This window comes from Hakea prostrata, chromosome 8, assembly GCF_041222555.1.
Source record: "Hakea prostrata isolate BN-2017 chromosome 8, UWA_Hpros_2, whole genome shotgun sequence".
Lineage (NCBI taxonomy): Eukaryota > Viridiplantae > Streptophyta > Magnoliopsida > Proteales > Proteaceae > Hakea > Hakea prostrata.
The window spans coordinates 22,254,567-22,398,745 of NC_142607.1; the positions used below are offsets into that span (position 1 = coordinate 22,254,567).

General features: G+C 38.3%; 3 protein-coding genes across 3 annotated transcripts; 2 read left to right on the forward strand and 1 right to left on the reverse strand.

Moving 5' to 3' along the window:
* Positions 1 to 4,777: 4,777 nt before the first annotated feature.
* Positions 4,778 to 113,375, forward strand: APC4 (Transducin/WD40 repeat-like superfamily protein). The gene is made up of 21 exons (XM_089165174.1): positions 4,778 to 4,912; positions 5,039 to 5,170; positions 5,283 to 5,377; positions 5,465 to 5,576; positions 6,029 to 6,120; positions 9,398 to 9,481; positions 27,194 to 27,433; positions 36,367 to 36,447; positions 53,244 to 53,386; positions 66,644 to 66,804; positions 66,907 to 67,007; positions 67,105 to 67,179; positions 82,720 to 82,899; positions 95,123 to 95,226; positions 95,313 to 95,411; positions 100,316 to 100,420; positions 101,215 to 101,353; positions 101,629 to 101,853; positions 101,933 to 102,085; positions 107,771 to 107,852; positions 112,515 to 113,375. The coding sequence occupies exons 3-21, from the start codon at positions 5,309 to 5,311 to the stop codon at positions 112,628 to 112,630; spliced, it is 2,361 nt and encodes a 786-aa protein (XP_089021300.1). The 5' UTR covers positions 4,778 to 4,912; positions 5,039 to 5,170; positions 5,283 to 5,308; the 3' UTR covers positions 112,631 to 113,375.
* On the reverse strand, positions 38,914 to 40,217 carry LOC149007427 (uncharacterized). The gene is made up of 3 exons (XM_089166130.1): positions 40,100 to 40,217; positions 39,917 to 39,992; positions 38,914 to 39,816 (listed from the first exon to the last, which is right to left on the reverse strand). Exon 3 carries the CDS (start codon positions 39,626 to 39,628, stop codon positions 38,933 to 38,935), a length of 696 nt encoding a protein of 231 aa, XP_089022256.1. The 5' UTR covers positions 39,629 to 39,816; positions 39,917 to 39,992; positions 40,100 to 40,217; the 3' UTR covers positions 38,914 to 38,932.
* A 21,840-nt stretch (positions 113,376 to 135,215) lies between the features above and the next one.
* LOC149007428 (integral membrane protein (Protein of unknown function DUF92, transmembrane)) lies at positions 135,216 to 139,555 on the forward strand. The gene is made up of 5 exons (XM_089166910.1): positions 135,216 to 135,487; positions 135,584 to 135,697; positions 136,576 to 136,798; positions 136,891 to 137,139; positions 138,282 to 139,555. The coding sequence occupies exons 1-5, from the start codon at positions 135,342 to 135,344 to the stop codon at positions 138,411 to 138,413; spliced, it is 864 nt and encodes a 287-aa protein (XP_089023036.1). The 5' UTR covers positions 135,216 to 135,341; the 3' UTR covers positions 138,414 to 139,555.
* Positions 139,556 to 144,179: the final 4,624 nt, after the last annotated feature.

Sequence of the window (144,179 nt, forward strand, 5' to 3'; positions counted from 1 at the left end):
TTCGCACAGATCTGGGAGTTTTTTCGTCAAACAAGTAACCATTCTTCTCCAAGTAATTTTTGACAAAATGCATGCTATAATGATGTTGGATGATTTTGAAATTAATATATGTTGAATACCATGAGCTGATCTACGATTTCACGGAGTCGGAATTTTTTTCGCAAACTATTTTTTTTTTTTTATTTTGTGAGTAAAAAATTATATTTTGATTATCTTGTATGATTACTTTTTAAGTGATACAATGGTTGTATGATGATAGAAAAAACATATGTGAAACTTCGTGAGCCGATCTATGGACTCACGGAGTCGAAATATTTTTTGACCCAAAAAATATTAAAATATTAATAAAAATATCAATAATTATGAAAAATGGAAAAAAATAGGGGAAAATGTTTTGAAAATTATGGAATAATTATGTAAGTATATTTCAATTGTTGGTTGTGTTGCCCATGGGGCTTCATCGCCGGTTTTGATACGGGCAGCCTTTTTTTTTTGCCGATAAAATTGTATAAATTCATTTTGTATTTAAAAATAAGATGAAGAATTGCCAGTGAATACTTAAAATATACTTATACAGTTATGCACTTATGAAGTTATGCTTAGGTATATGATATACCGTATATCAGTACATGATTACATATTTATATCATACATGCAATATTCATAATTTCATATATGATTGTTTATTTGTGTATAAAAAATTATAATTATGTTGTTAATGTTATTTGAATGCAACAGTCATCATGTCTGCTGGTGGGAGTCAGAGGGGAATTAAGTCTTCCTAGGGTGGACGGGGACAGGGATAGCTTGAGAGATCAACAGTAGGAGGGAGATTTGACCCATCATGGCAATAATGTACGGCTATTGATGGAGACAAAAATAAAACAGAGTGTAATTTTTGTCACAAAAGAATATACTAAGGTGGCATCAGTAGGTTCAAGGGTCACATCACTGGGAGTTCAAAGGATGTGACTACATGAACAAAGGCCCATCCAGATGTAATCAAGGCACTCAGGGATTTACAAAAACAGAAGGGGAAGAAGAAAGATGATCGGAGGAAAGTCAACAAAGCACTAGATGATGCAGTGCGGGGACCGTCATCATACGTGGATGATTTAGATGATGATAGGGATGTTGATCCTGTTGATGTGGACAGAGATTCAGGAGGAGAGGGATATGCGGCGGGCCATGGCAGAGAGCAGACGATTGCACCATCAAGAGCAGGATATGGCCAGAGCTAGAGCTACAGGAGCTGGTCCCTCTAGGCTTGCAGGGGCTAGACTTTTGATTCTGGGGGGAGGGGTGGTGTATTTGGCATGTTTGGCAGATCACAGAGTCAGCGGGCCCCTCATACATCAGGTTCAGACCGTTCAGTGCCACGTCAACCATCTGATTATCCACACCTTCTAGACCCGATTATGGAGCAAGATCCTGATACATTCAGGAGAAAAGAGGCCAAGCAGCCCAAGATATCTGGTTCATGGAAAGGTATGGTAAAGAAGGTAAAGAAAGCAATGTCAAAGTGGATTTATTACAATCACATCCAGCAAACACAGCACAGGGTCCATACTATAGGAATATGATTGATACTATTGCAGCGGCAGGCCCTGGATATGATGGTCCCAACCCTACAGAGTTGATGACCACCCTCCTTCAAGAGGAGAAGCAAGAGCTGCAGGAGTATATTGATAGTATGAAACCCTTTTGGGATACTTATGGATGCACCATCATGCTGATGGATGGACTGGCCTGACGAGAAAGTCCATCATAAACTTCATGGTATACTGTGGACGGAGAACTGTCTTCTTGAAATCAGTGGATGCTACTGGTCATATGAAAGACCATAGATATATCATGGGTCTCCTGCAGGATGTGATCGAGGAGGTTGGTATGAAAAATGTGGTGCAAATTGTCACTGACAATGGCTCCAACTTTAAGAAGGCCGGTGAAGTGTTGATGGCTTCACCTGATTATAATCTTTTGTGGACGCCTTGTGCTGCACATTCAATTGACCTAATGCTGAAGGACATTGGAAAAATTAGCATTGTCCACAACACTGTTGAGAGGGTAAGACAAGTAACCAACTTTATCTACAATCATAACGTTGCTTTGGCAATGATGAGGAGATCATGTGGAGGTGAGTTGGTGCGACCTGGTTCGACACGATTTGCGACGAATTTCGTCACCTTGAGCAACATGCAAGATAAGAAGTCGTGCCTTAGATCCATGTTTGCATCGCAGAAGTGGTTTGATTGGGCTGGATCCAAGTAAGATAACTATCTACTATTTCATCTTATAAATTATTATATTTATATTATGAGTTTATGATTATCTTGTATGATATCTATTGTCTATTGACTTAATGAGTTTGTGATAATTTAGCACGGCCAATGGCGTGAGGCACAATACATAATATCATATGATGATTTCTGGAGATGTGTTACTGTGGTGTTGCAGACCATAGATCCTATTGTAAAGGTCTTGTGTATGGTGGACTCTTCCTTGAGGGGACCCACTATGACCCACTTGTATGCATCCCTTGAGCGTATGAAGGATGCTATAAGGGCAGCAAACCCTAGAGGACATCGGGCTTTCTTAGATATTATCGATGCACGATGGACAAATCATCTGATGCATCCTCTGCATAGGGCCGGTAAGTAAATATTCTGGGTTGTTGACTTGTAGTTGTAGACTTGTGGGCTTGTAGCATTGTAGGTATTGGTAGTTGGTACTAATTTTAAGCTTTTTTAATTATGCAGCCTATTTTCTGAACCCTAAATATCAATATAGTAAACATTTAGGGTTGGACACAAACCTGTTGGATGCCCTATTACAGGTGATAACGAAGTTGGAGCCAGATGAGATGCTCCAATCATTTTGCCACAATGAGGTGAGACATTGGGAATTTCAAACGATTAGTGGGTTTTATTTATTGTTTAAATAATTTAGCTAACCAATCAATACTAATGATTGCATTATTGCAGATCAAGTTGTTTAGGGATGCATTTGGGTCTTTTAGTGGAGCTGCTGCTGTACGAAGCGAGAAACCAATGATCCAAGTTAGATACTTATATAGTTTGATCCTTAGATGCATAAATGTTTTGAGTTTCTAACTTAATGTTTTTGTGATAATGCAGCTGAATGGCGGTATCTTTATGGCAACAGTGCATCAAACCTTCGAAGATTGGCGATCAGGATCTTGTCTCAAACTTGCTCTGCCTCTAGATGTGAGAGGAATTGGAGTACATTCAGCATGATCCACTCCAAGAGGAGGAACCGGTTGGGAAGCCAGCGTCTAAATGATATTGTATTTATTCACTATAATATGAGGTTGAAGTTGCAATATGCTAGGGAGCAGGCTGAGAATGATAGACAATACATCAATCTCAATGATATATTTGATGTGGCCGAAGATGAGCAAGATCCCCTCACTCAGTGGATGTTGGACAGGGGTGAGCCAATATTGGACCAACCTGGAGGGAGGCCTGACCCAGAACTAGCTCAAGCTGCAGGGGTTAATGTGGATGAGTTTATGGCCACTCAAGAGGGTCAGGCACATGTAGAGGCAACTGCCACTGCTGATGAGGATTGGATCATGGCACCAGGCACGGAGGAGCTGCAGGATGACGATTCAGATGACACTCCCGCCTAGTCAGACTGGTCGAGATGATGATGATGGTGGTGGTGGAGGCATTGGAGAGCGTCTACATGTTCCACTACCAGAGACACAGCAGCCCCCACTCAGATACACTGGGGAGAGTCATTTCGATCATGCCACCCAAGATTATGATCATGGTGGTGATTATCAACGTGGTCGTCAATATCCTGATACGAGGCCGAGCCACCATCGAGGGGGGGCTGGCCATGACGGCCAGCAACAACACAAAGGTGGTTATGATTATGTTAATCCTTGGGATGCGGCGATTGAGTTAATGGGGTCCATGAGCTTGGATGAGTCCGTAGGCTCCACAGCAGGTTATTGGCCTATGGGTAATTATGGTGTCTCTCTCCCTCCTTCACATGGACAGTATGATATGGGAATTAGTATCCCCTCTAGTTCTTCGTATCATGGGAGCTATGGTGTTCCTCTCCCTCCTTCACAATCAGAGCCATTCGTACCAACAAGAGCATTTGATGGCATGCAGAACGTTCCTTGGCCTTATTCTCACTTCCCTCAAATTGGAGTTCTCATGGCGGCGGAAGATGACCGCTATAGAACTGCAGTTAATGATTATCTAGACAACTTTCAATATCGTATGAGATGGGATGAGTATGTGAATTTGTTGGGGGGGCATCACTGGAGACGGTTCGAGTCACAGGAGTTCGATCCACCTAGGCACAATACTTGGTACTGAGAGTTCAAGATTTTATATGGTTTGATGACTCTATATATTTCAGTATTTGTACAATGAATTGTAGACTTTGTATGATTTGGTTTTTATGAGTTTTTAGATTTTTAGTTTCGGGGCTTTTGTCCGCATACAGTAGGACATGGGTCGATTAAGAACATTATTTTAGGTGATGTTTTAGGTCAAAATAACACTTCCAATGTGTTTATTGGCTTCAAATTAGGCTACACGTCAAATTTCAGGTCAAAATGACCTGAAATAGCCTTCAAACCAAAAATCGAACCCCAACCAACTTTTGGCGACATGTCGCCAGGGTCCGACATGGCGACATGGGCCGACATGTCGAACCTTGGCCACAAGTCATCATCCCTCGTCCACCATAAAAAAGAATCGGATCACATCAACTCAAGCCCGACCCGGAATCCGATTTGTGAACGAGTTGAGCAACCTAAACCTGAGCAGGAAATTCCTTTGATGCAGCTTTCCCGGCCAGCATTTTTGAATTATACGGACTAGGGACTCTAGACGTCAGCCGCAACAATTCAGTTCTGTTTTCCCTCCAGGTATCTCTAATCTCAGGTTTTTAACTATTTTTTCATTATTTTAACAACCGTTTTAATGGCTCCTCTTTTTCTCCCAACTAGAAACAAAAATTGCTTTACCTGATTTGCTTCACCGGAAATTTTTAGTTTTACAAGGATCTTCAGCAGAGAGTACCTCGAGGTTGACAACAGTCAAGAAAGCTCTGCTCTTTTCACATTCTCATCACTTGGTAGCTCTGCAACTAAGAAGTCAGAACCAAATCCCTCCTTCGAGCTCAGGTATGACCCCTCTCGTCCATGCTTGTTCGCCCTTGCTTGTGATGACTTAGGAGGGTGTTTATCTGGTTCTTACTACCCTCTCATTTCATAAACTTCACGCCGTCTGTATAAGAATTTAGAAACTCCAGCGCAACTGCGATGGAAACAGAGGAATCCCAAGCAACCATACCCTTTCAACTTCAGTTTGATAAACCACTTGCCTCTCAGGTTTGGTTATTCACATCTTGATGTTTTTGTGTAGTTTCCACCTCATTTGGTACTTATTCGCTACTTTCAATTTTCTTCATTGTTCAGGTCAAATTCGCAGAGTGGAATCCTGAGAAGGATCTTTTGGCAATGGTTACGGAAGACTCAAAGATTCTCCTTCATCGCTTCAATTGGCAAAGGCTATGGACAATTACTCCAGGTTTTCATTTCCGTCTTTCTTTCCTTTTTTTTCTTTTAGGTTTACGGATGTGAACACTAGTGAAGAGTTCAATGGAATTTTGGGTGGGGGTTCAGCCTGACTTCTAATTTGCTTTGGTTTGCTTCAACTGTATCATTCAGTAAACTGTATGTATCTTGGTCCCAAGTAGCGATATTATGTGCCCTGATCGTTTCAGTGTTTTAGTATGGATTAGTTTCCTGCTTCTTAGTGCTCAGTAAAGAAGTACTTCATTGTTTCCAGTTTTTCTAGCTGTTCAATAATTAAGGATTTTAGCTTTGTTGGAATCTAGTGTGATCAATGACCAAGTATCCTTTTTCACTTGGCATGTGTGTCTAGTCTTTCAAACAAGGACTATGGATGGTTTTAAGTTTAATGTTGTGATTCCCAGTCTCCATACAATGGTCTTGGACTTGTTGATCGTTTCTCTGCAGGAAAATGCATAACGGCTCTATGTTGGCGTCCTGATGGTAAAGCCATAGCTGTTGGGCTTGAAGATGGGACTATTTCACTACATGATGTTGAGGTATGAATGACTTTAGAGTCAGACTGATGAAAAATATTTGTAGTTCTTTGAGCCCTTTGTAACTAGTTATCTCTTTGAGCTTGCCTTGTCACTCTTGGATGTTATTTAGTGACGTTCTTTTGGAAGGTGGGTTCATCAGGGGTATGTGTGAAGTTCCCCTACAGTTTGAAACGTGCAAGTGGGATTGTGCTTCCCTAACTTAATCTTAAATATCCTAAAGATGATAATAGGAATATATATTGGTTGGCTACGGTAGGGCAAATCAGTTGATTTAGCCTTGTATTGCCAAGCCAAACAAGAGGTAATATTCCCAAAATGTATTCTCAAAGATGAACCAAAACATTTATCATTCGTTGAAGTTAGTCATAGTCAATAAAAAAATCTCCTACCAAAAAAAATAATAGTAAAAAACCCCCCCCCCAAAAAAAAAAAAAAAAAATAAAGAGTTATCATTCAAGTATACTAACAAGTGACTGGTTTAGAGAAGTACAAACTATATTGCATACAAGCGTAGAGTCATTAGCATAGATGACTTGTTTGATAGACTGATTACATATACAAGAAGTCAACAAAATACAATAACTAACTAGCAACTACAATGTCCTAGACTTTAGTTCGATGTTGGGTGCCTGACTAGAACCGGTGGATCTATCCCTTGTTTGTAGTAGCACACTGAGTACTAGATGAAAGCTGCCATGACATTTTGCCTATGAAGTTATCCATCAACTAAGACACTGCATTTCAATAGGTGGAATCATCCACATAATGTAGATATCCCATCACGTAAACTTTTCTCGTTTCGACAACTTTCCAACATTTTCCTCCAAGTTTCAACAAGTTCTGACAAAAGAGTTATTGATTTAGGGTGCTAGAGGTTGAAATAATAAAATTCAACAAAAAACTGATTTGAGGGTCGAAATTCAATGGGAGAAACATGGTGGAAGATGTCAAAACCAGTGAAATCTTGTAGGTTTCAACAGGTTTTGGTGGAATTTTCGAACTTTTTGACCAAACCTTGGTACTTTTTTGACTTTACCTAGGTCTTGTCTTGTTGTTTTTCAAAAACCGAAATTTCAGTGGTTTTGATCGAAATTTGTACCATGATTGGTTGTGATGCTAGAATGATCTAATAGATGTAGGACTTTAAAGGAGGGACTGATACTATTAACCTTAAAACCAAGTGATGTTATGGTAATCATTCCTTAATCAATCTATTAGTGAGTTGGTTTCATGTTCCTTTTTTTTTTGCTTCATTTAATTAACATGATATGATCGATGCTTTAGATTATTAGAGGGGTATTGTCCTTTTCAAAAAATAATTTGTTGATAAGGGGTCTTCTTGATATTTTGATTTGTTTTGGGATGAGATTATTAGGGGGTAACTTAGAGGGTGGTGATAATAATTTTCCTATTAAAATTATATGATTATATTATGTGCTAACAAATATTGAAGAATGATGGTAACGTAAGATATTCATAATAAATGGTTGTCATATTATTATAGCATTATAGTATACAAAAAAAGTTTATATCTAAAAAATTTGACCGATTTAACAGTTTATTTCCCAATGGACTTTTTCTTTTGGTGTATTGAATAGATAACAAAACCAGCTTTTCAACAAATCAAAGATTACTTGCATCTTATTTATACTGGGGGATTATGTTCTTGTCAGTGTATGTGAATTCTATCAATATCACTTTGAATTAACATATCTTTGTTGATATCAAAACAAATGAGTATTTTATTGTACTTTGGTTTTTACGATGTTTTACCATATTAAGATTTATGAAATTTTAGATCTGACAAAGGTTATATTAATAGAAAACTGAAACTTTTGCCTACAAGTGGACTTTGTGCTCTTGGATTAGGGGTTGAGTTTTTTTTCCTTTTGGAATTTCATTTTATTTTTTTCAAATTTTCGTTGGATTCAAATGATGACGTGGTGAAATTCGATGAGAAGAAGATTCTACAAAGCGATTATAGTTACCTTGGCTCAATTATAAATAAAAAACGGTGATAGAAGATGATGCTTCTGAAAGAATTAAAATAGGGTGGATGAAGTGGAGAGGTGCAACTTGGATCTTGTGTGATTGATGTATTCCTTAAAAGCTCAAAGGAAAATTTTATGTGACTGTTGTACGACCAACTATGATGTACGGCGCTAAGTGTTGCATTGTTAAGAAGCATCATAAAGGTAAACTTAGTGTAGTAGAAGTGAGATTGCTGAGATTGATGAGTGGCAAAACTTGGAAGGATAAGATAAGGAATGACTATATTAGAGCTGGTTTGGAAGTAGCTCTGATAAAAGAGCCCTTTATAAGTACTTAAGTCGAAAACTCATTGAGTCATTGGCGGCAAATTTCTTTTGAGGTAGTGATGAAGAAAAATCAGAAATCCCTTTGTGGTTCAAACTTTGTTGATCTAAAACTAATGGGGGCTTGGGGTTTAGAGGCTCTTCACTACACAATGCAGCCCTTCTTGCAAAATCAGCTTGGAAATGTTGAAAGGATCCACAGTCAGCTGGGGCCAAGTTATTGAAGAGCTCATATTTCCCTCATTGTTATTTTCTACAAGCAAGGGAAGGCAACAAGCCCTCTTGGGGTTGGAGGAAATTTGATTGAGGTTGCACGACCATGTTCATTGGATGCCTTTAAATGTTCTTGTATAGAGAAGCTATTTAATCCAGATTGAAGAAAGTAGAAGAACTAGGGGCAGACCTAAGATAACCTTAAGAGAAGTGGTGAGAAAGGATATGCATAGCTTATGTCTTGTATCTAGTATGGCTTTAAACAAAGTTGATTGGAAGGCAAGAATCCATGTGGCTGACCCCATTTAGTTGGGACAAAGGCTTTTTGGTTTTTGCTCTTGTTGTTTTTGTTTTGTTGGATTAAGTATACTTGGATTTATTTACTTGAAAGAAAAAGTGTTTCTCTTGCTTAGTAGGATATTTGTTAATTTATGGATAACATCTTAAGTAAACGAAATGCAACATATAAAATTGTTTGGTTAATGATTCATGCATATATGAGGGACAATACAGGATTTGACATCTATATAAATAGTTCAAGGCTGCTTGCAAAAACTGCCCGGTTACCATTATGATGCCTTTATAATTATGCTTGGGGTGCTGTGCTTGTTTAATGGAAATGAATGTATAGTTTAATTCATGCAGTTAAATGTAAATATATAATGCAACCGTGCTGCTTCCTTTTGTTTATTTTCTCCACCCTTGCTGCTTATGTTTGCTGAATTATAAACTTTTGTTTGCAAAAACAGAATGGGAAGTTGTTGAGAAGCGTAAAGTCTCATAATGTGGCTGTAGTGTGTCTTAACTGGGAGGAAGATGGACAGCTAAATTTGGTATGCAATTATTTTGTTCTTTGTTCATGAACAAGGCACACAGTCAGATCCATGGATATGCTGAATAAAATTTTAACTCTGTTAATAAAAATTGATAGCTGTATTTAATTTAGATATTATTACATGTTCCCATGACTTCCCTCTAAAAGTCTTCATTCATTTCTTTTTCAAATGTATTTTGATTGCTTATTTCATGCGTGTGTTTTACAAGTAGTAATTGGTGCTTATACCTGTTTGGGATAATTGTTAGGATGGAATGCCTCTTTGTTCGAAGTTCTCCCCCCTCCCCCATTTGAGTGGGATTCTAGAGGGCTGTCTACTCCGTAACTTCCCCCCCTCTTGTACACAACTTACCTATCACCGCCCCCAAAAAAAATAAAAAAAAAATAAAAATAAAGTGATGCAGATCCATTGCTGAAACAGGCTATGTGCAAGTCTAGGGTTGGGTTCTTTACATGTTGGACTTTTGATCCCATGGGTTTCTTATGTAGTAAGTCACATCTAAGGGCCTAAAGTAGGAGTAATGAGGTTATCTATGAAATTAACTTCTAGACGTAGTGTATTTTACGTTTCAAGATTGAACCATTTTTGCTGGTTTGAACCAGTGGTTCAGATGGCCAATTTAATATTCCCTTTGCTAGACTGCGAGAACCTCTTCAAGAGTTTTGTTTTATGCACAACGAAGGATTTTTGTTCCTAACATGGTTTGAGGTCCCACAAGATCTGGCTGAGATCTCGCCTGAGATCTCCTCTTTTGAGACCTCTGGACGAGATCTCATGCAAATTGAGACGATCTGAGAAAAATACTCGGTATCAACTCGAGATCTTAGTTTGAGATCTCATGTCTCACAAGATCTTGGTTTGACCCTACTTTTAAAAATACATCTCAGTTGAGATCTTGACTCGTCTCGACCTGTCTCAACACTCCTGCTAATGTACAAGGGCACCCACTGCCGAAAACTTGGTTTGGGCCCCAAGGCCCAACCCAGATGGTGCACCTAAGGCTGGCCAAACACCTATAGGGGCAATTTGGTCATCTTCCAGCCCTAGTTAGATGATTTTTTTCCAGAATTTTTGTTTTTATTTTCTGAGTTCAATTATGTTTTGAATCCTTAGATTGAGTTAGTAGTTGAGTTCTTGTGTCATTGAGAGTCTTTCTTTTAAGTAGGACTCTTTATGGCTAATTAGGTCTTTTATTTTAAGTTCTTTTATTTATGTGGCTGTTATTTATTTGTAATGGGTCTCCTAATCTATAAAGGAAAGCCTATTTAAGTTAGTTTCCTAGTTGAGTCAAGTTAGGTTTCTTTATTACATTCCAAGCCTTTTCCGTCGACTTGGAGGCTAGAAATAGCCTAGCGTTTCATTGTGAGTCTTAAGTCTGATTATTTTAATAAGATTTGGGTTTGAGTTAAGAATCATGGCCTTGATGAGGAGGCCATGGCTGAGTAGAAACTGAGAATTCCTCTTCAAGATCAGCAACTTCTTCCAGTCTCCAGCATCCACAAGCCATTACAACAACATCCAAGTACAGCAGACCCCCATCCTCTCCCACACCCTCCTAAACCCATCGCTCTAACCCCGGCCCCCTTCACCTGCTTGCGCAAACCTAGAACCCCTCCCCCCTGCTGTTGCACCTCTGGCAGCATCCGTCCCAACCCTTGACAGCTCCTAAAAGCCCTCCCCTACCCCTCGTCTCCCTCTTTCCCTCTCTCTTCTTCATCGCACCCCTCCCCACCCCTGTTTTTGACTTGTGGCAGATCAGAAAAGGGGGGAAAAAGTTGAAAAGAAAAGAAAAGAAAAGAAAAGAAAAGAAAGAGAAGAAATTGCCCAAGATGTTTTCCTTTCCTCAAAGATCAAGCCCATAGTTTGCTCAAAACCTTCCCAAAAATCAGTCCCCTCTATTTTCTTTCAACCCTTGGGTGATTTTGGATATCTCAAAACCATCCCATAGGGATTTGTTGACACCCTAACATTTCCTTATCAATCCATAGGATCCCAAATTTTGTTTCCTTATCCTTCCCTTCAATTCCCATCTAGATCAGGACAACCCATATCATTCCTGAGCCTCCCCCAACTTTCCTATGAACCCATATCAGTCCTAAGAGCTTCCCATGACTTTCTTGAAAACCCATAGACATCCCATAATATTTTTGACTTATTTGCTGGAAGATTCTGGGCAAACCCTTAATTTAAGGAAACCATCCTAGGAACCCTATCCTGATTTGGGTTTCCATCACGTGCCTCTGTTGGTTTTGGTGTTTTGGCCCAATTTTTTTGCTAGAGAGTTGGTCAAATCTCTACTCTGGCTACATCAGCAAGCTATTTAGCTCACCCACATGCTACAACACAGATCTACTGATTTTATTGCCAATCTTTTAACATAATTTTTTCCAAAACTATGATCTACGTTGGTGGAGGTGGTGCTGGTGTAGCAGAGTTGGAGGAGCTGCTTAGTCAGTGATTTTACTCTTGTACTCTAGCGGTGAAACTTATAAGCATGGCAAGAGATCTTGCGAGAACTCGTCCAGCATGGCGAAACAAGACCAGGGTCGATACTAGGTTTTTACTCCAACTTGACCAAGATCTCGGTTCGACTTGGGGTCTTGACCGAAACCAAGGCTTCTTTACCCCCTCGCTCGATTCAAGACGAGATTCCAGTCTTGTCTCAACTTCCTCTTCCTCCTCCTGCCTCATATCTCAACAACAAATTGCAAGGGTGATGTTGGCCAGATTTTTCGCCTGAATCTCTTCACCTGCAACACTCCTAAGGACTCTTTAACACATCTGCATCAAGAAGACAACATCAATCAAGGGCATCTAAAGGTGTTCTTCTAGCAAGGTGAAAGTTTCCCCTAAATTTGTTTTTTTTTTCCAAGTACTATTTTCTAGAGTATGTCTTTGAGTGTGGATTAAACGTACATTTAACATCTTCTTGTGGTGGAGGGGGGCCTTAATTGATTTCATCTCATTTTCTTCTGTTAAAGTTATGATTTATGAACTTATGATTCTTGTACTACTATATTCTCAAGTGTTAAGAATAATGATTTTGTATTGTACTCATATGGATGGAATTTTAAAAAATTTAAGTAATTTGATTTATCTTATCACTTGGTTTTCATTATATCAATTAATGATTCTATATTTCATGTTTTCTAACATTCATGTTCATATTTCTTTAGCATTCCGGTTTCAAATATAGGGTTGAGTTGGAATTCATACATTGAGTTGTTTTCTCACAAATCTAAGGCTACTAGTGTGTTTATAAGGCCTAAAATACTAAGTTTTAGGCCAGCTTGACCCTTAAAAACCCGTGAGGTGGGCCCTCAAGTTGAGTCCCTGAGATTTACGATATCTTGATTGAGATCTTGCCAACTCAAGGGAGGTCTCAGTTTTTTAAAGGGCAAGATTGCCCTCGAGAGAGAGATCTCCAACCGTGCTTATAAGCATGGTGGGAGATCTCGCGAGATCTCGCCGAGATCTCGCGAGATATCTCGGTTTTTTCATAAACCGAGACGAGATCAAGGGTGAGATCTACGAGATGGGATATCTCGCTCGAGATCTCGCCATATCTCGCCATATCTCGCCATATCTCGCTATATCTCGCCATATCTCGCCATATCTCGCCATATCTCGCCCCAAATCTCGCCATATCTCGCTGGAACTCTCATTTTTTACCAAATTTTTTGTAGATTTCAGCCAAAGTTTCACTTGCAACTACTCTTAGCACATCTACAACATCAAAGAAAGCTCAATCATCCTCTACTTGTCTTATGAACTTATGCGTTAATGACTTATATAAAACTTCTAACGGTTGTATACTTTTATCATTCTATTCTCGATAGTTAAGATTGTAATACTCATATGAATGTTATCTTGATGACATTGAAGTTATTTGATGTATTTGATACACATGATTTTCATTTATATGCCTTAAGGTTTTATATTACATGTTATATAACCTTGCATTCTCTAATCCTATAGCATTAATGGTTTTATATTATATGTTATATAACATTGCATTCTCTAATCATAGAGCATTTCGGTTTCACAATATGGGTAGACTTAGAAATCATACTTAGGGCTGTTTTCTCACAAATCCAAGGCCACTAGTGTGTTCAAAAGGCATCAAATAGGCTAAATACCAAGTTTTAGCCTAACTGGGACCCTGAAACCCACCGAGATGGGATACCGAGTTGACGCCCAAAAAATGGCATATCTCGACCGAGATCTCGCCGAGATGGTCGAGATCTCGGTTTTTTATGGTAGCGAGATCTCGCTCGAGAGCGAGATCTCCCACCATGCTTATAAGTACACCAATGTTGTAATTTGAAATTGTGAACAACTTAACATATTTAATGAACTATACTTTAAACCTTTATGTTTCATTTATATCGATAATGTTTATGTATTTCATGTTTTATAAGTTTACATTTCACTTTTGCGTATTGGTTTTAAAGTTAGAGCTAGTTGGAATCATATATACACTTGTTTTCTCACAAATCTAAGGCTACCACTGTGTTTAGAATCTTAAAATAGGCTGAACACCAAAGTCCAACTCAAACTGATCCTTAACACCCACCGAGATATGCCTTTAGTTGAGTTGAGTTGACTGAGGATTTCCACCTGATCTCGGCTGAGATTTCGTGAGATCTTGGTTTATGAGGGCTGTTAAGTAATGATTATGGAACAAATTTTTTCTTTCCATAAACAGATAGGAAGTTATGGATCTAATTTGGTTACAAGAAGGTGGACCATACAGAAGAGTTGCCTTGGATTAATGTTCACAACTTCAGATCATAATTGAGCCAGCCTTTGTGTGATGGTTATGCTGCTATATTCCAACCTGGCTGTTGCAGGTTTGAATCTTGAAACAGCCTGCCAATGGCTAAGTATCCAACCTGGTTGCTGCATATTGTATCATATTGATCGATGTTAATGAAGCCTCAATTGATGAAGGCGAGTTCTTCCTAGTAATTCATAAGACAAACAACTTGTTTGAGGTGGACAAGTTTAGTTTTGTGGCAAAAGGGTTAGGTTATGGTCATATGTTTAGGAGTAATGTGCTCTTAAATAATGTCTAGAGTATCAAGGATTCTGAGCCATTGGTGAATCTTAGAGATATGGAGTGAATGTTTTTTATAGGTTGGAATTTGGAGGGAATGTAGGTAATGATATAGGGATATGATCCCCCAAGTTTGGTTAAATATAATTGGTTATATTAGAATATGAGGGTTCTTGTATCTTGAGTTTTAGGGAGTCCAAAAATGGAAGAAACTTTTTATACCTTGAAGTTGAATGGTCAAAATGGGATCAAACTGGGATCCAAGGTCACTAAAGTTTTGCAGATGATTGCCCAAGTGTGGTATAGATATGATGGCTAGATTGTTTTAAATCTGACCTTGGACCTTGAATTTTGGGTGTCCAAGGAAGTTTGAAATTTCAAGGGGGGGGGGGTGGAGTGTAGGAAAGGAATGGAGTTTAGGCTGCCAGATACCTGGATGGGGAGCTTTGTAGATCTTTGGGATGAACGAAATGGCTTCTTGAAGGCTCAGCCATATCATCAATCTAGTTTGACTTCACCAAGAGTAATGGAACCCAGGGTCTAGGCCAGTCTTCTAGATTCTCTTCTAATTAATGAGCAGTAAATTAGGGTTTAACTTTGCTTTTCTAGGTCTGATTTCAGTCAAATTCAAAATGGACAGCTGCAAATAATACTCCAAACTCCTTAAAAATAGGGCTAATTCGAGGCCGCGAAGTCTTAGGATTAAGATAGGGTAGTCAAGGGTTAATTGGGAAGGGGGAAGGGTTTTAGGTTTGGCCAGGTTAGGTCTAGGGCTGGAATTAATGAAAAGTATTTTGTTTAACAGGACTGAGTGCAGAATTCTAACAAGTTAGGATTTGTATGTTTTTTTGGATTCTAGGGTTAAGTATGAGATGATCCAAGGGTTCAGTTAGGCTAGGTTTAACTCTGGTTTTTTTTTTGGGGGGGGGGGGGGGGGGGGGGATTTGCAGCTTTATGTTAGGGGGTGGGGACTTTGACATAGACCACAGGGAGCCCATTAACTCTGTTTTCATTGTTTTGTAATTTCAGAATCAATCCCTAATGTTTAGGGTTCAAAACTAGGTTTCCTAGTTGATTTAGGACTCTTGGTTAGGGTGCTGCCCAGACCTTGTGTCTTCCTTTGCTGGTTAGATTTTGCGCTAAAGCAAGAGAAGCCCATGGTAAGACAAAGGTTGCGTGAAGAAGAAGGGCAAGGGCTTATGAAACAAGAATACGCTGTGGGACTTTCTGATCCTGTTGATGCGGTTGCGGTTAATCCAAATTGACCCGTCAATTCAATCAAGAAGCACATAGGCCATGTTAGGGTGATGTAACCACATTCTAGGGTTAGGGTTTTGTGATCGTTTTCCCTAGAATTTAGGTTACCGCAGAATCAGTCCTACTGAGAACCAGTGAAGTAATTCTTTAATCTGGGTGAGATGGATAATATTGTTAAATAGGTGTTTTAGATAAGGATGGGATTAAGAAAATATAATGGGTTGAAGACTTTGGTTAATAGAAATGTGGGATAAGTTTAAGGTTGTGGAGAGGTATGGGATGACCTAACATTGATAATGAAAGGGATGGGGTGAATTAGGTCTATATGAGTATTGTTTGAGATAGTTAGGGATGGGCAATTTAATATGGTCTAAGAAGACTAAATGGGAAGGGCGGGCCTGGCGCAATGGTGGAGTCTCTCCATTGTGCGCTGGAGGTCGCGGGTTCGAATCAACCTCTCTGCAAAGCAGGGGTAAGGCTGCCTAGAAAGTCCCTTCCCCAGACCCCACAGTGTGGGAGCTTCGGCACTGGGTACGCCCTTTAAGAAGACTAAATGGGTTTGGTTGATATACCCAGACTTACCCAGAGAGGGAAAAGAAAGTCTGCAGTTGGGTATCGGAAGGTTTCTGGGAATCTTTGACAAGTTCTTAGGTAGTCTCTCTTGATCTTTCTCTTTCTTTCTTTTCTTTTCTTTTCTTTTCTTTCTTCTCTCTGTTCTCCCTTTTCTTTTCTTTTCTTCTGGTTTCAGATCTGCCCACAAGAAGGAGGGGGGGGGGGGAGAATTGCTGAAAGAAAGGGGAGGGGTGCCACAAGTTCAAGGTGTAGGTTGGGATGAGGTCTAGGGCTGCCGTAGGGTTGGGGGAGGAGTTTAGATTGCAGAGGGTGGGAGGGGCTGTTGGGGGTGTTGCAGGGTTGGGAAGGGGGAAGGGGTATTTGCACAAGGTAGAGGAGGGGTGGGGAAGGAAGACAGTAAGGGGGTGGGGGTGCTGCACTTACTTGGAGAAGCTGCTGGTTGTTGAATTGATGCTGTAGATTGGAAGGAGAAGCTGGAACTTGAAGATGAAAACTCTCAAAGTCAATTGTGGCCATCCCAAGAAGGCCACAATCCTATTCCCTCAATTCTCAGATTCTTTATTCAATTCAACTTTTCAGTTTACAATGAGTGGAGTGGGCTATTCATAGCCTTACAAGTGGGGGTAAAGACTTTTTTACACTCTAACTGAGAATTAAAGACTGGCTCAACTGGGGAATCCTTTGTAGACTAGGATCCCCCATACAACTAATTAACTATCAGCCACAAATAAATGAAGCTTGCAATAAAATACCTAATTATCCACTGAGAATCTTAATTTAAAATAGATTCCTAGTGGCACTCCAACTCCAACTCCAACTAGAACTCACTTAACTGACTAAAATGAGGAATTAAAAACAGATTTGAACTCACAAAGTTAGAACACAAATTCTGAAGTAAAAATAAGGGAAAATTTCTATTTCTCCATTGTACTTATTCTGTATACACTCTTATTCCCTTCTTAAAAGTTCACATCTGATTCCCCCAAAAGAATGAACTCTTATCTCTCCTCCCTAATAGTTCACTTTTTTGGGGGGATCAGAGGTGAAACCTTTGACAGGGGAGCATGAATAAATAGAGAGAGAGATGGGAAAATGACCGAATTGCCCCTAACAGGTTTTGGCCAGCCTTAGTTGTGCCACTTGCAGTGGTCCTTGGGCCCAAATTAGGGTTTCGGCCAGGGGGAATTTTGTGCTTACATCATAGGGTTTGGTCTGATTAGGGGAATGATGTTCCTAGAGTTTGGTTGGATATAATGGTTTAGATTCTTAGATTCTTGTAAATCTGACCTTGAATTTTAGGTCTAAGAAAAAGTCCAAAAATTCTAGAAAATTCCTAAAGATAGAAAAGAGGGTGATATGGGCATTAGGTTATGGTTGGTGGTTTTGGGGGAGGGAGTTGTAATTACATGGTTGGGGTGAAAGGACACTTGATGGTTGCTGAATTGGGAATGTCTCCTGGCTGCCACAAGCTTGAAGAACATATAATCTGGAAATTGCATAAGAACAATAAAAAAGACTCCAAAACCCAGGTTGTGGGCTCTCTCCCACCAACTCCAAGTCTTCCTTCAATGCTTATTTTTTATTCATTCAAATCTAATAGTTACATTAGGGAGTGGCTCTATATATAGCCTTACATTGAAGGAAAATTCAACTAAGACTCGGAAAGAGAAAACCAACTTGAACTCAACTTAGGAAATCCAATTTGGATTAGAATTCCCTGTTACAACTAGACTTTACTTTCTAAACTAGAAAGGGCTCATTCCTAAACAAATACAACTTGCAAAATAAATAACCAACTTCCAGAAGGAATCCTACTTCAAAATTATATTCTGGCTGGGACTCCTACACAGATAAAGACTCTTGAATAACTTGTTAACCAAGGACTTGAACTCAAAATAAAAAGTAGATCTAGATTCCTTGTAGAAAGTGGAGTACAAATAGGGATCTTCTCTAACTGGGAATCCTAACCAGATTGGGACTCTAACCAACTGACCAAACTAAAAACAAAGAGTAGATCCTTGCTCCTAAAATTATGATGGATTCTTCTGGAGCACTTTAGGGCCCAAAGGTGGGGGAATGACCAAAATACCTGTAGGGTAATTCGTCCAGCCCCTGATCTCTTATGATTGTGGGCTGAATTTGGGCCTAAAATATGAAGGGCCATATGGTTGCCGATCCTGGTTACATCAAAGAGTCTTGGTGTTTCTTCAATCTTGGACCTACCAAATTGAACAAAACATTGTTGCAGCAGCAACACTCACAAAACTCAGACCTGGGAATTCTTAATTTGATAATCTGAATTGGTTTCCTTTCTCATCGAGTGGAGGGGCTTATTTATACATAATAAGCTGGAGTTCTATTCTGATTTGAACTAGCTAAAACCTAACTCAGAATAGAAACTATGCGTGCTACACTAGGAAATAGAAATACTAACTTAATAGGTCCTTATGTCATACTCTTACATGGACTAGGACCCTAAGTTGTGGGCCTTTTTAATGACTTAAAGCTAATTAAGTTACTGAAGTGCCCCACAGATCAGCAGAATTACAAATCTGCCAATGGGATTATGGAACTACTAACACTGAAGAAAAATTAAGTATGGAAAGCAATAATGATTTGATACTCATTTTTCAGTTTATGTCAGGCAATACAGGTCAATACAGTGTGCTTTTTATTGATACTGTCAAGTTATTTGACACCCTCCTTTAACCCATCAAAACAGAAACTGTGAGTGAGGTGGAATCAGGAACAAACAAGGGCCTTGGAAACTTGTTTTTATCTTTGACATAAATCTGGGGAAAATCAATTAAAAAGAATAATGATCCTAACCATCACATTTGCGACAATCTTTAAAGGTTTTAAGTGCTTAAAATCATGGAATGAAGCAGATTTGGGCAAAATGAGGTGTAGTTGTATCTTTTAGCTGCTTTTTTTATTTATTTTTTTAAAAAGGTGCTTATGCATCATTGCCATCACTAGATTAGGTAAAACTAGCTCAAATTCTTTCATTAGGCTGATATATTTTTTATACTGCATTTTATGCTTTAATATATGCATCATAAGCACATACATGCATTTCTTGATCATTTCCTGTGTATTTTAGCATATCTTGTGTCTTTCTGAGATGATAAACCCTTTTAAATTAACTGTCTGATATGATTCCAGGTATTCAACCTTAAATCCTTGTGATTGTATCAACTGACTCTCTGACACTCCTAAATTATTTCTGATTTCAAACTGCTAAGAAATGGTAAAATCTGGTATCTGACTCTTCTACTCAAACTTGGCTCCGTACACAAGTGATAGAGTAAGAATTGAAGTTAGGCCCAAATTTCTAATAGTTCTAGGACTTGACTTATCTAACTTCTAACATAAAAAGGACTCTATTACTTATCCCCAAGGTGTATTTCCAATTAAATAAGCCTGTTAGAAACAAGCTTCAATGAATCAAACCAATACTGAAAGAAGGAGAAGACCAAAGAAGAAGAAAAAGAAGATGAGAGAAGAACCACAGAAAAGGCCTGCGATTCTAGCAAGAGAAACTAGAATTGCAGGCTTCCTTTATTTGTAGATCTTAAGTGCTAAGAATACAACTTGAGAGACAAGAAACTTGTCGTGTAAAAAGGAAATAAAAAAGTACAACTTGTTTATAGAAACTTCTAGTCTTCTAACTCCTAAAATTTGTCCAAAATAGAAACTATAGAAATGAAATTTCTGAAAATAGTAACTAACAGAAAAATAGAAAGTATGCTCCCTAAAACTCTCAAACCTTGTGCACCAAGGTTCCTACACCAAAAATAGAAAGTAATGCATCCCATTGAAAAAAACCCTCAAACCTTGCGCACCAAGGCAGCAGCTTTAGTGCTTCTGTGCCCTCTTTAACACTCCCCCTAAAGCTGGAGCATACAAGGCTCCCATGCTCAGCTTGTAACAAACAGACTGAAAACTAGGTTTGAGCAAGGCTTCAGTAAACAAGTTAGCTAGCTGATTAGCAGAAACCACAAAGGAAGTCTTGTAATCTTCTTCTTGACTGCATCACGAACAAAGTGACAGTCCACCTCTATATGCTTCGTCCTCTCATGGAAGACTGGGTTACTAGCAATATAAGTAGCAGGTTGATTATCACAGAACATCTTTTTAGGGGCGGAGATTGGAAATGGGATTTCCTGCAACAATGAGTGAAGCCACATCAATTTGGCAGCAGTCTGGGCCATGGCTCTCTATCTTGCTTCAGCATTACATCGGGCAATAGTGAACTACTTCTTACTCCTCCAAGTCACAAGATTCCCACCAAGAATGTACAATAACATGTAGTAGATTGGTGATCCGCTGAAGATGTCGCCCAATCTACATCAGAAAAGGCAACCAAATCCATACTTGGATTGGGTCCATAGATGAGCGCTTTACCATGCGCCCTCTTAAGATTACTGAAGTACTCTTATTGCTGCATCTCAATTGGCCTTCCTAGGAGATTGCATAAGTTGACTTGACACACCAATAGAATAAGAAATCCCATAACGAGTTACGGAAAGATAAATATGCTTCCTAATAAGAGTCTGAGGATCTATGGGAATGTCAGTAGGTTTAGATGCAAGCATGCCAGTTTCTGTCAAAAGATCCAATACATATTTTCTTTGTGACTGACTGACTCCTTATTTACTGCGAACTACCTCAATTCCCTAAAAATACTGTAAATTACCCAAGTCTTTGGTTTGGAAATACTTTTGTAAGCGTGCCTTGACTCTATTGATAGCCCCTATATCATTGCCTAAAAGAATAATGTCATGAATGTAAACTGCCATAATGATAACACCACCATCCTGTCGTCGAACAAAAATAGAGTGATTAGAATAACATTGGACAAAACCAAAAGATTCCATAATCTTGCTAAATTTCTTAAACCAAGCCTATGGAGATTGTTTGAGCCCATAGATGGCTTTACAAAGCCTACAAACACAAGTACTGTCCCCCCCCTAAGCAGCATACCCTCGAGGTTGCTCCATATAAACCTTTTTATTGAGGTCACCATATAAGAAGGCTTTCTTTATGTCAAGTTGAAAGAGAGGCCAATCATAATTAACAGCTAAAGAAATCAACACATGAACATAATTAAGTCTAGCCACAGGAGAAAAAGTCTCAAAGTAGTCCACACCATACACTTGTATAGCCCTTAGCTGCCAAGCGAGCTTTGAGCAGTTGAGCCGTTCAACTGTACCATCGAATGATACTTAGCCAGTATACACCTGCTGACAATGGACCACATCTTTTCCAGGAAGCAAGTTTACCAAAGACCATGTATGACGAGACTGTAAAGCATCCATTTCCACATTCATGACCACAAAGGGCAAGACAATAGTTGGGAGGTAGATAAGAAACATACACATAATCAGGAACATGATAAACAATGTTAAAACGTAAAGTGCATGTATGAGTACATTTTCTCAAGGCAATTGGTAAGTCATCTGAAGTAGGAGTAGGATCTTCACCAGAAGAATCTGCTAGTGGAGTGGATGAAGAGGGAACTTCTGTAAGACTAACCTCAACCTCCACTAAAGGAGAGTTTGCAATATCAACAAGAGGAACTGTACTATCCACTATACGCTTTGCCGTCTTACATCTCTGCTAATAAACTTGTATAGGGACATTGTCATTTGAAGGAGCTAAAGATGGAATCATGGATGTCAGGGCGGCAAGGCAACCAAGGCGGTTGGGGCTCTGCTTGGGCGATTATGCGACAAAGCAGTGCCTAGGTGGCAATAAGGCGAGCAAAGCGGTTGGGTCAAAATTTTCAATACAACTACTTTTAAACTAATAAATTTCTATTATAAGTTAGACAAACATTCAAGAATCACATTCACCCCTTTAAAAAAAGGCATTTAAGAATCATAATTATGAAAGATTATCCAAAAAAGAACACAAACATAAGTTCATCTCATCAAGAATCATAACATATGACTGTGAACTATGTCAAATTATAAGTATGAAAATGAAAGTAGTAGTTTTACATTTTTGGTTACCTCTATGATAGTGTGATGCCAAATAAGTGCCTTGTCCATCTAATGACTCATTAATTCCTAATTTTGAAATGACGAACTATTAAATTCGTATGTTGCTTTGTAGAATCAAATATATATATACAAAATGTCAAAGAGTGATCATTTTGGTGTTTAAGCAGCAATAAGGCTCACAAGTCGACAAAGTGATTGTGATTAGGCAAAAAAGCGGCTGAAAAACTGCATGTCAACAACTCAGTGGCAAATAAAGCGGTTGAAAAACTGCCTTACCACCTAGGCTCACCTAGGCAGACGCTTTGAAAACCATGGATGGAATGGGAGGAGCATCATTCAAAATGTGGTTTTCATCTGATAGAGATAGACTAGTATAATACATGGTGTCCGTAAAAAAAGTCATATAAGCACTTACAAATTGTTGCTGATGAAGAGGATTATAACACCGAAAACCTTTCTGAGTACGAGAGTACCTAAGAAAAATACACTTAACAGACTAGGGAGGAAGTTTATTCGGATTGTGTGGTATGTGAACAAAACAAACATAACCTAAAATTTTGGTGGAACTAAAAATAGTTTTCCATTCAGGAAAACAATTGAAAACGGAAATTTTTGTCAGTAAGTAAAGTCATAGGCATTCGTTAATTAAATGACTAGAAGTTAAAACCGTATCACGCCAATAACTTTTGGGAACATTCATCTGAATTAAAAGAACATGTGCAGCCTCCAAGAGGTGGCGATTATTGCGTTCAGCCACTCCATTTTGTTGGGGAGTGAATAAACAACCGGTTTGATGAATCATTTCAAAAGAGTCACTAAATTGAATATATCATTTTGTACATATTCTAAAGCATTATCTGATATAAAGACTTTAAAAAGAAGAAAAATTTGAGTTTTTATTTCATAAATAAAATTTTTAAATGCTGGCAAGAACTCAACTTGATTCTTCAGAAGATACAACTATGTTAGACGTGAAAAATCGTCCACAAAAATAACAAAATGCTGAAACCCATTCCTATTACTAACTCTGCAAGGTCCCCAAATATTTAAATGAACTAAAGAAAACAAAGACTCACTATGAGGGACTGAGCATGGAGGATAGGTGGCATGGTGATGCTTCCCCAACAAACACACTTCACAATTTAACCTAGACATTTACTTTAAAGAAGGAAATAAAATCTTTAACCTAGCTAAAGGAAAGCTGGCCTAAATGATGGTGCCACTGGAAAGCATCTACACCATAGTGAGAAAGAGCCGCAGTAGGGGCAGCATAGTCTAGATAGTAGAGTCTGTTCCTTTCACATCCTCCACTAATTGTCTTCCTTGTGTGAAGCTCCTTAGAAACACAAGATTTAGGAGTAAAAGTTACGAAGCAATTCAAAGCTTTAGTTAACTTGCTCTTTTTTTTTTTTTGGTAGAAGCTTTAGTTAACTTGCTAACAGATAATAAATTAAAAGAAAATTAGCGACATGAAGTACAGATGACAAGGTAAGAGAAAGTGTAAGAGAAACACTTCTAGAGCCTAGAATAGGAGTGGAAGTTCTATTAGTTGTGACAACATAGTTATTAGTAATAGATTTAGAAAAATAACTAAAAAGTGATGACTTACCAGTCATGTTGGAAGAAGCCCCTAAATCAGTGATCCAATGAGTGGATGTAGAAGTGAGAAGAGCTATGTTATTTGCATGAGAAAGAGTGGTAGCAAAAGAAGTGTTAGTGGACGTGGAAGTGGCGGTCTCAATATTTTGTAGACGGCGAAGGATTTGGCTTACATAATCTTGAAGAGTCTTAGACACTTTAGTCTCAATGTCAGAAGATCCAAAGCCACTATCATTGTTTGCTACTGTGTTAGTACCACATCTGATATGACATGATTAGCAAGTTTCTTGGCCCACTCTAGCTTTCCATATTTGGCCCAATAAGCTTCCACAAATTGTCTAGTTTTACCACAATGAGTACGAAACTTAGATGCCTTATTAGACTGTTGAACACCATAGCTCCCATGAGGTCGACTAACTCCCCCTGACCACGACCACGTCCCCTTCCTCGAGATGTAGTAAAGGCATAATTTTCTCCTTTAGAACTATTTCTAGAAGAACCCCCTTCAGGCAAGGCAATCTGTTGAAGTCTAGAATATGTTTCATTGAAGTTGGGGACATGCTCACTAGCAAGAAAATGTCCTTTCATAGATTTCAGTTTAGGGTTCAATCCTGCAAGAAACTTAGATACAAAAACTCATTCCATTGTTCCTTAAGCTTCTCTATGTTTGTAGTGAGAGGTTGAAAGACATTCAACTTCTCCATCATGCCTTTAAAAGAGTTGTAATAATCTTGTAGAGACTTGTTAGCGTGGGAATAAGTTTCTTGCAAATCATCCCATATTTCCTCAGTAGTCTTGTGAAACATAACATTGACTGCAATATCAGGTTCTGTGCTATTCCACATCCAAATTTTGATGATAGCATCATCTTGAGTCCAACTAGAGTAGGATTTGTCAAGCTCAGTAGTAGGTTCAACCTCAATGAACTTAAGCTTACCTTATGCAAGTATGTAAACACGAATAGCTTGTGACCAAGGCAAATAATAAGAACAAGTTTTGAGTTTGATGGAGGTAATCTGAACATTCACTGGATCTACTTGAGACCCCTTGGATTCAGCAGTATTTGTAGTTGAATCACCATTAATTGAAGACATGGTAGATACAAAAAGAGATCACACAAAATAGAAGTCCAAAAACTTGGAAGTTTAGGGCAAAAAGGATTTCTGCAGTATGCAGAAACAAGTACTAAGAAATTTTTTTTTGCAGAATGCAGAAATGAAAAAGTGAGTAGAGGATGTAGGTAGCTCAGAATCTGATCCAAGTTCTGGGATCTAAGTACCAATAATGGATAGAAGAGGTTTGTTTACATCAAATCTGATCTAAGTAGCACATTATTTGCAGCAGAAGGTGGCTGCACACCAAAGAACTGTATGCAGAAAAAACTGTCTCAGAAGAAGCTGATTTGATTAAAAAAATCTCGGATACCATGTTAGAAACCACACTTTAATGAATGAAACTAGTATTGAAAGAAGGAGAAGAACAAAGAAGAAGAAAAAGAAGATGATGGAAGAAACACAACAAAGGCCTGCTATTCTAGCAAGAAACTAGAATTGCAGGCTTCCTTTATTTATAGATCTTAAGTGCTAAGAGTACAACTTGAGAGACAAGAACTTGTCTTCTAAAAAGGAAATAAGAGTACCACTTGTGGTTAGAAACTTCTAGTCTTCTAACTCCAAAAATCTATCTGAAATAGAAATTGTAGAAAAGAAAAGTTCTGAAAATAGTAACTAACAGAAAAATAGGAAGTATGCTTTCTAAAACTCTAAACCTTGTGCACTAAGCATGGTGGGAGATCTCGCTCTCGAGCGAGATCTCGCTACCATGAAAAACCGAGATCTCGACCATCTCGGCGAGATCTCGGTCGAGATATGCCATTTTTTGGGCGTCAACTCGGTAGCCCATCTCGGTGGGTTTTAGGGTCCCAGTTAGGCTAAAACTTGGTATTTAGCCTATTTGATGCCTTTTGAACACACTAGTGGCCTTGGATTTGTGAGAAAACAGCCCTAAGTATGATTTCTAAGTCTACCCATATTGTGAAACCGAAATGCTCTATGATTAGAGAATGCAATGTTATATAACATATAATATAAAACCATTAATGCTATAGGATTAGAGAATGCAAGGTTATATAACATGTAATATAAAACCTTAAGGCATATAAATGAAAATCATGTGTATCAAATACATCAAATAACTTCAATGTCATCAAGATAACATTCATATGAGTATTACAATCTTAACTATCGAGAATAGAATGATAAAAGTATACAACCGTTAGAAGTTTTATATAAGTCATTAACGCATAAGTTCATAAGACAAGTAGAGGATGATTGAGCTTTCTTTGATGTTGTAGATGTGCTAAGAGTAGTTGTAAGTGAAACTTTGGCTGAAATCTACAAAAAATTTGGTAAAAAATGAGAGTTCCAGCGAGATATGGCGAGATTTGAGGCGAGATTTGAGGCGAGATATGGCGAGATATGGCGAGATATAGCGAGATATAGCGAGATATGGCGAGATATGGCGAGATCTCGAGCGAGATATCCCATCTCGCAGATCTCGCCCTTGATCTCGTCTCGGTTTATGAAAAAACCGAGATATCTCGCGAGATCTCGCCAAGATCTCGCGAGATCTCCCACCATGGCACTAAGATTCCTACACAAAAAATAGAAAGTAATACAACACGTCAAAAAGGAAACCACCACAAAGCAAGCTTGCGCAGCAAGGCAGCAGCCTTGGTGCTTTTGCGCACTCTTCAACAAAGCCCTTTTATGGTTTGCTTTTGTTACTTATAGCCTATTTCTTCATGGTCCATGGCTTATCAGTTCTTTGCCTTCCTTTTTTTTTTTTGCTTGTCCTTTTTGAATATGTTAAACTGTCTCAATCAACTGCCCTCTTTCTTGTTTTGTGCGATGCTAATTCTCAAATTTTTCTAGAATGAATTTATAGCTGACCTGACTTTGCTGCTCATCGTTGGTGAAGCTTTATCCCAGTTAAAAGTCATTTTACACATACTCCTTCCATGGTCCCACCCTGGAAAAGGGAAAGCAATAAAGAAACAAAAGTATACAACATAATGAGTTATAAGTTTGTTAAGCAATTTTGTTTCCCTGAGAAACAATTTCTGTCCTTTTATATTTCCCAAGCCTTCTGTTGTTTATTGCTTTCCTATCTTTGGGTGATGCTTGATAAGTAATTTTCAAAATTTTCATACAGGATGATGGTAGTAACATCTCAACTTATGAAGACCGTACAGCACGTTTCTTTTCTCCTGCTCCAAGAGTTCCTCGGATGCCTGGAGTGGTATCTGGAGATTCTGGATTGATGGATGATAATGAAGACTCGTTTCGAGAACTGTCAAATTCTTCACATCAACGTTTCAACATCCTATGCAGTGGAGATAAAGATGGAAGTATCAGCATTAGCATATTTGGGATTTTCCAAATAGGAAAGATTGTGAGTTGAAGCTTTGATTTGTGTTGTTGCTTTAAGATATATCTTATCAAAACATGTGGGTCAAGTGGATCTATCATACATCCTACTTATTGATATGTTCAACCCTTGGGATTTGTCTGCTCCCTATAGATTGTTACCTGGATTGCAAGCACTTAGGTGGAACATTTGTCACTACTACCTATATATGGTAGTGCAATCATAAAAGAGGCATATGGAATTCTTCAGTGTATGAAGTTGTGCATCTAGAATGACTATATTAAGGAATGCAGAGTAGGTTGTGGAATGATTGCTTTGAAGAAATTAGAAAATCGAACTGTTTCCATGATTAGAATATTTATTGTTTTCAAATGTGGATTTGGAATTGCATTCCTAAATATTATGAGATTAGGTACATTTGTTATTTTGATTTATGGGTTGTGCTCATTGCAATTGTGCTAGTTGAAAATCTTGTTTATATGCTATTTATTGATTGGTTCAATGACACATTATCTTTAGATGACTGGCTGCTTGGAGGACTTCCAATTTACCATGTTTTCTTTTGTTCTATATTTTTAATTCAGGTCAAGCATCTTTCTTTTGTTGACATTAGGTCTAATCAGGTTCATCTAATTGTAAGAAGACAACTTAATAATTTGTTTGGTTCTGTCCTGTAGCCTTGTTGCAGGGGAGTGATAGAGTTATTGTAATTCCTTCCATCCTCCATTCATCCCCCCGTGTCCCCGCCCCATACATAATTTTTTTTATCATTAAATAAGTTGCTTATTCTTCATCAATAGGAAAGGAAGGGGAGATGGGTGAATTCTTCCCTCTGTTAAGTATAGTCATCATTGTTGGAGACATAAAACTTAGGTCAATATCAAGTATTTTGGATTTCGTTTGAAGCTTGATCAAAATATTGAACTTTTTAGGTACAAATTTCATTGTTCAGATGGCCATATTTTGGCCCTAAACATCAGTATTAGCTTATTGAGCATCTGTAACATAGCTAAAACTTTATAGAAAATTGCAATTAAAATGGCGGTCTGGGCTGTCTGGCTTTGGACCCTTGCTTGCTAGGGTATGTCATAACGGTGTAACCTGCTGTATTCTTTCTTCAATATAGGATATTCAATGTATAATTTAGTATCAAAGCAAACAACATGAAGTCAAAGTAAAATAATCTTTTATCAGAACATCAAAATTCTATAAATTCACCCCTGAAAAGATAAAAACTCTACCGTCCAGTTGAAAAAGTGGTTTTTCAGTAGTAGCTAAAGTTTTTTAACTTGCAGATGCTTGGGTTTTTCTAAATTTAAAAATTCTGTCAAGTCTTGCTTTACTAAAACATCGCTACACGCCAAAAAGAGCCATTAGATAATTTTGTTCTGATCTCTAAAAGTTTATTTCCATTTAAGGCAATTTTATTTAACCTCCGTAAACACCAAATAATGTTTGATTGAAACATAATTTCTTCAATGTAAATCAGACCTATCAATCTTAGATTTGTTGAAGAATTGGTTTGTGATATAACTAATATAAGAAATACAACACCAACGACAACAACAACAAAAGAAACCTTATCCCAACTAAATAAGGTTGGCTGTCTAGCTAATACATGAAATATTATGTAAAATAAAATTTTTTTGACCAGTCAAAACATATTACATAGCAAGAATATTTTTCTTAATTGAGAGCAGGTTATTACCTAGTCTTACACATTAAAATAAAAATGTGAGACTGTTTTGTACCCTCAATAAGTTTAATGGCTCAAACGGGGTAGGCATGGTTTGAGATCTTGATCATGACAGGGTTGGTAAGCCCAAAAAACTGAGATCTCGCGAGATTTGGTATTTTGTGCCACCTCAACTCTTTCCAACTCAGTGGGTTTTAGGGCTCACTTTGGGCTGCAATTTGGTATTTAGTGTATTTTAGAACTTCTAAATAAAGTGGTGGCCTTATATTTGTGAGAAAATAAGTGTAGATGTGAGTTCCAACTCCACTTTAACTTTGAAACCAATATGCTGAAGGAACATGCATACTTGAAAAACATGAAGTACACAACAATTACTTGATATAAATGAATATGTAAAGGTTTAAATTCAAATAATATATCAACCATGTTCAGTTGTTGAAAATTTTACAGGACAGATTGGTGTGCTGAAAAGTTACTCCATGAGAGTTTAAGAGTAAAATCAATGAGTAACCAAGCGCTAAGAAGCTCCTCCAACTCTTGCTCCAGCTGCACCACCTCGCCACTAGCTCCAATTTAAAAAAAAAATGAAGTTTGGGAAGAACTCTCGACTTACTCCAAGATTTGCTTCATAATCACTTGATCTTTATTGTAGATGCTCTAAAGATGTTGATGCAAGTTAGGTGGAGTTCTGACCAAGATTTCAGTGAAAAATCTGGCAAAACGAATGTAAACAGCTAAGGGGAAGAAGACCTGCATGAGACCAGTTGACATAGAGTTGTTTCCACTTGTCTTGACTGAGAGGTTGTAATTGTACGGCATAGGCTTGAACGGAATCTTGGTGGAATGAAGGTCTTGTACCAAGATCTTGGCTGAGATATTGTAACCTCAAATTTTGCATCCAATCTCATCTCTAGGTTGGGAATAATAAACATATTTCATGGGATTTCGGAGAGATCTCGCAAGTTGTCGAACCATAGGGATAGCTACCTATCTGACAATTAAATTGATCAGGTGGTGATAGTACCGTAAAAAATCCGGCATAAGATAACATGTAGTGGTGCGTCCATGTTTAATATTTTATAAGCAAAATACGAGCCTATGTAATGGACATTGTCCAACTGCTCATACAGCGTGTTTGAACTGAGGACCATAGCTGCCATTGGTGATAATTGTTTGATGGACTAAAGTATGAAGATTCGAGTTACAATAAGTAAGTATAAGAGGCTTTAAAAGCTAGAATTGCTGTTATAAGTTGGATTTAGATGTAGATCTCTTTCCCGCTTCAGAATCTGTTTGATTATTTGATTAGGATTAGGTGTGGTTCCTTATGCTTGAAGGTAAGAGCATTCCTAGCAATATGCTGTAATTGCATTTACATAAAAAGGATTTTTTTACATGCACCCTCGGTTTTGAACCTTATTATGTGCTTCTTCCTGCTGCTCCTTCTGTGGGCAGTTGCGGAAAAACATGAATCATGTTTACTCGCTCCAAACTTGATCATGTTAATGGGCTGTTAGTTCCTAGTGAGAAAATACAAATTTGTCCTTATATGTTAATTGTTAAGGGGCATATGTGAAATATCAGTTATGCGCTTGTTCCCCGAAGGATTGAAAGGTAAGGAATAAAGAATCACATGATACTTTCTTAGAAATAAGATGTGAGGTGCATGTTCTACTACGAGTCTTTTGAATAGCAGTTGTCAAATCTAGAGAATGATCAGTATTAGGGATGGACTTGCTAGGTATAGAAATATCTGTAGGACTTGGATTCAACAGGTCTGACTGCTCCGGAGAAATGATGGTAGGCTTGATAACGGGTTGCTTTCCTTTCTTTCTGGCATGAGCTAGAACCTTGAGTGCAGAATGTAAAGGTATTTGAGAATTGAGACTGCTCCCCCAAACAAAAGTTTGTTGTTCTTGTTGGTGTTCACTCATACCTTCTTTGAGAATTACATTATTAGGTCCAATGAAACCACCATTGGAACAACCAATAATGGAACCTCTTCACTGGAACTTATCTCCACTTCAAGAGGTGTCTCAATTGAGTATAAGGGAAAATGCTTCTGAAAAATTGCATCCATCTTAAAAACATTTGACGTGGGGGAGGTTGGTAGCTTATTCGGTAGAAGAGTGGCCAAGAAAGATGCAATGAGAATCCCTTCACATGATAGTTTCTGGCAATGCCAACATATCCGAACATCTTAGGTGGAACTGTTAAGGCAGTAGAACCTTTATGCAGATCAAGAGGGCAGCAGTGCTCCAACATGCCTGAAGGCAAGAGGGCAGCAGTGCTCCAACATGCCTGAAGGCAAGAGGGCAGCAGTGCTCCAACATGCCCAAAGGTATCAGATTGATCAATCTGGCAGCAAGGCGGACAACATTGCCCCGAAACTAGGACAAAACATGCATGGTACATCAAGAATCCTGTGACCTCTAGAATATGCCGACTCTTGCACCCCACAATTTAAACCCAGGCAGGAGGGTTGCCAGTACTTTTTCCTGCTGATGATACCATAACCACCTAGGTAAGGTAGAAACTCACCGAACTTGTTTTCCATCCCATTATCAGACCAAAGGATCTTGATCTTATCATCAAATGTCTGAAACATCTTATGAAATAACTAGCTTAAAACAATGAAAGACATCACTCTTCTGCTGTAGCAAGTAAATCCATGTGGTATGGCTAAAAGCCTAAGACAAATTGTAGGTACCAAACCAATGCAAACTAGAGATGAAACACATTGGGCTGGGACCCAACATCGAAATGGATAGTTGAAAAACGGAGCTACACTTCTATTGCTAGACATTGGACAAATATGCTGAGTTTGCTTTGTCAAAGTGCAAGCATCGTAATCAAATTTTCTCAGATGACATCGCTTAAAGTAAATCTTGAAAACTCCTAGACGAAGTCCCCAAAAGCAGGGTGACTAAACAACAGGCCAACTGAAGCAAAGCAGAAAGTGCAGCAATAGACGATCTAGTAGAAGAGTGCTCACTGTAGTCATTGCTAATGGAGAGTTCTATAGTACATAATACCCACCATAAAGTTTACCATCGCCACTTGTACGACCCATTTCCAGGTCCTGAAAACAACAATGAAATCGAAAGAGAACAGTTTTATAGTTTAAGTCTTGGATAAAACTACTAATAGATAAAAGGTTAGTAGGAACATGTAAAACATAGGAAAGATTTAAGGAAGGAGAACAATTAATGGAGACCTTCCCCAAAACAGGTGACAAGTATCCATCTACAACAGGAAGATAAGGAAAAGAGTAGTAGAACCAGTCATATGATCAGTTACCCTGGAGTCGATTATCCAACAAACAGAGTTGGCTGAGGCATTATTGCAATCGAAAGAGATATCTGAGGTAGGGAGGTCGTCAAAGGAAGGGATCATGGTAGGGGCAACACTAACATTGCTAGAAGGCACTGTAGAAGAAACTTCGAGCTGGGACATCAATAGATAAAGGTGCTATAACTCACTGGAAGAGTGGTGCATTAACAGCTGGTGGACATCAGTAATAAAGTTATGGACAGCAGCCCCAGGACCAGAACCACAGTTCCCATGAGAAGCAGGAGGCAACCATGAAGCTTCTAATAGTTGTCCTTTGTATGTAGGGTGGTTGAGCGGGCACAAAGAAAGGGCCGGAGGGGGCCGGGGCACAGTAATGGGGGGGCCCGGGGACCAGAACCCTCCCCTGGCGCGGGAGTGACAAGCTCCGCCGGGGGGGCAGGGAATTTGTGGAGCCTCGGACAAGCTGAATTTGCGGTTGGGCTCATTCCATGAGGAGCTGGGGAATAACTAACACAGGAAGGAGTACTGGGATTGGTGAGCTGGGTAGAGTGTCCGACAAGAGTGTGAATTATGGTGCTACACTGTCTTCTGAGTGAAGGATAGCATGAGCTGGCCTAGGAAATGGAAAAAAGTTCCAATGTTAGAACATTTTTTGGAATTTGATCATACTCCATATCTGATCCGATCAAGAAATCACAGACATGGAGATTATCCTCCCACTGACGAAAAGCAAGAGAGTCTGTATCACGAGTGGGAGTGAACTTCCCGTAGAAGTTGAGAGTTCGCCAAATTCCAAGCTAGGTATTATAGTATGGGAACAAGAATAACTCCTTTTGTTGCTGTTGTTAGATCATACAACAACTGTTAAAACGTTGGGATGTATGGCCCACTTCAGAATAAGTTTCCTTTGCAATTTTCCAAACCATGGCACTGCTAGCAAGAGAAGGGTGTCCCTTGAATTTGAATTGGTGGGATCAATGGAGTTGAGCCAATATCTCATAACAAAATGCTTACCTGTCTCCCATTTGTTTTGAGCAGGATTTCTAGCTTGGGGTTTCACAGAGGTGCCTTGGAGATGTGAGAAACTCCTGGAACCAACAGCAATAGCACACAAGTGTGGCCACAGAAAATAATTTATTTCATTGAATGTGAGAGAGTTATGTTGATGGTAATAGCTAACAGGAGAGGGCAAGGAGAAGTGTCATATGATCTGGTAGAGCTTGTAGACATGGCTGCAGGTAAACAAATGTCACAAGCAAAGGTGAAGGGGAGAAAAATCACCACATAACCTTCAATGGAGAAGAATTAAATCACGAGGGTGTTGGGAAACTCTTGGTAAGAGAAAAGTGCTCGCCACTAGGGGAGGCAAGGATAAGGGAATTGCAAGGAGGCAAAAAGAGTAGTTAGAGCAGGGAACTCTGGTGGGGGCTTGTGGTGGTGGCTTAGGGAGTGGAAGTCTGGTGGCTGGGGTCTGGCAATGAAACAGAAGAAAAAGGGAAGTGAAAGGCAGTGGGTGTCTGGCAGTGAAACAAGAGATGAGAGTGGCAGACAGGGTTGGTGGCTGGCTTAGCTGAAATTAGAATGAAAAAGAGAGGTGGAGCCATGTAGGTTGGGGGGGGGGGGAGGTTGATGTTTCTGTGACTTCAAAGTTCTGACGCTCACTAGATACTTCCTAAGACATGAAGGACTTTGATGCCATATTGACAATTTCAGAAATTGAGCTTGCCGAACATGACACAACCCCACCTTTATATATATTAAAAAACTAAGGAGTTTAAAGTTGTAGAAATATATACAGAGCAACACCAAATAAATCCCTGTAACAATTCTACCCTTTTACCCATATTACAATATTTGTACTGCATCTTGAGTACAGCAAATTTAGCAGTATCTGACCGAGATTTTGATTTATGTATGGAAATATATGTTGCTTCCAATAGATTTCGAATAAAAAATATACTTATTTTTACACTTTTTAGGTCAGTTAAAGCATCTTTGTAATGCAGCCCTTGATTAGCAGTCCAAGCAAGGCTGCAGCTAGCCCAAACCCTCTAAAACACAACTTTGTGCGAATTCAATGAGGCTGTTAATAATGTTTTAGGGTGCTATGGAGGTCTGTTGGGCTTGTGACTTTAAAGTAAGGCCTAATAAAGGAACAAGGACTGGTTTGAATTTCAGCTGGTTTGCATTTTTGCTTCAGTGGAAGACTTCTAAAAGTAGGGATTGGGTAGAAGAAAATTAGGACTATGTAGTCAATGGAGTTTTCGGCTCATAGTGGGCTGGGATTTGGATTGAGTGGAGGGAAGGTGATGCTGCTATATCTGATGGAAGGAGATGAGAGTCTAGGGGCTGGATGTAGATTTATTTAGTTCTGAACCCAGGAGAAGAAAAGGGGAATGGGCGTACTCTGTTGTAGGTTTAATGGCTGAAAATTTGAAAATAAAAGCTGTAGAGTAGATGAATAGTAGAGAATGGTCTCTGACCCAGTCTGTTGCCTGCCTAAGAAGCTCCCACAAGGAGGTCTTGCTTTGCCAATGAAGGAAACTGTCCGGCAGCTTAAGGTCCCAGAGCTGAGGTTAAAAAAGGAACCCAACTCCTGCCTATCAAGCTCCCCAGAGAGGATAGTGATAGACTGATAGTAGCTTCTAAAGCCTTCAACTCAATCAAATTACTCAAACTGAAACATGCTTTCTTCTTCCATATGATTAATAAATAAATTGAGGCTGTGTACAGCCATTCTTCGACATTGTTAATTAATAAATTGAGGCTGTGTACAGCCGTTCAAGAGTCCTCTAGGGACTTTTAAACAAAAAAAAAAAAAAAAAAAAAAAAAGAAAGAAAGAAAAGAAAAGAAAGTTTTGTTGCATGAAAGCAAAGAGAGCCCTAGATTATCTCTTCTAATTCTCCTATGTGTGGAACTCCTAGTTTAATTACATAAATTAAATTGAAAAAACAATACTAGCCTTGCTTAAATTGGGTCGATTAATGAACCAATTTGACTCAAAGTTAACCCACCATTGAACCTGGTTAAATGTTGTAATGCAACAGTATTAATGTTTTTATTCGTAAGGGTAGAATTGTCTGTTAGGATATTTTATTGTAAGTCCCAGATCGGTTATATCTGTTTGTTTCTTTGCATACTACTAATATAAATAAAGGCCTGCTATGACGTAAGTCTGGATTTCTCAAATTACTCAACATGGTATCAGAGCTGCAGATCTGGTCCTCAGATTTAAGAAGTCCCAGAACATCAACCCTGAGCACTCACCTCCCTTTCTCTCTTTTGCCTCTTGCTCCCTTACAAACCACTTGTGATCACTCCAAGGACATCACCTCTCTCCTGCGACTGCTCTAGGGGTGTCGCCACTGTACAATGTGTCGGCGATTTATTGCCCTGTCGCTGGGGGGCTACATGATTCCCCCCAGCGACACGACACTTGCACATTGTCGACGATATATCACCGACTAGGCTGTCCCTAAGTGAAAAGACTGGCCACCATCTTGGGACAATGAGAGCTATGTTTATGTAGTCTCAACTCCCATTTTAATTAGTAAGATTTGAAGTCCTATCTAAATCCGATTCTATGACAATTATGGAAGGATCTGTGCTTTTGGCATGAAATCTACAAACTGAATTTTCATAAAGAGATCCATTTCCAAAATTGAGTATGGGCCTGTAAGGTTTAGCTTGATCATTCATCCTTTTCTTTTCTTCAGGTTAGTTTCAGTGCAGGATTTAAAATATGTCTTTTTGTGATAACTGTCCTGTTCTGAATTTTATGGATGGGGTCTGAAAATATTCACTTGTAATAATTTAAATGAATTTTAATTTATTAGTCTCACACAGTCTCATTATATTCATTTTATTGATTTATTTTGGTTCAGATTTTTCTTTTGATTATTTCTGTTGTTACATGACATATTATGAAATCCTCTTACGTTTGTTTAATTTTGTGTTGAGTACCAGAATATACACAATTTCTCTGTTCTTACTCCTCACTTGGACAAAGAAGCTACTTGTCGACTTCAAAACGCTTCTGCGTACAAGGTTAGTTCCATATATTCCTCATGCCTTATCTTTGGAAGCCATGCAGTTTTCTGGCAGATTGACTTTCTGAGTGTTCAACACACTGTTCCATAGCAACTTCTACTCTTTTGAGATGCATCTTTTGGTTTGATATAACTTTTTTGCCACGATTCTACTTCTGTTTTTACTTTCTATTAGCAGAAAAAAGAGAAAGAAGGGGGCTGATTTCTTTGTGCTCCAGATCAGGGGCGGAGCCAGGATTGAACATTGGAGGGGGGGGCGAATATACATGGGCCAATACAGGACCCACTGTGGGTCACATCTTAGAATATTTTATTATAATCTGACGTGGGGTCCACATTAAAAATTTAGGTAAATTAATTGGAGGACTAAAATATAGATAACACAATTATAAATAAATTATAAAAAATATATTAAAATAAAGTAGGGGCTAAAATTGTGGGAGAAAACTTTGAAAAATCATGAAAGGAAAAGGTGAAAAGAAATTGTGGGAGAAATTATAGGAAAAAAGATAGATTCGAAGTCTATTAACTAAATATGGGATAAACACTCAATTTATCATAAATTAATTAAAAAAATCAATGATTATGATTAGATATAATTATATTAATGGCAGAAATTTAAACATCCAACTAATAAAAGTTAAAATTTAAATTGCTATTAGTAGGAATGAAACTTTATGAGAAAGTTTAGGGATTCAAAAATAAAATTAAATGATTACGATTAGATATGATAAAGTTGATGGCTGAAATTCTAAATTTATGAAAAGAATACTAGAAAATCGTGAGTGTGAGAGAAAAAGAGGAATAATTTGAGAAAGAGAGAGTGAATACCTGATAATTGTAGAGAAGATTTAGGAAAATTCCAATGTCTGTTAGCTACTCCAATATTTTGTGAGACGTGTGAGAAAAAAAAGAGAGAAAAAAAAGAGAGAAAAAATAGGAATAAAAGAGGAGATTCATGAGAGAACAAATATGAATGAAAATATGAGAGAGAATATAGAGAGAAATTCATGGATCGTGAGTTAGTTTTTAATTAGAATTTAACCTTATATTCCTTAAAACTAGGGGTTTAATGACAACCATTAGATAATGATTAAGAATGACATTTGTGCCCATCATCTTTATCTTAAATTTTTATTTTTAATTTTTGGAGGGGGCCAAATAGTGGTATTTTACATGTAAAGTGAGAGAAATAAGGAAAAAAAATAGGGATGCTTAGAATTTCAAAACATCCGGGGGGGGGGGGCATCGTGGCTCTGCCACTGCTCTAGATTATGTCGAAACGAAACCTCCATAAATTAACGTGGCTTATAATTGGACTTAGTATTTATTAGGTGTTAAGTTGTGGAGAGGTTGATGTGGCTTACTCAAAAGATAAGATAAGGCTTTGTTGGATTGTGTTTATCTTATATGCTTTCAATATGATCATTTTGTAACTATGTATTAAAATTCAACCCAGAGAGGGTAACAAACTCAATTAGGAACCCTATGCCCACAATGGAGTTAGGGTACACCAAATGGGATATGTCATCTACTTCTCACTTGGGCATAGCTTTATTTGAGCTTCCTAGTGTAGCAGCTGAGCCTTCCAATACAAAATGAAAGGCAAAGGCTAGGAAAAGCCCCTGGGGTTGCTACCTAGCATCATATCTTTTATTTTTATGCTTTTGTAGCCAAGGTAAAAAATTCGATCGAAATGAACATTTCGACCGTGTAAAAGGTCAAAATTTCGAGTTTTCGGTCGAAATTTCGACCGAAACTGGATACTTTTTTCCTGATTCTTGAAAACTCAATTTCGAGCCTCAAATGCACTCAAATTGATTTGGATTTTTGCATACTAGCTATTTCAAGCATAATAAACACTATAATAACTACTAGTTTACTAAAAAACTACTGAAAATGTAACATCCAACATTCCAAGTATATAGTACATGAATCAGAGAAGAAGCTGTATTGTTATTACTCCCATGATGTTTGCCCCCACCCCATATAGTTTTGGACATAGTCAAGAACTGCACCTCTGTATGTGGCCTCATCCACATGCATAAGATTCCCTAACGGTGGGAAGTTGTGAATCTCCAAAGGAACTGGTGGTGGTGGGCTTTGTGGCTGTGGAATAGTGTGGAAGATCTGCTAAACAAATGAAAGACCACCCTGCCCCTGGCTCTCAGGACTAGGAGAAGGATAAGGATACTGATAAGGTCACAGTGGCTGACTCCGATAATCGACAGTGGGAGGGACACCATAAGCTCCATAGGCCGCTCCATAACCATAAGGCTCCAGTCGTGGCTGACTAGCCTGACCCTGAGTCTGATAGCCAGGAGGGACACCATATGGTCCATAACCATAAGGACCATAACCATAAGTCGACTCGGTAGAACCAATACTCTCCACAGCAGTATCATATGAGGACTTTGCAGGCCTATGCCATCCGGATCCTCTGGAGGTGGAGTAGTCTCTAGCATCATCAATGCTCATCGATCTCATAGATCCCACCAAGCTCTCGGCATCGGATGGACGGTAGGACCCATATGATGGCGTGTCCTCTGTGCTCCAGCCATGCTGTCTCCCCTTCCCCTTCCTCGAATATGTAGAGGAAACATTTTTGCCTCGAGATGCAGCTCCAGTATGGTCTGAATCCTGGGTCGCGTGGGTGAACTGACTCTCTCCTGTGAATCTCGGTGGTTGTCCTCCCCCCCTTGACTCTCACGTCCAGCAGGTGGTGGTGGTGGTGGTGGTCTCTCCCTAGGATCAGCTGAATCCTGATCACGAGGTCCCACACCCTCCTTATCCCCTCCATCATCACCGTCATTGCCATCGTCATCATCACCACCATCGTCGTCATCGCCGGAGGCCTGAGTCACCTCATCCTCAGTGTCGGACCAGAAAATCAAATCCTCACTCTGGGTGGATGCACTAGGGTGTGGCACGAAGGGACGGGCGGGCTTTGCATGTGGCCTCCCCTCTTGGGCCATGAAGTCCCCCACATCAGCCCCCATCTCCTCTGCAATCTGACTATTGGGAAGACCTCCATCCTCATCCAGCAATCCGTCTCCACTATCCCTGATCCAGTCAACTACTGGGTTATCATCATCATCCATCTCAAATATGTCGGCCAACTCGATATTGGTGCTCTCTCTATCCATCCCCTGTCTAATATGATCCTCTCTCAGTCTCATATTATAGTGTAGGTAGACAAGGTCCTCTAGACGCTTCACACCCAATCGGTTGTGCCTCTTCGAGTGAATGAGGCTGAAGGTGCTCTAATTTCGCTCACAACTAGTGGCAGAACATGTTTGGGAGAGCACTTTGCTTGCAATCCTACTCAAGTTGTGTGAATCACGTCCAAATTGCAACCACCACTCAGCTGCAACAAATAGACTCCAAGTCATTTTAATACTTAAATAACTAAATTAAAGATAGAATATAATAATTAAATGTATAATGAAATAAATGAATGAACTTACCCGCAGGGGCGGTTTCCTGTCCCGATACGGCCACAGCACGACCGAAGCTCCCAGTGGCATCCCTAAAAGCCTTTATCTAATATATAAAGAGAAAAAACAATAACTAGTTAGTAGTTACTAGGTTAATGACTTAGTATAAAACTATGAATTGTGAATATCAAATGATTCTAATCACTATCTCACCTCCATAAGGATGACTGCTTGTTTAGCTGTATCCGGTTCGAACTTCTCCACTACAGTTTGGACAACATCCATCAAATCTTGCCTCATCCCAAGATTGTCCTTGTAATGGTACTTGGGATTTAAATAGTATGCTGTGTAAGAAAAAATATGTCATAAAAGGGAATAGTTAATGCTTAATAGTGTGATAACATAATGAAAATTAAATTAAATACTAGACTTAACAACTCACCAGCCTTATGCAGTGGATGCTGCAATATAGACTCCCATCTACTGTTGATGATTTGAAGGACTTTCTTGTTGCCGCGTGGGTGGACCTGAGCAACTTGCTGCTTCATCCTATTTACTGCAGCAAATATGTGTGCTAGAGTAGGTTTTCTTTTCTTGATCTACCATCCTCAACACATTCACCACAGGCTCAAGCATCTTCACCACTATCCTCACATTGTGCCAGAAACTCTCATCAAGGATAGTCAATTGAGCTCTCCTTCCTCCCATCGATGAAGAACCCTCCCAGTTAAACCACTCCTCTGATGCAAACATACTCCTAAGGCCAGTCTTCCTACTCTCAAAGCTCTGTAGTGCTATCCAATTAGTAGCAAATCTGGTTATGCCTGGCCTCACTAACTCACCCTGACACTTGTCCATCATCATCCTTAATGCATAGGTGTGGTTATATATGAAGGTGCTAACATGTCGAGCTTGGTCCACCGTATTCTTCACAAGCTTGACCTTTCCAATCTCCTTCAACATTAAGTCAATGCAGTGAGCAGCACAAGGAGTCCAACAGAGCCTATATCTATCCATCCATCAAGGCATCAAGCCATCAATACAAAGTTATAAAGTGTACATGTATATGTGTAATGTAAATATATATATTTATAAATGAAAATTAATACTATATGTTTAGACTTTAGATACCTGGAGTTCTCCTGCATCTTCAACCCAGTTTTCTTATAGTTGGAGCCATTATCAGTCACAATTTGAACTATATTTTCCACTCCAACCTCCTTCACCACTTGCTTGATAATTTGTAAATGTATTTTGCATCCTTCTTCTCACCGGATGCATCTATCGACTTGAGGAACACTTGTCCTCCCATCACAATTCTACATGAAATTGATGATGGACTGTCTAGTGGGACCAGTCCAACCATCAGCCATCAGAGTCACTCCATAATGATTCCACATGGGCTTTAATCCCTTAATGTACTCATTTATGTCCTCTTTATGCTTAGGCAAATACACATTATATATCTCATATGGAGTGGGGCCATGTACACCACTCCCGACCACGCCTATCTGCTCAATCATATCTCTGTAGTAGGGCCCCTGAGCTGTATGTGTTGGAACACTATGGTAATGCGCCCATTTGGAGAAAGCCATCCCCACTTTCTCCTCACACTCCCCCATAAGTGCTTCAACTTTCTCTGTTTATGCTCAGGCCTCGCGAATAGGGCCGGATCATTGCGAAGAATCTCAAGATCCGGATCTGTAGGATGTGCTGAGGAAGCTCGACCCCTTGTAGGGGCCCGTGGGATAGGATCCTCCTGCCTCACACTCTGAGACCTCCTCATAGGGACTTGGGAGCCACCTATGCCTCCCATACCTACTGGCTCTCTAGAGGACCCACAACCCAGACCCCTTTGTTGCCTCCTGATGTCATCAATCCTCTGTTGCTCCCTACTCATCATCATCGCCCTCCTCAGCTGATTGGCCTCTGGATCAGGGTCACTGTCTCCTGGCTCATCCCTACCATAACCCTCAGGATCTGGAAGGTCATCTAAGCAGGCATCCTCAAACTCATCCCTCTGTGTTCTCATCTCTTTCCTCTTGCTTTCCATCACTAATATATGAGGCCATTGCCCTCTTGACCTCTACAGGCACCTTTGGGCACCCTGTTACATCCCTGTTGCCACCAGCTAGATGCACCTTCAATCTAGTGGCCCCACCTCCTCCTATTTGTTTCTTGCAGTAATTACACTCACTCTTCCTCTTATCAGCTGTCAGTGGCCTTCTATGATCCCAAGCTATGTCTGACATCTTTAAAATAGAGTGCCTGATACAAGAAACACACAATAAGTATCTTGAAAAGCTCCACAATATGCTCCAAAAATGACATACATGCTTCTAATAATAACCTCCTATTTTTAAATATTAAAAAAAAGGGATAATTACTTTTGCCCCCCTGTACTTTGATTTTATTACTAATAAAACCCTGTTCTTTACAAAATTACTGTTGCCCCCCTTCCTTATAATGGTGTTAAGTAGCCGTTAAGTTTGAATATGTAATGTCCACTTTGTCATTCTTTAAGATTAAGAAATCAAAAGACGATACTACCCCATTTATAAAAACCAGATTAAATGTCAATTTTACCCTAACTTCATTTATTTTGAATTAAAAAAATATTGGTTTTCCACCTTCACTAAACTTATTTATTTTGAATTAAAGAAATTGGCAAAATTCAAATTCGATTTGGTTTCCCACCTTCTCCTCTAGCATACGTAGGGAAGGAAACCACAATTTTTTTTTTTTTGGGGGGGGGGGACTGGTGCTTTTTTAATATTGGAAACGAAACGCAACACCTCCCCATGGGAGTTTAGACTTTTAACCGCTTTACTAACCCACCATTGACGAAACCACAAAATCTTGCCAGAGAAGGAATTAACGAAGTAGGTGATATTCAGTTTCCAAATTTGAGTTGAATTCTATCTTCCCTCCTCTTCGGTTTCTATTTTAATTTTATTCAATTATTATTTCTTTATTTTGGTGATTTTTTTTAGAGTAAAACAGATTATGATTATTTTTTTCTCTACAATTAATTAAGGGTATTACTGTAACTTGACAAAAGGGTAAATAAGTAAAAAGATAAGTAAAAGGGTATTTTGGGATTTTTAAAAAATATGGAGATACCACATCATCAGTAAACTAACGGAACTTAACAGTAGGGGGCATTAGTAATTATAAACAAAGTTAAAGGTTGGATTAGTAATTTTGCAAAATACAGGGGATACATTAGTAATAAAATCAAAGTATAGGGGGGCAATAGTAATTATCCCAAAAAAAAAAATGTATAACTATATAGTATTTTTTAATATATAAATAATTTTAAAATATATAAAATACACACTAACTATCTGAAAAATATCCACAACATGCTCAAAAAATTGCATACATGCTTCCACTAATACTCTCCTATTTTTAAATTTAGAACAAAAATTAATTATTTTTTTAATATTTTAATATATATTTTTAATTATTTAAATATATATTAAATACAGTAAAATTACATAATTAACAGAAAAAAAATTAATTCAACACCATCACAGCAATATGGTGTCTCAACTCTCACATACATTCATTTGAAGCTTATACATGTACTATACATAAACATTTTTAACAATATACATAATTTAGTAATTAATTTTTAATAATAGGAAAATAAAAAAATAGTAGGAAGAATCAAAAAATAATTTTGACACTACAAATTCATAGATCATCACTCTAAAGTAAACATATATAAATTTGGAAGCAATCTAACATGATTTAAGGCACAAATGAAACAAAAATAAAAAAATGAGGAAGTTGGTTACTCACCTTGCAAGATTTGAGAAAATGTACATATGGAGGAGCAAATCAAGTGTTTGAAGGAAATGGAATACTAGAAATTAGGTGTAGAATGGGATGAAAGCAAGAGAAATCAGCAAAAATTGCAAAATCAGGTCGAAATAGCTCTGGCGATATGGCTCGAAATCTCGAAACAGCATCGAAATGGCGAAACAGGGTCGATTTTGGGTATTTTATAACCTGTGGAAGTGTCGTTTCGGCCCGATATGGTATCGGGCCGAAATATCGACTCGTATCGACCGAAATTTCGGTCGATACGAAACGAAATGGATAGTTTTCGTGCCTACTACTATATTTCGTTTCGAGTTGGATTTTTGCAGGCATTTCAATTGAAATTTCGACCATTTCGATCAAATTTTCTTCCATGTTTGTAGCTTTGTTTGATTGGGCAGAGACAGTTTTGTAATCTGCCCAGTCTGAGGGGTATTCTAGTAATTCTCTTAGTTAACTCCTAAGTTCTAATCATCAAAGGCCCCCGATTTATGGTCCAGTCCATGTAAAGGTCTGATATATAAAGACCTAGTTAGTATGCTTCTATTTCCTAGTCTATGTCAGGTAAATTATCAAGGTGGCAAGGTGTCCAAGGTGGTTGGCGTACTGTCTTAAGCGCCGTGGGGAACAAAGCGTTTTTGTGTACATTCTTTGCATACAACTATTTTATGTGGCACAAATAGCATACCAAAACTTAATAGCTGTTCTATATAAAACTAAACAAATATTAAAGAATCATATAATTATGCAAGATTATCATTAAACATAAATTCATCTATCATAATACAAATATACAATAGCAATAAGCAACTTAGTGTGATAACATTATGACATATATTTATGATCTATATAAAATTATAGATAACTATTATTCTGAATAGTTCTCCATCTGAATGGTTTCCAAATCCAAAATAAATAACTATTGTATTCCTATTGTAGAACAAAATTCGTTGTTTAAAAAAATCCAAAAAAGAAAAAGAACTTGTAGTACAAAATGAAAAAAAAAGTGATCAGTTTAGTTCCTAGGTGGCATATAGTGCACAAGGAGACAAGGCAAAGTCAACTAGGCGATGGAGAGCTCTTTTTTTGCATGTCAACAAAGCGCTGCATTGCCTAGGGGTCAAAAAACTACCTGGGCACCAAGGCTGCCACCAAGGCGCACCTTGGGGGTGCTTTGGCAATAGTGGTTCTATTAATATTATAAGTCTAGCTCATTATGTATAAATAAGCCCCTCCACTATACAGGAAGGTACCAATTCAGATTATCAAGAAAGTGTATTCTTTTTTCAAGTTACCTCTATGAGTATTGCTGATGCAATGTGTGTGTGTTTCAATATGGAGAGTCCAAGAATGAAGAACATTACTGTCCAAGGTGAATTCAAGCCTGGATTTATGCTGTGGTTTGAAGGGCAGCCTTCTGTGACTCCACCTCTAATCGATCCAAGCATCTACAAAGCCATCTGCAACTCCATCCCTCCTTCTCATGCCCCTTTATTTTCTGTTTGCAACCCCAAAACCCCCTTGTTCGATCCCTTCTTTCATTCCCACATCAATAATCATCATAGCTTGACAATCCATCATCACATTCCATCCGAACCAGCCATACCATCACCGTAACCTTCACCTTCAAAGCCCATTGCAGCCCCAAACACTTTCCTAAACTCAAGATCTGCCTTTGGGACCCCCTTTGCCCTCCAAAATAAATATTCATCATAACTTAGATTCTATCACCAATTAAATGAAACTTGGTGAACAGCTCTTAGGCAATCAGCTCTAGACTTGGTTTAAGTTCCATCATCATCTGGTCCCCCTAAACCATATCAGGAAACAAGTTCTCCTACCTTACCCCTGTCCCTGCACACAAGCCAGCATATCCGTACCTGTTCCCGTACCTGATGCCGGCGGCATTGTACCATCCATATGAGAGCTATGGTGGTGATCACTTGGTACTATATCCCAAAGTTCACATTATGATGGTGACCCATATCTTAGGATTGGTTACCTTCATTATGTTGATGCCACATACATGGAGGTTGTGTCTGATTATGCTCGATTTTCTTAGCTTCCATGTCATGGCATGAGTATGTGGTACAACATGAGCATTAGGTTGGATGGTTAACACAGTGGTGAGATTTAGTCAAGCTAACACAATAGCTTCCATTAGACTAAGTCTCATTCTTCCTATGATGGTGCATGGTGGACTTTAAATCTGATCTTGTATGATGTCAAGGAACAAATTTTGGTCGAAACAGGAATTTCGACCTTGCAAAAGGCCGAAATTCCTATGTTTCGGTTGAAATTTTGACCGAATCTAGACACTTTTTCTTTTTCTTTTGAAAATTGTAACTTCAATTTTGGGCCTCATATGGACTCAAAATGATTTAGATTCTTGTGTACTACCTATTTTAAGCATAATAAACACTATAGAACTACTAGTTTACCAAAAAAACCACTGAAAATGTAACATCCAAGTATATACTACATAAGAGAAGAGGCGAGAATGTTACCAATTACCAATTACAAGTCTACTCTATTTTATGTCTACCTCTTCTATTTGCACCCCATGCAAATGACAATACAAGTCCCATGATGTTTGCCCCATGTAGTTGTCGACGTAGTCAGCAATTACAGCTCTGTATGTGGCTTCATCCACATGCTTAAGATTTCCTGATGGTGGGAAGTTGTGAATCTTCGAATAAGGAACTGGCTCAATTGCATATGGAAAGGTTGGTGGTGGCTGTGTTATAGAGTGGAAAATCTACTGAACAAATGAAGAAGTGCCCTGACTGTCAGCATAAGGTCCATACTGACAATAAGGTTCTAGTGGTTGACTTCGATAGGTGACAGTGGGGGGACACCATAAGCTCTATAAGCTCCATAACCATAAGGCTCCAGTAGTGGCTGACCTTGAGTCAGATATCTAGGAGGGACACCATATGGTCCATAACCATAAGCTCCATAAGTCGACCTAGTAGAACCAATACTCTCCACAACAGTATCATATGAGGACTTTGCAAGCTTATACCATCCAGATCCTCTGGAGGTGGAGGAGTCTCTAGAATCATCAATGCTCATCGATCTCATAGATCCCACCAAGGTCTCGGCATCACCAGGACGGTAGGAGCCATATGATGGCATGTCCTCTATTCTATAGCCATGCTGTCTCCCCTTCCCCTTCCTGGAATATGTAGAGGAAACATTTTGGCCTCGAGATGCAGCTTCAGTATTGTCTGAATTCGGTGTTGTGTGGGTGAACTGACTCTTACCTGTGAATTTTGGTGGTTGTCCTCCTCCGACTCTCATGTATTGCTAGTGTTGGTGGTCTATCCCTAGGATCAGCTGAATCCTGATCACGAGGTCCAACACCCTCCTCATCCCCTCCATCATCATCATCGCCATCGTCATCATCATGGTAAAAAATTCGAGGGAAACTCAAGTTTCGACCGGGTGAAAATGGGAAACTTAGGTGGAAACTTGGGAAATTTCGAGGAAACCGAGGACTTTTCCGTACAAGTTTTGACATCATGTTTGGACAGGTTTTAGAGAGTATGTTGGGGTGGGATCCTGTATTTAAGCTAATTAGAGTATAAAGAATGCATTTATTGTATTTTGCTAAAAAAATCAATGTAAATATGTCATTCAATGTACATAACATCAATGTAGAGTTGTCCAAAAAGTACATTATAAACTTAACTACTTAAGCACATAACATTCAATATATAATTTCTAACTTCAAAATAGTTGACAATAAAAGGAAAATACAACTTAGTGTTAAGAGGAGTGCCAAGAGTGGATTCATCTTGTGAGCTGAGTAGTATTATGCCTGTAACATCCTCTCTTCCAACCAACGAACATAGACATCCCATGACATTTTACGCCTATGGTTGTCAAGTTAATCAACAACTGTAACTTTATGAGTCTGATCATCAATATGCTTAAGATAACCAACCTGAGGGAATACGCACTTTGGATAGGGAAGTTCTGATGGAGGGGGTATTGGTCGTGGGTATTTGGGGAAACATGAAATAAACAAAAAATTGAAAATTTGGGAAAGCTACAAAATTTACAGGAAAAAGTCCCAAGTTTCCACAAAATTTCCCAGGTTTTCACGAAATTTCCCAAGTTTCCACGAAATTTCCCAAGTTTCCCACGAAATTTGGGAATTTTTTTCCTCATGAACCAGCTGGTCCAACTGGGTTGAACCAAGTTTCGAGGTTTAGACAAGTTTCGACGAAATTCCGATAGTTTCGATCAAAACTGAGGACTTTTTTTCGGTCCTCATGAGTTTCGTTTCGCATTTTCCAAAATGGGAAATTTCAGTGGAAATTTCGCAAGTTTCGATGGAATTTTGTTCTATGGTCATCATCATCACTATTGTTGTCATCTCCAGAGGCTTGAGTCACATCATCCTCAGTGTTGGACTAGGCAATCAAATCCTCACTCTTTGTGGATGCATTAGGGTGTGGCACGAAGGGACGGGCGGGCACCACATATGCACTCCCCTCCTGGGCTATGAAGTCCTCCTCATCAGCCCCCATCTCCTCTGAAATCTGTCTATAGGACGACCTCCCTCCTTATCCAACAATGGCTCTCCACTGTCTCTGATCCAATCAACTACTGGGTTATCATTATCATCCATCTCAAATATGTCGGCCAACTCGATATTGTTACTCTCTTTGTCCATCACCTGTCTAATATATGATCCTCCTTGGTCTATATTATAGTTTATGTAGACAAGGTCCTCTAGATGCTTCACACCCAATCGGTTGCACCTCTTTGAGTGAATAAGGCTAAAAGTGTTCTCATTTCTCTCACAACCAGTGGCAAAACCTGTCTGGGAGAGCACTTTGCTTGCAATCGCACTCAAGTGGGGTGAGTCACGTCCAAATTGCAACCACCACTCAGCTGCAACAAACATAGATTCCAAGTCATTTCAATACTTAAATAACTAAATAAAAGACATAATATAGTAATTTAATATATAATAAAATAAATGAATGAACTTACCCCTAGGGGTGGATTCCCCGTCCGATACGGCCACTGAACGACCGAAGCTCTCAGTGTCATCCCTAAATGCCTTTATCTAATATATAAAGAGAGAAAACAATGACTAATTACTAGGTTAATGACTAAGTATAAAACTATGAATTGTGAATATCAAATGATTCAAATCAATATCTCACCTCCATAAGGATGATTGCTTGTTTAGATGGATCCGGTTCCAACTTCTCCACTATAGTTTGGATGGCATCCATCAAGTCTTGCCTCATCCCAAGATTGTCCTTGTAATGGTGCTTGGGATTTAAGTAGTATACTTTGTAAGAAAAAGTATGTCATAAAAGGGAATAGTTAATGTTTAATAGTGTGATAACATAATAAAAATTAAATTGAATACTAGACATAACAACTCACCAGCCTTATGTATTGGATGCTGTAACATAGACTGCCATCTAACTTGGATGATTTCGAGGACTTTCTTGTTGCCGTGTGGGTGGACCTGAGCAACTTGTTGCTTCATTCTCTCTAGTGTAGCAAATATGTGTGGTAGAGTAGGTTTTCTCTGCTGATCTACCATCCTCAACACATGCACCATAGGCTCAAGCATCTTTACTACTATCATCACATTATGCCAAAAAGTCTCATCGAGTATGGTCAACTGTGCTCTCCTTCCTCCCATGGATGAAGAACCCTCCTAGCTAAACCACTGCTTGGATGCAAACATGCTCCTAAGGCCAGTCTTCTTACTCTCAAAGCTCTGCAGTGCTATCCAATTAGTAGCAAATCTTGTTATGCCTAGCTTCATTAAGTCACCCTGACACTTGTCCCTAATCATCTTTAATGCATATGTGTGGTTATAGATGAAGGTGCTAACTTGTCGGGCTTGCTCCATGGTCTTCTTCACAAGCTTGACCTTTTGAATGTCCTTCAGCATTAAGTCAATGCAGTGAGTAGCACATGGAGTCCAAAAGAGCTTATATCTGTCCATCCATCAAGGCATCAACACAAAGTCATAAAGTGAAAATGTAATGTAAATATATGTATTTAAAAATGAAAAATTAATACTATATGTTTTGATACCTGGAGTTCTACATCTTCAACCCAACTTTCTTGTAGTTGGAGCCATTATCAGTCACAATTTAGATCACATTTTCCACTCCAACCTCCACCACTTGCTTTAATAATTTATAAATATATTTTGCATCATTATTATCACTTGATGCATTTACTGACTTGATGAACACTGTCCTCTCATGACAATTAAACATGAAATTGATGATGGACTGTTTAGTGGGACTAGTCCAACCATCAGCCATCACGGTCACTCCATAATAAGCCCACATGGGCTTTAATCATTAATATACTCATTTAAGTCCTCATTATGCTTAAGCAAATAGACATTATATATCTCATATGGAGTGGGTTCCTGTATACCAATCCCAACCTTGCTTGTGTACTCAATCATATCCCTATAGTAGGGCCCTTGGGCTGTATGTGCTGGAATACTATGGTAATAAGCCCATTTGGAGAAAGTCATCTCCACTTTTTCCTTCACACTCCCCCATAAGTGCTTCAACTTTCTTTGTTTATGCTCAGGCCTCACAAATAGGGTCGGATCATTGCGAAGAATCTCCAGATCCGGATCTGTAGGATGTGTTGACAAAACTCGACCCCTTCTAGGCGTCCATGGGATAGGAACCTCTTGCCTCACGCTTTGACTCCTCCTCATAGGGACTTGGGAGCTGCTTGTGCCTCCCATACCTACTGGCTCTCTAGAGGACCCACAACCTAGAGACCTCTGTTGCCTCCTTATGTCATCAACCCTCTGTTGCTCCCTACTCATCATCATCGCCCTCTTGATCTGTTCTGCCTTTGGTTCAGGGTCACATCCATACTCTCTTGGCTCTAAACCATAATCCTCGGGATTTGGAAGTTCATAACTCCTCCCTCTGTGTTCTCTTCTCTTTCCTCTTTTGCTTTCCCCACTAATATATGAGGCCATTGCCTTCTTGACCTCTACGGGCACCTTTTGGCACCCTACTACATCTTTGATTCCACCAGCTAGATGCACCTTCAGTCTAGTGGCCCACCTCCTCCTATTTGTTTTTTGCAGTAATTACACTCACTCTTCTTCCTATCAGTTGTCAGTGGCCTCTCATGTTGCCAAGCTATGTTTGACATTCTTGAAAGAGAGTGCCTGATACAAGAAATACACATTTAAGCATCTTGAAAAGCTCCACAATATGCTTAAAAAATTACATGCATGCTTCTAACAATAACCTCCTATTTTTAAATATAAAAATATATTATTATTATAATAATAATAATATATAAATCATTTAAAATATATAAAATACACACTAACTATCTTAAAAAGCTCCACAACATGCTTCAAAAATTACATACATGCTTCCACTAATACTCTCCTATTTTTAAATTTAAAACTAAAATTAATTATTTTTTTATTTAAATATTTTTTAATTAAATATATATTAAATACAGTAAAATTACATAATTAACAGAAAAAAATTTATTCAACACCATCATAGCAATATGGTGTCTCAACTCTCACATACATTAATTTGAAGCTCATACATCTACTATACATATATATTTTTAGCAATATACATAATTTACTAAATAATTTTTAATAACAGAAAAAAAAAAAAAAGTAGGAAGAATAAAAAATTAATTTTGACACTACAAATTCATAGATCAACACTCTAAAGTAAACATACTTAAATTTGGTAGCAATCCAAGAAGATTTAAGGCACAGACAAAACAAAAATAAAAATGATGAAGTTGGTTACTCACCTTGCAAGATTTGAGAAAATGCACAAATGGAGGTGCAAATCTAGTGTTTGAATGAAATGGAGTTGTAGAAATTAGGTGAAAAGAGGGATGAAAGCAAGAGAAATAAAAAAGAAAATCAAAATAGGGTTGAAGCTGTAAGGGCGATATCGCTTGACATGGCTGAAAATGACGATAGGTTGAAAAAACAGCTCGAAAAGGGACACTTTATAACATAGCTTTGTATCATTTCGCCATGATACCATATTGGTCGAAATATCGTATCGTATTGACCGAAATTTCGGTCGATACGATAAGATATGGGACACTTTTCGTATTTGTCCTTGTATTTCGTTTCAATTTGGAAAAGTGCAGACATTTCGACTAAAATTTCGTTAATTTTGGTCAAATTTTGTTCCATGTATAATGTATCTTAGTCAATGTAATTTTTTACCAAGTATTAAGTCCTACTTGTGTATTGAACTGGTTCTTGTACTTGCTCTTGTATTTGTTGTTGCATTTTAATGAAAATTTCAGTGTTCTCTTACATAATATCCATATTTTCATTTGTAAAAATGCATTTTCTAGGCTTCCAGTTTCACCAGCATACAGCCGGCATGTGCAAATCATGAACACCACTTTGTGTTAGGTTTTAGTAAAAATAACAATTCTATTGTGTTTATTGGCCTCAAATTAGGTTGTATACCGAAAATCAGGCCTAGAGAACACTTAATCCACCCCCCTCCCCCCCCCCAAAAAAAAAAATGCTGTAGATACATGGTACAACTTTGTGCCATATTTTGCGGAGATCTCAGTATCTTGGGTGTCTCGACACTGAGCTGAAAAGAGTTTTCGAACTATGGTTTCAGGCCTGTTCAAAACAAGGTCAGAATCTTTGTGTAGTCATTTAGTTTTGGATGAAATCCAGAAAGTGTCACACCTCCAGTTGCTGGTTTTGAGGCCCAAATACCTAATTAGTTATCAAAACTTTTAGGATGCCCTAGTTTAGGCCCTTTAAATGTAGTGGAGTCCACAGACAAATTGGTTGTTCTATGGATCCCAGGTTGTGATGTATGCACTATGCTATATGGTGCTGTTTAGTGCAAGGAAGTGAGGAACACATTTAACTCAATTTAATCCACTAAACTATGTTTCAAGGATGAATAGACATAGGTGGAAACCATTTCATAATTATCAAATGCTACTCATGTTTTATGCGGAGGTATGAGAGATTTTTGGTGAAACATCAAAAAATTGATGTTTTCTAGGAGGGATTTCCCTCTTTGGAGCAATACTAGCAAAATGATACTGAAACTTGAAATGTGGAATAATCTTCGTTGAACTCCAAAATTTCAATTAGAACTCATGCAATTTTTACCTGATGTTTGATTAAAATTTGAAACGATGTTAAATCCAACATATGGTTGAATTTTGCTCAAACTTTGAAATTTGGTCAAAGACATTGCAGATTTTCATGATCACATGCTGTTTCATTTTGAAGGCTTTTGAACCTGAAATATTTTGGCTGGTTTTGTGAAATTTCGTCAAAACATTGAATATTTCCATCTTATCTGCTGAAAGGATAATTATGTAATGCTCTTTTGTCTTCCCTTCATCCACACCACTTTGGTGTGGGTGCTGGAGGGGGAGGGGGTGATGTTGTTTAACTTTTACTTGCTTTTGATAGGTGGCTGGCTTCTAGAGAATTTGACATTTTTAATGGGTTGGGCTTTTTCATCAGGTGGCTTTATCTAGAGATCTTTGTAGTTTGATTGTTTTGAGCACTGGGGACCTAGTACAGAACAAGGTAGAACTGAAGGAATCTCAGTTGTCTACGCATGGTTTGCATGGTTTGCTTCTTAATACTTCTATATTTCGGAAAAGGTGAGTCTAATATCTTACAAAAGTTTTGATTGAAATTGAAATTGTCACTTTATTAGTTCTGGTTAGTGGGTCACAGAATATTGTAAGTTTTCATTTATTTTAATTTTGTTGCATTGATGTCTTCTTTTCTTCACGTGAAAAAACATAAAAACCCTAGAAGTGCATTTTGAAGCTTTATTTTTTTTTATATTTTTATATTAGGCAATAGGAGAACTGTATGAGGAAATTTAGAAAGATAATAAGACAAGAAAAAGAAAGAAAAGCATGTCTAATTGAAGTGTCGGACACAAAAGCCTAAGCTATTAGGTGGAGAGGATTAATTGGTGTATGAAGTTATCTGATGTCCTAGGTTTAGCAGATATCAAATTATTCTAATACCTCCCCATTTTCTGTTCTTTTGTTGGTTGTACATGTATATGACTCATCCAAGGTCCCAAAACTAGTCAATGTGGGAGTATCCAAAACAGCCTACCCCAAAAGTAAAAACCCCCGGCATTTAGAAGTGCCATAAAACCAAGTAGCTCTCGCTTCAAAGCCACGAATCCCAACAATGTTTAAGTGATTAATGCAGAGAACTGAAAGCAATGAGTCTGAGATTTAAAGTTACCGCATTCTATGGGTTTTACTTGTTTTCTTTCCATGCAGCAACAGGAGAGCATGACTATCATTAGGAAAAGGAATGTTTCACCAAAAAATAAAATAGGAGAAGGAATGGAATACTAAATCCACTGCATGGATATTAGAAACAAACAAAATCTGAGCAAATAGTATGATGTAGCACTGGATTGAATAGGATCAACAAGGGGCCAGTTCTTCCAAGATCCCTGGCAAAAGACTCAGAACTGTTGAAAGAGTTGAAGGAATCCTGACTTATGTCAGTGTGTCATAGCAGGACTTTATTTATAGTGATAAATATGTTCGAGCAAGTACAATGATACCTGATGTGGGACTAAAAACATAAACAATAAAAACTCTCTAATAGACCAAACTATCCCTTGGACTTAACTTATGACTTACAAACACTACTCCCTCATGCTGGTGCCTAGATTATCTATCATGCCCAACTTGCTAACAATATTATTAAATAACTTGAGACTCAAACTTTTTGTTAATACATCAGCACGCTGGTTGTCAGAGTTACCAAAAGAAATCTGAACCGGCTCAGACTCAACCTTTTCTTTAATGAAATGCCTATCAATTTCCACATGTTTGGTCCTGTCGTGCTGAACTGGATTATGGACGATGCTAATGGCTGATTTGCTGTCAGAATACAACCTTATAAGATCTTCCAGATTGGCTCCAAGTTCTTGAAGGAGACCCTTCTACCATAACACTTCACAAATACCTTGAGCTAAAGCTTTAAACTCTGCTTCAGCAGTTGACTGGGCCATTACAGCTTGTTTTTCGCTCCTTTAGGATACCAAGTTACCCCTCATATAAGCACAATAGCCGAAGGTAAATCTCCTGCATAGAAGAAATTTCGACAATTTTGACCGAAGTGCTTGGATTTTTGAAAACCAAAACGAAATTCCAATTATTAAGGAAAAGTTATAGGTTTCGACCAAAATTTTGGTGGTTTTGACTGAAAATTTGACCATTTCAACGTTTCAACTTGTTTTTCCTCAGTTTTTATTTGTTTTTATCCCATTTTCACCATGACTCCTTTGCCTTCAATCACCTCTTTTGCTCATCTTTTGCCTCCAAACACCTCCTAAACCACAACAGTTACAAAGGAAACTCCGGTAGTAATAGATGTGAAGCATGAGCCATACCCAACAGTTCCAAACTTCTCCTTTTTTAATTTTGTTTTGTTCATGCCTTAAATCATCTTGTATTGCCTTGAAATTAATATATGTTTAGCTTAGGACTATGAGTTATGATTGTGTTTTGTTAAACTTATTTTTTTATTATTTGCTACCATTTTTTCATTTTAGTTATTATTTCTAAATTTTCAAAATACATATGTATGTATGATGTATGGGCTTCAACTTAATATATGTGAGACACTATCACTTGATCTAGTTGGTTAATTTATTTTATAGACTTGTTGTATGTGTAACCATTCTATCAAACAATTCATGAATGTTGATGATTCTATGCCTGTATGCAATATAATTTATAATTGTTAGAACCATTCATTTGTTAGTATACTTGAATGATAAATTTTCAGTGGTTTTTTTTTTTTGGCAAAATACTAGTTCTGTTGTATTTATTATGCTTTAAATAGGTAGGAGACAATAAATTAGATAAAATGGACATCATATAAGGCCCGAAACCTAGGGTCAAAATAAAAAAAATAAAAATCATATGTTTCGACCGAAATTTCAATTGAAACCTAAAATTTTGGCCTTTTCTTGGGTCGAAATCTAAGTCGAAGATTTCGACCGAAATTTTTTCCTTGATCTCCTGTCATTCAGACATCCAGCTCAATCTGCATTTGTGTATGCTTCAACTTTGTGATGTCCCTAAGAAGAAATTAATATACCTTTCGCTGGAGATGCTTTCAAATACCTCAAGATACGGTATACTGCATCAAGATGTAAAGAATAAGGATCATGCATGTACTGACGAACAAGGTTGACTGCAAAAGTTATATTTGGCTTAGTGTGTGTCAAATAAATAAACTTCCCAACTAATTTTTGGTAGTTGGTTTTGTCAATTGGTTCTCCTTCCTTAGCTTACAAGTGTTGATTAGGCTCCATTAGGGCCTCTGCAGGTTTACACCCTAGCATTCTAGTCTCTTCTAATAGGTTTAAAGTGTACTTTCTTTGAGAAAGAGAGAGACACTATTAGCAAAGTAGGCCAACTCTACCCTGAGAAGTACTTGAGTCTGCCCAAATCTTTTATCTCAAACTCTGTCCCCAAGAAGGTCTTCAAGGCTGTATTTTCCTCCTCACTGCTTCTTATGATGACAATCATCCACAATATACAAGGATTACTGTAGTATGAGATCCATCCCGCTTAATATATAGAGTATGGTCTGCGTTACTTTTCCTGTAGCCATATGAGATCATTGCCCTATGAAATCTTCCAAACCATGCCCTAAGGGACTGCAATAGACTATATAGAGCTCTTCTTAATCTAAACACCTTCCCACGAGTCTCTGTACTAGAATAAACAAGAGGCACATCCATATATATACTTCTTCCTGCAACTCTTCATATAGGAAAGCATTCTTCACATCTAATTATTAAAGACTGTACCTTCGGTTTACAACACATGAGAGAACAACCTGAACAATATTCATCTTAGCAACAAGGGCAAAAGTCTCCTGGTCGTCAATGCCATAGGTTTGAGTAACGCTCTTGGCTACCAATCTTGCCTTATATCTCTCAATGGTTCCATCTACTTTGTGTTTTATTACAAACACTCATTTTCAACCAACGATCTTCTTTCATGCAAGAAAAGATACCAAATCCCATGTCTTATTTTTTCCCAGGGCTTGACCATAGCTTTCTTTCAATCTGAGTGAGACACTGACTCCTACCATGAGTTAGGGATAGAGGTGGAAGACGAAGAGAAAATAAGCTTTAAAATTCTAGGGATAGGGAATGATATGACACATGGTTAAAATTAGGGTGTTTGGTGCAAGTACGTGGCTATTTTCTTAATGCACTATGCAAATCAGGATCAGAGATAGATTCACACGAGCCAGGAGGACTTGTTGTTTCAGGACTAGGATTTGGTGTTTCCAATTGTTGTGGCTCAGAGGGTTTTCCGCTTCCTTTGGTAGGTCTACAAAGGAGGTTTAAACTCCCCCTGCATATCATCCACTAGTTCTTCCTATCCTGTCACTCCATCTTCAAATGATAAATCTGCTAGAGGAGACTCAACATAGGAACCTCAGGAGTAATCTCAAGGATCACCAGAGCTTCTTCACTAAGACTCCTCCCTTGAATAAGAATAGGGGAAAAAGGATACTTGTTCCTTAAAAACGACATTTATAGACACAAAAAATTTATGCGATCTAGGATGGTGACATTTATAACATTTTTGTGTAGGGGGATAGCCCAAGAATATACATCGGAACCCTCTAGGATCAAGCTTACCATGACTATGATGGTTGTGAATAAATGCAACACATCTAAAAACCTTAGGTGGCACCAAGGAAAAAATTTCGATTGATATGGTAATTTCGACCTTGAAAAAGGTCGAAATTTCAATGTTTCGGTCAAAATTTCGACCGAAACTGGATACTTTTTATCCAACTCTTGAAAAGTCAATTTCGAGCCTCAAATGCACTCAAATTGATTTGAATTTTTGCATACTACCTATTTCAAGCATAATAAACACTATAGAACTACTAGTTTACTAAAAAACTATTGAAAATGTAACATCCAAGTATCCAACATTCCAAGTATATAGTACATGAATCAGAGAATAAGCGGGAACGTTATTACTTACAAGTTAGTGAGTTACAAGTCTATTCTATTCAAGACACCATCACAGCAATATGGTGTCTCAACTCTCACATACATTCATTTGAAGCTTATACATGTACTATACAGATACATTTTTAGCAATATACATAAGTTAGTAAATAATTTTTAATAACAGAAAAATAAAAAAATAGTAAGAAGAATTAAAAAATAATTTTGACACTACAAATTCATATGTCAACACTCTAAAGTAAACATACATAAATTTGGAAGCAATCTAACATGATTTAAGGCACAAATGAAACAAAAATAAAAAATGAGGAAGTTGGTTACTTACCTTGCAAGATTTGAGAAAATGCACAAATGGAGAAGCAAATCAAGTGTTTGAGGGAAATGGAATACTAGAAATTAGGTGTAGAAGGGGATGAAAGCAAGAGAAATCAGCAAAAATTTCCAAAGGAGGTCGAAATGTAGAGGGCGATATCGCTCGGTAGGTTGAAATAGTGTCAATAGGTCGAAAAGTGGCTCAGTTTGGACACTTTATAAGCTGCGCAGGTAACATTTCGGCCTGATATTTCGACTCGTATCGATCGATACGAAACGATATGGATACTTTCTATTCCTACTACTACATTTCGTTTCGAATTCAAAAAATGCAGACATATTGATCGATATTTCGACCATATCGATCAATTTTTGTTCCATGGGTGGCACAATGAAATTGGTTGTTCCTAGGTGAACCTCAAGAGGACAACGGGTCTAAGACACGGGAAGGTATCTAGTTAATGAGATAGGTGCCGGTTTGAATTGCATCACCCTAGAATCGAGGAGGCATATGCCTAGTGAACATAAGAGATTGTGCCACTTCTAAGAGATACCTATTCTTGCACTTGGCAACCCCATTTTGTGGAGGTGTATCAACACCATTGGTTTAATGGATAATTCCATGGTCAAAGTAGTAAGAGGGAAAGCTACCACTTGAATATTCAGTCCCATTATTTATCCTAAGGATTTTAAGTATAGCCCCAAATTGGTCTTAACCATATTGTGGAAATTCTAAAAAGAGGAAAACATGTCTCTTTTTTTATGTTAGAGATAAAGCTAAGTAGTTCTGGTGCAACAATCAAAGAATGTGACAAACCAACAATGGCTAGAGATAGACTAAAACAAAATCCGAGAAGGGCCCCACACATCAGAATGAATAACATAAAATGGAACTTTGCTTCCGTTATCTAAAATGGGATAAATATGTCTAGTTTGCTTGGCCAAAATACGAACATCACAAGGAAGATCATTCAAGTTACACCTTTTAACTGATGTAGGAAATAGTTTAGAGAAAACTGACAAAGGAATGTGGCCAAGACGATTATGCTACTGTAACAAAGACACTAACTCAGGAGAAAATGGCGCAGAAATTGTAGAGAGAGCTGATGGAGAATCAAAACCTTCCAATAGGTAGAGCCCCCCTTTCGTTTACCACTGCTAAGCATACGCCCTGTCTTTAGGCTTTGAAAAACACAATAAGATGGAAAGAAGGTTATTTTGCAGTTTATATCACAGGTTAGGCTATTAATGGATAATAAATTAGCTGAAAGTTTAGGAACATGCAAAACAGAGGAAAGGGTGAGGTTGGGTAAACAGATAATGGAGATTGGAGCCCCTTCCAAAAGTAGGGGACAATGACCCTTCAGCTGTCCAAAAAGTATGAGCAAATGGAATTGAAGAATAAGTGTGAAATAAAGAAGATGAGCTTGTCATGTGGTCAGTTGCCCCAGAGTCAATTATTAAGAAGGGATAAACAGAATTGACATTCTGAAAACTGAAAATTCCTGTAGTAGGCTGGGAATCAGAGGTAGAGGCAATGGCAGATGTAACACTCGCATTGGGGTCGACCTGGAAGAGGACCCATTAAGTCTGGTCATCAGTTGACGAAAAAGATTTTGGATCTCGTCTGAGAAAATAGACGCAAGAGTACTCTAGATGTTTGGAATAGCCTGGTTTGCAGATGCAAGATTGCTGCCCGCATTTCCACTCTTACCTCATCTATGGGAATTGCCTGGACGTCCATATAACTTCCAACATTTATCCTTTGTATGGCATTTCTTCCCACAATATTCACACTTCACAAAAGGCTAAGAGTCACCAAAACTAGGCTTAGGATTACTAGAACTAGCAGCTAATGTAGATTTATCGGGAGTTTCTGTATGCATCATACCTATCCGTTGATTGTCCTATGTATCCACCATGGCATAGGCTTGTTCTAGGAGGGAAAACGCTCACGGGAAAGGATGTTGCACGAATCTGATCATACTTTACATTTAATCTTGCCTAAAAGTCATAAACCCGAAGCTTGGCCTCCCACTTTTGATAAGAAATGGCATCTTCAGCATTCTTAGGTGTAAATTTCCCATAAAAATCCAAGGTTTGGTAATATCCTTGAAGTGTGTTATAATACAGAGAGAGAGAGAGAGAGAGAGAGTGTAAGGTCTTTCTGTTCTAAATAATGAATTTTTCATTTGATTTCAAATCATTATGCATCATTACCTAATACCTACTCTGGAGCATGTATCTTAAGCAACCTCTAAAAATAGTAACAACATCTGGGAGAAGGAGATAGCTCTCTATTGTGCTTGGTTTGATGGAATTAAGAAGAAAGACCATGACCAAACATTCATTTGTACACCACTTGGTAGATTGCGGACTAGAAAGGAAGGTTTGGTAGAAGTGCCACCAAGATGGCCATTAAGACGATGATCACCGGCTGCAAAAGAAACAGAATGAGACCACCATAGGTAATTGGTCCCATTCAATTTGACAATAGTCATTTGAAACGGAGAAAACTCATGATCCCAAGGAATAGATGAAGTAGGAAATCATTAAATATAATAGACGAGTTTGGTGTAGTTTGATCAACCATTGCAAGAACTTGGATTAGTCAAGAATGAAGAAATTTTTTTTTTGGTAGGAAGAAAAAAGTCACCACTATAAATAGGCCTGCCCCCTTTTTTAGGGTGAAATCAACATGGGACCATGGGACGAAAGTTTGACAACTTTCGCCGGTTCGCTAAGGAGCGAACCTAGCGAACCGGCGAAAGTTCGCTGAAAATTCGTTGAAATGGAGACGAATTTCGCTGACATAAAACTATAAAAAAGAAATTAAATGGTTTTTTGAGATATGGGCTGCTTATATGGCTCCAAAGGCAGAAAAAAGCATTAAATATTTGGGTGAGTAGGAGTTGTTTATGTGTCATTATCTCGGCCATGCACTTGGTTATTTTATTGTTTGTCATTTTCTAAGCATTAAATGTTTGCTCAGAAATGTGTTTATCTAGTCAAGATTGACTTGCCTGAGTGAAACCTCATATCTAAGAAAAGAGAAACTAGGGTTTCTTGCCTTTGGGGGATGATTCATGCATGGGTGACACCACATCAGGTCATTTACAGATCAGGGAAACATGGAAAATGGCAAAATGGAAAACCCGCACCTCCAAAAAGAAACTTTCTATTACCTTCTCCATCATGCAGTTATGCTCCAGTCCCACTCCTCAAAGGGTGTTTTGGGGTTCTGCATTGAAGCTTCGAGACTCCATGGATGAAAATTTGAGAAGGGAAGTGGCATAAGATGCATCAACGGCATTTATGACGTTGACGAAGGTGAATACAGAGAACTTTGAAGTCTGTGTTCCTCTTTCTCTTCTTCTCTTCTCGTCTTCTGTTCTTCCTCTTTCCCTTTTCTCCTCTGCCTATCTTTGGAGCATAGAGTTTTCTTTTTCTTTCTTGTTTTGTGCTTTGGAGTTAAGAAATGGCATCATGGATTGAAAATCCCACAGTTGCTGGAGAGAAGAAACAATTTCAGCAATATATCCAGAATATCTCTAGATTTCGGCGATATCTCGCTGGAAAGTTGCCGAAATGGCGAGATATCGTCGAGAAGACGGCGATATCCCGCCGTATTGGGTTCGGGTGGGGGTTTCATTTCGGGTAGCGATATCACCGAATTTCGGCGATATATCGCCGAAATTTGGCGATATTTCCTACCTTGCATGGGACGTATTGGGGCTGGTTGTGTTTATTCTAGTTCAGGGTTGGTCATTCATGGGACAAAGGCGATGGTTCAGGAAGAATCAAACCCTACGACGATAGTCTAGATGCAAAGAAAGAATGGGGTAGAATGTTCATGTTCTGGCCTATTTAGAAGAAGACAGAAGAAAAGGAAACAAAAGGAGCCGTTGGTTTTTGTCGTAGAGGTTTTGCGATTCAGTTTTGCATGTTACGATGGTGGTGGAAGGTGATGGTTCTGGGTTAAGATTGGAAAATATTTTCTTGTGAGGTGTAAAGGTCTGGCGATGGTTTTGATTCAATTGTAGAGGTCAAGCAATGGAAGGAGATAGGTTCTGGTGAAGATGGAGTTGTGATGGCTGGGTTTGGTGGTTTGTTGGTGATGCGATGGCTGCAGGGGTGGTGGCGATATGAAGAAGGCTCTGCGATAAGAAGCAGACTCTGTCGGTGGTTTTCTTCTTTGTTTTTTTGGGCGATTGGGAGAAAGGAAAGAAAAAGGCTGGTGCTCACTAATGGATTAGAGATGGCTCTGATACCATGTTGAAAGAGTTGAAGGAATCCTGACTTGTGACAGTGTGACATAGTAGGGCTTTATTTATAATAATAGTTATGTGCGAGCAAGTAAAATGATACCCGATGTGGGACTATGTTAAGAACCCTTCTATTCACTCTATAAATCAATATGAAAATATAAGAAATTGCCAAGGATAAAGCTGGTTTTAATGGTGCCAGACAACCCCAACTCACAGTGCCCCTCAACCTACGGCTGCCCAAACACTCACATCATATCATCCTCCCCTACTCCTAACATCTTACCCCTATTTATAACCCCTAATCAACCCTAATCCCCTCTTTCTCTCTCTCTCTCTCTCTCTCTCTCTCTCTCTCTCTCTCTTTGATGTAGCTTAATACGGTGATCTCGGGGCCCTATCACTATCAGCCCCTCGAAAATCACCTTGACCTCAAGGTGATGGAAATTTTGAAGTTTAGTCTTCACGTGTTTGCCACAAAACCAGGCCATCTCGGCAACATTCTCCAAAACCCAACGGCAGACCCATCTCCAAAGATGCAACTGCTAGCCAATGCCACGCTTACAATATGGATCTCCGTCCTTGTGACTTGATAGGTTGGTGTTTGGCTCGTGTAATTGCTGGAATCAAAACTATCCCCAAAAACATCATCAAATTGAATCTGATGCTGAATGTCAAATGCTAAGGATCATGCAAACATTGAAGGGTAACCCTTCTCAAAGTCATCATTCTTCGCAAGCATTACCAAGTTGGCCCCATGATCGCCTTTCGTTGCAATGGTCTGAAGAACAAAATATGAAGAGGACGATGGGAGAATTGGAACGATCACTCTAGCATCAACAACACTTCCAAAGTTTTCTAGATTAGACCCAATCCAAAGTTTTTGATCCAAAAGCTCCTTCTGTGAATCTCAGAGCAGTTGCTTGAGAATAGTCAAGGACTATACTGTTGAGCATTGCGGTCCTTGCATCTTGTCCCTTTGTGAACGAAATCAACCCTATTAGGAACATCGAGTCCTTGCGCTTCTACCTCACGTGCAACCTCCTCAATACTACCGCCCCAAACTTGTGATCAGTCCTCTATGTGAAAGCCCCAACACAAATCTGTGAAAAGATTGGGGAAACAGTGTCAAGACTTGGAGCGATACACTCGGTCTTGAAACTTTTTTCATCGGCAACGAAGCCAACACCATCATCGCAAACGCTGCAACCCCATTCTCACCGCCTCCTTTCCGTCTCGATTTTGAGAGGTTGAAGACGATGGCTTCCCCCTTTTGTGGCTCAGTTAGATCGCTGGTTTGGTAAGTACTTGGTTTAAACTGGTTCGGGGTTGGGGTTTTGGATTGTTTGAGATTATTTCGGCCCAAAATAGTAATGAGAGGAAATGGGTTTTACTGTAACGAAATGGGCCAGGCTCATAGTAAATGTTTTAAATGGGTGGGGTCCAAATACTTAATTCCATAGGTTAAGAGAAATGGGTTGGGCCTTGATTTAATAGAATATATTGGGCTTTGAGTCAAGAAATGGAGTGGGCCCAAGATAATTCTTTTGAGTGGGTAAGGCATAAGCACTTACAATTGTGGGTTAAGAAATATGGGTTGGATATTGGGTTAATGAAATAAGATGGGCTGGGCACAAGGGGGTTTCTTGGGGAAACTGACGGCCCAATCTTTGAACTTGGTTCTCTTGGGTCCTAAGTTTGATACTATGCATACCTTAGTTGGGCCCAAATTATAAGATCCTTGGCCCTTAATGTGTGAACCAAACCCATAAACTGGTTTGTGGTAGCCAAACTAGCCCCAAAAACCCTCAAACTTCAACGTCATCTTCTCCATTTTCAGCAAACAGAAATCCTCGCCATCACTTGGAGTCTTCTGCTGAATGTCGACCTCCGTCAATCTCTCTTCTCTTTGCAGTCTTTCAATTTATCGGCCTGTTTTGTTGCTGCAGCTCCAATTTGGTAAGCATTGTTTCCCGAATCACTCACTCTCTTTTTGTCTCTTCTCCAAGTATGACATAGGACTGCTGTAGCAATCGATCGATCTCTTCCGGCAATTTCACTCGGTGTTCTTTCCATCGGTTTTGCATGGTCTCCCTTTTCCATCACTCCATTAGTGCCCATATTTTCTTCTTGGTTGCTGTCCAAAATCACGTTAACCTCTGTTGCCTGGCCATTGCCGAAATCAGTTTGCAAGGCTTCTTTGGAACTCATCCAATCAAACACCGGCCAAGACCTTGCCTATACCCAATCCAATGTGTCTCCTTCCAAATGCTGGAGAGCTATTCCAAGCAAATATTCAACCATTCTTGTGCGCTCGTCCTTCACCGGAAAACAACGACAATGTCATCTCACCTCCCTGGGATTGTTAATGCTCTAATACGAATTTGTTAAGAACCCTTCTATTCACTCCAAAAATCAATACGAAAATACAAGAAATTGACAAGGATAAAGCTGGTTTTAATGGTGCTAGACAACCCCAACACCTCACGGTGCCCCTCAGCCTACGGCTACCCAAACACTCACATCATATCATCCTTTCTTACTCCTAACATCTTACCCCTATTTATAACCCCTAATCAACTCTAATCCCCTCTAATCCCCTCTCTACTCCTAACGACAAGGCGTTGCCCAGGCAGCAAGGTGACACTAGGTCGCCTTGACCCAATAATGGGCCTAGGTGTGCCTAGGCAGACGCTTTGACAACCATTATCTAAAATAATATGTTCATTTGAAGTGTCTTTAACAGCAGTTGTGCACAGCCGACAAAGTTTGACCAGCCGATAAAGCTGGACTGGGACATAACTCCTAACATATAAATCAGATTTAAGCAATTCTTGTTTCTTTTATAATTTTGAACTGTAAAATGGTGTACCAGTAAATTCAGTCCCTTGATTCTGTTTGGCAACTACTACGATAACTCGTCCTTTCTTCGACATTGCATTAACTTCTGACTTTTGTCTGTCGTTACTGTTTTCTCCCAAAAGTTGTATGCCATATTCTGGAATCTGGACTGCACCGTTAATGGTCTGTCTATTTCACTAGAGGAGAATTTATTTGGATGTTTATGACTACTGTGAAGCCCTTTGTATGGATTAACCCTCTGTTTATAGAGGAAATGTTTAATTGGCTTGATTAGTATTTCGAGCTTAGGCTTTCCCCTTTCCCCTTAACAACAGCAACGAAAGAACCTGATTGACATCTTCATCCTCTGGACCATTCTTAGTGGGAGCTTCCTTATTATCATTGATGCCTTGTCTGGCTTGAGTTGTCAATTTGGCTTCCTCTTGTGATGAACTGGTATGACAAAAAGCAGAATGAAATACATCCACTTCTCAAACCAACTACCGGGGAAGAATAAGAATGGTAACAGCTCCCTTTGAATTCTACAAAAGGAATTGGTAAACTTGTGGTTGTTCCAATTTTCTATGTAATACTGCCCCGACCAGTGCCTAATCTAGACCCCCTCATTCATGATCTATCGCCCTATGATTGGTAATATTCTCCTAATACTTTTTGAAGGAGCTCTAAAGGCAGCCCTCTTTAGATCCTTCAATCCCCTTGGCTGTAGTTGTCAAGATGCCTCCTTGGCATCCAGGCGCTTTAGTGGCACCTAGGCATTTGGTTTCACCATGCCACCTCACAGTGCACCCCCCCCCCCCCCCCAAACAAAAAAAAAAAAAAACTCAGACACTGGGCTTTACTCGACAACAACTAGTCAACGCCAATTGCTATCTATTCAATGTATGGAGCAGATGGACTGTTGCAGGGTTTTCAAGGCGACAAAAGCGAGGCTAGGTGATAAGAGGGCATTGAAAACCAAGGTGACACCAAGCAAGGCGATAAGGTGTCACCTAGGTGACAGGGGGACACCGAATCGCCTTGACCCAAAAATGGGCCTGGGCGGATGCTTTGACAACTATGGACTGTTGCTTCATCATAAATTTTCATATCCATTTCTCTATAGGAGAACAGTTCTAATATCAATATTTAGTTTTTGCTTATTAACTAAATTTATTTATCAGATCTTTCTGATATTGGCTGTGCCAAATTCATCGTGCATGGGTATTTTTAAAGATTTCACCAAGTGGTTTTAGCAGGTCAAATCAGTAAGTGGTATTCTTATGCTTGTACTAACTTTGTATTCTTACTTCTAATTTGATAGTTTCCACCTGTTGGGCTTACTTAAATATATCTTCATCCAAATGTTGTGGTCCATGTTCTGTTGCTCATTAGTTGGTTATTTGTTGATAAGCTGTCATCCTATGCACTTTTCTTTGTCTCTGCTTTAGGAGAAATGAGCTCCATCAGGTTGCCCTTCAAGCTTCAAACATTGCAGACTTAATTGAGGTTTTTCGGGCTTCACTCTCAGTTATGTTTAAGCAATGGTCAGATGCAATGCATACTTTTCATGAGAAGTTTGACCCTTTGTCTTCCCTGATTGTTGACCATGGTAGCTACTAATATCTTTGAATCATAATCAAATAACAGTTTCTTGCAACATATTCTTAATTTCATGTTTTATGGTTGCTGTTTTCTTCAATTTCATTCTCAGGACTCGACTCTTCCCCCCAAGAAGAGTTCCTAAGCCTTCTTGGTGGTGCTCGGACAAGTCCACCGGTTCATCAGTTTCTTGTTAACTCTCTTGGTGAAGTGGTATATCAAATATTCTGGGTGTATTCATGGCTACTGAGTAACCCAATTTTTTTTTTTTTGACTGGTATCTTTTCTTTTTTGACTATTCACCACATAGGGACTCAAGCGAGTGGCGAAGACTATCCATAATGCTGGGAAAGAACTTCATCTTGTTGTTCAGGAACACCTTCAGGTGCACACTTGGATACTTTCCCCAAGGCTGTATCTGGTTGGAATTAAAGTGTAGGAAAAGGAAATGAACCCAAAATGAAAAATGAATTGTTGGAAATGATATTGCAACTAAAAACTTATATAAATATAGTAACTAAATTTTACTACCAATTCATCCCAATTTTTTTTTACTAAATTTAGTTTTCAAACTTGCTAAATCGTTATGAGATTGTGGATGAAGTCTTCGCTTCCCTGATAGTGTTCACCTGATCCTGATCTTCAGAGAAGCAAAAGAAGGGTTCTTCTTTGCTTCTATGTGCTTTTTCGGTTAAGGACCAACACTATTTAACTTATATTTTTGTATTATAAAATTTCTTGAGAGTTCATGCATTTTTTTTCTTGGAATATTTGGTATTGGTTGATCACCTTGCCAGTATAGTCATATGCTTACTAGTTGCTCAAAGATTAACCTTTCGTATAGATGATATGTAAACCAACCTTTTGGGGGGGGGGGTTTGTTGGGGTATATACGTTGAACTAGTGGATAATTGCCTCTTTAGAAAAATAAGCCCAAATAAAATTGGTGATGAGATATAAACACACACCCACATGTGACACAAGATTAATAGTTGTTCAACTCAACTGAGTCTATGTTCACATCTCTTGAAACTTAGAGAGAACTCCATTAGTGACCCCATTTTAATACTATGGGTGGGGAAACAGCAACTTTATAATCTTCATAACAAGTGAACCTTTGCAGATCTTGATACTGGATAAGACTATCCAGTCTCTTAAGGATGGGAGAGTCCTCGTACATACTGTAAGTGTAGTCTAGAGCCTAATCACAAAATCAATACTTTGGATGTAAATGAGATAGAATTGGTACATGTTGAAGGGTGTGAAAATGCCTTTGAAGTCCGTGATGATGCACAATGGTAGGAACTAAGTTAAAAACCTGAAATGCACCAGTTGTCGCTTTGAATGGCTTCTTCCTCTTGATGATACTTGAGCAAAGATGCTTTGAATGTGTTGCAACAAACTCGTGTAACGAAACCAGGACCCCTACTGAAGCACAGTAGCAGGCAGGCAAGAGAGAAAGAGAGAAGGAGAAGGAGAAGGAGAAGAAAGAGATGGGAGAGAGACGACTCAAGAATGAGCCAACACACCTCTCCAGTTCCCACTGTTCCAATATAGGTACAAGGCTGAGAATAGATCTCAATAATTGATAGAGTTCTATGCTACTAATTTAGGATACATAAAATGAAATTCAATCAGTTGAAGAACTTGTACAATCTGCAAAGGAATGACAAATCTGTCACCAAATCAACCACCTTGACTACGCACTTTCATCCTTGATCAACTTGGCATATGCTCCTCGGTCTAATATGCCCTAACCACACAATATGAAACCATCAACGCCCCTACTCCCCTCAAGCTGCAGAGATGATACCAACCCCAACTTGCAACATCCTCCAAAAGGGCTGGACCAGGTAAGGACTTAGTTATCTTCAACTTGTTTAGCAGAAGCAACAAGGGGGGACCCCCCTCATAACGAAACCAGGACCCCTACTGAAGCACAGTAGCAGGCAGGCAAGAGAGAAAGAGAGAAGGAGAAGGAGAAGGAGAAGAAAGAGAAGGGGGAGAGAACGACCAAGAATGAGCCAACACACCCTCCAGCCCACTGCCAATAAGGACAAGGCGAGAATAGATCTCAAAATTGATAGAGTCTATGCTACTAATTTAGGATACATAAAATGAAATTCAATCAGTTGAAGAACTTGTACAATCTGCAAAGGAATGACAAATCTGTCACCAAATCAACCACCTTGACTACGCACTTTCATCCTTGATCAACTTGGCATATGCTCCTCGGTCTAATATGCCCTAACCTACACAATATGAAACCATCAACGCCTACTCCCCTCAAGCTGCAGAGTATTGATATCCAACTCCCAACTTGCAACATCCTTCCAAAAAGGCTGGACCAGGTAAGGACTTAGTTATCTTCAACTTGTTTAGCAGAAGCAACATAGGGTGTGGTAATGACCCCTCTCATAACTGTGTCATGCACAAAATGCTAATCCACCTCAACATGTTTGGTCCACTCATGAAACATTGGGATTATATGCAATGTAGACTGCTGCCTGATTATCACAAAACATCTAAACAGGCTCTTCAACCTCAACACCAACTTTTTTTCAGGAATGATTTGACCTAAAAAATTGTTGAAAGTGTGTGATTGATAGCATGATACTCTGCCTCAGTTCTAGATTGAGCCGTTGTAACCTGCTTCTTACTCCTCTTAAGATCTCTCCAAGGAATGTACGATAACTAGAAGTGGATCTCCAATCATCTCCTGACCCTACCCAATCTGCATCGAAAGAAGCACCCAATTTCAGATGCGCATTTCTTCTAGACACAAGTGCTTTTCTTGGAGCGTTCTTCAGATACTGTAAGATACGGATCATGGCATCCCAATGCGCCTTCTTAGCTAGATGCATAAACTGGCTGAGAATCCCTGCAACTCATGATAAGTCTGAGCGAGTCACAATGAGATGTTTTAGTTTACCTACCAACCCCTTGTATCTCTGAGGATTAGAAAAAAGCCTCTCCTCCATCCTTAGTGGGTTTGAGATGAGGATCCATGGGTGTATCAGCATGTTAATACCCAAGTTTACTGGTTTCTACCAATAAGTTCATCACATACTTTCAGTGGGAAAGACTTCACTTTGACTACTCCGTAGAAGAAATTATTGAAACTGTCTCAGGTCTTTTATTTCAAATTGACCACTAAAGCTTCTTCACTTCCTCAATGCCAAGACGATCACTTCCGGAAAAACTTATGCCATCCATGTAAACAATTGGTAACACAATTCTAGGCTCTTACCTTTCGTACAAAGACAAAGTGATCCAAAAAACACCCGGAAAATCTGCCTTCAAGTAACATTGAAGTAAACTTTTCAAACCATGTTCTTGGGGACTTTTTTAGTCCATAGATTAACTCGTGAAATCGACATACCTTAATAGAATTCCCCTTGAGCAACGAACCCAGGAGGTTGCTTCATATATACTTGCTAAACCAAATCTCCAAACAAAAATGCATTTTTGATGTCTAATTGATGGACAGGCCATCCCAAGTTAGCCACCAAAGACAACAAAATATGCACTAAACTCAAGCGGATTACTAGAGAAAAAGTTTCAAAGAAATATACTCTATAAGTTTGTGTATACCCCTTCGCAACCCGCTGCCTTTAAGGCACTTCATAGTACCATCAAAATTATATTTAATCACAAATACCCAATGACATCTAACTAGATCCTTACCTGGAGACAAATCCACAAGGGTCCCAATATTCCTATAATCTAAGGCCTCATTTTTAGATTCCATCGCAGGTTCCAACCCGGATCAGAGAAAGCCTTGGAGTATAGATGGAATAGTAATAGAAGACAGAGAGGTGGTAAGGCTATGGTAATGATTAGGCAACTGGGATGTAGTAACATAATGAGAAATATGATACACAACATTTGACCTTTGAGAACAAGAACTCTTATCTTTCCTCAAAGTAATAGGAAGGTCATTAAGATTATCAGACGTTGGAGGAGGATCTGTAGAAGAAGTGATATCGACTGACCATCTAACTGTTTTTTCCGCAGATCATATCCTTGTAATGGTGGAAATTGAACTAGCACCTCATCCGGACCTAGGAATAAAGAGGCCATTCTGGCTCATTAAAGGGAAGCTTAAAACAGTCTAGTTCTTCCTTAGACAACTCAACTGATCTAGGTGCCTCAGTTGAAAACGGCACAACCACAGGTTAGGAGGGGGGGGGTTCAAATTTATCATCTTCAGACAACTAATTGGGATCATAATATGGAGTATCTTCAAAGAGCATAACATCAGTTGTGACAAATTGACGTTTAGTTACAGGTCAACAACTTTTATCCTTTTTGGAACTGAGAATATCCTAGAAAAATACATTTATGAGTAAAAACATCTGCATAACATATGCAGCCAAGACCTTGGATGAGATGGAAAACATGGTGACTCTAGGTAAACAACTTGAAACGGTACCTCATTTTGCAAAGCAGAAGATGGCATTTGAGAGCATGTTTGTGAACATTCACATGGAGCTTAGAGACCTTGCGACTTCTAACAAATGCCTATGTTTCCCCTCAGCCACTCCATTTTGTTGTGGTGTATATGGACAATTGGTTTGATGGAGAATACCTTTAGTAGAGCACAAGTGAGAAATCACATTTTGCATATACTTGAAGGCATTATCAGATGTATTAAATTGAATAGAAACTTCAGAAAAAAAAATCCTTAATTATTTTTAAAGCTTCACTCCAAACTTTTATATAGAAATAACCAAGTGAACCAGGAAAAGTAATCCTCATCCACAAAAATAATAAAGTATTGAAAATAGACTGATGAGGAATGAGACAAGGCCCCCAAACATTAGAATGAACTAAAGAAACAATGGTGTACTTATAGGTCCATTCCTTTTAAGGAAACTTGTCATACAATGTTTACCTAACTCACATGCCTCACAATTTATTTGAGTAACATTTTTGCAATCAGATACTACCAACCTAAGTGATAAGCTTAGAGAAAGTCGTTTGAGGTGGCACGGGCACGTTCAACGAAGACCTATAAATGCTCCTGTTCGGAGAAGTGATATAATCCATATTGAAGGAACTAGAAGAGCTAGGGGTAGACCTAAGATAAGCTTAGGAGAAGTGGTGAGAAAGGATATGTATAGCTTAGGCCTTATATCTAGCATGGCCTCGAACATAACTGATTGGAGGGCAAGAATCCATGTAGCCGACCCCATTTAGTTGGGACAAGGCTTATTGTTGTTGTTGTTGTTGTTGTATACTACCAACCTAAGTCTACTAGGACAAAGATGCCCCCAGGGATACTGCCATTCCAATGGAGACACTGTATGCCTTCACAGCTGAAGAGTCAAAATATGTCAGATTGTACAGTCCATCTTTTTCTTCCTCGACTAATCCTCCTTCTGGTCCAAATATCCTGAAATTAAAAAAAGAAAAAAAAAGACACGTGAAAAAAGAAAAACATGGGTCAACAGAAAACAATGTAAGCCTTTATATAACTCCCATAAAAAAGATTCAATGGAAAATTTAGATTAAGAAAGACTTCCATTACTGACTATAGAGGACTTCTCCTCATTAGCCACAACAATAGGGATAGGATTAGGAAACTCGGAAAATTCTGAAAATGAAGAAGAGATACCTATCATATGTTTGGAGGCCGCAGAGTATATAATCTAGGAATCAGAAGGTTAAGACTCAGTAGATATACCTGTTTGAGCGAGATTGGAAGTGGATGTACTTTGACTCCGCTCTAACTCTTGTAAGCACTCTAGGATTTCTTTAAGGTCCTCACTAGGTGACGAGGAATTTGTAGATGCCGCAGGAGCATTTCCAGAAGTGGTATCAGTAAGAGTTTCTCCAGTGGATGTCATCATATTAACATAATTCTCTGCCCACTTACGACGACGAATTGTATCCCAAAAATTTTCTTTAGTGTGATTTTGTTTTCTATAGTAAGAACAATAGCAATTGCTTTTTGACAAGTTTGGAGGAGGGGTGGTAGGCTCCTCTACTTCCTATTCCTTGACCAGCACTGCTTACACATGATGGAAAGGTGTTGCGTCTTTAAACTTTTGAGACATAGAATTCAGCCCTCTGCGTCTTTAAAGTTTTCAAGGTTAGTGATGAGAGGCTGATAGTCTTGCAATTCTTTAACTAGACCCGTAAATTCACTATATACTCCATTAGCAGTCAGCCATTCTGTGAGTAACTAAACATCCAATCTTGTAATTCATCATCATGCAAAATATTCTTTTCTTGAGTATGGAATCATGCAAGCCCTCCCATATATGCTTGAACGTGACATAAAACATTATATTATAAGTGATGGAAGACTCAACACTACTCCAAATTCCTTACCTTGACAACAACATCATCACGAGCCCACGTTTCATGTGCAGTAACCGAGGCTGCATCCTTCGAATCAACAACAGGATAGTCCTCCTTTAAGTACTTCGATTTACCTTAGGCATGGATAAAGGCGTACATCGTGTTCGCCTAGAGAAAATAATTCTTGGCTCCTTTCCTATTAATGTGATTTTGAATGGCATACCAAGGATCAGTCATGGCCAAAACTTGGAACATGATACTAATAACATAAAGAAACAATGATCACAAACATACAAGATCCAATTTTCATCTTCGAATCTAATGAATACTGACTATCACAATACTTTTGCAGCTAGAGGCTGCTGTTGCCATGCATGAACAATAGCGAGGACCACCAAAACACAACTCGCATAAAACTTGCGCCCAAAGTAGAGAGGCTCTGATACCATGTGATGAAACCAAGACCTTCAGAAGTGCATAAGCAGGGCGGAAGAGAGAAAGCGACAGAGAAAGAGAGAAGAGAAGGAAAATAAAGAGATGGGAGAGAGGCGATAAGTATGAGCTAATACACCTCTCTAGTTTGCATTATTCCAATATAGGTACAAGCTTGAAAATAAATTCCAATAACTGATGGGATTTTATGCTACTAGTTAAGGATACATAACAAGTAATACCCAATCAATTGAAGAACTAATACAAACTAGAAAGGAAAACAAATTTGTGACCAAATCAACTGGCTTCACTATGCACTTTCCTTTTTGATCAACTTGGCATATGCTCCACGGACCAATATGCCCTTACTTGCACAATACACAATCATCAACATCCTCAATTGGTGAGTCAGAGCTTGAGAGAGACAAGCTTGAAAGATAGGCTAATCACTGTATATTTTTTGTGAGTAAAGGGGTCATTAAGACCTCTTTTTATAGGCAAAATATGGGATTGATTTGAATCTCAATATATAGAAAACTGTCATATATTTGTTCTAATGGTTGACCTGTACATGTGCCGGTCAGTTGCTACAATTAGCCATTATAGAAAAGTAGCCTTTTGGCCAATTAAATTATTGAATGTCAACCTGCATTTTGACCATGAGGCTGAGGTTGACCTTTAAGTGTAATGATTGAAACCTTCAAGCTTTACTCCAACGAGGCTTACTATGCGAAATTATTACTTGAAGGTCAACTTGCACTTCGACATTTGGGTGAGGTTGACTTGTAAAGTGTGATCACGACTATCAAGCTTTTAGCTACTGCTGCTAAAATTAGCCGTTACACAAAAGTAGCTGTTAGAGTCTTTGTTATGTTGTCACCCGAATTCATGTACCTGATTTCGAAGATGGACCTGCATCGACATATTTTGGTGGGCTAGCTAAATGATCCATTTTTGGAGATCTGTGGTGGGAGTAGGTCGACTCGTTTACCCGATTGTGAGTCTATACATGTGTATCTTATGTTCGCCTACCACATCAATGAGAGATTTAGGATTTTTGGTTTGGGTTTTGGGTGAGAGTTCTTGGCGATTGGCTGTGAGATCTCCCTCTATACCTCCTCTACATAGTGAAAAGCTCTTCCTCTTCACCCATGGATGTAGTACACTTTGGTGTGTGAACCACGTTAAATCTTTGTGTTTTTGTTTTGTTTCTCTTTTTCGATTTGTTATTTCGTGGTGTTTGTTTTAACAAACTGGTATTAGAGTTCTTGGTTGTTTTCAATATCTACATCTATGGCTTCTACATTAACAAAATACGATATTGAAAATTTTGATGGGAACATCAGTTTCAATTTTGGTGGTTCTTACTTAGCAGTGAGTGAAGAAGGCCATATGTGGGAAGACGAAGAAACCTGCGGCTATGTTTAAAGACGATTGGAATAATATAGACGATCGAGCCCTCACCTCAATTTAGTTATGCCTATCGAACGAAGTTTTGCAAGAAGTTCTCTTGAGAAGACAATGACAACAAGAAGTTCTCTCAAAGAAGACAATGGTAAAATTGTGGTCGGCACTAGAAAGTTTGTCACTCATGAAATCCCTTATTGACAGGTTGAGTATAAAGCAATAGTTATATACTTTGCATTTGGGTGAAGGTCTCTCTCAAATCTCATATTGCAACTTTTAACTCTATCATTGTTGATCTGCAAAAGATAAATGTTAAAATTGAGGATGAAAATTTAGCCCGATTATTGTTGTCTTTATGGCCTCTTTCATATAAGCACTTTCAAGACACCATGATTTATGGTAGAGAATCTCAGTTGCAGATGTTAAAACGGATCTTCTGAGTAAACAAAAAATTGATGACAAATTAACAACCAAATCTAAGGGTGTTGGTTAGAAGGTTAAGGGGTAGAACTACTGAGAGAAATTCGGACATTGACAAGAAGAAGTCTAGGTCAAAATCAAATAATAAAAACTTGATTTGTAATTATTGCAAGAAAAAGAGGCATATCAAATCAGAGTGTTATAAGCTTTAGAACTAGCAAAAAGCAAGTGGTGGTGCCAACCAACCAAAGAAAGAAAACTCTATAAAGGCTGGTGTTGCTGAAGATGGGATTGATTCTCAGATGCTATGGGTGTTTGATGATAGAGTTAGATCACAAAAAGAATGGATCCTTGATTTTGGGGGTTCCCACCATATATGCTTTAAGAAATTCGACCGAAACAAGAATTTCGACCTTGCAAAAGGCCGAAATTTTGATGTTTCGGTCGAAATTTCAGTCAAAACTGAACACTTCTTTTCTGAAAATTGGAACTTGAATTTCGGGCCTCATATGAACTCAAAATGATTTGGATTCTTGCATACTACATATTTCAAGCATAATAAATACATTAGAACTAATATTTTGCCAAAAAAAAAACCATTGAAAATTTGTCATTCAAGTGTACTAACAAATGACTAGTTTTGACAAGTGCAAACTATATTGCATACAGGCATAGAATCATTGGCATACATGAATAGTTTGGTTGAATGGTTACATATACAACAAGTCAACAAAATAAAATGATTGACTAGATCAAGTGATGGTGTCTCACATATATTAAAAATACATAGTTTTAGAAAATAATTATTAAAATTAGAAATGAAAAAATGGTAACAAATAATAAAATGATAAGTTTAACAAAACACAATCATATATCATAGTCCTAGGCTAAACATATATTAATTTCAAGGCAATATAAGATCATTTAAGGCATGACCAAAACAACAATAAAAACATGGGAAGTTTGGAACTGTTGGGTATGGCTCATGCTTCACATTCTATTGTTGCTGGAGTTTCCTCTGTAGTTATTGTGGCTTAGGAGGTGTTTGGAAGCAAAAAATGAACAAAAGAGGTGTTTGAAGGCAAAGGAGTCATGGAAATTAGGTGAAAATGGGATAAAAATCAACAAAAACTAAATAAAAATCAACAAAAACTAAGGAAAACAAGTTGGAATGTTGAAATGGTCGAAATTTCGGTTGAAACCTCCGAAATGGTTGAAATCTCCAAAATTTCGGTTGAAATTTGACACTTTTTCGAAATAATTGAAATTTCGTTTTGTTTTTGAAAAGTGCAGACATTCCGACCGAAATTGTCGAAATTTCGGTCAAATTTCTTCTATGATATGCTTTAATTGTGAGTGGTTCTCTATTTACGAACCTTTTCGAAGTGGAGTTGTGTTGATGGGGTATAAGTCTCCTTGTAATACAGTTGGGAAGGGAAACATCAGAATCAGGATGAATGATGGTATTATTAAAACTCTAATTGATGTCTGATATGTTCTTAAGTTGAAGAAAAATCTCATCAGTTTTGGCACCTTTGATACAAACAGGTGCAGATACACATCTGAAGCTGGAGTCATGAAGGTTAGTTAGGATGCCTGGTTGGTAAATTGCATGTCTTGCACGGTAGTATAGTAACTGGATCCATTGTAGCAACTTCATTAGTTTTTTTATTCAGATACTATAAAATAATGGCGCATAAGACTAGGCCATATGTGTGAAAAAGGGATGGCTATGTTAAGCAAAAGGGGTTAGTATGTGGTCAGAGTACAGGAATGATGGAGTTTCGTAAGCATTGTGTGTTTGGGAAGCAGAAGAGAGTTAGTTTCAGTATTGTTATTCACAAGACCAAAGGAACTCTAGACTAAATTTGTTCAGATCTGTGGGGGGCCATCCAAGGTTCCTTCAAAGGGAGGTGGTGTTAGGTATTTACTTACCTTTGTTGTTGATTATTCTGGGAAGGTCTTGGGTCTGCTTTTTGAAGTGCAGAAACGAAGTATTTGTTACTTTTAAGTAGTGTAAGATTTTGACAACGGAGCAAATCGGGAAGAAAATTAAAAGATTGAGAATAGTTAATAGCCTAGAATTTTGTGAAGGAGACTTTAATGAGTTTTGTAAAACTGAGGCAATTGCAAGACAACATACAATTGTGAAGACACCTAAGCAGAATGGAGTTGCAGAGCGTATGAATAGAACATTGTTAGAAAAGGCAAGTTGCATGTTATTAAATGCAGGACTATCAAGGAGTTTTGGGTGGAAGCAGTAAACATAGCAGCATAGTTGGTGAATAGGTCGCCCTACACAGCTACTGAGTGCACAATTCCGGGAAAGGTATGGTTTGGTAAACCTATTGATTACAGTAATTTACAAACATTTGGATGTCCTGTTTATGCATATGTGAATGATGGGAAGTTGGAACCTAGGGCTAAGAAGTGTAGTTTTCTTGGGTATGGATTTGGAGTTAAGCGATTCAGGTTATGGTGTGCTGATCCAAAAAATCCTAATTTATTTTTAGCATGGATGTAACTTTAATGAGTCTGCTATGTTGAATCTTGGGAAAGAAACCCATATTCATAATGATGAAAGTCAAAAAAGTTCTAGGGAGAAGGTGGAGTTTGAAGTGGATGATCTATTTTCAGAGAAAGCACAATCAATTTCAGTTAAGCTGCCTAACTCTTACTAGAAAAGAAGGAACTCTAAGGAATCAAGAAGAAGAGGAGTACAACATTGCCAAAAGTAGGCCAAGGAGGGGAAAACATCCTCTGCTGTACACAACAGTGCACTAATATGTCAAATAAGTGGCTAATAAAACCAAAAAACTAAAAGACTATTGAAGGTTTTTTTTTTAAAAAAAAAAAAATTAAAATCAAGCCTTTAATGACAACCTTCAATTTGGTACAAAATTGCACTGTTGTGCACAACAGGGGATTTTTGCCGACCAAGGAGGTTAGACCACCACAAAAATATGGGCATGTTGAAAATGTTGCTTATGCATTGTCTATTTCAGATACAATTGATGATAGTGAATCTGCAACATATTCATAAGCTATTTCTTCTGTTGATTCTTCAAAGTGGTTGTTGGCCATGAATGAGGAGATTGAATATCTTCCTAAAAATCATATATGAGAGCTTGTCAAACCGCCCAATGGGAAGAAAATTGTTGGTTGCAAATGGTCTACAAGAAGAAAGGATCCACCACAGGTGATGGAGATGCTAGATACAAGGTACAATTGGTTGCTAAAGGTTATACTCAGGTATAAGGTATTGACTTTAATGATGTATTTTCACCTGTTGTGAAGTATCGTTCCATTTGTTTGCTTGCTTTAGTTGCTATGCATAATTTGGAGTTAAAAGCAACTTGATGTGAAAACTGCATCCTTGCATGGTGAACTAACGGGAAAATCGAAGAACTCATCCTATTCCGTAATCTTTCGAAAGCAAAGGGAGGGTGTTTTAGTAGCAGATTTATATGCCTCAGCTTGAGGGTTTTGTTGTAGAAGAAAAGGAGGACCAGGTTTGAAGTAGTCTTTTGGATAGTGTTATAAGAGGTTTGATTTTGTCTTGGCTATTTTGGGTTACAATAGGTGCAAGTATGACTGTTGTGTATACTTTGGAAGACTTTTTTATGGTTCATTCATATATTTGCTCTTATATATTGATGGTTTGTTGATTGCTACTAAAGATGTGAATGAGATCACCAGGTTAAAGCAGCAGTTCAACACTAAATTTAAGATGAAAGACTTGAAGGCATCAAGGAAGATTCTTGGTATGGAAATCAAGAGGGATAGGAAGGTAGGGAAGCTATACCTCTCTCAACAAAAATACATGGAGAATGTTTTAGAGCGTTTTGACATGAAAGATGCAAAACCTGTTAGTACTCTAATTGCATCTCACTTTAGACTTTCAGTTGCCTTATCACCTTAGATAGCTGAAGAGGTGAGTTATATGTCATGTGTTCTTTACTCTAGTGCAGTTGGTTCCATCATGTATGCTATGGTGTGCACTTGACCTGGTATTTCACAAGCAGTTAGTGTAGTGAGTGGATACTTATCGTGTCCAAGTAAAACTCGTTGGTAAGTAGTGAAATGGATACATAGGTATTTGAAGGGGACCACTAGTGTGTGTTTGGAGTTTGGGATGAATGGTGACAAGTTGATAGGTTATGCTGACTTAGATTATGCGGTTGATCTTGACAAAAGATTAGGTCGACTCACAGGATATGTGCTTACTTTGGGAGGTTGTGCAATTAGTTGGAAGGCTACTTTACGCGCTACAATTGTATTTTCTACCACAAAAGCAGAGGATATACAGTGACTAAAGTAATTAAAGAAGCTATTTGGCTCAGAGGCTTGATTGTAGAACTCAACATGGTTTAGGAGGTGACTATTGTCCATTGTGATAGCCAGAGTGCTATTCACTTGACTAGAGATCAGATGTATCATGAGAGGACAAAGCACATTGATGTTCGGTATCACTATGTCAGAGAGGTAGTCGTTGAAGGCAATATTCGAGTGTTGAAAATTGGTACTAAAGACAATCTAATTGATATGTTGACAAAGCCTTAATGTATTGCTAAGTTCAAGCATTGTTTGGACTTGATTGGAGTTGGACGCATTAGCGCTTAGCCCATGAGGGGGCTAGTGGAGAAGATGAAGATTATTTAGATTTGTGGGAGAATTCAGGTCAAGGTGGAGATTTGTTATATTGTGACCCATATTCTTGTACCCGATTTCGAAGATGAATTTGCATTGACATATTTTGGTGGGCAGGTCGAATGTCCTATTTTTGGAGATCTGTGGTGGAAGTGGGTCGACTCATTTACTTGATTGGAGTCTATATATATGTATCTTATGTTCACCTACCACATCATTGAGAGATTTGGAATTTTCAGTTAGAGTTTTGGGTGAGAGTTCTTGTTACGCCGTTCTTGGCGAATGGTCGTGAGATCTCCTTTTGTGCTTCTTTTACAAGGTGAAAAAGCTCTTCCTTTTCGCCCGTGGACGTAGCATGTTGCATTTGTGTGTGAACCACGTTAAATCTCTACGTGTTTTTGTTTTGTTTCTCTTTTTCAGTTCGCTATTTTGTGGTGTTCGTTTTAACATGCTTACTAGCCAAGCAGTTCCTTGAAGGTCAACCCGCACTTCGACTGTTAGTCTGAGGTTGACCTATGTGTGTAACGATCGCAACCATCAAGCTTTTGACTCCTGTGATTGAAGTGTTTTGGTGAGATGATGGACTTGGACTTTGATTGTCAACTTCTTAAGGCAAGTTAGGGCGAATTTTCTGAAATGGACACCCCATTCAAAGGTTTGATGTGATGGTAGCTCATGCACGAATGTTTAAAGTGTTTACATCATGCCAAGTGTCCTAGACTAGATGCAAGATGTTGACTTCTTTGATGTGTAGTCTTCAATCTTATGCCCTTGACTATGCCTTCATCAATAACTTGTATGAAGAGATATTTAGTAGTTCTTCCATTTAATGCATGTTCTTTGGTCTGATTTCCATATTTGATTTGACCTTTGAGCATAGTTTTAGGATTCATGAGATATCTTGGTTTTTTGAGATCTTGAGATGATATTTCAGGCAAAACCCAGAAATTTCAAAATGCCGTCCTATATATTGGTCGAGGCAAAATCTAGGTTTGACCGAGAATTTGGTCAAGCCTACCCTTTAAATATCCCATGGTTTGCTCGAGACATTGAGATAATTCAATCTCGATTGCTCACTGCTTTTGCCGTATTTTTTGCCGGGTTCTTGGTTGGCAAACTCGGAACTCCACCTAACCTGCATCAACGTGTTCAGAGGCTTAGAGCATCTACAGCAATGTCAAGTGTCAACAGCTTAGTAGGTTGTCATCCATCTGAAACAGGCTTACTAAGCTGTCATCCCGCTATTCTCCTCCCGAAGTTGCTATCCAACTCAAAGATAAAGAAGGGAAACCTGTTGATAAAGGATGCTATCAGTGAATAGTGGCAATGCTATTCTGTCTATCTCATACACAGCCTCACATTGCTGCTGCAATTAGTGTTGTGAGTCAGTTCATGCACGATGTGCATTCCAATCATATGTCTTCTGTGTTTTTGAGTTCTTCATTGTCTGAAATTATCTCTGGGAAGAGGTGTTCTCCTAGTCCCACATGATCATTTCCTTCTTGAAGCCTACACTGGTGCGGACTGGAGAGGTTCACATGATTGGAAGTCCACCTCAAGGTACTGTACTTTTGTTGGTGAGGATGTGGTTACTTGGTGAAGCAAGACGCAAAATAGTGTTGTGAGGTCTATGGCTGAAGTAGAATTTCAAGCAATGGGCTTATGGCGCAAGTGGTTTGTGAGTTATAATTCTTACGTTGTCTACTAGAAGATCTGGGTGTGCCACTGCCCCTTCCTCATGCTCTATTGTGTCAATAAAGCAGCATGTGGACGGTTACAGGCGTTTCATAAAAGAGAAGTTGGAAAGGGCATAATCTGTATTCCATTTGTGAAGTCTGGAGATCAAGCACCAAAGGGTTACCTGGACAAGTGTTTCATCTATTTTTAACCAAATTGGACATGAAAGTTCCTCTTGATCTGATGCTAGTGCTCTAGATATGTCATCCCTCCTGTTTGCACTAGACTGGACTCCTATTTTGTATTGATGTCTTGGATTCCTTCATTTATTTATTTTCTACCTTGTTTTTATTTCCGATTTCTGTTCCTTCTTGTATTTGTATTCAAAGTAGGACTTTCCTACTCAAAGTAGGACTTGCTCAAATTGTAAACTATAAGCTTCCATTTGGGGGGTGCCAATAAATTCAATTTACTCGGAATAATGACCTCTCTCAGCTTACAAGAGATATGCATCGACATAAAAGGGTGAACCCAGTGTTGAAGGCACCCACATAAGCAAAGTCCACGGGGGGTTCTTCTCTACACAGACTTATTTACACCATCAATTTTCAATTTTGTTTTTACTTTTATCCCCTTGGGCTTGTAATATCTCTCTCTGTTTGCTTCTTAATATATTTTTTAACTGTAAAATAAGAATTCTCTGAGTCATAATTTCATCTTTGTTCTGTCTCTGACAGACTGTTATTTGGTGCATTTCTCCCTGCATCCTATTCGTTCCTCTAGTTCAGTAGCCAGTACCTTGTCTATATATCCCATAATTGAGGATTTAGCACTGAACTGTCAGAGGGTTCTTAGTGCCTACTATTTAGTTTTTTTTTTTGGGGGGGGTTTGTGTGTCCATCACCAATCCGTGATTTTAGTTAGTAAACAATGGATTTTCTTATTGATGTATATGGTATGCTGGCATACTAGCTCATTTGATTTACTGTCTCTAATAGAGATTGATGCTTTTGATTATTCATTTTTGTAGCCTGCTGCAGAAATTATTGCCTTTAGAATTGGAGAACTCAGAGGCCTTTCAAGGTGGCGTGCACGTTATCAGGGTGTCGGTCTCGATGAAAATATGATTGATAATGCAACTGAAAAGGCAGGAATGTTGCTTGTTCAAGTGGAACGATTTATGCGGGTGTTGACAACTGTGTTGTATCAGGTATGGTTATCTGCTGCTCTTTTATCAGGAAATGTAGATGAAGGCTCAATCATTTAAATCTTAGTTTCTGAAGATTTCCCTGATTGTTATGTGAATTGCACTTTGATTGTTGCATACAGTTTCAGGGTTCTCACGTTCTACCATTAAGTATTTTTGTTTTTCAGCAATGTGGAGTTTAAGATGGTGCTTTAAAAGTGTCTGCCTAATATTGCTCATGTTGGCTTTGTTACTTTCTCTTCCCCCCCCCCCCTTTGATCTGGTTATATTTCTTCAACGTATATTGTTAATCCATGATTTTGCATGCTCTATATTTGGAAATCAGAGGAACTTCTGCTTCATTTATCTGTTTTGTATAGATGTATGAAGATCAAATTTGTTGGAACTCTTTGTGTATGATGATTTTGTTCTTTTTTCCTTTTTGGCTAAAAATCAGCAAAGAGAATAAGGAAATAGTTATGTGACAAGATTGGTGGAATCCTTAAGAGTGAAAAACAAAACAATTACTTGATTCTTACTTGCACCTTTGGCATTATTACTGGCTGAAAAGAGAATCAAGGTAAGAAAAATTCCAAGTACTTTCATTTAAAATGGACCAGGCTAGGCTGTGTTTTTACCTAGAGTCCACCAAAACATTAACCTCCCTGTAGCAATGCGAGATTCTCCTCACTACTGAATCCGGGGAAGATTTATCGTGAACTCATTTTGAAACCTGACGTTTTTTTGGGAAACTATAGTCATGTAAGGGATTCTTTGTGTGTATATATGATGGAAAATGGGAATTACTTTTCTGGAGCCTAATGCATTCAATTGAATAGGCATCCATAAAGATCATCCAGGAAAGTGTTCGACTTCCCCATGTAGCTTTTTAGGTTGTAAACTCGTAATGCCATTTATTTCCCCTTACACCTGAGTGGTTCCTAAAGATGCATGTAAGAGTATTGACCCTTACAAGCCTTGCATGATGATTCATTTAATTAGGGTGTGTGAAGTAAAAGAGTATTGAAGAAAGAAGTAGAAAATGAAAAGCTCTAGGAACAGACAAACCTCTAGTACTTAGTAAGGGTTTAAGTACAGAAAGAATTCTACAACATTTGACTGATACTGATCTAGAATCGAGATAGGTACTGGATGAGGGCTTTCACCGTTCTGACTGATCCATCCTTAGTTTGGATAATTTACTTCACAGTAAACTGGATTGTCACTTGTGAGGGTACTGAAGTTCTATTATATTTATTGAATTCTCGCCATGATTCATTCTTCAACTCTGTTCAAACAAGTGGGATAGTTTCATATCAAATTCTGGAGTGGGTATGCATCTCAATGCTCTTCTGCTTCCAAGTTACCAATTCTCAATTTGGGTGATCTGGAGTGGATGAGATATATAACTTTTTGAAGATAAACTATGCAGAAAAATGGGCGGACCTGGTGCCAAACCCTTTGTAAAAGTAGAGTCGAAAGGTGGGGGTGGGGGGAGTTACAAATTTCCTACGTAGCGTTACCCCAACAACTCTTTGCTGAGGCTGTTTTGATGCCTTGATCTCAGGCTATAAACATTGTACAAAATCTTGATCTCGCGAGATTTTGTTCATCTGGAAGTATTGTGATGAAAGGGAAGGGCGATAAGGAAACCAACAATATCTTGCCAAGATCTTGTTGATATATCAGCGAAATCTCGAGGCAAGATGCCGTTTATCACAATTAGGTATTTCGGAGGGAATAGAACGTCAGCAAGATTTTGCCCATTTCAAGTGAAGTCTCGATCAAGAGTCCCATTTCGCCCCTAACTCCTCTTCTACTCCTATTTTCTTCAAATCTTGTCATTTTCGAGTGATTTCTTCTTCAAATCTTGGGGTTTTTGCCTCAGTCTTGCCGGCATCCTTGAGTTATACCATTCTTCCCTAAACATTTATTTCTTTTGAAAATAAATGTTAAATAGTAGTTCAATGGGCATAAGAATAATATATGTTGAACACTATGGATTGATCTACAAATTATGGTGTCGAAAATTTTCTCGCTTGGTGGATTTTTTTATTTATTTTAAAAAAGTCTATTTTCCTATCTAGAAAATGTAGTAAGTATAATATAATATAGAGCTCCTATGGCGATGGAATAAATACATATTGAACTCCATAAGCTGATTTATGATCTCACCAGAGAAAATATTTTTCCACCCCAAAATTGTATATTTTATTTTTGAAAAATTAGTATGATAATTTAATAAATTATAAATAAATAGGGAAAACACTTTTATGGTTTTGAAAATTATAGAGAAGTATGCAATTACTTGCTATATGTTTCTGAAGTGTTGCCCATATGATTTCATAGTTAGTATTGCTATGGACGACCAATTTTATTGTCGAAAAATTTTAAAAAATGATTTTATATACATGGGTAAGGGAAAAAAATACTGAATAGGTAAAACATGTTTTCTTTGTCTGAAAGAAATTACTTTGAGGTTGTTCTGTGACTTATGCAAGTATTTTATGTATGATTAGTGATATTGTCGAGGAATATGAGGCAATCATCCTCACTAAGGCAGGGGAAGGGGAGTTCCTACTCATGTAGGCAAGGGTGGGTGAGTTCGCAGGGTGGGAGTTCAGAGGGACAGCCTAGTACTTTTAGATGTGACACTGCATGGAAGTATTTTACACCAATTTATGGGATAAGAGAAAGACTAATTGCAACTTTTGTCAACAGAAGATTATGGGAGGTGGCATCATTAGACTGAACTGAACCAACATCTAACTTCAAGTTCTAAAGATGTTGCCAATCCCACATCGTTTCTGTTGAGATAGCACGGGCAGTGAAAGACTTGATGGAGGGATGGAGAGCGAAGGCAGGTTAAGTGATAAGCAGGGCTGCATTGGATGAGGTATTGAGGAGGCCTTTATATGATGATGATGATGATGATGATGATGATGATGATGATGATGATGATCCTGTTGATGTACAAACAGCTATAAAAGCTAGGGATTTGCAGTAGGCGATGGCACAAAGCTGGGAATCATTAGCACAAGAGCAGGAGAGGGTTAGAGGTAATGTAGGAGTTGGTAGCTCTACAGCTGCAGCAACTGGACCATGTAGTTTAGGTGGTGTATTTGACTTATTCAGGAGGTCAGAATCAGATGGATACTCTATCATTAGTTGCTCTATGATAGGATCCTATTTTAGAGCAGGACCAGGGGTATTCAAAAGGAAGTAGTTGCTAGGTGGATGCTTTTTAACACCGTTCCAGCTAACACCGCAAAAGGCCGTTATTATTAGATGATAATGAAAACCATCGCTGAGGTATGTCTAGGTTATCATGACCCTATACCTTGTGAAATAATGAATGTGTATGAGATCTAGATGAGACCCAACCTCCAGTTAGGTCATGACTCATGTTCAGAATGATGGTGGAGACTCTACAACTATAGGACCTCAGATGATTTGGATTCTTACATACTACCTATTTCAAGCTTAATAAACATAATGGAACTACTAGTTTACCAAAATGGTAACATTCAAGTATATAGTATACGAGAAAACTCAAGAATATTACCGACATGGAATAAATTTCAGTTGAATTTACTGAAATTTTGACCGAAATATCCGCAAACTTTTAAAATGAAACGAAGTGCCAAGAATTTCCCTAAAGTTCATAGTTTCGACCGAAATTTCGGAAATTTCAACCATCGCAAGTTTCGATTGAAATTTCACAGGTTTCGACACTAAATTGTTTTTTCCTTGGTTTTTGTTAATTTCTGTTCCATTTTCACCTAATTTCCACAACTACGTTGCCTTTAAAGACCTCTTTTGCTACTTTTTTTTTGGCTTCAAACACCTTTTAAACCACAACAACTATTCATTGGCCTAAGCACAAACTACAAAGGAAACTCGTCGGCAACAAAATGTGAAGCATGAGCCATACCCTACAATTCCAAGACTTCCATTTTTTCATTTTAGTTTTCTTCAAGCCTTAAATGATCTTGTATTGCTTTGAAATTAATTTAGGTTTAGTCTAGGACTATTAATCTATGATTGTGTGTTGTTAAACATATATTTTGATTATTGCAACTATTTTTTTTTTTCTTATCTTAAAAACTATTTTCTAAATTTTAAAATGCATATGTATACATGATATATGGGCTTGAACTTAATAAATGTGAGTCACCATCACTTGATCTAGTTCTTTATTGTATTTTGTTGACTTGTATATATAACCATTCTATCAAACAATTCATGTATGGTGATAATTATATGCATATAGGCAATACAATTTGTACTTGTCGGAACCAATCATTTGTTAGTATACTTGAATGATAACTTTTGAGTAGTCTTTGTGAGGCAAAATACTAGTTCCATTGTGTTTATTACGCTTCAAATAGGTAGAAGGCGAGAAATAAGATGAAATGGAGGTTATATAAGGCTTGAAATCTAGGGTAAAAAAAAAAAAAAAAAAAAAGCACTAGGTTTTTGCTAGGCCGAAACTTAGGTTTCCACCAAAATTTTCTCTATGATTACCGAGTACAAGTCTGCTGTATCCCATGTCGCTCTCTTCCCTTTGCACCCCATACAAATGACAATACACGTCCCATGATATTTGCTCCATATAGTTATTGACGTAGTTTGCAAATGTAGCTATGTATGTGGCCTCATCGACATGCCTAATATGTCTTGATGGTGGAAGTTGGGAATCTCTGGATAAGAAACTGGCTCAACTGCATATGGAAGGGCTGGTGGTGTTGTAGTATAGAGTGGAAGATCTGCTCAATAAATAAAGAAACACCCTTGTCATTTGCAGGAGCAGGGATATCATAAGCTCCATAATGATAGTAAGGTTCTAGTGGTTGACTCCAATAGGTGATAGTGGGAGGAACAATATAAGGTCCATAATCATAAGGCTCCACTGGTGGCTGACTCTGAGTTTGATAACGGGAGGGACACCATAAGCTCTATAAGTCGACCTAGTAGAACCAACACTCTCCGCAGTAGTATTATATGCAGACTCTGCGGGCCTATGCCATCCGGATCTTCTAGAGGTAGAGTCTCTAGAATCATTTATGCTTATTGATCTTATAGAGCCCACCAAGCTCTCCGCATCAGCTTGACAGTAAGAGACATATGATGTCGTGTCCTCTGTGCCATATACGTGTTGTCTCCCCTTCCCCATAAATTCTGCCACATTAGCCCCCATCTCCTTTGCAATCTGTCTACTGGGATGACGTCCCTCATCTAACAAGGGCTCTCCACTGTCCCTGTTCCAGTCAACTACTAGGTTATCATCATCATCCATCTAAAATATGTCGGCCAACTCGATATTGTTACTCTCTCTGTCCAACCCCTGTTTAATATGATTCTCCCTGGGTCTTATATTATAGATAGACAAGGTCCTCTAGACTCTTTTGGACAACATCTATCAAATTTTGCCTCATCCCAAGATTTTCTTTGTAATGGTACTAAGGATTTAGATAATATGATGTGTAAAAAAAGCAAAAATAATAAGGAATAGTCAATACTTAATAGTGTGATGATATAATGAAAATTAAATTGATTCATAGGCTTAACAACTCACCAGCCTTATGTAGTGGATGCTGCCACATAGACTCGCATCTAGCTTGGATGATGTCAAGGATTTCCTTGTTGCTTTGTGGGTAAACTTGAGCAACTTGTTGCTTCATCCTATCTACTACAACCCATATGTATGGTAGAGTAGGTCTTCTTTACTGATCTACCATCCTCAACACATGCATCACAAGTTTAAGCATTTTCACCACTATCCTCGTACTATTCAAGAAACAATCATCGAGTATGGTAAACTGTGCTCTTTTTCCTCCTACAGATGAAGAACCCTCCCAATTAAACCATTGTTGTAATGCAAACATGCTCCTAAGGCCAGTTTTCCTACTCTCAAAGCTCTATAGTACTATCCAATTGGTAACAATTTGGTTATGCCTGGCCTCACTAAGTCACCTTGACATTTTCCCCTCATCATCTTTAATGCATATGTGTGGTTATAGATGAAGGTGCTAACTTGTCAGGCTTGCTCCACTGTCTTCTTCACAAGCTTGACCTTTCCCACGTCCTTTAGCATTAAGTCAATGTAGTAAGCAGCATATGGAGTCTAAAAGAGCCTAAATCTATCCATCAAGGATCAATATAAAGTCATAAAGTGTATATGTAATGTAATATGTTAGAAAATTAAAATTAGTATTAGAAGTAGAACCATGTTTTGATACCTAGATTTCTGCATCATCTTCAACCCAACTTTCTTGTAGTTGGAGCCATTATCAGTCACAGTTTGGATCACATTCTCTATTCCAACCTCCTTCACCACTTGCTTTAATAATTTGTAAATGTATTTTGCATCATTCTTCTCATTGGATGCATCTACTGACTTGAGGAACACTGTCCTCCCATCATAATTCAATATGAAATTGATGATGGACTGTCTAGTGGAACCAATCCATCCATTAGCCATCACAATCACTCCATAATAAGCCCACATGGACTTTAATCCATTAATGTACTCATTCAAGTCGTCTTTATGCTTAGGCAAATAGACATTATATATCTCATGTGGGGTGGGCTCCTGTACACCATTCATAGCCTTGCCTATCTCCTAAATCATATCCCTATAGTAGGGCCCTTGGGCTGTTGGGTTGTATGTGTTGGAATATTATGGTACATAGTCCATTTAGAGAAAACCATACCCACTTTCTACTTCACACTCCCCCACAATTGCTTTAACTTTCTCTACTTTTGCCCAGGCCTCCTAAATAGGGATTGATCATTACGAAGAATCTCAAAATCTAGATCTATAGGATGTGGTGATGAAGCTCGACCACTTGTTGGGGGTCTGTGGGATAGGAATCTCCTCCCTCACACTCTAACTCCTCATAAGGACTTGGGAGCTGCGTGCACCTTCCATATTTGCTGGCTCTCTAAAGGACCCACAACCTATAGCCCTCTGTTGCCTTCTTATTTCATCAATTCTATCCTGCTCCCTACTCATCATCATCTCCCTCCTCATTTGTGCACACTCTAGGTCAGGGTCACATCCATAGTCTCCTAGCTCCTCTGGATCAAAATCTACTCTCCTGGCTCTGGAAGGTTATCTAGGCATGCATCCTCGAACTCCTCCCTCTGTGTTCTCTTCTCTTTCTTATTTTGCTTTCCCTAGCCAAGTAAGAGGCCATTGCCCTCTTGACCTCTGTGGGCACCCTTTGGCATCCTATTACATCCTTACTTCTCCCAGCTAGACGCACCTTTAATCTGGTGGCCCTCCTATCTGTTTCTTGCAATAAAATTGCACTCACTCTCCTTTCTATCGGCTGTCAGTGACCTTCCAGTTGCTAGGCTGTCTTTGACATCTTTTAAAGAGAGTGCCAGATATAAAAAATACACACTAAGTATCTGATGAGGATAAAATAATACCGAACCGGGTCCAACCTTGGTCGGGTCATGGGCTCCAGTTGGAGACGGGCTTAACCACAGTTGGGTCAAGAAACCCGATCGGGATCGGTTCAGAATTCAAACCAATAACTAATAGGAGGTCAAAGGGACTCTACAGTTATGGAGATAAACGTGATCCCGAAGAATTCAGGATAAGTGATTGAGTTATAAAGGGTAACTACCACTAATACAAAGTGGACGATCGTGTCCCAGAAGGTAACTACCACTAACTCCGAAAGAACAGTAACCTACCATCTGACGGCCACCAAGAAGAAGCACGAACAAATCCAACAGTCAAGGAAGGGAGGTAAATCCTATATAAACTAAAGCCTTACACCCAACAGAGGTAATTGAATCATTTCCCTCCATTGTGATTTTTTATTTAAGCTCTGCGACCAGCCAAAGCTTTGTGGTGATCCATTGTTGACTTAGCCTTCGGAGGTGGCCACCCAACCGTGCAATCGGGCCACATCTAATCCAATTTTGCAGGTCATTAATCAAGGTTTTGAAGGTTGATCACTTTTTAGACGCATCAGTATCTTAAGAAGCATTGCAATAAGCTCAAAAAATTACATACATGCTACTATAAATAATTTCCTATTTTTAAATATTACAAAAATTTATTAGTGTTTTTTTTTAATATTTATAAATATTTTTAAAAAATATTTTAATATTTTTCAAACAATTGAAATTACTAATCAGCAACAAAAATCTGATTCAACACCATCACAACATAGATGAAGTGATGGTGTCTCACATTCATCAATTTGAAGGTCATACATGAGTGTATACATGTGTATTTTTGGAATATGCATATTTTAGAAAGGAATTTTTAAATACAGAAAAAAAAATAGAAATATGCAAAAATTAATTTTAACTTCACATAATCATAGATCAACACTCTATACTAAATATACTTTAATTTGAAAGCAATCTAAGTTGATTTGAGCCATAAACAAAAAAATAATAATAATAATTTAAAACTTTGTTAACTCACTTTGTTTAATTCTCAAAAACCGAACAATGGAGGAGCAAGAGTTGAGAAGAAATGCAAAGGAGTTGCTAAAATGAGGTGAAATAGGGGTAGAATGCAAGAGAAAATGAGAGAAAAAAGAGGTTTAGGGTCGAAACTGAATTTTGTAGGTTCCACCCAAAAATGTTGATTTTTATAACTTAAGATATATCGTTTCGACCCGATACGAAATTTCTTGTCATTTCGACTGAAATTTTGTATCGTTTTGGTTGAAACATTTAATGCCGATAAAATTTTTGATTTGAGAAAATGCAGAATTCAACAATTTTTGAGCGAAATTTGTTCCATGATCCCAATGTTGACCATGGCTCCTCCTACTAGAGTCACAGACCGAGTTCATAGTATGGCGACATGGGGTCTTCCTTAATTGATGACATGTTCTCCTACCCTTTTCGTGTCTCTGTACACCAGCCAGCATACTAACGAACAACACGCACACCAACGAAAAGCGGGGGGACAGGAGAGACAGAGCCCCCAAAGAGGGCACCAGGACAACCAAGGAACAGAGAACAGGAAACCGCGAAGAAAGCCCGAGGGGTACACAAGAAAGGACCCGGGGGGGAGGGCAGGGTAAACAGACGAACCCGGACTAACAAACGAACAGGTAAAGTTAGGAAAAGGGTAAAGGAAGGGTCAAAGGGATGTAGGTAGGGTAAGGCAAGTTAAAGGAGGGTCAAAGAGATCTAAAAGGAAATAGGATTTGGGTGAAGGGTTTGACAGATGAAAGTAAAAGAAGCCTAATGTTTCTTGGGTTTTTGGGAATTTAGGGCAGCAAAGGAATTTGGGTTTAATCTAGGATTTTCTTTTTCCGATTGGGCTGAAACTAAGGGGAAGATCACATGGGTTGGGGCAATGAGGTTCCTAGAGTTTGGGAATGATATGATGGCTAGATTGCCATAGATCTGACCTTGAAATTTGGGTGTGCATTAAAGTCCATAAATTCTAGAAAAATGGGAAAGAGGGTGATATGAGATTCAGGGTTTTGAGGGGATGAATAACACTGCTTCAAGGGTTCAACTGTTACGGAAGGTAAGGGTGAAGATTTCCTTAAGGAATTGGAATGTGGGAAAGGGGATTGGGATTAGGAGATCTAGGGTTTGGGGAATGGGGAGGGGCAGTTGTCGCAGGCTAGGAGAAGAGAAGAAGAAAAGTGTGAATAAGAGGAAAGAAGGGACAAGGTAGGGCTGTGGTTGCGTTTGTCTGTACTTACTTGAATGAGATAATGGGGATTAGAAAATCTTAAAAACTGCGGAGATTTCAATCACACGAGTCGCAAATTTGCCCTCATAGAGAAAACCCACAACTTTACTCTTGCACCTTCAAGTCTGAATTTTTATTAATCATTCAATCTGTCCTTTACAAGCTAGCGAGGCTTTATTTATAGCCTACATGAATGAACCCACAGTAAGACTCAAACTTAGAAGGGGAATCTAATTTGCACTCTACTTGGACTAAGGACTCTGAGTCCAACAAGGATTCTGTCATAACTCAACCTAAAATGATCCAAATTACAAAATAAGAGGAGATCTAGACTCTTGGAAGTGGACTGTCACTAAGTAAATCTCTCTCTAATTGGGACTCCTACCTTAACTGGAACTATAAAATCACTTGACAAAAACAAAGCCAAACTAAAAAGCAGAAGCAGTTTTGGGATCCTGCTAACAATCTGGACCCAACAAAAGGAATCCATCTTTAATTAGGACTCCTAGCTAGACTAGGGCTCTTTCATAACTCAACAAACAAGGACTCAAATAGCAAAGTAAATATAGATTTGAACTCCTGAAAATATGTCTTATCTAATTAAACTCTCTAGGACTCCATAAAGGAAGGCAAAGTGACCAATTTGCCCCTGGCCAGATCCGGCTTTCCTGGAGGGGCCACAGGGAAAGGGCTTCTCTCAGGGATCTACATCTGGTTACATTAGTACATCCCAGACTTCACATTACGGTGGTGACCCATATCCCAAGGATTGGTTACTTTCATTATGTTGATGATGCCACATACATGGAGGTGGTGTCCCATTATCTTCGACGCTTTGCAGCTTCCATATTGTGAGATGACTATGTGTTACAGAGTGAGCATTTGGTTCAATAGGCATCTAGTGGGTTCAAGTCAGCCAGATGCAGCAGCTTTTACTAGACTAAATCTCCTTCTTATGATTGATTATGTTTTGTGGAGTTGTGAACTTGTACCTTCTTCATTGCAATTTTCAGTGTTCTCTTGCATAATATCCATGTTTACATTTGTCAATACATGTTCTAGACATCTAGTTTTGTCTGCACACAGTCAGATATGTGCAAATCATGAACATTACTTTGTATCAGGTTTTAGTCAAGAATACTATTTCCTTTGTGTTTATTGGTCTCAAATTAGGCCATACACCAAAATCAGACTCAAAAAACACCTAAACCCACTGAAACATCCTGCCTAAACATGGTACAAAGTTGTGCCAGGTTCGCCAAGATTTCGGTATCTCATCCAGATAGCAAGATGATACCAGTTTTGAAAATAAACTATGCATTTTTTCTTTTGGTATTTTGAAATATTGACTCTTATCCTAGTTGAGAAATATTAGTGTTTGTACCAAATCAAAATAGTTCTTTCCTCTCTTGAGTTCTGGAGGCCTCTCAGCTGGGACTTTATTAACCAAAGTGGCTGAAACAAACTAGCACGAGAGTGAAATTTTGTGGTTAATACCACTGGGTGCTGGAGCCCTCTCTCATTTGTTTTCCTTCTACTGTTGCTAGGGTTTGAAATAGATGAGCTTTTTTTCGTGCTTGAGGGACACCTGTGGGAACCATCCCATGATTATCTGAGTCCGATACCACTTTTATGGTGAGTTTGATTAGTATGGATGTCTGACAAGCTCTGCTATTTTTTGGTGACAACATAGGCCTGCCTTCAGTTCCTTGACATAATAGAGGATTATCATTGCCTAATATAAACTATGCTTGCTTCTTCTTCTTCTTCTTCTTCTTCTTTTTCTTTCTTTTTCTTTTTCTTTTTCTTTTCTTTTCTTTTCTTTTCTTTTTTTTTTTTTTTTTTTGGGGGGGGGGGGGGGGGGATTTTGAAATGCTGGCTAGTATCCTAGTTGAGAAATAGTGTTTGACCAAATCAAAATAGTTCTTTCCTCTCTTGAGTTCTGGAGGCCTCTCAGCTAGGACTTTATTAACCAAAGTGGCTGAAACAAACTAGCAGGAGAGTGAAGTTTTGTGGTTAATACCACTGGGTACTGGAGCCCTCTCTCAATCGTTTTCCTCCTACTGTTGCTAGGGTTGGAAATAGATGAGCTTTTTTTTTTCTTTTTCGTGCTTGATGGGACTTCTGTGGGAACCATCCCATGATTTTCTGAGTTCGATTCCACTTTTATGGTGAATTTGATTAGTATGGATATCCTGTGTGTTTTTGGTGACAAGATAGCCCTGCCTTCAGTTTCTTGATATAACAGAGGATTATCTTTGACTAATACAAAAGATAGGAATTAGGATACTGATTCTTGAATTATTACAGTTCAATTGAAAGGGTATTCAAAATATTGTCTGAAATTTTAGCTAGCACAACTACCGAACTGAAACAAGTGTATGAGATGATAATGATAACAGATAGTACTACTCATATCCTACAGTGTCTACTCTAACATTTGGTTATGTTGTGCGTTGACTGCTGCTGCATTGCTATTCTGAAATGACCATATGGCTTGTTCTTCAAGTATGTGACCCTATTTGTGTCTCAGGCCTCCTTTTGTCTTTGTCTCAGTTTCAAAATTTCTTCACCTGGCTGACAAAATGCATAAAGCTATTAATGTCAGAGCTGAAGCTGCTAATGACAGAGCCAAGTGATCAACTTCCACCATTTAATAGGTTTGGTGTCAAATTCTTGTCTTGTAAAACTACTTGCAGATTGTTTTTACTTAAAGCATTTGTAATTTTGGTTCTGGGTTTTCCAGCGAACTTGTGGTCATATTCTTGAAGTTTCTTTATGACCAAGATCCTGTCAGGCAATTGTTGGAACCATCTGAAGTAGATCACAGTATTGACATTGATATGTAAGTTTAATTTTTCAATTCATTCTTTGACTCAAGCTATGAGCCATATATGTTTTATTCCTCAATTTCAGGGTTTGTTGATTAATTATACTTAGGTATCCATCCATATTCAGATTTTACACGTGGTTACCATTGTCTGTGTGGTTTAATCTATTCCAGTTCTGTATCAGGCTGATTCTATTGTGCTGCACCCGTGATACTTAAATAGTTAAATGTATGAAGTTTCTTTAGGCATAAAGAGCTTGCCCAAGGAAGAAAATTATAAGCCTTCCGTGTACCTACCAAACAATCTCCAGTTTATCCATGGCCTACATTACATTAAGATGCTTCACCAAGCTAGCCAGTTAGCGTGGCCTTCACTTCATGAATTCTGAAATTCATGTTTGAAAGTTTTGAATTGACTATATTGTACTAACCTCAAACACTACTTCAGGAGTCTGTATTTCTGCCGCGAAGTTTCATTTTGGTTGAAATCCAAGTTTAAGATGTACTTATATTTTAATTCAAATATTTGTTAAATTTTGTTTGTTTGAGGTATCATGTCACAACTTGAATCCATATGAGATGATGACAATTTCCATCAGCATATTCTCATACATAGTAGGATTGCAAAATTCCTTAATAATTAAAACAAAATTAAGAAAAAACAACATCCCACGTCATACATTCTAAACATATGTGGAGTGAGAGCACATGAAACACCGTGGAAGTCTCAATTAAGAGCATTTTCCAGAGACAATGTTACTGGTGGCTGAGCTAATACCCTTCCCGAAAGTACTGTCAAATTTCTGTTTAAATTCCTCACTGGAATTCCTCATTTGCATCAATACCCAAATAACATGATTATCTGGACTAAGATAAACTATAAACAAAAAAAGCATCAGTGCTTTCCTTGTCCAAAATCCTTAATCATGAAAAATGTCATCATCTGTATAAAGTCAATTCGAATTAGGTGAGCTTGCATCCAGTGCAGTCCAACATCTATGTATAGTTAATGTATAAGCATTAGTCATTTCTCTGACTAATCAGCATTTACTTTGGTCATTTCTCTGACTCAATTAATTCACTGTCATTTTAATCCGTTTTGTGTATACAAGAACAACTGTCTTGTTAAATCACTTTTCACATCTATATATTCACTTACATTCAGGGGAGACACAACTCCATATAAGGTGTGCTCAACCTCCTAAATGAGGACTCTACATTATGTATGGTATGCTGAACTCAACAAGAGGATCTAATGCCTTGCAAGATGCTCGCTACTCATTACACCTTAACAGTCTGTTATTTCATTATATGAGCATCCAAAAATCCAGCATCATTCAAGATACGCTTAACGCAGAGGCTTCACTCTTATATATGGGAATATTTAAACCATTCAAGTTACACTCAAACTTGTTACATAGTCTTTCATTTCGTTAACATCGTTACCTTTCATTTCTGTAACATTTTTATATAATTTCTCATTACTTAATATAAATCATCAACTCACCATTCCCTTTACAGTTTAATCATACATGATCATTCATTCACATAATTCACTATCAATGTAAGTGTCACAATCCAGGAACTCTGTAACAATCCAAGGAACTGAGAAGAACAAAGAGACAGAAGAAGGAGAAGAAGAGAGGTATTGCAAGCACTAGAGGAAGCCTGGGTCTAGGTTGAATGAATCCTAATTGCTGATATATAATATTATGAGACTAGTAAAACTCAGGTTTTGCTCCTGATTTTTCTAAGGCAGTATTAGAAAATATAACATATGAAAAGTCCCTAAAACTAGAGCTGGAAAACATGACCAAGGTACCCCTGATCGCTGAATGGACTGGTAAGTCCAGCCAACTGCAAGTTTTCAGCACTCCCCATCAAGCTGGAGCATGCAAGTGAACCATGCTCAGCTTGGTAAAATTAGTGAGAAAATTAGGATCAAACAGCACCTTGGTAAGCATATCAACCAATGGCTCTGAAGGAGACACAAAGGGAGTGATGATGAACTTCTTCATCACCTCACCTTTGACAAATTGGCAATCCAATTCCATATGTTTGGTTTGTTCACGGAACATAGGATTGCTTGCAACATATATAGAAGCTTGATTGTCACAGAACGTCTTCATTGGAGGATCTACAGGAAACCCCAACTCAAGAATTAGTGACTTCAGCAACATAAGTTCAGCAGCTGTATGGGCCATGGCTCTGTATTCGGCTTCAGCACTAGACCTCGTGATGCTACTTTGCTTTTTACTCCACCACATAACCATGTTACAACCAACAAAGGTACAATATCCTATAGTAGATCATCAATCACTCGTAGATCCTGCCCAATCTGCATCGTAGAAACTACTAGATCCATATGCCTGTTGTGATGATAAATCAGCCTCTTTCCTGGAGAACCCTTAAGATACCGAAGCACACAAACTGCAACATCCCAACGAACTTTCCTAGGAGATTGCATATACTGACTCAGAACTCCCACAACAAAGGTGATATCAGGTCTTGTAACAATGAGATAAATCAGCTTCCCAATCATACTCCTACAATGATGAACATGATCTAATAGCTGACCATCATGCACCATTCCACCCCCAAACTTTTGGTGAGGATAAAATGGGATATCCACTAGTTTTGAAGCAAGCATTGTAGTGTTAGTTAGAAGGTCCAATAGATACTTACATTGAAATAGGCTAATTACTTTCTTGTTGCAAAAAACCTCAATCCCAAGAAAGTAGTGAAGGTCCCCTAGGTCCTTCGTTTGGAAATGTGTCTATGGCATAGCCTTCACCTCTTTAATGCCAGCTTTGTTATTTTCAGAAATAATTATATCATCCACGTACACCACCATAATGACAACCCTATCCCCTTGACAAAGGACAGTATAAAGTGATCCGAGTCTATACTGGTGAAATCCTCAAGTGGTCACAGTGGAACTGAATTTCTTAGACCATGCTTTTGGTGATTGTTTGAGCCCATACTGGCTCTATGTTGTTTAGCCAACTCAATGGGTGGTCAACAATATTATCCCTCACAAACTAGGGAGTAGGGACAACAAGGCACCTAGGTGTATCCACATGGTATCCAGCCAAGTGTTGCTTGAACCTCATTTTGCCTCCAATGAGGGATCTGCTACAGTAGTTACAACGGATTGTTTTTCGCTGTGGATCCATAGGGAAAAAATTTACCTTGCTTGAAGAACACCTTCAAATACCCTTGATTGAAGAACTCCTTGCAGGTGAAACTCTGGCAAGATCCTGGCCAAAAATCAGGCAAAAAGTGATGGAGGAAGCTGCTGTCAAGAGAGGAGATTGAGAGCACCAGGATCAAGTCGAGACCAGATAGGAATCTCATCTTGAGTTGACCAAGACTCAGTAAATGGGGGGTAAACTCAATCGAGATCCTTGGTTGAACCGAGATTTTGGTCAAGTTGGGTAGTTTTTGGGTCTCGCACATGAACTCAACTCGACGTGGTGAAAAACCTAGATCTTGGCGATGAGATATCGTGAGTTCTCGTACTGTGAAGGATTCCATCTTCTTGAACTATCAAGATATTCTCCAGACTAGGAGTCAAATGAGGTAGCGACTTTCCAAATAGAACCATGCCAAAGAAGCCTAGAATAGGCTCCATCAATCTAGATACACTTAATTTTATTTTTTTCAGCAGGCTTCCTGATAAGATTAATGATACCTGAGATGTCAATATTCTTTAAGCTTGTTAAGTCAGGTCCACTCCCAAGAGACCCTACCGCCCCTCCCCAAAAATTTATTTGGTCCATTTCCTTATAGATGTGTGCCATGTGTTTCAACATCACATCAAACGAGCGATTGATGTGACTTATAAATGGATTTCAACCATTTGATGTGATGTTGGGACACATGTCACACATCTACAAGGAAATGACCTGATATGAGTTTGCCCCCCCCCCCCCCCCAAAAAAAAAAAACCAAATTCTTTTTTCTCCATCATTTCTTATCAATCCTCCTATAGAAGGCAACCACAAGCACAATTGTCACGGCGATGAGGCGATTTTTTTTTTTTTTTTTTTGGGTAGCAAATGAACCTTCTATTCTAAAAAAGATGAAACAGTAATGAAAAAAATTGGTTTTTCAGCAAACAAGGTCCTAGGTAGAGATCATTAGGCTTCAACATGCTATTTTTTAAATTGGAATAGGGTACTAATTATGGATCATTTCTAATTGCCAATTGATTATCTGCCTTCAATTTGGCATCATTGATTTGGTTTTAAAAAAAAATATTCAAAAAGGCGGTTGTCTTGGGGTCTCAGACACCGAGGCGACCGCCTTATGACCTAACAATAAGGCGAAGGTCGTCTTACGACCCTAGAGGGCACCCGGACGCCTAGGCAACGCCTTAACAACTATGACCACAAGCTGTCTAATGGAGTGAAGAAACAGACCGTTCTGAAGGAAGGCATAGATAGAGAACCCCATCTTTATGATGCAAGTGTGGGGCAACCAAATATAGCTGACCATTAAATTTGAAAAATCTGAAGCACCAATTTTATCAAATTGAGGAAATTGGCATAGGAGAGATGAGTCCAAAAATATATGCCATAAGAGAGATGTGGGCAATTATTACTTTGGTCAGATGTGAACTTCACTTATTCCACGTTTGTTGGACTTGGAAAATATCCCCCAATGCTAAGATGGCTAGAGATTAACACACTAATAAAGTCCTTTGGGATTGAAGTTTGCAGATGGTTGGTAATCTCATGTCACTGTGCTGCATTGGTTTTTACTTAGTAAACTGTTTAATTTGTTTCAGCTAAGGATTTTGAGATGATACATAGAACATACTGATATCTATTATAGGGTGTGCTATGGCCAATAAAGTATACACTTTCATGGTTTCTTGTTAATCTGTAACCATGATGGACGATATTGTTTTGCAGGGATACAATGCAAAGACTGAAGGAGTTGGTTCAATTTGGAGGATTTTCGGATACCAATTTCTTGCAAAGAACATTAGCAAAGGAATTTGAGCAGATGGAGTTTTGGTAATCTTTCTTGCACTCTCCTTCTTCTATCCTCCTGCCCTGTAAGATGAGAAGGGCATCCTTTGGTATGTGAATACATATCTGTGCAGTTTTATTTCTTATAATGAAGCTGATAATTAAAAGGATTTATGGGGCAAAATTTTCTAGTTGATAGGTAGTTATTTTCTCTTTTCTCGTTCTTCTGTAAGCTGATAACTTGCTAATACGCTAATTTTAACATACAAGGAGTTCAGGAACAAGATTAATTTGGTAAGATAAGATACTTGGAGCTAAATCTTATGCTTATATATGTGTTCCTGCTGTCTTTCTTCTCTCTTTTACAAAATGACTGTGACTTGTTTTATGTGATGTACCGAATTTGTTATAGATTTACAACTTTGCTAAAGGAAAAATATTTCTTATATAGGAATGGTTTTGTCTATCTTGTCCTTCAATATTGCTTTTTCTGTAACAATCTCAGTATCTCCAGAATGAAGCAGGTAATGAAGTCCTCGGAAATTGGAAAGATTTAATGGAAATATGAGCATATAACATTATCGTTTGTCTCCTTGATTTTGTAATCTTTTATTATAATCATTTTGTGGTTCATATGTTGAAGTGGTACAGTCTAGTGTACTTGCTATGTATTGCAAATGTGCTATAATGTTAAGTTAGAAAGAAGATATCTTATATTCTTTGTTATGAACTTATCCAAGTGCATACTATGGGAGAGAATGTGATCCATTTAATACTGTAGAATCATATTATGCAGCCATTGAATTCTGAATTCCGTTTTTCATGTTCAATGATTTCAGTTTTAAGGAGGCATTCCAAATGCCCTTCACTACCATTTCCAAAAAGATATACTGCGAGGATTTGTTGCCCCTCTGTCCTCTTCCACCATCATCAACATCTGTGTCTTTGAACATCCCAGCCTCAATATCTTACTACAAGGTACTTAGTCATATGCGCCTTGTTCCCTAATGCAGAAATCCTAGTTAAATCAAATATGACAATTTGTTCAATTTGTGCATGCTTTAATATTTCTGTGGTTCACTGTTCTGGTTTGTTGGGTTCATCCTGTTCTAATGATTCCCTTGTTTATATGTGTGCTTGTTTACAAGTTAGAAATGGCACATTGTAGCTCAAGTCATACTGATGTGTGTATTAGTTTTATTTATTTGATTTATAGTTTTTTGTCTGAACTTAGACGGTTCACTTTGTTGTAGGATGTCTTGCCTGAGACCTCAACTTGTGCATCATACGAACGACTTATGGACTACATATGTTTTAGAATTCCTGATCACTCGTTCTTTGATATGTCGAATTGTGTAGCCATAACAAGGGGTTTTTCATATGGCTCTCCTGGTACAATGAAAGGTTGTACTTCCTTGGAGGCAGCATTGCTACATGTTCCAGATGGTTACCACTGTGTTGATGTGTCTCTGTACAAAGTATTGATTCTGGAAACCCACATGCATTCCATCTTTTTCTATGTTTTCCATATCTTACAGATTAACTACATTGGAACAGGAAAACCAAATTATTCTATTACTAAATGAAACCACTGCCAATTCTAAAAGCCCTGAAAATGCACAAATCATGATGTTTCAAGCAAGTTGCCTTCCATTTGTCTCTGTTTCGGCCTCATCTAATGCAAATCACTGGAAACTGAATGAATTGAAGGTATTATTGGAAATCTCTTTTTTTCCTTTTCATCTTTTATACTTTTGTACTTTTTTTTTTTTTAATATATTCATTATTACATGGCAGATGCCATCTAACTGCATGTAGTTCTGGACTTAGTATGGTTCCTCTGAATTTCTTGCAAACTTGCCTCGGACCATGTTTCCGGCAAGCTGTTAACAAGACCTGTCTTGCTGCTGCTTTTGCTTCAAATATATTGTAAAAGCCATTTGCCCTATGGCAATTTTAGCCAGTTGACCCAGCTCCACTTGCCCAGTCCAGAAACTGATCTAATCTTGTGAACAAGACAGGTGACTGGGTTTTTAAAGTATCGACTGATATGGTATGATACAAGCTGATATGTATTGGTCAGTCAATATTGAAGCAATACGTATATTCTATTGAAAATTGCATGTCTTGGTTTGTATTGTGTTATACCATGATTACCATCCGATACTTATTGATACCATATAATATAAACTGATAGGTACTGGTATGATGACACATTTGTTTAAGGTTCTATGATAATATTGGCACCTGTCGACCGATAAGGCTCAATACAGAGTGATGAATCTCAACACATGCTGATACAACTGGATACAGACTGATGTGGTTGATACCAACTAATGCATGTTAATATGCCTATAAGGGCACATAGGACTATCAAATTATGGTTTTGATTGTCTGTTTGTTTTTATTATTCTTATTATTATTTTTTGTAATAAGTAGTTTTGTATTACTATTTTTTGTATTTTTTTATTACTGTAAAACTCAACCAAGATGCTGGTTATTGTTAGAATTTCAGCAACTGTAATCAACCTATGACTGAAAGGAAATTCAGAAAGAAGAAGAAGATTGAAGAAGAACAATAGAAGAATGGAGAGAGGTTGCATGTATATTTGGCTCTCCCCTGGTACTTTATTTATAATGTAAAATCAAGTCTTAGTTTAGGAAAGTTTCCTAAACAGAGTTATAGCAAAAAGGAAAATTATATATTGCCTTGAATCTCTCAAATGGCCAAATCTACTAAAAAGGAAACTATCATGGGGAGATTACTTGTCAACCAAGCAATAAGAAAATTAGAAAGTAACTAAAATAGAGCATAAAGAAAATAAAAATGCTGATTTTCCAAAACTTGTGCACCAAGACTGCTTCTCCAAAGTAGAAACCTATGCAACTTGTGCATCAAGGTTGCTGTAATTCTCAACACTCCCCCTCAAGTTGGAGTATACAAAAAGAAAACTCCAGCTTGAACAATAATAATAAACTTGAAAGGTAGCACCGATCTTGAACATGTAGCAATAGCAGACACTAATGGTACTTCACTTAGACGATAATCAATAGCAACCTAAGTAAACAATCTTTATATCGAATGAACCATCCAACAATGAGAGTAATAGGCACTGCTCAAGATGAACCCTATCCATAAGTATAGTCAAAGGCACTATCCAAATAATGCCAGTTGTAGGGAGGAATCTCCACACATGAAGATAAAATTTGAGCCAAAAGTTGCATATCATAGGTAGGTAAGGTGTAACTCTAATGCCCGCATAGGTAAGTTAGGTGTAGCTCCAATGTCCGCACAGGTAGGCAAAATGCAGCTCCAATGTCCATATAAGTCCTTCGTAAGAAGGCAAGTAGTAGGTAAGGTATTGGTAGATAAAAGGCAATACTGGTTACTAAGGACAAAATAGGTAGGTAAAGGCAATATTGGTTACTGTGGACCAAGTAGGCAAGCAAAAGGTAGTATAGGTTATTGCGTGCCAAGTAGGTAAAGTAGTATGGGTTAATACGGACTAAGTAGGTTGATGAAGGTAGTATAGTCCAAATAGGTTACGTATGTGTTACTACAGACTAAGTAGGTAGATGAAGGTAGTATAGTCCAAATAGGTTACTACAAACCAAGTAGGTAGAAAAAAGGCAGTATGGGTTATTGCAGATCAAGTAGGTAGATAAAGGTAGCATGGTAACTACAAACCAAGTGGGTAGACAAAAGGCTCCAATCTCCCCCTCACGTGTAGCATCACACATGGACGAATAATAACAACCAATAATGTGAGCCAGCAGCATCGGTAGGCAACAACTATAGTTGTTTATGATAAATAGGACTGCAATAGCCTCGGTAACCATTAAGGTATACTTTAGAACCCAATAATGTAAGTCAGCAGCATAGCAAATCAAACTAGCAAAACAAGTTATTAGATGAAGGTAGTATAAGTTATTACAGACCAAGTAGGTTAGACAAAAGGCTTCAATCTAGAAAAAGAAGAATAGAAGAAGACTGAAGAAGAATAGAAGGGAGAGAGCTTGCATGTATATTTGGCTGTCCTCTGGTACTTTATTTATAATGTAAAATCAAGTATTAGTTTAGAAAATTTTCTTAAACTGAATTATAGCAAAAAGAAAAATTACATATTACATCGAATCTCCCAAATCTACTGTAAAGGAATCTATCATAGGGAGATTACTTGTCAACCAAGCAATAAGAAAATTAGAAAGTAACCAAAATATAAATAACTAAAATAGAAAATAACCAAAATAGTAACCCTGATTTTTCAAAACTTGTGCACCAAGACTACTTCTCCAAAATAGAAACTTGTGCACCAAGGCTGCTGCAATTCAACAGTTATATTTTTACATTTACTAGGAATTTTGAAATTAACAATGCATTCTGCAGGATACATATGATATCCTTGGAACACTCTTGACTGCATAAACAGAAAGCAGTAGCAAGGAGAAAGATAAACAATTTAAAATTCAATTCCCACAGCTTAGGAAACAAATCCTTGAACAACAGACAATTTATCAAACCATTCAAGAAACGTAATCTTATAACTCTCTTCTTACTCTCCCTCTGGTATGTGCAGAATACTCAGGATAACAAATGGGAAAGTTCAGTTAATCCTACACAACTGAACCCTCAAACCTTCGGATAATCAAGAAGCAGGTCCTTCAGACTTGCTGCTTGAATCAGGTACAGCTGAGGGTCGAACATAGATATGTGCTTTCTTAAGAATCTCTACCACAACCCAATGTTTACGTTTGCTCAATGGCCTGGAAGGGTCCAACCTAACCCCGTCGCCAAATGTTCCATTGAATGTTTCATTATGAGCCATGAGCTTGCTGGTTCTTTTGACATAACGATTGAATACCTTGTGATGGAACAGTTGATCAACCACCACTGCCACTGACTTCTGCATCTTGTTTGAGACAACAGTCCCTAGAACTGGCTTCATTGTTTGCCAACCTCTGTTTCAGCTTGCAAACCAAACTCTAGATTTAAACCAAAACTACCATCAACAGAAGCAGTTATTAGAAGATTAGTACAATGGGTGAATCATTACAAATGAAGGAAGGAATTCCTAAGAATCCTCCTAATGAGGGGAGGGAAGGAAGCATATCTCAAGGACATACCCTCCCAACCATTATCCCAAACATCCAAACCTGAATTCCCATTACACTCTGTACAGAATCCGAAATTCAGCATCCATACTAATCATGTCCATTAGCTCCAAAGGAAACTCTCTAGGGTTCTAGATAAATTATATATCGACTATTTGGAATCTAGTCATAAAATCAGCTCGTTGATTTGCTCTTTCTACTCTTGCAGGATTTCATGTCGCAACATGATGAAATGTTGTGATATTTTCTATTACATTTCTTGTAACTTTGAATCTTCCATGGCCCTTGGCAAATGGCAACTTCCTCGTAGAATATCCACTGTCACCTTGGAATCTGACCGAATAGATACTTCCAGCAACCTCTCTCTACAGTCTACACAGTGGAGTACTCCTCTGTTAATAGCTTCCATTTCCATTGCCAAATAAGCAAAGCCTCCTTCCCATTACCTGTAGAAGCCTTCATTGGGATGCCATTCTCCTCTCTAACTAGTCATCCATGTGATGAAACTGTGTATTCCAGTCTTCAATCCCAATGCTATCTAATCATATTAGCAATAGGTCTAAACCATGAACAGGTCATAGGGGTCTTTGTCATGTATTTCACTATCCTTCATTTTTCAGCTAGAAAGAGATCAACTTAATCTTGTTTTCCTGACGGGCTTATTCCCTCATATCTTGCTTCAACTTCATCAACTATTGCTGCCATCATCTGTTCTCTAGTTTTATTTCTGAAGATTCTGAAGTTCCTTTCTCTGCACAAATGATAAATATTAGCACAGAAAGCCAACTTTTTGATGATTCTGACATTTTCTACTTTCTTTTGTCAATCCTCAAACCCAATTGGCAGCTGCTAAAGCATTACACTGAGGACTTCCATCATTGATTAATTTGAATAAGATGCTCTTCTAGACAATAGCACCCAACATACAGTTGAAGAAAATATGCTCACAAGTCTCTATTCCTGCCTAACAAAATGAGCAATTTTATTGCATTGACGTTGCTATTTTTGTCAGCTCTGCTCTTGCTGATAAGGCATTCCTTAAACATCTCCAAGCTGTAAATGAATGTTTTTGGACTGTTTATGCTGAACCATACAGCTGACCACCAGTTAACATTAGTTGAAATAGGATGCTAAGATGGATAAGTGGCAAAACTAAGAAGGATAAGATAAGGAATGATCATATTAGAATTGATCTAGGAGTAGCTTCGATAGGTTACCTGCTATGAGAAAGTCATTTGAGGTGGCACGGCTATGTTCAACGGAGGCCTATAATTGCCCCCGTACAGAGAAGTGATTTAATCTAGATTGAAGGAATTAGAAGAGCTAGGGGCAGACTTATGATAACCTTAAGAGAAATGGTGAGAAACCATATGCATTGCTTAGGGTATAACCTTAAACAAAGCTGATTGGAAGGCAAGAATCCACGTAGCCAACCCCATTCAATTGGGACAAAGGTTGGTGGTGGTGTGTTGTTGTTGCAATTCACCGGTGTTTCATGACCCCTGCCAATTATGGTTTTGTTTTTGAGAATAAAGATGGATATTTCATAGGCAAAGTCATGATTTTGATCTCTCTCTATTTTTGTGAGTATTTTTTAGTCCTTATTTTATTTTTATAACTAAAAGACGATAGATTTAGACAACGCCCAGTTCCCGATGCATCAAACTTGATCATTGGCATGGATTTATACTCAGATCAATGAATGTCTTGTCTTGTAATACATTCTCCATTTTGGTGTTTATGCGTTATGCATATAATTTATTATTTATTAATAAAGTCATCCTTTTGATTCCATACCGATGCCAATACATTGTATCTACAATACATACTTCTCTTAAGGTCATCCTTTCAATACCATACCCGTTGCCAATACCTCATTCCTTGCTTGGTATGTAAATCCACCCTTTTTGCTGATTATCTGGCAACTCAACAATGTCATCCTAAATCTATCCTCCAAGGACCCCTGGCTGTAGACCTGAAAACTTGAAATTTGCAAATCACAACTTTTATTGGTAACTTTCATCCTTTGAGTGATAGATTGTGCATGGTAAAGAAAGAATATAGATATGGCAGCTATCTGATTAACTCATCTTATCCTCCTATTTTTCCCATTTTTTCTTTACAGATGTGTATATGCAGATATATTGTTTTGTATTGTGAGTGTACTTCTTTATCGGATTGAACTGTTTAATTTCCTTCCTCATTGCTCTATGTTTTTTAATGGTTCTCTTCCTCCCCCTTGAGATGAATTGGTGGCTGCTTACAAATCTTCTTTACATCTAGGAATGTGTTGTGAACTTGGACATTGAGAATGAAAAAATTCGTTGCATTCCTCACTTTGTAACTGCACCATTGGCTGTCAGTGGTGAGCATTTCTTTCCTCTGAACCGGTTCTTTAAGAGATTTTTCTATCCAGACTTTAATCTATTATTTAGTTATCTTCAAATTTCAGCTAACATTGAGGAGTTTGCATGAGGTTTGATTCCTTTTTTTCCCCCTTCTGTTTGTCATAAAGTTTGATTTAGATAAACCAAAGGTATATGATATTGTAAATTTAAAATATTGAAATCCCTTGAATGTAAAATAAGAAACTAAGAAATACAAGTACACTCCACCTTTTTAATAGGCATCATGAAATTTAATTGGGCTTACATGGCGCAGTCTTGATGGCTGCAACAAAAATTCAGGTTATAAGCGTATTTTGGCCATAAAAACGATTTTATTTCTTTTTTATTAAACCTCAGGGGGACCAACTAAAAATTACCCTTATTTTATTTGGGGCAAATAGCATACTAAAAATTATATAATTCTACTTATCTACTTTGCTAAATAAATATTACAGAATCATACAAATGCAAGATATTTATTAAAAATAAAAAATAAAAAAAATAATCAGACCCCATTTATCTTGTTATCACATCAATATAGCATATTAATATATTCATCTCTAAGAAATTTAACTAGTCAGCTAATTTTATTTTATTTGTGCAATAACTTTCTGTATTCAATAAAACAGAAAACCCGCTTTCCGACAATTTATAGTGAAGGAGTTATGTTCGATCAAACCTTAGCTAGTTTACACAAACACTGTCAATATCTTTAAATGAAAATACTATTTTAGAATAGAAACAAACAAATATTAGTTGCATTTCTTGTTTTCAGTAATGTTTTTTCAGATTAAGATGTATGAAATTTTTAGATTTGATAAAAACCACACTACTTGAAACTAACTTCAACATTTCACCTACTGGTGGAAGTCCAGTTTTGATGTTGACTTGGGGTAATTTTTCCCCCCTTTTGGAATTTTATTTTTTATATAGTTTCGTTGCAATTAACTTTGGAGATACTTTCTTAGAAATGAATAATGTCTTCAGTAATGATATTAGGCATAAATAAGAGACAATAGGGGATTCTACTTTAATTAAAACTAGGGCAGGGTATCTTACAGTTAGCAGTCATCTAGGCCCCAGCAAGAATTCTGGGTGCCTAGGTGCCTTTTGGTGTTGCCTTGGTTTTCTTATTTATTTTATTTTTCTGCCTGCCAAGTGCCAAGCACCACCAACCTTGGATCCTTGTCACCATGAAACTACGATTTTGGTTCATGTACGACTTCAGGAGAGCCTACTTGGCCTTCCAATATAGATATTTGGCATCTGAAACTAATGGTGGCAGTTCAGATTGAAGTGATAAAATGGTCTTCAAAAAATTGGCTGTGAAGACCATCAAACTGAAGTGGTAAATTGTACTGTTACAATAGCAAACAAGAGAACCAGCAAAGAGGAGGTGGCAGGAGAGTTGCACAGAATGCTTAACCTATCCTCCACTGCATGAGTTGTATCTATAATAAAAGAGAGTATGTTTAGGGAATATAATCTTCTTAAACTCATTGCAACTCAATGGGGAAAGTAAATAGACTGAAACTGGAAAGTAAACTAAGCCTAAAGTGAACAACTTCTAGTACATGAAACAAGTTCAAAAAGTTAACATGCATGACCCATGTATACCCCACGGTACACATGGGTCACGTACCCACAGCTGTGGGAACAAGTACTTTCAGTAAAAAGATTAGAACTCTGATAAAAGAATGCACAAATCTTTGGCTCACAGTTACAGTCTGTAACTGAGTTTTTCTCAGCAGGGCTTGGATGTAGGCTATGTAGGTTCAAGATTTTGTTTTCTAGTCAACATCTTCAGGAATAAATTTGGATGGTTGCTGTTATTTAGAAACAGAATGCTGCGGTGACTGATTACAGATAATGCAGACAATTAGGAGACAGCAAAATTGAGCAGAGTGTGTACTGGGTATGATTTTCTGATTTGGCAAAAATACATGAGGGTTTATGGGCAGCAGTTTTAGGGATGAATTTTGGGATAATGAAAGAATCTGTCAGCTGGGGCTTTAATGGAGAAGCAGAAGCACTTGGTGGGTTGTCAAATGGATCCAAAAAGGATCATGGAAGACCTACCCTGAGCACTCTTAAGTTTTAGCTACCTCAGTGGAAATCGTAATCTAATCATTCTTCCTTGCTGGAGCATCTAAAGGTCCCTGTTCCACTTGCAAGTGCCACCTCAAATGAGCTTCTTGCAGTTTATCATGTTTCAAACAACAACAACAACAACAATAAGCCTTGTCCCAACTAAATGGGGTTGGCTACATGGATTCTTGCCCTCCAATCAATTCTGTTCGAGGCCATGCTAGATACAAGGCCTAAGCTATATTTATCCTGTTTATCATGTTTCAAAGTTGCTCCTAATTTAGTTCTAACTGTTCCATTCCTTTTAGGGCATGTTTGGTTACATAAGTCTAGAGATTTGAAATCTATAGATTTCAAATCTATGGAGTTATAATTTATAAAATTAGATGTTTGGTTGTGGAATGAAATTTGTGGATTCATCCTAAACAACTATTTGATCGACATGATTTTTGTGAATGTGCAAATGTATAGCTTTTTTGAAATCTCTGGATTTCACCCCTTACCCATAAATCTACAGATTCATGTTTTTAGTGTAAAAAGGTGAATCTCTAGATTTCATGAATCTAGAGATTTTTACAACCAAACGGGTATAATTCTCTGATTCATGAATCCAGAGATTTGTAACCAAATAGGCCCTGAACCAATCTTTGTGGTTTTTCCGCTTGCTTATTTCAATGTTCCTCATCTCAGCTACAACTAATTGTGAACAAATGCAAAGATAAACCTCCCTCCAACTGATGGAGCATGGTAAGACAGAAAGAACAGGTATAAGTTCTGAGAATAGACCTACGATCTTCTTTAACTGTCGACGTTAAATGCCTGCCATTTTCCTTCATCATTTTCTTGAATTCTCCACTTGAGTTTTCATCATAGAGTGCCAAGCCTTTCAAGACCCAGAATTGAAACTTGTAGCCTTAGCCTTATATTAAAGATTTAAATGGGTGGGGGACTATTACATATACCACCAGGGAGAGTTGAACCCGTGACCTTTTCGCTAAGAGGTATTAGTCTTTGCCAACTGAGCAACTCTTTGATGGTAAGATCCAGAAAATTTGGGTGGCTAGATAAGATGGTCTCATTGGAATAGTGAAGATGCTGAGCAACAGCTTTGTGGAGCTAAAAGCTGTGATGTTTTTACTATAAAAAGCCGGAAGCTCATAGAAAATATTCCTTAAGTGGTCTGATAACATTGTTATTGCAGGGTGACATGGTTTTGTCTTGTGAAGGTTGCTTTTGTTTCTGCTGGTGCTAACAGACTGCTGTACCTTGCTTAGCTTATCTAAGAAAAAGGAAAGAGTCCTAGTAGATCTTGCTAGAATTAATTCAGTGAACCTCAGTGATTTCAGGTCATGTTAGCAACTGTTCATCGATGGCAATTGTTGCCAAAAATTTGGGATTTTATTAATTTAAAGCGAAATTTCTTTCAGTTTGATGATCTGTTTTCTTTCAAGTGAGCAATATTTCAGCCAGGCTAATTAGTAATATCTTGTGGCCTAAACTAGGGATAACCGTGTTGCTGAAATCTTATCATCCACGCCCAACCATCTTCCCTAGAGAAAACGAGTGTGTAAATATGGATAATGTGGATATGTTAACCAAATTTATTGCTCAAATGTGAAAAGAGTCCAGCTTTATTATATTTCTTGCATCTCTTTTTGTCAAATTCAGGGTGACCCATAATTAATTTAGTCACACATTTTAGCCAATTCAACCGAAAATAAAAACCAATACCTGTTAGTCAAAGAGGCAAATTCTAGAAGAAATTTCTGTAGCACCATAGTGGTGGCCTTTCATTTGCTGCTGCTAGGTTTCAAATGAATCTAGATATCTGTCCATACAGGTGTAGCATTTAATGTGTAAAATGGTGATAAATCCACTGAAAAGACATTTTTAGTTATAATCCATAACTCAAAATGATTTTTGTGAGGGAAGCAGGTGAACATTTTGACACCATTTAGGCTAATCAAATAACATCAAGGGATGTAATTCCTTTTCAGTTCATGTACGGTGAAGAAAATTTTCACCATCCAGAATGTCCCGAGGTCTGTTTCTGGGTCTGAATGCGCCTGGATTGTTGTCATTTGGCGTTCACCGCTCTCAAGTAGGCATTGACATTCAGAATTTCATGCTCCTTGAAATGATTGGTTCTGGGCCAAAGTTTTTTGGAGGTCCTGTTGTTCTTTCGAAGCATTTTTGTGGGCAGGGGCATCCCCCCCCCCCCCCTCAAGTAGCATTTTCTCATATTTATTTATAAATAGTCTCTCAAATTTTAGGGGGTGGTAAAAAAAATATTCTAGGGCTGTTTGCTGTTTCTTCATCTTTAAAATGAAGCATCATCTAACCTCAGCCGTGGACATAGCTTTCAAGTGAACCATGTAAATTTCATCTTTGGCGTGCATGTTTTTAGCCATTTTTACTGCTTCATTGTGCAAATTTGCTAACAAACAGTAGGTAATAGTCCTTAAGGAATCAAAATGGCACGGTAGCTTGAGCTAACCTTAGAATTAAGTGATTGTTTCCCAGATGTTTTAGTTGTTTATTACTTTTCACAGCTTCAAGAGGCGTGGCATGTGTATTTGCTGCTCGGAAACGTGCTTTGGTTTATATTCTGGATGAAGATGAAGATGAAACATCAGATGCGGAATCACCATCATTTTCGGGCATGTGACCCAGTAAATGTTGCAACGGTCCTGCAAGTAGTGTAGTCTCTTGAAGACCTACTGCTGCCTTCGTAATGATTCAGTGGTCCAGCAAGTATTGATGATTTGATGCTTCGTGCAGCCAACTGTTCATGTACTAGTTATCTAAAGTGAGACATAATAGCAGGAGCACATCTTTAGGAAAAGCTGAAGGTTGAAGCTCCGTATCTAGAGACTTTTTTTGTTTCATGTAATTATTGTATTAGGTGTTTTGTTAATTATTTATCTAGAGAGAGAAAGGGGAGCGAGAGAGAGTTGTATTCACGATCCTTCTAGGCCTTCTTGTGTAGTTCAGTTATTTGCTTCCCGTAGAACAGCAATGTCTTTGTGACCATTACTGCACCTGATCCACGAAGCACGATGACCAAGGCTTTGTTATATCTGAGAAAATCATTGATATCTCGAAAACCAAGTTATCTCAGATAGATGTCAGTGGAACATTTAAGTATAAAAACGCTAGTTTCACATAAGCTCTATCTGAAATTGCTTCTGTCTAGCGCATTAAATGCAATGCTCAGAACAGTCCAGCACACTGTTGGATCAAGATCTGAAATTTCAGTCACTCATTGCCTCTCTTGGTTTAAAACAACAGACGGTCAAGATTTCAATCCAATGGGTGCAGGACTGTTAATACGCAGGACAGAGGCAAGGTCACGTTCTATCTACCTAAAACAGGTAAGGGGAAGCAAATCCGGATCATCACCCACCAAGAGAGCACGACGGTTTTACCACCACAAATCTTGTGGGACCCACAGATAAAAAAATAATAAAAGAAAAAAAACACCCCAACCCGGGCCCAAGGGGGAGGCCCCGCGGGGGGGGGCGCAACCAGCAAGGCGGAGAGTGGCCCGGTGATCATGGCTGCCGGTGTAATAGGCTGATGTGGAAAGCCTACTCTTATGGAGTTTTCTATTCAGTTCTCGCTGCAAAACAAAGAAGCGTCTCCTTGAGAGAGGGATGTGGCCGCCAGTAAAAACACCGCAACGGCGCCGAATACGTGGTTAGGAATTGGAAAAATTCGTCCCAAAAAATTAGAAGGCAAAGCGGAGAGGGGACGGTTTCCCCCCGTTCAGTTTTAGAAAAGGATTGTCGCGCCCCACGGCGCGGGCCGGCGCCGGCCCTAAATTAATCATATTGAGGAGATGTTTCCTCAAGTGCACTGTATTATTAAAAGAAAAATCATTAAATGTCAATTTTGAACCTAATATTGCGTTTAGTTGACATGACTTCTTAGAATATGTTATTTTTTATTTTTAAGAATCACGGTTTTTCAATTAGAAATCGATTGATTTTAAAAAATCTAATGCTTAAACGTGTCCGTTATGCCCTTTTCTACTAAAAAATCAGGATTATCTGGAGATTTGAAATTCGACAAATAAATTATAAATATTAAACTTGGAAAAAGAATTTATAAATAAAAATTAAGAAATGAATTTTAAATTTTTGGAAAAATATATTTAGAAAAACAAAAAAAAGTAAATAAAGAGAAATTTTCTCTCTCCATGCATTCATTGTCTATTTACTCTAATTGACTATATAAGTCTACTTACTCTTACTCCCGACTCAACAATTGTTTTACCGATAATTTCTTTATCTAAACAAGTGAACTGATATATACATTTTTATAATAAACCAATGCTTTATATTAATTAAGGTGGTGGATACAAATATTAGTAGGGTCAATTACATTTAGTGCATTGTTATAGTCTACGGAGGATTCATATGCTAAATACATGAGCCATATGTGGAGTTTGGTGTCACAAAAATCATCAAGTCTTGTATCCTACATGTATGATACTATTTTTATTAAAATTGGGACATGAGTTATCGGCCAGCTGTTGTGATTACATGGTATGAGTAGATCACGAACTTGTTTTTCATTACACCATATATCCTGTATTTGAAGGTTGTGTTGCAAAGCTTGATCGATTCCATCCTTTAATCCAGTTAGTAGTGCCTCCACAATGTTTCCCTTCCCTAGTCCTCCCGCACTTAGATACTTTAGCTACCATTCACAAAAAATTCCCACACTCCATCCCGAACTGTCTAGCTCTACATTATGTACCCTTGCACAAACCAACATACGACCATATGTTAAGTTAGCTAAACTTTTACAAAAGCAAATGTTTGGTTTGGCTGGCTAGGCTTGTATTTGGTTATTAGGGATTGGAGCAGTTTCTTATGTTTTAAGATTTAAATCATGAATCCAAGTCCCTATGTTATGTAACACTCTTATGGGGTTGGGATTGACTTTATTAAAAAGTTGGTTATTCCTTTCTTTCCAGATAAAGTAGCATGTAATTATAAAAACGGACACCATCCATCTCTTTGACGCCTTATCCATTCCATAGTCGTGGATGAAACTATTGTAGAGATCCATGACTGATGTGTTAGCCAATCTTTCTGTCACACCCCACCCGTTGGTCTCGGTTATCCGCCCGACACCCGTGGGAGTGATCCATCACAGGATCCACATTTTTAGTCTATCAACAATAATAAATACAAATAAAGACAATCAAGAGCAAGAATAGTTCAATTAATAAATTTAAAGGATTACAGGAGTCCAAATACTCCAATAAATAATCAATGAAAGAATAATAAATCAAAAGAATACGAGTTCAGCGGAAGCAATCAAAAAGAGTTAAATTATTTTCTTTCCAATTTCTTTTTCTAAAGCTATAAACTTAGACTCAAGTTTATCAAGATGAGGGGTCCTCCAATTCTCCTCTATACGGTGACCACACTGTCTGGCAACTTGTCTTCTCCGCCCATCAATGGGTGCGATAAGTGCATTCCATGCACTCGGCAGAGCTCCCGCACAGGCTATCTCAATTTCCCATTGTCGGTACCACATCTTCTTCATACGAGAAGGTTCCTTCATAGGAAACCAATCCATCTTCCGACACATTTCCTCCATCTGCACAGACTAATAAAACATATACAAATAAAGGAATGAGTTCTGAAGAACTCAGTAAGAACAATAACAATTCCCATCCATATGTCCAACAAATCAGAAATGCACATATGATATGCATGAGTGTAAAGTATGAATGCTGCTAAGATCTAACTATGCAAGTCTCTAACAGTTGACATGCTTTAAGATATACACCAGCCCTCCTCTGGGTAGGTCTAGTCACTCTAATCCGGCAAGGACTGGTTACCTCTGTAGGGATCCTGGGCAAAATGGAAAGTCAACACCTGGCTCTCAAACCATGGCTGGGGTTAAGTCAACATTCTCTCGCCACGACCATTGGCAATGAGTATTGGTGCATGTCGGGGTTTCTAATCCAATGCAAGGTCATATATGTAACATACTACATGAAGTCCAGATACATCCCCCATGGCACCAACCAACTCGGTTCAGTATCCTTCGCAACCTAGGAATGAGAACCCTCACGGACTGGCTACCGCTATTGGACTTCATTCCATAACTCTATGGTCATTCACATATTGTTGGGGCGGAATGCTCTCATGACTCATCACGACACCCGGTTCGTTCCTTAGACGTCCTTGAGCCCAACCCTAACATATGCAACCCTACCATTTATATGACTAACAGTGGACCAACGTCACATCACTGTCATCACGGGTCATCCGATTTCAATTCCCCCCACCGAAAGGGTAGTAGCATGTGGGGTACCTAGCCATGCAACTCTAGACTCTACCTAAGTATATCATCCAGTAGTTATGACAAGTCTGGAGACATCAGCAGGCATGTGTCCCATACCACAGCCTTCTGATATCCCAAGCTAAGATATCCCAATGGAATACCTCATCCTTCATAATCGCAAACTAACCATCATCAGTATATCAATTCATAACCATCATAGTATAAGTAAAGACAGTGTAAACAGCAGTCATATAACAAGATCAACATATGAAACATGATTACAACAGTATATAGAACAAAAGAACAGTGAAGGAAGACATTGGACTAGCATGTTCAAGCCAATTTATAAAGATTAGGATTGTATGTCCTTACCTGCATATAAGTAATTCGTTCGTAAAAATAAATCCGTAAACAATTATAAAATTTTCTCTTCAAAAAGAGGACACCTATACACAGGGTTACAATAAGGTATAAGTCAAATGAATCAAATCGGATCAAAACCAAAAGCCATTTGGTCATTGTGTACCAGCCGGTCGCTCATGCCGGTCACTTAGGTTGAGCGACCGCCACTAGTGACCGCCCCAAAAACAGAGAGTTTCAATATGAAACTCAGGCTTCTGATCATCCATTTTTAATCCAAAATTTGGATGATCATAGTCTGAATCTCAAATCTATTATTCCCATAACCAATGGGTGATATGAAACTTAACAATCATCACAAATGGATTACCCAGAAACCTTCCCTTGTTCAGATCAGCCCTTTTCACGAAAGCAGGGTTTCATTTTTTGATCTGATCTAACCAAGATCATCAAAAGGATAGACAATGCAACGGAAGGATCAAGAACAACTAAAGATGAACACTAAACTACCTTAATCATAGCAAGTGGTGAAGCATAAGTGAACAAGGAATCACTTACCTCAACTGAATTGAGTATGAATAACAGTAGAACCTTCTGGGACTCTAGCAGCACTTCAGATATGCTTTCGGCAGTTCTCCATAGCCGTTTAACCTCCAAAAACGGTAACCATGAATAAAATATTTGTAAAATAGGCGAGGGTTACTATTTATAGAAGTCAAGGGGAAAAATAGGGCAAAATCCAGCAACCAGAATCAGGCAGTCGCTCCAGGCGGTCGCTTGGTTCAATCAACCGCCACTAGCAACCGCCCCCATGTATTTTGCTATACAAAGGTGCTTTTGCCAGGGGGTTGATGTCCAAGTACAACCTAGCCCTAAAGAAGACATGGGGAAGATCTTACCTTCATTCTAGACATCCCCATACATCACTTGCCTTCCAGAAGTCCAACTACCAAGCAAGGCAGGCTCTTCAATCAGAGAATCCAAATCCATGGGTTCAGGTATGGATCATGGACTTCTATCCGAACACTCCACAAATTTACCCGACTAGACCTTCAGGTTCTCGGACCTACAATACGGATCCCAGGTTAGAATTACCGAGGTTGTTACACTTTCCGTTCTTAGCCCCAAGGGTCCTGCCGCCCAAATCCTTTTTGTCCAATCGCATGAAAGGAATACATGCCATGCAGTTTCTAAGCACTTATCACAGAACTCACAGTTTGGGGACAAAGTTGTCCATTGGGCAAGTTTTGCCTTGACTGGTAAACCTACATTTAAGAGATGCCAAAAGAAAATCAGGTATCGAGTGATCAGCCTCCCACATAAACAATAACATAATCATGAACAATCATAATAAAAGTGCGGAAGATAAACCATAGATCCAATAAAGAAAGAATGAATCATAAATGAATCAGAATGATAGATATAATCAGAGTATCAAACAGATAAGTAAAGTGAGGCAAAAATCCCACTCTACAACCAGTGGAAAAGTAGCTCTAAAAAGAATAAACTAGACAAAATCTAATCCCAGTAGCAAGTACATTGGGTAACTAAATTGTTATCCACTTTATAGACAACATCCTTATAAGTGTAAATCTCATAAATGGCACAAGGACGCTTCCACTCAATGGTCGGACTAAGCATCGTACGGAGCATAACCACTCGCGGGATCTTCAATGTAATTGTGGTAACCGCAATCACCTTCCTGGAGATATGCCTCTTCGCCTTGCACTTCTTCATAGGGACCGTCATAGTACTCAGTACCTGCAGGATAGTCTAACAAACATTGTACAATAAAGGATTGAGTTTCAAAGAAACTTAGTAAGGCAGTTAAAAATCCATAATAACATAAATGGCAGGATTCCAGAACAAACATAAATGCAATATGATATGAGACAAGCAATGAATGAATGAATCTAACTCTATGTATGCTTTGGTCTCTATTGGCGGACATGCTTTAAGTCATAGCACCGTACTTCTTTAGGAAAGTCCACTCACATCCTCAACCATTTAAGATATCTTGGATTCTCTCACGGATCATTTCACCGGTCTTGAGCAGCCGATTGGTAATGGGTCCTTCATCCCTCGGGACAAACCATGGCGGGGGTTAAGTCAACACACTCTCTCACAACCATTTGGTATAAATCTTGGCGCATGTCGGGGTAAAACCTAGCCAAATGCAAGTCTTCTACTTAGTTACATCAAGTCAGATCCAGATACGTCCATTCCTCGTCCCTGACGATCCTTTCCGGTATCCTTCACACTAGAGTCCTCATAGTCCTTGACTACGGACTCATCAACCCTATTGGTTATCCACATATGGTAAACGGGAAGCTCTCACGTCCTCTCACGGGTTGGTTACCGGTCTTAAGCGCCCGTGAGCCCAAGTCTAACCATATGCAACCCTACCAATAAATGGCCCCCACAATGTGATTCCCTGTCCTCTCACGGGTTGGTTACCGGTCTTGAGCGCCCATGAATCCCCATTGCTACCACGGGTCGTTCGGTCTCAATACCCCTCCGATTAGGGTCGACATAACAGGACATCCTAGCCAAACACTACTAGACAATCCTAGATATGTCATCCAACAGTTAGGGAAGGTGTCCAGAGGGCATCTCCGGAAACATCCCATAATATTCCCGTAGTAGTCCAAGGACAGAAGTGTCAAAAGGACACCTCTCCTTTCCAAACCATACTTAAGCATACACATGCATCAATTCATATCATCACATATATGGTAACTTCATATATGGAAAGAAATCAATAAGTACAATCAACTTGTATATAATTGGTAAGTAAATCATACATGAATCAATTTAAGCAATGCTACTGTAATCAAAGTTATACAACAGTAGTATATCATTGTAAGAATCTAATTTAGGAAACATGTCAATGATATTCAAATATAGAAACTAGATTCATGCTATCTATGTAATTAAGGAAATAACCATCCTTACCTTTTATAACTCGCAAAGGAATCCTAAGAAATCAAGTAAGATCTTGGCAAACTTGAGAAGAAGGTCCTAAACAAGTATATACAACATATTAGGAAAGATCCCTAATAGAAAAGATACCAAAACATCCAACACAGACCAATTCGAGTTGCTTTGTACTCATTGGTCGAGTGGATTGGTCGACTGGTCCATCGACCAATCGATCGACCAATGCGAGACGATAGCTAAAAAAAACAGAGTTTTAAGATATGAAATCCGAATTTGGTGGTTCAAAAGGGTACTAATCAAGGGGTAAACTACATCAGTAGTATTCTAACATATAGGGGACCTCAAAACACCAATCAAATCAAGACATCAAGATCCAAATTAGGAAACAAAAAGTTACCATAATTAGATCAACCATGGATCTTGACGAATTCGAAATAGAAATCAAAGACAAGAACAATAGGAGGATGGATCATTGCTTCAGGTAACGGTATCATGAAAACATACTTAGATCTTCAAGGAAAAAGGCTTAGAAGCATAAATCTAAATAAGGAAATAAAACCTACCATATATGTAACTACCATGATTCATGAAGAACACATAGTATGGTAGAAGAGAACAACTAGAGATTGATAGATCATGGATCATGGAAAGAAAACATAGTAATTAACTACTAACATGGTCAATATAGAAGATCCAAAGAGATCAGAATTCAAATCAGAAGTTTAACAAGATTAGATCATGGTTTGATCATGATTCCTTCAAAAGCTTGCAATGATCATGGTTAAGATCATTGTTCTAGCCTCAAATCCTTAGGATGATCATGAGAACATGTTCATAGATGTTTGCAACAGAGAATGCAGCATCTCTTCTACTGTCTCAACTCAAAAAGGAAAGAAAAACAAAGATGGAGGAGAAGAAGAGAGAGTAGACATACCTTTTGATGCAAAAGGAAGAGTTTCGACGAAGATCCGTCAAGAAAACACCAAGGATGCAAGGGAGATGACTTGCAGAGGTCTTTGGTTCGTTCCAGAGAGTTTGGAGGCAGCAAATACGAAGTAGACTCAAGATTGGACTTAAATAGAGCAAGAAAAACCTAATTGCCAAAGACAACACTCATTGGTCGAGTGGATTGGTCGACTGGCCCAGTCGACCAATCAGTCGACCAATGCTGACAGCAAGTCCAAAACAGGGAATTGAAGGCCCAGATCAAATCCAATCATAAAGGGGTTTTGCACACAAGTCAAGTGACTTACCTAATAGGTAGAAATGCCTTCAAACCAAGATAGAGAGCACTCCAAGTCCATCAACTAATCCGATCTTCATCAAGATTCAGTTTCCATAAATAGAACTTCATCATCAACTTTCATGGATTCAAGGCCAGACACCAAGTCCTCCACTGGGATGGCCCAAAGCTGACTTCTTACTTTACTCCGGGTCATCGGACCTACAAATAACAAGGTTTCCGGGTCAAGGTTAGGGCTGGGTTTTACAGTTTGGGGACAAAGTTGTCCATTGGGCAAGTTTTGCCTTGACTGGTAAACCTACATTTAAGAGATGCCAAAAGAAAATCTTAAGTTTGGGGTGTATGGGTAATTTCCAAAAGAACTTCCACCATCCGATGTAAGTATTAGATTGTGAAGTTGATCTTATTTGCCAAAGAGCTTTCCATGCCAGTTTGACAGAAAATTCCCCATTGCGTGAAATAAGAGACATCCAGGTATCATTTTCATTTGAGATATTTATGTTGGAGAAATGAAGTAGGTGAGAGTTTAGGGGAGGAGACAACTCCTTGTTGGGCACATTGATTGAGCTCGCCACCTGTGCCGGTGACATGTTTCTTTCCCATCGCTCGATATCAGGTTCAAGGAGTGATCGATCTTCCAGGTTTTGATCCAAGGATCGAACCAAAAGAAAGTGTTTCTCCCATTCCCAATTTTTCTCCATATCATATTTTTGAGCTTTTGTAAGATTCCTCAAATGCTATTCCGTGTCCATGATCATCTTCTTTTTTTTCACCTTTGGGTCAAACGGTGTAGTGTTTGGGAAGTACTTTGCCTTTAGTGTTTGTACCTAGATTGATTCTGGGTTCTGGAGCATTCTCCATCCTTGCTTGAGTAAGAGAGCCATGTTGACTTCCTCCATTTTTTTGAACCCTAGCCCACCATTTTCCTTTGGTTGGCAGCATCGATCCCACGAGATAAGAGTCAACTGTCTTTCCTTTGCCGAATTTCCTAACCAAAATTTTTGGCATAGGGAATCAATTTTCTTGCAAAGCACTTTTGGGAATTTGAAGCATTGCATTTGATACACCGATTGTGGCTGAAGGATAGATTATAGTAGAACTCCTCGCCTTGCAAAGGATAGACTCGAAGCTTTCTAGTTTGCCATTTTTTCCTCATTTTGTTAATTCCAAACTGTAGATCCTTCATTTTAGATCTGCCATGGAATAGGTTAGTGTCCAGGTAAATTGAATCTTTCTTCAATTCATTGATTCCAAGCGTGGAAAGAATCACATTCCTATCCCCCATTGAAACGTTTCTACTAAAGAAAGCCCCACTTTTCTCAAAATTTATTTGTTCCCCCGTAATATCGGAAAAAAGTTCTAAAATGGCTTTCAAGGCCAAAACATCATCCATTTATGCTTGGCAGAGGAGGAAAGTGTCATCAGCAAAGAAGAGATATGAAAGGAGCTCTTCTTGCTACTTTGATGCCGTTGGAAAATGCCATGTCAGCATTTTGCCACATCAGCCTCCATTGGTTTTGATGATAACAAAACATGAAACTTGAATTCACCATGTTTTGATGATAACAAACATGAATTAGAATTCACCATGGAAAAACATGTAAATAACATGCATATGAATGAGTGTTTATTGCTATTAATTATCATTCATATTTTCCAATCATTCATGTGTTTATCATCATCAAAAAGGGGGAGATTGTTGGAAAATGCCATGTCAGCATTTGCCACATTAGCCTCTATTGTTTTTGATGATAATAAGCATGAATTACTAATGGCTATATTGAGTTGTGATGTTTTAGTTCAAGATGAGAAGAAGTGGACCAACTCCAAGTCAAAGCCAAGATCATGCCAAGATGGACATGAAGACCGTTGCACAAAATCAAGTCGAAGATCAAGTTGAAGATCAAGTTGAAGATCAAGACTTAGGCTGAATTAGGGGCTTAGGACACTCTCGCATACACATTCATGTAAATGCATCAATCAAATGTAATTCATATTACTAGAGTGACCTAGGACATGTTAGTGAGGTGTACAATGTTTAGGGTTGACCAAAAAGTCCAAAAACCCAAGCCATGTCCCAGCCCCAACTTAATTCAGTAAAACAGGGCTCAGACGGTCGACCATCTAGGCAGACGGCTGACCTTCTGGTTTAGCATTTCTGTGTTTTCAATCACAGAAGGCCAGACGGAATTCCGTCTGGGCTAGTTAAGCCAAACGGACGACCATTTGGGCAGACGGCTGACCGTCTGGGCTAAAAACGGGACAAACATTATGTCCGTTTTCTATCCGTTAGGGATTGGCTTTAGGCACTCAAAGGTACTCTATATAAGCCCAATTCACCTCATTTGAGAGGCTGAACACTCACACTTGATCACCCACTCCCCAAGTGATCCTAAGCTCTCAATTTGCAAGAAAGCCTTGTGCTTTGCTTTTCACCTTCTCCCCAACCTTGAAGAACATTCCAAGGTATTAAGCAAGCTTGTGGAAACCAAGCTCGAGGTGACTAAAGGTGTTGTGCTTTGCCTATCACCCACTCCTAACCTTGAAGAGATATACCAAGGTGTTACTAAGCTTGTGGAAGCCAAGCTTGAGGTGATTAAAGGCGTCGGTGGTGCATACATTTCAATTTGAGCATACAACTCACATTGCATCACACTCACACAAGAGGTAAAGTGTCACACCTCTTGTTAAGGTAATATCCGACACTTCTTGTATTTGTATTGGTTGTTGAATTCTAGTCTAGGTTGATTAGAATTTGGTCTTGGGTGCTCTTGCCCGTGAAGAAAGATTGATTGGGTGCTCTTGCCCGTGAAGAAAGATTGATTGGGTGCTCTTGCTCGTAAACAAAGATTGTGAAGGGTGCTCTTGCCCTACTTGCTAAACAAAGATTGTAAAGGGTACTCTTGCCCTGCAACAAATATTATTGTAAGGGTTTGATCTCTACCCATTGTATTGAAAGAGAATCAATAGTAGAATACTCTCTTGAGGCCAAGAGAGGAGTGGACGTAGACTTGTATAGTCGAACCACTATAAATTATGTGTTGTGATTGCTTGCCTTTATTGAATTTCATTTAAATTGTTAACTTACCTTGAAATTCCAATCAAACCGAGAATTTGGGATAATCCACGGGGTACAACCTAATCACCACCCTCTAGGTTGCACCAACAGATTCCTTTGAAAAGGTTGAGAAATCTATATTCATTCAACAGTCTAGACAAGATCTCCATAATGAAGAGGAATAAGTAGGGGCTAAGAGGACATCCTTGTCTTAAGCCCCGGGTTCCCGAGAACCAGAAGTAAGGGTTACCATTGTGTTTTATTGAAAAAGAGGTAGTTGAGATTATTTTGTCTAGGAGTGTGCACCACTTTTGGTCAAACCCTAAAAACTCAAACAATTGGATGAGAACGTTCCATTCCACTCTATCGTAAGCTTTGGACATGTCGAGTTTGAGAGCCACATACCCAACCTTTCCCCTAGTGGTTCTCAGAAAAAAAAAAAAAAAGATTTTCTGGGCCAGGAAGATGTTATCAGAGATTTGTCTATTAGCCACAAACACCCCTTGACATGGGGAGATGAAAGAATCCAAGAGGGGTTTCAACCTTCGGGCCAAGATTTTTGCCATAATTTTATAGCTCACATTACAGACTGATGGGTTTGTAGTCTGCTACCACTCTAGGTTGCTCCTTTTTTGGGATGAAACACAAGAGCATATGATTTGTTCCAAAGGGTAGAGATGAATTGTTGAAAAATAATTGCACAAGGTCAAAGAGGTCTTTACTTATTAGATACCAATGCTTTTGATAGAAAAAAGCATTAAACCCATTCATACCCAGAGCTTTGTGAGGATCCAATAAGAAGATAGTCTTCTTAATTTCCTCCAGAGATGGGGGTGCCGAAATTCCTTCTAGTTGAACCGTCGTGGCCATATTCGGGAATAAGCATTCAATGAAGCATGGATCTAGGGGTTTAGAGGAAGTGAACAGGGTTTGCATGTAGTCTGAAAAAGCATGTGCAATTTCAAACGGTGTAGTTGCAAACTTCCCCATGTATTCAATGTTCTCAATTTTACCCCTATGCAAATGAATTTTTGAGGAGAGATGATAATACCTGGTAGTTCTATCTTTGTTCTTGATGTACTTACCTCTTGATATTTTGAAACCAGAATTGTTCCTCTGCAGCCAAAGCCCACGATTTTAAAATGGTCAAGTTGCCTTCTATTTTTGTCCCTTTTGTAGATTAAAAGCAATCTCTTTCTTTTATTTGATCTATTCTCTCTTCTTTTTCTTTATCCATTCTCTTTCTCTCTCTCTCTCTCTCTCTCTCTCTCTCTCTCTCTCTCTCTCTCTCTCTCTTCAATACAAGAATCCGTTATATGTGACTAAGTGTGCTTTTTCATTTTATTTTTTATTTTTTCCTTTCCACTCTTTTATACATGTTTTGTATTTACATTTTTTTTATGAATTCTTATAAAAGAAATTCTACAAGGTCAATATCAATTTTCGGATGGCCAACTCTTCTCTTGTTGATGCCCCTCGTAGCATACGTGCACTAGAGGAAATTTATCGCCTTCAAGTTTGTGTAACTAACATAATCATTTTTCACATTGTCTCAAGGATGACTTCTTTGCATCTGAAGTACTAGGTCTGTGCAGTTCTCTAGCCTAGTCAAGAAGATAGATACGAGATCTACTAAGACTTTCCTATGCAAATTTGAGATCCATCCTCCACAACAGACCCTCTTGTAGCACCCCTGACGACCCTATAGAATTTCTATCTATGCCCAAAGAGTTGGTCTCTACCTTAGCCGACATGAAGTTAGAGTTTGCATGGTAAGCCGCTTTCGTTAGCTTAGCCTAATTTGAACTAGGTTCTAAGTGTGACTTCCATGCTAATTTGATTAGCAACCCCAAACTTTGCATTTTAGTATTTCAGAGCCCCGATCCCCCTTTCTCCTTGGATTTACAATTTCAATCCTAATTGATTTAATGGATTTCACTCCTTCCCTCCTGGTTGCCCCCATAAGAAGTTTGTTCCCTGCATTCTTGATTAAGTGTGATCTGTTGAAGGTAGTAAGAAGCGAAGTCCCACATAATTGAGCAATGCAAACACCACTGGCTTCAACATGGTCTCCTTGCTTGCTTGGTAAAGTAAGTTTCTCTTCACCCTTCTAGCCTACTCAAGAGAGGGTCTTGGATTTCCTGGAAAGCCTCATGTTATTCTTACCAAATAGGGTCGAGAGTTCCAAGTACTTTAATAGTGGAGAGTCATCTTGATTTTACAGATCCTGGAGAACCATCTTTGAAACTTCACAGGTGTATGAATATTATAGATGATTTGGATAGGTTTGCTACCTGGCCACTGGCATCACAGTGTGTTTGGATAAAAGTCAATCCATAAAATATTAAACAATCATTAGCAAACAACATGTGTGTCAATGGGGTACCTCTATTTCAGATGTGCATCCCCTCCAACAAACCTACTTCCTCCATTGCATTGAGAGATGATGAGAGTGTCTGTGTGCATATTATAAATAAGAAAGGGAGGGGGTCCCCCTGCCTCACTCCCCTTTTAGGTTTAATATAACCTTCCACAGACGTTTATGTGAAATTTATAAGAGGTAGTCATCACACACTACATCACTAGTTGGACCCATTCTCCAGCAAAACCCAACCTAGTTAACACCCCCTCTAGAAATGGCCATTAAAGGTGATTGTAGACCTTATGCATATCAAGCTTGAGCCCTACAAACCTATGCTTGCTTCCCTTTCTTCTTTGATCTTAGGAAATGAAAAGCTTCATGGGCAGAGAGAACATTATCTAATATAGCTCAGGTGGGAACAAATGCTGATTGCCAAGGTAAGATCAAGGGACCCAAATACTTCTTCATCATCTCAATAATAATTTTGGTAATAACCTTGAAGGATGCCCCGAACAAGATAATGGGATGGTAGTGCTCCACTCTCTATGGTTGTATATGGTAGAGAACTTGTTGTATTGCCAACTCATTTACACCCTCTGAAGCAAACGTTTCCCTACAATGAGTAAGGACCTTTTCTATGATTTCATCCTTAGGGTTCATCCATCCCCTTCCTCATTTCTATAACCTAGAAATTATTTTGTACGCTCTTTTTTGCAAATTAGTCGAAGGGAAAGACCTAGTGTTCATATTGCCTACTTGTAACCATGTAATGTGCGATTTTTGTTGCCACGTGATTTCTTCCTCACTATTTTCTCTTCCAACTCCCTATAATAATTGTTCTCCTTTCTTCAACAAAATCTAAAGAGCGAAGATTGTGTGAAAAAACCAATTCTGATAAAAGTGAGACAATGTTGATTTGTAGCTTACTAAATACACCTTAAATTTGCTTCCTAAGAGGCTCCTCACAACGTTCCTATTTTTCTATTAAGATCTTTGAGGGTCTTCTACAAGCCACTTGGCACCATGCTTCTTCTACTATGGGTTTACAATTGGGGTGTTGCATCCACAATTCTCAAATTGGAAGGGTCTCATCCTCATCTTCACCATTCCAACTGAATCGGTAATAAGGGGAAATGATCGTAGATCTCATTGTCAACTTGGCATTTTCAGGGCTCATCCTCCGGGTTGGGTTTGCGAGTGCTCGATTCAATATGCTCCTAATCAATGCCTACCCCTATTGATTATTCCTCCATGCATAAATTAGGCCTTTTGCCCCAAGGTTTGTTAGAGTGCAATTGTCAATCACATCGCAAAATTGTCAAACATCCTGCTCTCTGATTCTATTTCCACCTTCCCTCTCATGCCAAGCTAGTACTATGTTAAAATCTCCAACGGACATCCAGTCTTCCTACTTGTTCCCATGAATGTTGCGAAGTTTATCCCATACTATGTAGTTGATGTCTTATGGGATCAATATAGATCCTAGTAGACAATAAAGCCTATCCATTCGCATGCAATACTTTGCAGTTGATTAAATGATTATCAACTGCCAGAATACAAACTTCCGCCAGTTCATTTCAAAGGAGACACAAATCTCTAGACCCTTTGGAGCCACTGAGTATGCTCCATGCATCCTCTATCACCTTCAAATTTGTTCCACCCTTTACTACAAACTTCTTGTTTCAATCAAGAATAATACATCAAATCTCACTAATTTGGAGATAAGGGTGTCAATGGGCTAGGTTAGGAAGGGGTCAGCCTTGAACCCTCCTAACCTTACCTTGGAGACTAAATCATAACCAAACCCTACCCAACCCTATCAAGGTTTAAAAGTCCCCAACCAAAACCCAAACTTGATAGGGTTTCTCTAAGCCCACCTCACCTTGATTAATCTCGATAGGGTCGGGTTTGGTCAGGTAGGCCTTGATTTACCATGACCCTAATTTTTATCCCTTCTTATCTAAAGTGTTAGTTTGATAATTCAATGCACTAAGACTCATTTTCTTATTTACAAACAATGGGTTTGAATATGACTACATCCTTAAACATTGTAAACGAACCCATTACTTATAAATAAAGGTATGGTTAGTCTAAATCAGAATCACCTGCACTTATACTGCTAAAGAGAACTTTTTCTAAAATAGAATAATACTTAGTTTGACAAGACAAAATAATACTTTATAACATGAAATTTGCAAAACAATTCATAACCAAGTTCCTTTCAAAAAAAATTCCAAATCATCCCTATATATCAAAAGTTATGATCATAAATCTAATGTTATCAAACAGAGATGACGATGGATTGTTGGTGACACATTATCTTGAGAAAGACTAACAGAGAAAAAGGAGGGGGAAAATTTATTAAGTTAAACTAACAAAGGGTTGGGTGAGGCTGCACTCAATTGGCCAGAGGGCTAAACATAAATCCAACCCGACCTTGTCAGGGATGATTAATTTGTAACCTAAGCCTGCCCTTTGGATACAAAAAAAAATTGGGTTAGGATTGTGTTGGAATTTATTGATTTGATTAATAAATTAAATGCCCAAGGGCAATATTGGAAACTCACTATTAGGGCGGTTACAAAATAGGTTATATATTTTAGTAACCACCGCATTAGTGAGTAAGTAACGGAGTAATTCATTCGCACGAGCGAATCTCTGAGAAACGGCGGCTCCATCTCTCTCTCCCTCTCTCTTAGAATCGCAGGCTTAGATTTTCTTCTTTGCTAGTATTTGATCTTCATTCCATTAATCCACGGCATTTGGGTTGTGGATATTATTCCCTTTCCCTGTGATTGAGGAATCTCGCCGGTAAACCTTTGGTGGTGGAACGAGAACGTGGATCTAAACTTCCGTTGTGAATACTTCAAGTAAGGGAAAGCGAATTCAGGTAAGGAATTTTTTCCCCATCAATTAATTGAATTGAATTACTTTTGATGTATTACCAACAGATTGGTTCAGGCTCAAGGCAAGTTTGGGCCTATTTGAGCCAATAGGATTTTATTGACACCCTATTTTATTGTTCCAAATGAATTGTCAAGGAGCTCCCCAAGCCCTACCAATGTGAAAAGCTTCATTGTGACCCATGGAGGTGTCTTTCCTCCATGAGGGTAAGCTCTAAAAAATGGTGGCTTGCATCATAGTTCATCTTCCTGGTTCTGTTCATAGATCTTCCCCTTACATGACCTCTTCTATTTGGATACTTCTGTAGAAGGAAGAATGCAAAGAGGTGATGGTCTGGTTTGGGGTTTAGGTTGGTTCCTGGACTGAGTTTTTGTTGGTGGTTATTTGAGGTCTCTTGGCCTCACATAGGTTCAGTTTGGGATGGTATGGTGGAGGTGGAAATAGGATCATAGAGCTAGGTGTCAATTGTGATTTTATAAGGCTTGTGTGTGATGAGGAGTGAGCCTAATTGAGTAAAGAAGGTTTTGGAACATGGGTTTGCTGAAAGACAAAAAGTTCATTGGGCGACATTGGGGGGATAAAAGCCCTTAAAAGGAGCACATTTGAGGCATGCTAGAAGGAAGAGTATGGGTGGGGCCATGGGATTAGCACCTGTGATTTGTACCCAAGTTAATATAGGTACAAGAGAGAAAATTGTCTCAGATAAGTCCGAACAGGTTTGAAGTTGATGTTGTAATAAGGAAAAATGGTTATTGGCATTGGGATCATGGTAAAAAGGTGTTATGGGGACGGGATGAGGAAGTGAAATGTTGAATGTTGGGGGGGGGGGCTGTTGAGGGATCCAATGGTAGAAAGGGGCTTTGATTGGTGGGATCGAATGTAGAGAGGGAATGGTTACTTGAAATGGTAGGTCTATTAGGGCACGATTATTGTCACCAAGATTAGGTGCAAACCTTTGATGTAGTGGAACTATGCTAGTGGAGTGTGTTGGTATGGAGGCCTATGTCAGTTTGAGCATCTTCTTCTCCCATCTAGGGAAGCAAGGTGCAATGAGATACTTTGACCACTATGTTCCATATCTTCCCTTAGTAGTACTGGTGCATGTTGAATCAAACATTGCAAAGGGAGCACCCCACACATCTCCTCAGTCGGAAAGTTCTGCTCCCAGTGACTCACTAATGTCATCTTGCAGGATTATGAGCGAACCTCAAAACTCCATATCAACTTAGATAAGTCAGCAATCGTCCTTAGCACAAGAACCCCCTCCTCTCTTTGGGATGACATTTTAGCTTCCTAAGACATCAAGGAAGTAAACTATCATGTTATATATCTTGGTTTTCCTTGTCACACCCCACCTGACGGTATCGGATCTGACAACCCATGGGTGTGATCCATACCACAAGATCTGAATTACACTATCAATAATAAATAAAGCACAGAATCCCATAATCAAGAGCAAGAGAATTAGTTCATTAATTAATAAAGGAAATAAGGTTCCAAAATTCCAAAATGAATGGTAAGAGTATCTAAAAATAAGAATGTAGAAGTAAAACAAAAAATGTCTCATTATTGTTTACAAAACTCTTCTAGCCCAAGCTGTTCGAGAAGTCTAGCAACCCGCCTAACATGATGGACAAACAAAACATAATCCCAACCAAAGCAACTATGAGCTCATAGGTAACCTCCTGAGTCTCAAAAAGGTTGGACTCCATAGGAATAGTCCCAAAAGGGGTAGGCGTCTCCGTACGCCTTAGGGTATTCCCTTAAGGGTTCATAGTTTGGTTCCATTGGCATCGAACTCTCTTGGAAAATGGTTCCCTCATAACCTACAAATAATCTGAAGAAAATAATAAATCCACAAGTAATGAATTCTAAAGAACTTAGTAAAGCCGCAATCACATACATATAGCATGATTACATAAAAAATAAAAAATAGAATAAAGAGATGAGTAATGAGATGATATGCTATGTATGTATCCAAGAAATCTAATTGTGCAGGTCTATAGCTTGGTAGACATGCATTAAGATATACATCGGACCTCCTTTGGGAAGGTCTTGTCACTCTGATTTCTCATAGATTGGCTGTCTTTGATCTTGACTAAAGGGTACGATCCACTTCATCAACTATGGATGGGGTATTGGTGTATACGTTCCCACCACAACCATTGGTTTGAGTACTAGCCATGTCGAGGATTCTAAACCCAATGCAAGGTCATACGACAACACACTATATGTGGTTCCAGATACCTTTCCTCATGCCTGGTACCCTTTTGGTCCAGTATTTTTCTTCACCTAGGAATGCTAATCCTCACGGACTGAGTACTTTTGTTGGACAACATTCCCTTACCTTATATATGCTAGGGTGGATGCCTCTCATGTCTCCTTATGACACCCAAGCCATCTTTTCGATGCCCATGAGCCCAACCCTCAATATATGCAATATTACCACTGCATGACAAATAGTAGGCCACTATGTCTTCTCATGGACTGGTTATCTCTGTTGCTCACTGATTGGTTACCTCTGTTGGATGCCCACAAGACCACGTCACTACCTTCGTGGGTCATTCGGCTTCAATACCCCTGTCGAAAGGATAGTAGCATATATGAGTAACCTAACCATGCATCTAAACATCATAGTCATTAAGGACAACAACTAAGGAAAGTGTAAGAAGCATCAAGAACATGGGTACATACCACAATCCTTGATGTTCAAGGATAAGGATACCAATCTAGGTATTCCGCAAGTCATACCACACTAGTCTCATCATACATTGAAGTAAAACACAACAAATATCATTTATAATTCACAATTAGTAGTTAATCATGCATACAATAATTCCAACAAGTTAAAGGATTGTAGACATGCTTAGACATATCAAACAATTTAGCAATAAATGTAATTGTGTCCTTTAAGTGGAAAAATAGTAATAGATGATCAAGATTCTCACAACCAAACGCTTTAGTAGATCCTATAAACCCTAGAGTTATGTTCATAAAGTTACATTTAGGTTCAGGAATCAAACTGATGGAAAAAAAAAAAACCTCAAAACAGGTTCTGGAAACTAGCAGGTCTCTTAAGCCAATTGCTTAAGGCGGTTGGTCCAATCGACACCTTAAACGACTTACTTAAGCAACCACCAAGTTTCCTGGCAATTTTCTAAAGTTAGAAATTCAGACTTTTGATCGTCCATTTTTGACAGATTTTGGGATGATCTTAAGCCTAAATCACTTTCCAAGAGCACCACAGATGCCTCTCCAATCTCAAAACAAAAGAACTAAACACAACACTAATCTAAAATTTAATAACTCTCTTTGAAATCAACCGCCATTAAAATAAATATGGAATCTATTTTCCCGGAGATTATATCAGAAACAAAAAACAAAAAACAAAAAAAAAAAAAAAAAAAAAAAAAAAAAAAAAAAAAACCTTCTCCATCTCCATTGATCTTCCAACAAAGATTTGTAAGAAAAATACTCTATACAGAGAAAGAGAATTAATAGGATAAGTGATTAGTTAACTTACCTTCCTCTAGGATCCAAAAGTCAACAAAGTCTCTGCAAGTTTCTTCGCAAAACAAGGTCTTCCTTCTCCAACATGTGTTCTCTGACATTGCAGTCATCCCTAACAATCCACAGTGTTAAAATAATGCAAGAATAGGGTTTAGGGGGCTTAAATAGGGTGTCCGAGGGCAATACAAGTAATTATGGCCATAATTTCCAATCAACTGCCTTAAGAAATCGCCCCCTTGTACTTTTCATTACTTGGGCTTTTTGCATTCCCACATCTATTTGGGTTCCAACTGGATCTTCTTTCGGTTCCCAATAAGGTAGGTTATTCACCTTCTTAATCCAGATCCATAGGCTCTGGGGTAGAAACATGGGCTAATTTGAATGGCCCATAGCTTCTTCCGACTAGAGGCTCGAGTACTCAAACCTCTAATTCAGGTTCCGGGTTAGGTTCATGGGGGTTATTACATTCCCTCTTCTATTGGTAGGTCCAAACGATTAGAATGGATGGAGGCCAAAGCTATTATCCTTGGCTAGTAAGGAAATTCTCAGCAAAGCCATAGCTTTTGTTTTGCTCATATATGCCTTGTCTTGCTTCATGATCCCTACTGAATTATGCAATAAAATGGAACAATTAATCAAGAAAATTTGGTGGAAAAAAGACCAGAGCAAAAGAATTCATTGGGTAAACTAGGAGACCTATGCCAAAAGAAAAACAAATGGGGACTTGGTTTTAGAGATATCCACTGCTTTAACAAGGCATTTCTTTCCAAAAAGGTTAGAGATTGATCACCTATCTTGGGTGCTTATGGGCCCAAGTTATGTCAGCCAAGTATATCAGGAACCAATATTTTTTGGAAGTGGCAACCCCTAGAAACTGTTCTTGGGGTTGGTGTAGTGTCATGTTGGGAAGGACATTCTAGTGGTAGAACTCATTAAACAAGTAGGTAATGGCCAAGAAATCACATATATAAAGACCTTTGATCCCAACCCTTCCTAGTAGGTGCATTGTAAGCCCACCTTTAACCTAAGATCCCACTTTGGTAAATGAACTTATACATTGACAATCTTTAGATTGAAATAGATCTTTGCTTCCAATTCCATTCTCACTCCAAGAGTGTGCAACAATTGAAGCCCTTCAAATTTTCTCCCCTAAGACAAAAGATAAATGGGCTTGGAGTAAGTCATCCCATGGCAGGTTCATGGTAAGATCAACATATCAGTTTTGTATTTCTATGGTTAAATTCCAAGGTAATGTAACCTATATCTCTTCTCTCATCTATCTATGGGAAGCACATTTAGAATATTCCCACACTTCCAAAAATTAAAGGATTCTTGTGATGAGCTTCCCATGAAGCAATGGCAGTTGGGCATTCTCTTTTTGCCCGACAAGAAGCGCCTTCCCCTATATGTCTTATTTGTGCATCCATTAATGAGTTAGTGTGTCATGAATTATTTCATTGTGAATATGCAAAGCAATGTTGGCGTTTCTCTCCTCTTTGCATTGACACCACAGAATTCACCGAAGCCTCCTTATTTGATTGGATACGTTTTGTTCACTCCAAATTCATTTCTATTGAGGATCTAACTACAATAGGTATTGGCCTTCCCTTTGTTGGTGTATTTGGAACACACGTAATATAGCCCTATTCAAAGGCTTTCCCATGAACATAGCTCAAATTCTATTTCGACTCTCGCAAAAATGTAGGCTTATTGGACACCTCAACCAGCTTTTATTGGAAACCATTTACAGGTTGCTGTGACAATTGAGGAAGAAGATGGCATTGTATATGTTTATTTCAATGGAGCTTAGAGTAAATACACAGGCAAGGGAGACTTTGGCTATATTATCTGGGACCAACAAGGACCTTTTTTGGCAGAAAAAGAAAAGGACTGCAGAGGTCTTTCAGCTCTTTTTGGCATCTTTGATAAATTTATCTAGACTTCTTGTCTCTTCAAATTCACAAGTTGCAGTTTTAACTCTCACTGAGCAGCATCAGTCAGTTGATTGGTTGTGGAGTAACCTTATTTTGGAGACTAGAAACTTTGCTTGAACTTCTCTTTTATTAGGTTTTGACTGTGAATAGGGTAGACAACTCCCATACTGATTTGCAAAGGGAGCAAAAGTATTGTCTCTGGATAAGGTTTGGTTTCACATTCCACCTTGGTTTGTAATGTCTCTCTACTAAACTCCAGAAATTTGAGTATGGAGTGCTTCTTATAAAACTGTTTATCTTTGGTAAAAAATTATAAAATAAAAACAAATAAATATATTAAAAGATTTAATTCTATATATATATATATATATATATATATATATATATATATATATATATATATAAATTTTATTTTATTTATTTTTTTAATATATTTTTTATATATTTATTTTTTGTTACAGGTCAGTATGGTTAAAAAGTTAAAAAGAAAATTTGAAATGAGTGGTCTAGATTTGAACCTCATTCCATCTTCACCCAACACAGTTTATTATCATGCATGCATTAATTACATAGCACTAAGCTCTCTCTCTCTTAAAAGACAAACCACGATTCAAGATCTCAAGAAGTTCTAATAAATTATAAAAAATCAGTAATAGTGAGAAATGATAATTATTCAATTTCTCAGGTTAACCACGTCTCAGTATCTCAACCCAAATCCCAATCTGTGGAAGGCAGAAAGTGGAAGAAAATCTCCAAGCAATGGAGAGACTTGTGATTCAATCCTCAATCGCTTTGTTGATCGCTTCGGTTATTGCAATAAGAGCTTTCTTAAGGAAATCTCTTGATCGATCAGGAGCGTTTTTCGGCTTCTTGGTCATGGCCCTTCACTTTGCCGTTGGATATAGGTTGTTTTCTCATCTTCTATCTTATTTTCTGTTGAACAGTTACCAACCTAAAGTTTTGTATTGAATCCAATTGCTTTCTCTGATTTCGTATCGAAGGTATGGTGCTCTGCTGCTTGTTTTCTTCCTCGGTTCGTCTAAGCTAACCAAAGTAGGAGAAGATAAGAAGCGAAGCATCGATGCTGATTTCAAGGAAGGAGGACAGCGCAATTGGTAACTTTTGACTCTTCCGTGTTTTTTTTCTCCTGGGTTTTCTCTCCTTTTTCTATTGATTATTTGTCCAGTTGGACTCGCGTTCACCAAAAGGGGGAGCAACGACACAAATGTGTTTGTGTATTGGACTTCTTCTTCAGAGATGCTATTTTCATACAATTCTGTATTTGGAGCTCTTATTTTAGTTGGGTGTCGTTTACTTCTCCCTGTTTCCCAAGGGTTTCAGATTTTGCATTTGGTCAATTTTTTTGTTGTGAGCTGTTTGTTCAGAAGTGCCCAAGGTTATGCAGTGATAGAAAGACTCTGAATTGTGGGCTTAAACTTCAATCTTGTGAACAAATTGTTGAAATTTACAGGAGGAGCCTATGAATCAATGGAATAAGGCTCCCCTCGTTGATCTATGTTGTTTAATTGAAATTTAGACATATTTATGAACAAAATGGAAAATTTTAATAGAGCCTAAGATTCGATGGAATAGGGCTTCCTTTGATCTTTATTGTGTAATTGAAATTTAGACTTATGTTGCTATTTTCTCAGAGAGGTTAAAACTCATCCACCTGATGAGAGTGGTTGCGAAAGGAACTCCATACAAGTTATAAATATTTTCAGCATGTTTCATCTATTCCTAACACTATTAACCCTAAGTTAAGTTAGTTTTGTGTAATTAAAATGGAAATTGCAAGGCCTCTAACCTTTCCACGGCCTCCAAAATTAGAATTCCCTTACCTACATAAAACTTAGATCCTTGTTGTATCTGATTTCAGTGTTAACTAATGCACGGGCACTTACCATTTACAGTATCAGGTTTCTAGAATATTGAAGCTACATAGAATCTTTTTCCTTCTTTTTAACTGGGAATCCCTTATTTTAATTAACAGGATACAGGTTCTTGCTAATAGTGGAATTGCTACTGTCTTGGTTGTCATTGTCGGAAAATTGACGGGATGTCAGGACAAGTGCCTGGACTCAAAAGAATCTGCTGTAATAACATGCCTCATTGGAGGCATTATTGGACACTATGCTTGCTGCAATGGAGACACTTGGTCTTCAGAGATTGGGATGCTTAGCAATGCACAGCCACGGTTAATCACAACTTTCAGGGTTGTTATCCTTTTTCCAGGTTCATTGGTTCCAATTATACATCCTCCTGAGTTTATATTGTCTAATATATAATTTGTAATCCCACTCATCAGCCAGTTCGGAGAGGTACAAATGGTGGCGTGACAGCCACAGGACTTCTAGCAGCTGCAGCTGCTGGTGGCATCATTGGATTGACTTTTGTTCTTTGTGGGTTTTTCACAACGAAATGTAGTCATGATCTAGCTTTGAAGCAGCTTTTGGTAATACCGCTTGCAGTAATTGCGGGATTACTTGGAAGTTTAATAGACTCTTTATTGGGGGCAACGTTGCAATTCAGTGGATTCTGCACAGTACGCAATAAGGTAAGAAGAACATGTCACTGCATCTTGTTGTGAAGATTTCTTCTGTGGTATGCAAACCATTGATTGTATTGTTGGCGTCAATTTTCAAATATTTTCTTCTTCACTTTAGTCTTACAAATCTAGTTAGGATTTTCATCAGCACCTAGGTTGCATAGTAAATTGATCCTTATTCCACTTTCTAGGGTTCTAGCTTTGGTAAACATTTTCAGACAAATATTCCGAGTTCTTATTTTATTTGTTTTGAAAATTTTGTATGATGGATAAATTACTTTCTATTGATGCATCCTTTTAAAACTCAAAAGGAAAATTTTATATGGATGTCGTATAACCAGCTGTGGTGTATGGTGTGGAGTGTCGGGCTATTAAAAGCTATGAGATCAACCTAGTGTAGCAGAAATGAGGATATTGAAATGGATGAATGCAAAAACTAAGAAAGAGAAATTAAGGAATGATCATACTAGAGCTGGTTTAATTTAGGAGTAGCTCCAATAATGATAAGCTACAAAAAGTCATTGGAGGTAGCATAACCATGTTCGATAGAGTCCTTTAAATGCCCCCATATAGAGGAGTAATTTAATCTAGATTAAAGGAAATAAAAGACCTAGGTTCAAACTTAAGGTAACCTTGGGAGAAGTTGTGAGAAAAGATATGCATGGCTTAGGTCTTATACCTAGTATGGCCTCAAATAGATTTGATGGAAGGCAAGCATGCAGCCGACCCCTTTTAGCTGGGATACAGCTTGTGTCATTGTTGTTTGTATAAATTACTTTCTATGTATGTAATTGGAAGTTGTGTAAACATGATGGCAGATCGAATCCGGTCCACTGCCTTGGATCAATTTTAGGAGGGGAAAGTATTAGGCATAAAACAATGTGTGACACCATGCTGTTATACTTCAACTCAGCCCAAAATAAACAGTAATAAATGGTTGACATTGATCAGATAGAGGCCACTTGGATTCCCTATTAATTCACATCAAATGGGCTTCTTCTTTCTTATTTATTTATTTTCATTTGATCTTCCCCTTGAGTAAGATCCTAATTTTACAAGTATTCTATTGCTCTTAGTCTTCTTTAATTGCATATTCTTCTAACATCAAAACTAAGCAATGGCAACTGAGATTTTCGTTGTTGTATTTGAAGGTGGTGGGAAAGCCTGGACCAACAGTGAAGAAAATTTCAGGTATGACGATCCTTGACAATAATGCTGTGAACATTGTTTCAGTTGTGGTGACAACGCTGTTGACTTCCATCACCTGCTTGTACATTTTCTGATAACCAAAATGTTTCATCCCATTTGTAAGTTTCAAGAGTTTTAGATATTTGCAAACTTCAACAAGGGAGGTCTTCTATTGTAGTATTGCTATGGTTACAAATTGCCATTACCATAGTAAATAGAGTCATTAGAGATGCTAGCAATCTATTCGAATGAGTATTAAAATTTATCTAGTCAAATCTATGATTCGTTGGGGAATTAGTATTAAGAATACCACAGAACAAATGCTGTTGCATAACATTAAATTCACTTTTTTGAAGTTAGACCCTAGTCTAAGATGCTTCATACATGGTTCTGAATGAAAGATTGGAAAAAGAGTAGGTTTTTGATAAAACCTGAAAGTTTATCTGTTTTGAGGGTGGGAAAGGTGAAGAGACAATTTTTCATACTACTAAGCGAAATGTTTGTTAATGTTGCATTTGAACTTTCCCATTCATTTCCCTCACTAAAATCTAACCATTTTAGTTAAGAATTTGTAAAGAAACAAAAGATTAGTTATTTTGTTAAATATTCCATACTTATTCAACTTCCATTTCCTATCTTTTCATTTCATAAGAGATAAGTTCTACTCCTTTTACTATTCCACATTTTTCTTGTTCTACAAAACGGTTTCTTTTGGAGAAGTGCCATTGATGTGAGCCTTACATGGATGCTAATGAGATGTGTGAAAATTGCACAAATAGTGGTGAACTTGCTTTGTGAATCATGATAGGAGTATCTTTATTCTGGAAGAAATGAAAGGGAGGACAGGGTTCCTTTCAATAGACTGGTACACAAACTAGAATGGAGCATCAGAATGTGATGCTGAAGCCATGAGTAGGATGAGACCATCTACTTTTGTATGCAAAAAGAAAAGAGTAAACTACATACATCCCCTAGTTTTAGGCTCCGTTACATGCACCTCCAACAAATTAGTCTAATCGCACCCCACCCCTTAGAATATGCTGTGTGTTGCAAATGATTCTCTCTGGTTAAATTTCCCCTTTATCATCTCAATGTCATCAGATGCCTCATTGTATTGGTGCCCTTCGTCCCTATCCTGAGTATAATACGGTATTATCCTTATTCATATCAAATGCATGATTTTCTTTCTGTTGATTTTCAGTATGAATAGGTAGAGGGGTATTATTTCCTCTCTGTTTTCTTTTTTCTTCTTCTACTTTTTTTTTTTTTTAATTTGCTTCCCTGAGTGTTGTATGTAACATCATCGTCCACCTCCACCACCATACAATTGGGGTATCATCTAGTCAACTTTTAAAGGTGGGGGCTCATCCAGTTTTGCAGTGAAGAAGGGTATTATCATACAATTCGCTCAAGGGTAGGGGTCAATTCCAACTTGACGAAGTGGTTGCGATAGAGTTTGGATCCTCTACCAAGATAAAAGACTGTTCACTTCACATTTTTTAGCATATATTAAAAAAAAAAAAAAAGAAGAAGAAGAAGAAGAAGAAGAAGAAGAAGAAGAAGAAAGAAAGAAGAAAGAAAAAAAAGACTATCTTTAGTCCACCTTATCACTCCTCAGAGTTAAATGTGCTCTTAATTATATAGTGAAAGGATGTCAAGAAAGGACAATTTTATACCCCGGCAGGTAAAAGATTAAGACTCTTGTGATAATAATTAGGTTTTAAAAGTAAGACCTCCACCTAGATATACACTAACCCTGACAGGGACTGATCCAAACCCATAGTCAACTTGCATTATTGCCACCAACCAGCCCTACGGTGTGGGCTCCAATTCACTTTTATGCGTTGTTGGTGTTGTTATGTGGTGAGCTGATGCGCGGAGTAGAAGCCTGTCACGATAGCCTCTCTTTCACCACATTATCATCAGCGCAGTTTGTGGGTCCATGTTTTGGTTTTCCACCAGGAATGGGCATGTAGCCATGCTCTATTCACTTAACAAGTGTACCCCTTGTGGTCGAATCAATCCCATTTCTCTTGCTTTTCTGGTATTCATATGCAATTTTTAAAGTATTCGTATCGAATATGACATCGGTCAGATTCTTTTAAGAGACATCATCTCATATTTTGTATTGTGTCATACTATGCTACATTTTGTTGCAATCCTATTTGTGCACTTTAAAAGAAACGAGAAAAATGGAGACAACTTATCATATTATCTGTATCTAATACGGATACGTCGTAACGATTAGTATCGTATCATGTTGTGAATTCTCTAAACCATGTTTCTCTGGGTTGAGTTTGTTCTCCGCAGTGATCCTGTGAAACTTCCCCAATTCAAGCACTCCTCTTTAACTCGTATAAAAGATAGTAAATCAAAATCAAAATCTCGAAAGAAATCAATTGGGGACTGAAGCAAACATGATCCAAACTTCAAAGGAGGATTAAGAAAAGAAACAAATACTTCTACCAACAATAAACTAGATGTGAACAAGAAGATTCAAACAAGAAAGAGACTAGAACATTTAGACATCCTGTGTTCATGCGAAATAATACTGGAATGAATTTTTATAACATGATATCCTCAGATATCAATAACGCAACAGAGATGCATAAGAAGCAGAGAAGGGCAAGCTGCTTCTTGTATGTATGTTTCTTCAAGAACAGCCGCAACAAAGTATGTCCAAACAGCATTCACAGGTCTCATAGCAGCAGAAGCAGCAACAGAGAGCGAACAAACTGATCAAATCACAAAAAAGAACACCCTTTGCATATCATTCTTAGATAAATTCTCAGAAACAAGACCAGTCTCTTAAAATTCAAAGAAAGCGAAGAGGGTGAGGGATACAAACCAAGCGTAGAGGCAGCCTTTCTCCTCATGGCGTCTCCTGATATGTTCAGCGTAATCCATCTGCTGGAACATTGGTGGATCCATTTTCTCCCTTCTTTTTTCTCTTTTTTCTCTTTTTTCTCTTTTTTCTATCACTCACTCTCAGCCACTCACACATACTCACAGTTTCAGTGTTGGTCTTGCATTTATATAAAAAGGCGTTCAGAATTGAATGGGAGGTGGTGAGATTGAATGGACAGTTCTAGCTATGACCTCGTGATTCCCATTTCTTGGGCCCACTTGCTCTTTCCTATGCGTTTGATTTGAGAGATTTCTCAGATCCTGGGAAAGAAATACATAGGGGGTTGAGCTGCCTGGTTTGTTGGTGATCTTGTTTTCCCATGCTGCTGTTTTGGATAAAATTTGACCGGAACCCGTGTCACAGAACCCCAAGATTTTTTTAAATTTGGATGTTCTATATTTTTTTTCCGTGGTTGTCACTTCACATGTAAACTATCCCTCTTACCCCCAAATTAAAAAAATAAAGGTTTAAGATAAAGATAATGGAAATAGATGTCTTTCTTAATCATTATCTGATGGTTACCATTAAATTCCTAGTTTTCAGTAATAAAAATTAACTTACGATCTAAATTTCTTCCTATTTATTCTCTACTAAATCTCATCTCTTATTCCCAATTTTTTCTCCCTTTTTGTTTCACACAATCTCACAAAACATCATAATAGACACTAGAGTCTTACTTAATTTATAAAAATGGACTGTTTTCCCTCTAACTTTCTTCCTATTTATTCTCTCATATTTTCATTCTATTTATTCTCCGCTGAATCTCCTCTTTTATTCCCAATTTTATCTCCCTTTTTATTTCACACAATATCTCAAAACATCATAGTAGACACTAGAGTATAAAAATTGACTGTTTTCCCTATATTTAGTTAATAGACTTTAAATCTATCTTTTTTTCCTACAATTTCTCCCACAAGTTCTTTCTCACATTTTTCTTTCATGATTTTTTAAAATTCTTCTCCCACAATTTTAACCCCTATCCTTTATTTCAATATATTTTTATAATTTACTTATAATTGTGTTATCTATATTTTAGTCTTCCAATTAATTTATCTAAATTTTAATGTGGACTCCACGTTCGAATATAATAAAATAATTCAGTTGTGGGACCCACAGTGGGTCCTGCATTAGCACACATGTATTCTATGGAGAAAAGACATTAGTGATCGTCCGACGGAGAGGTGATCTTCGCCCCCCACCCCCACCCCCAATATTCAATCCTGGCTCCGCCCCTGTATACCATATTGTTTAAAAGAAAAGGTGAATAGCCTGGCAAGAGGTTATGCACAAGCAACGTTTTGGGTACTTTTCCTATGCACTCTTACCTTATTTTTGACAGGAAGCTGTAAACTATGAGGGATCCACTAGGGGTGCAAGTTTGGCCCTGGCGGCCTTGACCCGCCCTGAGCCCGAATAGGGCTTGGGCTAAAGATTTTGTCCCTAAGGGCGGGTTAAGGCCAAAATATTCTGGTTCTGAACTAGGGTCAAGGGCAGGCTTGGGATTACCTCCTGGCCCGCCCAACCCATCCCAGTCCGTCCCTGATTTTGGCCCTAATCTTGGCCTAGATTTTGGCCCTGATTTTGACCCTAATCTCGAACCTGATCTTTACCCTGATTTTGGCTCTGATTCTGACCCTGATCTTAGCCATAATCTTAGCTTTGATCCAGGCCCATGATTTTGGCTCTGATTTGAGTTTGGACCCTCCACCCATATGGAGAGAAATTAATTATAATCCACATGGTTGAATATTTGACACATATTAAATTTTAAAAACATGATCATGTTTTGTAAAAAATTAATAAAAATAAATTATATCTTCATTACCAATGTAGTAAGCAACCACCTGATTTTGGTCCGATCCTGACCCTAATTTTGGCTCTAGTCTTAATGTTAATTTGACCCTAATCATGTATTAGATTTTTACCCTAATCTTCACATTAGCATTAATATAACTATAAGTCTCGACTTTGACCTTCAGTCATTTTAATCATATTAGATTATGAGTTCACTTTTTATATTATTTTTAAGATAATTTTTATTTTTCGAACTAAGTCATTTCTAGTTTCAAAAAAACGTTAGTATATAGAGAATTAATATCTAACAAATCTACACCCTAACTTCTCATCATGAATATTGACATCTTTCTTTTGCCTCCGATGTGATATTTCGGGAAAAAAAAAACTTATTAAGAACAGAGATTTTGTAACTAAAATATAATTTTCTATAACTACGAACAAAATATCAATACTAAATTATCATTGATTTAATTGTTAACAAAGTTAAGGATATCAATGGGAGGGGTTTTCAATTTTCATCACCAAAATAACGGGAGAGGTTTTCAATTCCATCATCAAAGCAATGAGAGACTTTCAGATATCAATATAGAATTATGGAGTATGAATTTATTTAGGGTAAATATCACTTACCTCCCCTCTTAGCTGGACAGATAGCACTTACACCCCCTCTTAGTTGGATAATATCACTTACCTCCCCTCTTACCTAGCAAATATATCAAACACCTCCCCTCTGTTAATTTTCTCAACTAAATTTAACTTTTACCGTTAAATATTTTTCTATAATTTCAAACTACCCTCGGCTAAAAATATTTTTTTATTTTAAATCATAAATTATCGTAATCACCCTAACAGTTAACATACTAAATTACCCTCAATTAAAATAATTGTTAAAAACTAAAACATCATAGTTAAAACCCAAATTATCTAAGAGCAGTGGAGATAATTCCGTTATTAGGGAAGAGATGATGATAGATGGGGAGATCCCCCGAAATAATTGATTTTTAATGATAGTTTTTTGCTGGAACTGCAGAGGAGCAGGGAGTAAAGCCTTCACCTCTGCTCTTAAGCATTACAGAAGTACTTATAATCTAGATTACATAGTAATTATGGAGCCCCGAATAAGTGGTGAAAGAGCAGAAAATGAAAGGTGTTGCTA

Excerpts from the sequence above, each read along its gene's own strand:
- LOC149007427 (XM_089166130.1), bottom strand. The coding sequence starts at position 39,628 with ATGAGACTGAGAGAGGATCATATTAGACAGGGGATGGATAGAGAGAGC.
- LOC149007428 (XM_089166910.1), top strand. The coding sequence starts at position 135,342 with ATGGAGAGACTTGTGATTCAATCCTCAATCGCTTTGTTGATCGCTTCG. Across the intron at positions 135,488-135,583 it reads CACTTTGCCGTTGGATATAG|GTATGGTGCTCTGCTGCTTG; the intron begins GTTGTTTTCTCA and ends TTCGTATCGAAG. Across the intron at positions 137,140-138,281 it reads TCTGCACAGTACGCAATAAG|GTGGTGGGAAAGCCTGGACC; the intron begins GTAAGAAGAACA and ends TTGTATTTGAAG.
- APC4 (XM_089165174.1), top strand. The coding sequence starts at position 5,309 with ATGGAAACAGAGGAATCCCAAGCAACCATACCCTTTCAACTTCAGTTT. Across the intron at positions 82,900-95,122 it reads TGACAACTGTGTTGTATCAG|TTTCAAAATTTCTTCACCTG; the intron begins GTATGGTTATCT and ends TCTTTGTCTCAG. Across the intron at positions 107,853-112,514 it reads TGCACCATTGGCTGTCAGTG|CTTCAAGAGGCGTGGCATGT; the intron begins GTGAGCATTTCT and ends TACTTTTCACAG.